Source organism: Oncorhynchus mykiss, chromosome Y (assembly GCF_013265735.2).
Source record: "Oncorhynchus mykiss isolate Arlee chromosome Y, USDA_OmykA_1.1, whole genome shotgun sequence".
Lineage (NCBI taxonomy): Eukaryota > Metazoa > Chordata > Actinopteri > Salmoniformes > Salmonidae > Oncorhynchus > Oncorhynchus mykiss.
Window position 1 is genome coordinate 37,464,328 of NC_048593.1, and position 108,039 is coordinate 37,572,366.

The 108,039-nt window shown below is 43.5% G+C and overlaps 5 protein-coding genes and 1 pseudogene across 7 annotated transcripts; 4 read left to right on the top strand and 2 right to left on the bottom strand.

The window, feature by feature from the left end:
* The first annotated feature begins 8,474 nt into the window (after positions 1 to 8,474).
* On the top strand, positions 8,475 to 15,595 carry LOC110509455. Its single transcript, XM_036967719.1, is given in 5 exon segments — positions 8,475 to 8,776; positions 8,950 to 9,054; positions 11,826 to 14,399; positions 14,402 to 15,255; positions 15,308 to 15,595. Coding segments are annotated over 4 exon segments (3,810 nt in total). The 5' UTR covers positions 8,475 to 8,776; positions 8,950 to 8,960.
* Positions 15,596 to 20,763: 5,168 nt separating this feature from the next.
* On the top strand, positions 20,764 to 24,510 carry LOC118945295 (annotated as a pseudogene).
* A 3,045-nt stretch (positions 24,511 to 27,555) lies between these two features.
* On the bottom strand, positions 27,556 to 34,571 carry nsrp1 (nuclear speckle splicing regulatory protein 1). The gene is made up of 8 exons (XM_036967585.1): positions 34,362 to 34,571; positions 31,287 to 31,389; positions 30,772 to 30,859; positions 30,387 to 30,443; positions 30,147 to 30,275; positions 29,113 to 29,320; positions 28,884 to 28,986; positions 27,556 to 28,789 (listed from the first exon to the last, which is right to left on the bottom strand). The coding sequence occupies exons 1-8, from the start codon at positions 34,429 to 34,431 to the stop codon at positions 27,937 to 27,939; spliced, it is 1,611 nt and encodes a 536-aa protein (XP_036823480.1). The 5' UTR covers positions 34,432 to 34,571; the 3' UTR covers positions 27,556 to 27,936.
* A 5,614-nt stretch (positions 34,572 to 40,185) lies between these two features.
* ssh2b (slingshot protein phosphatase 2b) lies at positions 40,186 to 83,786 on the top strand. Of its 2 annotated transcripts, XM_036967361.1 has the most exons (15): positions 40,186 to 40,447; positions 49,316 to 49,359; positions 71,228 to 71,340; positions 71,728 to 71,792; positions 72,335 to 72,456; positions 72,542 to 72,607; positions 73,853 to 73,918; positions 74,160 to 74,354; positions 75,598 to 75,691; positions 75,795 to 75,923; positions 76,122 to 76,168; positions 76,346 to 76,492; positions 77,398 to 77,598; positions 79,212 to 80,481; positions 81,708 to 83,786. In XM_036967361.1, the coding sequence occupies exons 1-15, from the start codon at positions 40,385 to 40,387 to the stop codon at positions 82,200 to 82,202; spliced, it is 3,117 nt and encodes a 1,038-aa protein (XP_036823256.1). In that variant the 5' UTR covers positions 40,186 to 40,384; the 3' UTR covers positions 82,203 to 83,786. The 2 variants fall into 2 exon arrangements, with proteins under 2 accessions (XP_036823256.1, XP_036823255.1); XM_036967360.1 differs by lacking the exons at positions 40,186 to 40,447; positions 49,316 to 49,359 and adding an exon at positions 62,869 to 63,433.
* LOC118945269 (protein phosphatase Slingshot homolog 2-like) lies at positions 82,206 to 83,792 on the top strand. Its single transcript, XM_036967362.1, has one exon. It carries the CDS (start codon positions 82,207 to 82,209, stop codon positions 83,134 to 83,136), a length of 930 nt encoding a protein of 309 aa, XP_036823257.1. The 5' UTR covers position 82,206; the 3' UTR covers positions 83,137 to 83,792.
* A 4,451-nt stretch (positions 83,793 to 88,243) lies between these two features.
* LOC118945348 (zinc finger protein 3-like) lies at positions 88,244 to 101,488 on the bottom strand. Of its 2 annotated transcripts, XM_036968210.1 has the most exons (5): positions 101,023 to 101,488; positions 94,999 to 95,068; positions 94,802 to 94,905; positions 91,543 to 91,665; positions 88,244 to 89,741 (listed from the first exon to the last, which is right to left on the bottom strand). In XM_036968210.1, the coding sequence occupies exons 1-5, from the start codon at positions 101,213 to 101,215 to the stop codon at positions 89,095 to 89,097; spliced, it is 1,137 nt and encodes a 378-aa protein (XP_036824105.1). In that variant the 5' UTR covers positions 101,216 to 101,488; the 3' UTR covers positions 88,244 to 89,094. The 2 variants fall into 2 exon arrangements, with proteins under 2 accessions (XP_036824105.1, XP_036824106.1); XM_036968211.1 differs by lacking the exon at positions 101,023 to 101,488 and having other exon boundaries at positions 94,999 to 95,227.
* Positions 101,489 to 108,039: the final 6,551 nt, after the last annotated feature.

Genomic DNA, 108,039 nt, shown 5'->3' on the forward strand with positions numbered 1-108,039 from the left:
CCATTATACACAGGCAGTTAGAAAAGCCAAGGCTAGCTTTTTCAAGCAGAAATTTGCTTCTTGCAACACAAACTCAAAAAAGTTCTGGGACACTGTAAAGTCCATGGAGAATAAGAACACCTCCTCCCAGCTGCCCACTGCACTGAAGATGGGAAACACTGTCACCACTGATAAATCCACCATAATTGAAAATTTCAATAAGCATTTTTCTACTGCTGGCCATGCTTTCCACCTGGCTACTCCTACCCCTGTCAACAGCACTGCACCCCCAACAGCAACTCGCCCAAGCCTTCCCCATTTCTCCTTCTCCCAAATCCATTCAGCTGATGTTCTGAAAGAGCTGCAAAATCTGGACCCCTACAAATCAGCCGGGCTAGACAATCTGGACCCTGTCTTTCTAAAATTATCTGCCGAAATTGTTGCCACCCCTATTACTAGCCTGTTCAACCTCATTCGTGTCGTCTGAGATTCCCAAAGATTGGAAAGCAGCTGCGGACACTCTTGACCCAAACTGCTGCAGACCTATATCTATCCTACCATGCCTTTCTAAGGTCTTCGAAAGCCAAGTCAACAAACAGATTACCGACCATTTCGAATCTCACCATACCTTCTCTGCTATGCAATCTAGTTTCAGAGCTGGTTATGGGTGCACCTCAGCCACGCTCAAGGTCCTAAACGATATCTTAACCGCCATCGATAAGAAACATTACTGTGCAGCCGTATTCATTGATCTGGCCATGGCTTTCGACTCTGTCAATCACCACATCCTCATCGGCAGACTCAACAGCCTTGGTTTCTCAAATGATTGCCTCGCCTGGTTCACCAACTACTTCTCTGATAGAGTTCAGTGTGTCAAATCGGAGGGTCTGTTGTCCGGACCTCTGGCAGTCTCTATGGGGGTGCCACAGGGTTCAATTCTTGGACCGACTCTCTTCTCTGTATACATCAATGAGGTCGCTCTTGCTGCTGGTGAGTCTCTGATCCACCTCTACGCAGACGACACCATTCTGTATACTTCCGGCCCTTCTTTGGACACTGTGTTAACAACCCTCCAGGCAAGCTTCAATGCCATACAACTCTCCTTCCGTGGCCTCCAATTGCTCTTAAATACAAGTAAAACTAAATGCATGCTCTTCAACCGATCGCTACCTGCACCTACCCGCCTGTCCAACATCACTACTCTGGACGGCTCTGACTTAGAATACGTGGACAACAACAAATACTTAGGTTTCTGGTTAGACTGTAAACTCTCCTTCCAGACCCATATCAAACATCTCCAATCCAAAGTTAAATCTAGAATTGGCTTCCTATTTCGCAACAAAGCATCCTTCACTCATGCTGCCAAACATACCCTTGTAAAACTGACCATCCTACCAATCCTCGACTTTGGCGATGTCATTTACAAAATAGCCTCCAATACCCTACTCAACAAATTGGATGCAGTCTATCACAGTGCAATCCGTTTTGTCACCAAAGCCCCATATACTACCCACCATTGCGACCTGTACGCTCTCGTTGGCTGGCCCTCGCTTCATACTCGTCGCCAAACCCACTGGCTCCATGTCATCTACAAGACCCTGCAAGGTAAAGTTCCCCCTTATCTCAGCTCGCTGGTCACCATAGCATCTCCCACCTGTAGCACACGCTCCAGCAGGTATATCTCTCTAGTCACCCCCAAAACCAATTCTTTCTTTGGCCGCCTCTCTTTCCAGTTCTCTGCTGCCAATGACTGGAACGAACTACAAAAATCTCTGAAACTGGAAACACTTATCTCCCTCACTAGCTTTAAGCACCAACTGTCAGAGCAGCTCACAGATTACTGCACCTGTACATAGCCCACCTATAATTTAGCCCAAACAACTACCTCTTTCCCAACTGTATTTAATTTATTTATTTATTTTGCTCCTTTGCACCCCATTATTTTATTTCTACTTTGCACATTCTTCCATTGCAAAACTACCATTCCAGTGTTTTACTTGCTATATTGTATTTACCTTGCCACCATGGCCTTTTTTGCCTTTACCTCCCTTCTCACCTCATTTGCTCACATTGTATATAGACTTGTTTATACTGTATTATTGACTGTATGTTTGTTTTACTCCATGTGTAACTCTGTGTCGTTGTATCTGTCGAACTGCTTTGCTTTATCTTGGCCAGGTCGCAATTGTAAATGAGAACTTGTTCTCAACTTGCCTACCTGGTTAAATAAAGGTAAAATAAATAAAATACAAAATTATGACAGACCAGCTAGATATACTGTCTCTATTATATTATGACAGACCAGCTAGATCTACTGTCTCTATTATATTATGACAGACCAGCTAGATCTACTGTCTCTGTTATATTATGACAGACCAGCTAGATCTACTGTCTCTATTGTATTATGACAGAACAGCTAGATCTACAGTCTCTAGGTCTCTATTATATTATGACAGACCAACTAGATCTACTGTCTCTATTATATTATGACAGAACAGCTAGATCTACTGTCTCTTATATTATGACAGACCAGATAGATCTGCTGTCTCTATTATATTATGACAGACCAGCTATATCTGCTGTCTCTATTTTATTATGACAGACCAGCTAGATCTACTGTCTCTATTTTATTGTGACAGACCAGCTAGATTTACTGTATCTATTATATTATGACAAACCAGCTAGATCTACCATCTCTATTATACTATGACAGACCAGCTAGATATACTGTGTCTATTATATTGTGAAAGACCAGCTAGATATACTGCTTCTATTATATTATGACAGACCAGCTAGATCAACTGTCTTTATTATATTATGACAGACCAGCTAGATCTACTGTCTCTATTATATTATGACAGACCAGCTCGATCTACAGTCTCTATTATAATATGACAGACCAGCTATATCTGCTTTCTCTATTTTATGACAGACCAGCTAGATCTACTCTCTAAATTATATTATGACAGACCAGCTAGATCTACTGCCTCTGTTAAATTATGACAGACCAGCTAGATCTACTGCCTCTGTTAAATTATGACAGACCAGCTAGATCTACTGTCTCTGTTATATTATGACAGACCAGCGAGATATACTGTCTCTATTATAATATGAATGGCCAGCTAAATCTACTGTCTCTATTATGTTATGACAGACCAGCTAAATCTAATGTCTCTATTACAATATGACAGACCAGCTAGATCTACTGTCTCTATTGTATTATGACAGACCAGCTAGATCAACTGTCTCTATTATATTATGACAGACCAGCTAGATCTACTGTCTATATTGTATTGTGACAGAAAAGCTAGATCTTCTGGCTCTATTATATTATGACAGACCAGCTAGATCTACTTTCTCTATTATATTATGACTAAACAGCTAGATCTACTGTCTCTAGGTCTCTATTATATTATGACAGACCTGCTAGATCTACTGTCTCTATTATATTATGATAGACCAGCTAGATCTACTGTCTCTATTATTTTAGGACAGACCAGAAGGATCTACTGTCTCTATTATATCATGACAGACCAGCTAGATCTGCTGTCTCTATTAAATTATGACAGACCAGCTAGATCTACTGTCTCTGTTATATTATGACAGACCAGCTAGATCTACTGTCTCTATTATATTATGACAGACCAGCTAGATTTACTGTCTCTATTAAATTATGACAGACCAGCTAGATTTACTGTCTCTATTATATTATGACAGACCAGCTAGATCTACTGTCTCTATTATACCATGACAGACCAGCTAGATATACTATCTCTATTATATTATGACAGACAAGCTAAATCAGCTGTCTCTATTATATTATGACAGACCAACTAGATCTACTGTCTCTATTATATTATGACAGAACAGCTAGATCTACTGTCTCTTATATTATGACATACCAGACAGATCTGCTGTCTCTATGAAATTATGACAGACCAGCTGGATCTACTGTCTCTATTATATTATGACAGACCAGCTATATCTGCTGTCTCTATTTTATTATGACAGACCAGCTAGATCTACTGTCTATTTTATTATGACAGACCAGCTAGATCTGCTGTCTCTATTAAATTATGACATACCAGCTAGATTTACTGTCTCTATTATATTATGACAGACCAGCTAGATCTACTGTCTCTATTATACCATGACAGACCAGCTAGATATACTATCTCTATTATATTATGACAGACAAGCTAAATCTGCTGTCTCTATTATATTATGACAGACCAACTAGATCTACTGTCTCTATTATATTATGACAGAACAGCTAGATCTACTGTCTCTTATATTATGACATACCAGATAGATCTGCTGTCTCTTTGAAATTATGACAGACCAGCTGGATCTACTGTCTCTATTATGTTATGACAGACAAGCTAGATCTACTTTCTCTATTGTATTATGGCAGACCAGCTAGATCTACTGTCTATTTTATTATGACAGACCAGCTAGATTTACTGTATCTATTATGTTATGACAGACAAGCTAGATCTACTTTCTCTATTGTATTATGGCAGACCAGCTAGATCTACTGTCTCTATTGTATTATGACAGACCAGCTAGATCTGCTGTCTCTATTATATTATGACAGACCAGTTAGATCTGCTGTCTCTATTATATTATGACAGACCAGCTAGATTTACTGTATTTATTATGTTGACAGACCAGCTAGATCTACTTTCTCTATAGTATTATGGCAGACCAGCTAGATCTACTGTCTCTATTGTATTATGACAGACCAGCTAGATCTGCTGTCTCTATTATATTATGACAGACCAGCTAGATCTACTGTCTCTATTATATTATGACAGACCAGCTAGATCTACTTTCTCTATTGTATTATGGCAGACCAGCTAGATCTACTGTCTCTATTTTATGACAGACCAGCTAGATCAACTGTCTCTATTATATTATGACTGACCAGCTAGATCTACTGTGTCTATTATAATGTGAAAGACCAGCTAGATATACTGCTTCTATTATATTATGACAGACCAGCTAGATCAACTGTCTTTATTATATTATGACAGAGCAGCTAGATCTACTGTCTCTATTATATTATGACAGACCAGCTCGATCTACCGTCTCTATTATAATATGACAGACCAGCTATATCTGCTGTCTCTATTTTATGACATACCAGCTAGATCTACTGTCTAAATTATATTATGACAGACCAGCTAGATCTACTGCCTCTGTTAAATTATGACAGACCAGCTAGATCTACTGCCTCTGTTAAATTATGACAGACCAGCTAGATCTACTGTCTCTATTATATTATGACAGACCAGCGAGATATACTGTCTCTATTATAATATGAATGGCCAGCTAAATCTACTGTCTCTATTATATCATGACAGACCAGCTAGATCTGCTGTCTCTATTAAATTATGACAGACCAGCTAGATCTACTGTCTCTATTGTATTATGACAGACCAGCTAGATCTACTGTCTCTGTTATATTATGACAGACCAGCTAGATCTACTGTCTCTATTATATTATGACAGACCAGCTAAATCTGCTGTCTCTATTAAATTATGACAGACCAGCTAGATCTACTGTCTCTATTATATTATGACAGACCAGCTAGATCTACTGTCTCTATTGTATTATGACAGACCAGCTATATCTACTTTCTCTATAGTATTATGGCAGACCAGCTAGATCTACTGTCTCTATTGTATTATGACAGACCAGCTAGATCTGCTGGCTCTATAATATAATGACAGACCAGCTAGATCTACTGTCTCTATTATATTATGACAGACCAGCTAGATCTACTTTCTCTATTGTATTATGGCAGACCAGCTAGATCTACTGTCTCTATTTTATGACAGACCAGCTAGATCAACTGTCTCTATTATATTATGACTGACCAGCTAGATCTACTGTGTCTATTATATTGTGAAAGACCAGCTAGATATACTGCTTCTATTATATTATGACAGACCAGCTAGATCAACTGTCTTTATTATATTATGACAGAGCAGCTAGATCTACTGTCTCTATTATATTATGACAGACCAGCTAGATCTACTGTCTCTATTATATTATGACAGACCAGCTAAATCTGCTGTCTCTATTAAATTATGACACACCAGCTAGATTTACTGTCTCTATTATATTATGACAGACCAGCTAGATCTACTGTCTCTATTATACCATGACAGACCAGCTAGATATACTGTCTCTATTATATTATGACAGACCAGCTAGATCTGCTGTCTCTATTAAATTATGACAGACCAGCTAGATCTGCTGTCTCTATTAAATGATGACAGACCAGCTAGATCTACTGTCTCTATTGTATTATGACAGACCAGCTAGATCTACTGTCTCTATTATATTATGACAGACCAGCTAAATCTGCTGTCTCTATTAAATTATGACAGACCAGCTAGATATACTGCTTCTATTATATTATGACAGACCAGCTAGATCAACTGTCTTTATTATATTATGACAGAGCAGCTAGATCTACTGTCTCTATTATATTATGACAGACCAGCTCGATCTACCGTCTCTATTATAATATGACAGACCAGCTATATCTGCTGTCTCTATTTTATGACAGACCAGCTAGATCTACTGTCTCTATTATATTATGACAGACCAGCTAAATCTGCTGTCTCTATTAAATTATGACAGACCAGCTAGATTTACTGTCTCTATTATATTATGACAGACCAGCAAGATCTACTGTCTCTATTATACCATGACAGACCAGCTAGATATACTGTCTCTATTATATTATGACAGACCAGCTAGATCTGCTGTCTCTATTGTATTATGACAGACCAGCTAGATCTGCTGGCTCTATTATATTATGACAGACCAGCTAGATCTACTGTCTCTATTATATTATGACAGACCAGCTAGATCTACTTTCTCTATTGTATTATGGCAGACCAGCTAGATCTACTGTCTCTATTTTATGACAGACCAGCTAGATCAACTGTCTCTATTATATTATGACAGACCAGCTAGATCTACTGTGTCTATTATATTGTGAAAGACCAGCTAGATATACTGCTTCTATTATATTATGACAGACCAGCTAGATCAACTGTCTTTATTATATTATGACAGAGCAGCTAGATCTACTGTCTCTATTATATTATGACAGACCAGCTCGATCTACCGTCTCTATTATAATATGACAGACCAGCTATATCTGCTGTCTCTATTTTATGACAGACCAGCTAGATCTACTGTCTAAATTATATTATGACAGACCAGCTAGATTTACTGTCTCTATTATATTATGACAGACCAGCTAGATCTACTGTCTCTATTATACCATGACAGACCAGCTAGATATACTGTCTCTATTATATTATGACAGACCAGCTAGATCTGCTGTCTCTATTAAATTATGACAGACCAGCTAGATCTACTGTCTCTATTGTATTATGACAGACCAGCTAGATCTACTGTCTCTGTTATATTATGACAGACCAGCTAGATCTACTGTCTCTATTATATTATGACAGACCAGCTAAATCTGCTGTCTCTATTAAATTATGACAGACCAGCTAGATTTACTGTCTCTATTATATTATGACAGACCAGCTAGATCTACTGTCTCTATTATATTATGACAGACCAGCTAAATCTGCTGTCTCTATTAAATTATGACAGACCAGCTAGATTTACTGTCTCTATTATATTATGACAGACCAGCTAGATTTACTGTCTCTATCATATTATGACAGACCAGCTAGATCTACTGTCTCTATTATACCATGACAGACCAGCTAGATTTACTGTCTCTATTATATTATGACAGAACAGCTAGATCTACTGTCTCTATTATATTATGACAGACCAGCTAGATCTACTGCCTCTGTTTAATTATGACAGACCAGCTAGATCTACTGTCTCTATTATATTATGACAGACCAGCGAGATATACTGTCTCTATTATAATATGAATGGCCAGCTAAATCTACTGTCTCTATTATATCATGACAGACCAGCTAGATCTGCTGTCTCTATTAAATTATGACAGACCAGCTAGATCTACTGTCTCTATTGTATTATGACAGACCAGCTAGATCTACTGTCTCTGTTATATTATGACAGACCAGCTAGATCTACTGTCTCTATTATATTATGACAGACCAGCTAAATCTGCTGTCTCTATTAAATTATGACAGACCAGCTAGATTTACTGTCTCTATTATATTATGACAGACCAGCTAGATCTACTGTCTCTATTATACCATGACAGACCAGCTAGATTTACTGTCTCTATTATATTATGACAGAACAGCTAGATCTACTGTCTCTATTATATTATGACAGACCAGCTAAATCTGCTGTCTCTATTAAATTATGACAGACCAGCTAGATTTACTGTCTCTATTATATTATGACAGACCAGCTAGATCTACTGTCTCTATTATACCATGACAGACCAGCTAGATATACTGTCTCTATTATATTATGACAGACCAGCTAGATCTGCTGTCTCTATTAAATTATGACAGACCAGCTAGATCTACTTACACAATTATAATTACACCAGCAGAAAAACAGTGTGCAGTTCTTGAAATGAACTTAACACAAGGTTCCCATGCCATTGTAGACTCTGAGACCACAGAGATCATGCTCACTTGGGATAATGTTTATGACTGAAGAACAGCATTTATACTACATTATCTTTATTTTTCTGATGTTTCCCCATTACAGAGGCGCAGCCTGCCGAATCGAACGCTGTGCATCAAGGCTCTAGGGCTCGCCTCCCATCCCAGGAGAACAATACAAGACTGAGGGGGAGGCAGAAATGTGAGTGATTCAGATGACGTCCTCTTATGTCTGTCTTTTGTACCTTTGTTATTTCAACCTAAAGTTTGACTCCCCTAGATGTAAAGCCCTGCATTCATCTTAATGTTTCTACTATACAATAGTTCTGAAGTATATATATCCGTGCATAAACCCCTGCTCTGATGTGTTTTCAGAACACGGAGTCATGTCTGACTCTGAGACCATTGAGACAGCCGCTCTGGGCCGACCATTCCAGCTGGGGATGCTGTATGACTGTCGCAGGGATGTCCTCATTCCAGGTACAGAAAACTATTACATTCATTGTCATTGTTTCCACAATAGAGTTGGATAGACTTGTCCCAAAGCCTGATCTAACATGGGCAGCGTCATTGAGGGTTTTCACCATTTTGAAGTAGTCAAGTTGGTGTGACTTGCATGGGTTACAGAAGCTACAAGTAAAACAAAGCCCCCTTGTGGAAACTAAGTGAATTGCAACAACACAGCCACTTCCTTAAGTTTTGCATTTACTTCCGGTTTTGTACACCAGCTTTAAACAGCTGAAAAAACAATATATCCTTATTTAGAACATATTTCACAGCGATTTAGATGGTACAATGATTTTCTACACTAAAGATGGCTTGTTTTGTCACAAACTGAAATGTAGAATTTTAGCAACCAGGTAAAGGCAGAGCGATTTCCACATGCTTGCCCCAGTTTTCCGTTGTTGGTTGTGCTTGTGAGGAGATGACCACACCTCTAAATTATGCTGATATATGGGCCTAAATAATTCGTTTGTGAATTTTTTTTGTGAAACACTATAATTTTATTTTATTATTAATGCAGACATTTTATGGACATTTTCTTATATCACATTTCAATTGTTTTATATTTAGCTCCTATAAGGAAGGATAACAGAATTCCATTCAGGTCAGCAGGAGGGGTCAGCCAATGAATTATTCTTCTGACAAACATTCCATAACTGCAGGTGGCTGTAAATCACCAACCTTGGCTTTATACCTGTTCAGACTATACAAACTGTAGCACTTCAGTTTTTTTTTACAAACTGCCAATACACTTATGAAAGTATAAGAAGAAAAAATTGACTACTTTCAAATGGATAGCCCTTAATGGCACTACAGATGCTGTCACAAAAGCATCCATTGCAAAGACGAGCTGTCTTCTACATCTCTATGGTCATCAGAGTTAGAAAAGCTAGAGGACCCGCAACATTTTGAAGTAGTCATATATCGTCATGCTGTTACAGAAGTGATTAATGGCAAAGATAGGTGTAGCTTTTCTAACAACTGTTGTCATGTCACCTAGAATAATTACTTTGATGAGTAAAATTGATCTTCAATTCATTCTTTGAATGAAACCATGTTTACATGTATAAACAATTCTGCATGTACCAGTCCTGGCCAAAAGTTTTGAGAATGGCACAAATATGAATTTTCACAAAGTCTGCTGCTTCAGTGTCTTTAGATATTTTTGTCAGATGTTACTATAGAATACTGAAGTATAATTACAAGCATTTCATAAGTGTCAAAGGCTTTTATTGACAATTACATGAAGTTGATGCAAAGAGTCAATATTTGCAGTGTCAACCCTTAGTTTTCAAGACCTCTGCAATCCACCCTGGCATGCTGTCAATTAACTTCTGGGCCACATTCTGACTGATGGCAGCCCATTCTTGCATAATCAATGCGTGGAGTTTGGCAGAATTTGTGGGTTTTGGTTTGTCCACCCGCCTCTTGAGGATTGACCACAAGTTCTCAATGGGATTAAGGTCTGGGGAGTTTCCTGGCCATGGACCCAAAATATTGATGTTTTGTTCCCCGAGCCACTTAGTTATCACTTTTGCCTTATGGCAAGGTGCTCCATCATGCTGGAAAAGTCATTGTTCGTCACCAAACTGTTCCTGGATGGTTGGGAGAAGTTGCTCTCGGAGGATGTGTTGGTACCATTCTATATTCATGGCTGTGTTCTTAGGCAAAATTGTGAGTGAGCCCACTCCCTTGGCTGAGCCCACTCCCTTGGCTGAGCCCACTCCCCCCCCCCCCCCCCCCACATGAATGGTCTCAGGATGCTTTACTGTTGGCATGACACAAGACTGATGGTATCGCTCACCTTGACTTCTCCGGACAAGCTTTTTTCCGGATGCCCCAAACCATCAGAAAGGCGATTCATCAGAGAAAATGACTTTATCCCAGTCCTCAGCAGTGCAATCCCTGTAGCTTTTGCAGAATATCAGTCTGTCCCTGATGTTTTTCCTGGAGAGAAGTGGCTTCTTTGCTGCCCTTCTTGACACTAGGCCATCCTCCTAAAGTCTTCACCTCACTGTGTGTGCAGATGCACTCACACCTGCCTGCTGCCATTCCTGAGCAAGCTCTGTACTGGTGGTGCCCCGAACCGCAGCTGAATCAACTTCAGGTGACGTCCTGGCGCTTGCTGGACTTTCTTGGGCGCCCTGAAGCCTTCTTCACAACAATGGTACAGATCTCCTTGAAGTTCTTGATGATCTGATAAATGGTTGATTTAGGTACAATCTTACTGGCAGCAATATCCTTGCCTGTGAAGCCCTTTTTGTGCAAAGCAATGATGACGGCACATGTTTCCTTGCAGTTAACCATGATTGACAGAGAAGAACAATGATTCCAAGCGCCACCCTCCTTTTGAAGCTTCCAGTCTGTTATTAGAACTCAATCAGCATGACAGAGTGATCTCCAGCCTTGTGCTCGTCAACACTCACACCTGTGTTAACGAGAGAATCAGTGACATGATGTCATCTGGTCCTTTTGTGGCAGGGCTGAAATGCAGTGGAAATGTTTTTTGGGATTCAGTTCATTTGCATGGCAAAGATGGACTTTTCAATTAAGTGCAATTCATCTGATCACTCTTCATAACATTCTGGAGTATATGCAAATTGCAATCGTACAAACTGAGGTAGCAGACTTTGTGAAAATTAATATTTGTGTCATTCTCAAAACTTTTTGCCACGACTGTACACGTTGGAGATCGTTATTTAAATTGTATTTTATTTTATTTGTCATTCTCTCTTTTTAAACTGCAGGTATCACACTCTGGGATTCTGAAATGCTACAGAAAGACATAAATGTCTCTCCACAACCTAACACTGATTTCAAAATCATTGCTTCCGACTCAAGTGAAGCCAAGTCAGAAGCTTTGAATGTGTCTGCATCTCTGGAGGCCAGTTTCCTTGGTGGCTTAGTCAGTGTGAAGGGTTCTGCTGAATTCCTACATGATAAAAAGACCTCAAAGCATCAGTCTAGGGTTTCTCTGCAGTACCGTACCACCACTCACTTCGAGCAGCTGACCATGGACCACCTGGGGGCAGGAAATGTGAAACACTGTAATGTCTTCCGAGAGGGTTCTGCCACACATGTGGTGACTGCCATTCTCTACGGTGCACAAGCCTTCTTTGTTTTTGACCGTGAGGTTTCCTCAGGAGAAAACCACCAGGATATTCAGGGAAACCTGCAGGCCACAATAAAGAAGATTCCCCTCATAACAATAGAAGGGCAGGCATCACTGAAGATGAGCGAGGAAGAGAAGCAACAGGCCAATACATTCAGCTGCACTTTCCATGGTGATTTTGCACTAGAAAACAACCCTGTCACATTTGAAGATGCCACCAGGCTGTATGCCGGCCTGCCACGTCTGTTAGGGGAAAAGGGAGAACATGCTGTGCCCATGACTGTCTGGCTCTATCCTCTCAAGAACCTGGACTCTGCAGCGGCCCAGCTAGTCAGGCAGATCAGTGTTAGCCTGGTGTGTCGTGCACAGCTAATCTTAGACGGGCTGGACAACACTGATGTACTATTCCGGGACTTGATGATGGAAGGCATGGCTATCAAGTTCCCTGAAATCAAAGCCAAGCTGAGCAAGTTCAGGGACTTGTGCTCAGAGTACAAGCTGGTTTTCCAGAAAGGTCTTTGCAAGGTTCTTCCCAACATAAGAGGAGAAGGAATGGAAGAAGAAGAGCTGATAAAAATGCTCAACAGTAAGGACCGCTCTCCATTCCAGAATGACCTTATGATCACGTACCTGGATGACAAAGAGAGAGAGATGAATGTTGTCAGCTCTTACCTTGACATAATGAAAGAGGTACAAGTTGTGTACTCAAGTAGTGAATTGGATGGAATAGTGCTTGATCAAGCTAAAGATCATGTAGTGTGCTTTGCATTCTCCTCTTTGAAGGACAAAGATGAGTATTTGGTAGACTTGGAGAACTACTTGCTGGAAGAATCAAAGAGTGATTCTTCAGTGATACCATACGACCCCAACGCAGTTGGGAAATCAGCAGCAGAAAAGTGGTTTCGCTCAGGGGAGGTAACCACCCTAATCAGGCAAATCATACAACTGTTCCTAGACTTCAAAGAGTCAAACAAAGACAGAGAAAATATTGCATTCTGCATTGCATCGATTCCAAGCAAATGCATCACTGCATCCTCCATCCATGTCTATGAAAGAGGGACACTGTTGAGTCCCCAGTTTGAACTGCCATCAAAGCCAGGTGTCCCCACCATCAAGAGTCTGGAGCATGACTGTGTCCACGTGCAAATCAACCCTCCCCACCTTGGCGTCAAGTCTGTGGAGTCGTACCAGGTTTTGTACCAGGCTGTGCAGGCTGAATCTGAGTGGACAGAGATCAAAGCTGATACTACCACTAACCAGGTCACCATCAGACGTTTGAACCCCTATAATGACTATCGCTTCAGCTGCAGGGCGCTGTGTAGACCTGGTGTGAGCCTCTCCAGTGACTGGACAGAATACTCCAGGACCCGCCCATGTAGCCCCCCTGGACCACCCACAGAGAAAAACCTGGAATATAAAAGTATCAGAGTGAACTGGGACATTCCTACCATGGTGGGAGACGATGTTGAAGTCATAGGCTATGAGACTGACTACAGAGAGTGTGCGAAGTCTGTTGACAATAAGATGTGGCACACCATCAAAACCACCACCAGAGAGTGCACACTGGAAGGTCTAAAGCCTGAAACTGCATACAGTGTCAGAGTCTCTGCTAACTGTGGCGAAGCAGGGAAGAGTCTACCCAGTCCTGAGGCAGTGCTGACTACCATCAGGGCTTCTGACGCCCAACCGAAGAGGAGCCAATCAACAGGAGCAAGAAGTGAGGAATTTCTAAAGAAATCAGAGAAGGTTAAGAAAGGCAACCCTTCAATCTATAGGCTGAATCTGGAACAGAAGTTGGATGTAATGGAACGTTTTGAACAGTACACATTTGGAGGGAAAGTTGAGAAAGGGAATAACAAGGTAATCCTGCTTCTGGGGTCCACGGGTGCAGGAAAAACCACTCTGGTCAATGTCATGATCAACTACATTCTCGGGGTGAAGTGGGAAGATCACTACCGCTTTAAGCTCATCCATGAGGTGACCAACAGGTCACAGGCTGAGAGCCAGACTTCAATCGTAACATCAAACGAGCTCTACAACCAGCCAGGCTTTCAGATTCCTTATTCTCTGACCATTATTGACACACCAGGGTTCGGAGACACTAGAGGAATGGCACATGATAAACTAATCACACAGCAAGTTAAGGAATTCTTGTGTAATCCTTTAGGGATTGATCACATTGATGCAGTCTGCTTTGTAGTGCAGGCATCCCTCGTCTCAGTGCCAATCAGAAATACATATTTGACTCCATCCTGTCCATTTTTGGAAAGGACATTGCTGATAACATCCTGATGCTTGTGACATTTGCTGATGGGAAGGACGTACCTGTGCTGGAGGCCATCCAAGCTGCGGACCTTCCCTGTAAAAAAAATAAAAAGGGACTCCCAACCCATTTCAAATTCAACAATTCAGTTCTGCTCTCTCAGAAAGTAGAAGAAGACATAAGCTCTGAAGGAGATGGTTCAGAGGATGATAATGAGGAAGGACTAGAGAAGATTGTCTGGAGGTCAACTTTTAAGCAGATGAAAGCTTTCTTCAAAGCCTTGGAAAGCAATGAGAGCAAAGATCTAACAATGACCAAGAAAGTGTTGGAAGAACGTGAGCGTTTGGAGAAGGCCATGACACGATTGACCCCTCAGATCACAGCAGGTTTGTCAAAGCTGAATGAGATCAAAACTTTCGAACAGTGCCTGCAGAACGAGGACGAGAACATGAAACAGAACCAAGACTTTGAGACAGAGCTAGAGGTTCTAGTTGCGAAGAGGACCAAATTAAGTTGTTTTGATACAAACTGCATTGTTTGCAAGTTCACATGCCACACCAGCTGCTTTCTGCCTAACGAGGATGACATCAAAAAATGTGCCGTGATGGATGGTTATGGTAACTGTGTCATGTGTCCAGGAAACTGCTCTTACCTTAACCACGACAAGGAAAAAGCCTTATGGACATATGAAACTAAGACAGAGAAAAAGACCATTAAAGAGTTGAAGGACAACTTCATGAAGGCACAGGGCAAGTTTATGAACAACAAGCAGATGCTGCAGAAGATTGAAGATGAGTACATTGTAATCGAGGACAAGCTGAAATACTTGATCAAGCTCCTCCAATTGTCTTAAGAGGCTGAATGAGATTGCACTGAAGCCAAGCTCTCTCTCCACTGTGGAGTACATCGAGATACTCATTCGCACCGAAGAGGACCAACTCAAGCCAGGCTTCGAAGATCGCATCGTAGGGTTGAAGAAAATGAAATATGAGTCTGAGCTTCTAGAGAAGATGGCAAGAGGAGAGGAACTACTCCCCGATGAGCGACGCAAGGTTAAGGAGAAACAAGACAGACTGCAGAAGATCACAAAAAGACTCAACCAAATGCAGAAAGTAGTCAGAGATTGGCCAGGGAAGAAGTAGGCCAAACTCAATGTCAAAGTCCATGATCTCACCCTGCTTCCGACCAAGTGGCACGCTCGGTGGCTTGCGCTAATAAAGTGAATGCATCATAATGCAGTTAAATTTATGGTATTAAATAAGATATATCTCTAGACCCAGTCAATTGTCAGCTTACTGGGGTTTGATTGCAATGCTTTGTATTAAACCGAGCATCACGTAAACTCTCAGTTGACACATTTTCAACATTAAGTGAGTAAACTTGTGCGAGCCAGAACGGCCCACAGAACAGAAGCCTGCCTCCTGTTTCTGTAGCGTGAGGCAGCTTGATGTACAAACACACCCCCTGGACAGCTAGTCTATCACACGTTCTACATCAGTTCATCTAAATGAAGCAGCTGAACTTGCTACTGATTGTTCATGGAACATAAATGCTTAAAATTACGTCACAATGCTGTAGACACCTTGGGGAATACGGAGAAAAAGTAATCTGGTTGATAGCCCATTCACTGCTCAATAGGGACGCATTGGAACGCAGCGCTTTCAAAACATGAGGCCCTTCCGGATTGGATTTTTCTCAGGCTTTCGCCTGCCATATCAGTTCTGTTATACTCACAGACAATATTTTTAGTTTTGGAAACTTTAGTGTTTTCTATCGTAAGCTGTCAATTATATGCATATTCTAGCATCTTGTCCTAACAAAATATCCTGTTTACTACAGGAACATTATTTTTCAAGAAATGAAAATACTGCCCCCTAGTCACAAAAGGATATTATTAAGCACCGTAGAACTGACTAAACTAGTTAATAAACAGCTCAGGGACCAGCCAGCAACATCACAGGGACCAGCACAGGTCTAGGGACCAGAGGTTAAGAAATACTGGTCTGTGTAAGTGGCACCGTTCTTGACATTTAAGGTATGAAATTCACAAGACATTATTCATTCTCATTATTCTCAGCATGACAGTGTTGCTTTTGGGAATGCGAGGTCCTCAATATTTGCATAGGAGTAGAAAACAAATGTTGGATTATAGCTTGAAATGTACATTTTTATGTTACCATACTAGAACTAATTGATCACTTTACATGTAAACTCAGCAAAAAAAGAAACGTCCTCTCACTGTCAACTGCGTTTATTTCAGCAAAGGTAACATGTGTAACTATTTGTATGAACATAAAATTCAACAACTGAGACAAACAGAACAAGTTCCACAGACATGTGACTAACAGAAATTGAATAATGTGTCCCTGAACAAAGGGGGGTCAAAATCAAAAGTAACAGTATCTGGTGTGGCCACCAGCTGTATTAAGTACTGCAGTGCATCGCCTCCTTGTGGACTGCACCAGATTTGCCAGTTCTTGCTGTGAGATGTTACCCCAAGGCACCTGCAAGTTCCTGGACATTTCTGGGGGGGAATGGCCTTAGCCCTCACCCTCCAATCCAACAGGTCCCAGAGGTGCTCAATGGGATTGAGATCCGGGCTCTTCGCTGGCCATTGCAGAACACTGACATTCCTGTCTTGCAGGAAATCACGCACAGATTGAGCAATATGACTGGTGGCATTGTCATGCTGAAGGGTCATGTCAGAATGAGCCTGCAGGAAGGGTACCACATGAGGGAGGAGGATGTCTTTCCTGTAACGCACAGCATTGAGATTGCCTGCATAGGCTTATATATGAGCCCCAAAAAGTAATAGTTAAAATTAGGCCGTTATACAATACATAACCTACCGCATATTAAACACATATCTTTGGTACATAATTGGTCAAGCCTACACTCCAAAATTAAACAAATTCTAGTAATCTCTTTGAGTGTGGCCTATATTATTATTATTATTATTATTATAATGGATGGACTGGTCACCTTATGGTACGCTCCAAATGTTGTATTCATTTATATTTGTATTGATTATGGATGCTGCCAAAGCAGCAGCTACTCTTCCTGGGGTCCAGCAAAAATAAGGCAGTTTATACAATTTAAAAAACATTACAATACATTCACAGATTTCACAACACACTGTCTGCCCTCAGGCCCATACTCTCTCCACCCCCCCCCCCCCCCCCCCCCCACCACATATCTACAGTACTAAATCCATGTGTGTGTGTGTGTGTGTGTGTATAGTGCATATGTTATTGTGTGTGTATGCATGTGTCTGCGCCACTGTTTGTGTTGCTTCCCAGTCCCCGCTGTTCCATAAGGTGTTTTTTTAAATCTAATTTTACTGCTTGCATCAGTTACTTGATGTGGAATAGAGTTCCATGTAGTCATGGCTCTATGTAGTACTGTGTGCGTCCCATAGTCTGTTGTGGACTTGGGGACTATGAAGAGACCTCTGGTGGTATGTCTTGTGGGGTATGCATGGGTGTCTGAGCTGTGTGCCAGTAGTTTAGACAGACAGCTCGGTGCATTCAACATGTCAATACCTCTCATAAATACAAGTAGTGATGAAGTCAATCTCTCCACTTTCAGCCAGGAGAGATTGACATTAATATTAGTATTATATTCATGAGTCTGAGAGAGAGCATATAGGCAGGTCTAAAAAGGGCTGTTGGTTCATTGATTGTGCAGGGCAGCTTACAGTTAGCCTACAATTACAGTGAACTTGTATTTGATTTTGAATAATCTAATAACGCATTTCTTTATATTTTCATAATTAATAGGCTGACATTACTTTTAGCTACAGAATACTCACCACTGAGTTTCCAGCTCATCCTCGCTCTCCTTCATTCCTTTCTCCAGCGTGCAGAGAGAGGGGCTGTCAACAGTTTAATTATGTTTTGTTGTGAAAAACATGTTATTATCGATGCTCCCAAACATGTCAACAACTATATACTTGTTCTGCTCTGTTGGACTGAAACTACATCAGTCCCATTCAATCACAGAAACATTTCTATCTATAGATAACTGGTATATAAAGATAGTGACTGGGGGTATATTCAATTATGAATGGGTATGTAAAGCAATTGGGTACAGTACACTATGTTAAACGGTCATTACAGCTGCCCCAGGAATAGCCCATATTAACTTTCACGGTATGACAGATAAATAGTGAATACATGAGCGCCAATACACCAGCCATATGTTGACATTTATTAACAACATAAACAGGAAGTACGGTTCTGTCCATCAGAAAAAAAAAAAAATGGAATAGAACAGAAATATTCAACAAAAACATAGTTCGCTGGTGTGGGGCACCTCACTCACACTACATTTTTCATCACTTATTCACCCTCTCACTTAACTCAAGTCCTGCATTCATTCATTTAAATCACTCTCTACCATTCCATCTTTCTCCCCAGACAGTAGAACCATGAGACCCCACTCTAATTTGGTGGGTCCGTCAAGTGCTGTGTATTAGAGAAAGAAGTTCACACACATCTGTTGACGTGTCTCAGTTCATCGGACACCCTCTGTCATCACACAGTCACAGCTGTCATCGTTTGTGTGTGTTCAGTCCTCCTCCTTCTCTATGTACGTCTTGGTGGCTGAGCGTGCCATCTGTCTGGCCAGGTATCTGTCTCTGGCTGAGGTCACGGTCTGCTCACTGCTGCGCTTGACAAACTTACTCACTTTACTCTCCTCTTCTCTCTCCTTTCCCTTCTTCTCTGAATCACTCTCCTTCCCCTTCTCTGACCCACCCTCCTTCCCCTTCTCTGACCCCTCTCCCTCCTTCCCCTTCCTCTCTGACCCCTCTCCCTCCTTCCCCTTCTTCGCTGAACCCTCTCCCTCCTTCTTTTCATCCTTTCCGTCGGTTTTTATAGTCTTCTTTTCTTCATCCCTATTCCTCTCTTTCTCCCTGCCCTTGTCCCTTTCTCTCCCCTTGTCTTTGTCTAGCTCCCTCTGTTTCTCTTTCTCCCCGTTCTCCTTCTCTCTGTCTTTCGGGCTCCTTTCTCTCTTCCCGTGTCTCTCCTCTCTCTCTTTATCCCGCCTCCCCCTGCTCCTGTCCTCCTCTCTGTCTCTATCCCTCTCCTTTCTTCCATCCTTCTCATCTCTCCATCCACCATGCCTGTCCTCCCTGTCTCTCTCTCTGACCCTCTCTCTATCCCTTCCTTGGTCTCGGTCTCTCTCTTTATGTCTCTTCTTTTCTCTCTCTCTATCCTTCTCTCGCTCCTCTTCTCCACTCCCAGAGGAAGGGGACCTCTGTCTGTAGTGGCGTTTGGCACAAGGGGCCGGCTTACTGAACCCTGCCTTCTGATCCTGCCCCTCCTCGCTGTCACTATGGGAACTGGGGACGTGGTCTTGTGAGGGAGGTGAAGACGGTGGGGATGGCGCTTCTGTCTTGACTTCTTTTGTACTCTGATCCCTGCATTGAGAGAGAGAGGAGAGTTCAATCTAATATTCATGTACACATACTGGTAGTGAAGGGAGATATTTTAGCTGTGTTTGTGAACTCTGACCTCGGTACAGAGCGGTCTGGTATGGCCTCCTCTCCTACGGTCTGGTTCAGCAGGTGTCTGTAGAAACCACTCAGGTCTTTCTGCTTCTTCACATCCAGAGCAGCTAGACACAAACACACAGCATGGCTTTGTTTATTCTATAAACTACTGGATTCATAGCAGACAGTTTCTCCCACACACATCTGTTCATAAACACACATGCGCACGCACACACAGCAGTGTCTCTCACCCTCCATCGCTGCCTCTCGCTTTTCTTTTTCCAGCTCCTCCTGTCTCTCCTTGAGTTTCTGTCTGTAGGCTGAGGTGACGTAAGCCTCCTTGTCTGCAAACTGCTCTCCCTCCGCCTCTCTCTCTTCCAAGCGCCACCCTCCTTTTGAAGCTTCCAGTCTGTTATTAGAACTCAATCAGCATGACAGAGTGATCTCCAGCCTTGTGCTCGTCAACACTCACACCTGTGTTAACGAGAGAATCAGTGACATGATGTCATCTGGTCCTTTTGTGGCAGGGCTGAAATGCAGTGGAAATGTTTTTTGGGATTCAGTTCATTTGCATGGCAAAGATGGACTTTTCAATTAAGTGCAATTCATCTGATCACTCTTCATAACATTCTGGAGTATATGCAAATTGCAATCGTACAAACTGAGGTAGCAGACTTTGTGAAAATTAATATTTGTGTCATTCTCAAAACTTTTTGCCACGACTGTACACGTTGGAGATCGTTATTTAAATTGTATTTTATTTTATTTGTCATTCTCTCTTTTTAAACTGCAGGTATCACACTCTGGGATTCTGAAATGCTACAGAAAGACATAAATGTCTCTCCACAACCTAACACTGATTTCAAAATCATTGCTTCCGACTCAAGTGAAGCCAAGTCAGAAGCTTTGAATGTGTCTGCATCTCTGGAGGCCAGTTTCCTTGGTGGCTTAGTCAGTGTGAAGGGTTCTGCTGAATTCCTACATGATAAAAAGACCTCAAAGCATCAGTCTAGGGTTTCTCTGCAGTACCGTACCACCACTCACTTCGAGCAGCTGACCATGGACCACCTGGGGGCAGGAAATGTGAAACACTGTAATGTCTTCCGAGAGGGTTCTGCCACACATGTGGTGACTGCCATTCTCTACGGTGCACAAGCCTTCTTTGTTTTTGACCGTGAGGTTTCCTCAGGAGAAAACCACCAGGATATTCAGGGAAACCTGCAGGCCACAATAAAGAAGATTCCCCTCATAACAATAGAAGGGCAGGCATCACTGAAGATGAGCGAGGAAGAGAAGCAACAGGCCAATACATTCAGCTGCACTTTCCATGGTGATTTTGCACTAGAAAACAACCCTGTCACATTTGAAGATGCCACCAGGCTGTATGCCGGCCTGCCACGTCTGTTAGGGGAAAAGGGAGAACATGCTGTGCCCATGACTGTCTGGCTCTATCCTCTCAAGAACCTGGACTCTGCAGCGGCCCAGCTAGTCAGGCAGATCAGTGTTAGCCTGGTGTGTCGTGCACAGCTAATCTTAGACGGGCTGGACAACACTGATGTACTATTCCGGGACTTGATGATGGAAGGCATGGCTATCAAGTTCCCTGAAATCAAAGCCAAGCTGAGCAAGTTCAGGGACTTGTGCTCAGAGTACAAGCTGGTTTTCCAGAAAGGTCTTTGCAAGGTTCTTCCCAACATAAGAGGAGAAGGAATGGAAGAAGAAGAGCTGATAAAAATGCTCAACAGTAAGGACCGCTCTCCATTCCAGAATGACCTTATGATCACGTACCTGGATGACAAAGAGAGAGAGATGAATGTTGTCAGCTCTTACCTTGACATAATGAAAGAGGTACAAGTTGTGTACTCAAGTAGTGAATTGGATGGAATAGTGCTTGATCAAGCTAAAGATCATGTAGTGTGCTTTGCATTCTCCTCTTTGAAGGACAAAGATGAGTATTTGGTAGACTTGGAGAACTACTTGCTGGAAGAATCAAAGAGTGATTCTTCAGTGATACCATACGACCCCAACGCAGTTGGGAAATCAGCAGCAGAAAAGTGGTTTCGCTCAGGGGAGGTAACCACCCTAATCAGGCAAATCATACAACTGTTCCTAGACTTCAAAGAGTCAAACAAAGACAGAGAAAATATTGCATTCTGCATTGCATCGATTCCAAGCAAATGCATCACTGCATCCTCCATCCATGTCTATGAAAGAGGGACACTGTTGAGTCCCCAGTTTGAACTGCCATCAAAGCCAGGTGTCCCCACCATCAAGAGTCTGGAGCATGACTGTGTCCACGTGCAAATCAACCCTCCCCACCTTGGCGTCAAGTCTGTGGAGTCGTACCAGGTTTTGTACCAGGCTGTGCAGGCTGAATCTGAGTGGACAGAGATCAAAGCTGATACTACCACTAACCAGGTCACCATCAGACGTTTGAACCCCTATAATGACTATCGCTTCAGCTGCAGGGCGCTGTGTAGACCTGGTGTGAGCCTCTCCAGTGACTGGACAGAATACTCCAGGACCCGCCCATGTAGCCCCCCTGGACCACCCACAGAGAAAAACCTGGAATATAAAAGTATCAGAGTGAACTGGGACATTCCTACCATGGTGGGAGACGATGTTGAAGTCATAGGCTATGAGACTGACTACAGAGAGTGTGCGAAGTCTGTTGACAATAAGATGTGGCACACCATCAAAACCACCACCAGAGAGTGCACACTGGAAGGTCTAAAGCCTGAAACTGCATACAGTGTCAGAGTCTCTGCTAACTGTGGCGAAGCAGGGAAGAGTCTACCCAGTCCTGAGGCAGTGCTGACTACCATCAGGGCTTCTGACGCCCAACCGAAGAGGAGCCAATCAACAGGAGCAAGAAGTGAGGAATTTCTAAAGAAATCAGAGAAGGTTAAGAAAGGCAACCCTTCAATCTATAGGCTGAATCTGGAACAGAAGTTGGATGTAATGGAACGTTTTGAACAGTACACATTTGGAGGGAAAGTTGAGAAAGGGAATAACAAGGTAATCCTGCTTCTGGGGTCCACGGGTGCAGGAAAAACCACTCTGGTCAATGTCATGATCAACTACATTCTCGGGGTGAAGTGGGAAGATCACTACCGCTTTAAGCTCATCCATGAGGTGACCAACAGGTCACAGGCTGAGAGCCAGACTTCAATCGTAACATCAAACGAGCTCTACAACCAGCCAGGCTTTCAGATTCCTTATTCTCTGACCATTATTGACACACCAGGGTTCGGAGACACTAGAGGAATGGCACATGATAAACTAATCACACAGCAAGTTAAGGAATTCTTGTGTAATCCTTTAGGGATTGATCACATTGATGCAGTCTGCTTTGTAGTGCAGGCATCCCTCGTCTCAGTGCCAATCAGAAATACATATTTGACTCCATCCTGTCCATTTTTGGAAAGGACATTGCTGATAACATCCTGATGCTTGTGACATTTGCTGATGGGAAGGACGTACCTGTGCTGGAGGCCATCCAAGCTGCGGACCTTCCCTGTAAAAAAAATAAAAAGGGACTCCCAACCCATTTCAAATTCAACAATTCAGTTCTGCTCTCTCAGAAAGTAGAAGAAGACATAAGCTCTGAAGGAGATGGTTCAGAGGATGATAATGAGGAAGGACTAGAGAAGATTGTCTGGAGGTCAACTTTTAAGCAGATGAAAGCTTTCTTCAAAGCCTTGGAAAGCAATGAGAGCAAAGATCTAACAATGACCAAGAAAGTGTTGGAAGAACGTGAGCGTTTGGAGAAGGCCATGACACGATTGACCCCTCAGATCACAGCAGGTTTGTCAAAGCTGAATGAGATCAAAACTTTCGAACAGTGCCTGCAGAACGAGGACGAGAACATGAAACAGAACCAAGACTTTGAGACAGAGCTAGAGGTTCTAGTTGCGAAGAGGACCAAATTAAGTTGTTTTGATACAAACTGCATTGTTTGCAAGTTCACATGCCACACCAGCTGCTTTCTGCCTAACGAGGATGACATCAAAAAATGTGCCGTGATGGATGGTTATGGTAACTGTGTCATGTGTCCAGGAAACTGCTCTTACCTTAACCACGACAAGGAAAAAGCCTTATGGACATATGAAACTAAGACAGAGAAAAAGACCATTAAAGAGTTGAAGGACAACTTCATGAAGGCACAGGGCAAGTTTATGAACAACAAGCAGATGCTGCAGAAGATTGAAGATGAGTACATTGTAATCGAGGACAAGCTGAAATACTTGATCAAGCTCCTCCAATTGTCTTAAGAGGCTGAATGAGATTGCACTGAAGCCAAGCTCTCTCTCCACTGTGGAGTACATCGAGATACTCATTCGCACCGAAGAGGACCAACTCAAGCCAGGCTTCGAAGATCGCATCGTAGGGTTGAAGAAAATGAAATATGAGTCTGAGCTTCTAGAGAAGATGGCAAGAGGAGAGGAACTACTCCCCGATGAGCGACGCAAGGTTAAGGAGAAACAAGACAGACTGCAGAAGATCACAAAAAGACTCAACCAAATGCAGAAAGTAGTCAGAGATTGGCCAGGGAAGAAGTAGGCCAAACTCAATGTCAAAGTCCATGATCTCACCCTGCTTCCGACCAAGTGGCACGCTCGGTGGCTTGCGCTAATAAAGTGAATGCATCATAATGCAGTTAAATTTATGGTATTAAATAAGATATATCTCTAGACCCAGTCAATTGTCAGCTTACTGGGGTTTGATTGCAATGCTTTGTATTAAACCGAGCATCACGTAAACTCTCAGTTGACACATTTTCAACATTAAGTGAGTAAACTTGTGCGAGCCAGAACGGCCCACAGAACAGAAGCCTGCCTCCTGTTTCTGTAGCGTGAGGCAGCTTGATGTACAAACACACCCCCTGGACAGCTAGTCTATCACACGTTCTACATCAGTTCATCTAAATGAAGCAGCTGAACTTGCTACTGATTGTTCATGGAACATAAATGCTTAAAATTACGTCACAATGCTGTAGACACCTTGGGGAATACGGAGAAAAAGTAATCTGGTTGATAGCCCATTCACTGCTCAATAGGGACGCATTGGAACGCAGCGCTTTCAAAACATGAGGCCCTTCCGGATTGGATTTTTCTCAGGCTTTCGCCTGCCATATCAGTTCTGTTATACTCACAGACAATATTTTTAGTTTTGGAAACTTTAGTGTTTTCTATCGTAAGCTGTCAATTATATGCATATTCTAGCATCTTGTCCTAACAAAATATCCTGTTTACTACAGGAACATTATTTTTCAAGAAATGAAAATACTGCCCCCTAGTCACAAAAGGATATTATTAAGCACCGTAGAACTGACTAAACTAGTTAATAAACAGCTCAGGGACCAGCCAGCAACATCACAGGGACCAGCACAGGTCTAGGGACCAGAGGTTAAGAAATACTGGTCTGTGTAAGTGGCACCGTTCTTGACATTTAAGGTATGAAATTCACAAGACATTATTCATTCTCATTATTCTCAGCATGACAGTGTTGCTTTTGGGAATGCGAGGTCCTCAATATTTGCATAGGAGTAGAAAACAAATGTTGGATTATAGCTTGAAATGTACATTTTTATGTTACCATACTAGAACTAATTGATCACTTTACATGTAAACTCAGCAAAAAAAGAAACGTCCTCTCACTGTCAACTGCGTTTATTTCAGCAAAGGTAACATGTGTAACTATTTGTATGAACATAAAATTCAACAACTGAGACAAACAGAACAAGTTCCACAGACATGTGACTAACAGAAATTGAATAATGTGTCCCTGAACAAAGGGGGGTCAAAATCAAAAGTAACAGTATCTGGTGTGGCCACCAGCTGTATTAAGTACTGCAGTGCATCGCCTCCTTGTGGACTGCACCAGATTTGCCAGTTCTTGCTGTGAGATGTTACCCCAAGGCACCTGCAAGTTCCTGGACATTTCTGGGGGGGAATGGCCTTAGCCCTCACCCTCCAATCCAACAGGTCCCAGAGGTGCTCAATGGGATTGAGATCCGGGCTCTTCGCTGGCCATTGCAGAACACTGACATTCCTGTCTTGCAGGAAATCACGCACAGATTGAGCAATATGACTGGTGGCATTGTCATGCTGAAGGGTCATGTCAGAATGAGCCTGCAGGAAGGGTACCACATGAGGGAGGAGGATGTCTTTCCTGTAACGCACAGCATTGAGATTGCCTGCATAGGCTTATATATGAGCCCCAAAAAGTAATAGTTAAAATTAGGCCGTTATACAATACATAACCTACCGCATATTAAACACATATCTTTGGTACATAATTGGTCAAGCCTACACTCCAAAATTAAACAAATTCTAGTAATCTCTTTGAGTGTGGCCTATATTATTATTATTATTATTATTATAATGGATGGACTGGTCACCTTATGGTACGCTCCAAATGTTGTATTCATTTATATTTGTATTGATTATGGATGCTGCCAAAGCAGCAGCTACTCTTCCTGGGGTCCAGCAAAAATAAGGCAGTTTATACAATTTAAAAAACATTACAATACATTCACAGATTTCACAACACACTGTCTGCCCTCAGGCCCATACTCTCTCCACCCCCCCCCCCCCCCCCCCCCACCACATATCTACAGTACTAAATCCATGTGTGTGTGTGTGTGTGTGTGTATAGTGCATATGTTATTGTGTGTGTATGCATGTGTCTGCGCCACTGTTTGTGTTGCTTCCCAGTCCCCGCTGTTCCATAAGGTGTTTTTTTAAATCTAATTTTACTGCTTGCATCAGTTACTTGATGTGGAATAGAGTTCCATGTAGTCATGGCTCTATGTAGTACTGTGTGCGTCCCATAGTCTGTTGTGGACTTGGGGACTATGAAGAGACCTCTGGTGGTATGTCTTGTGGGGTATGCATGGGTGTCTGAGCTGTGTGCCAGTAGTTTAGACAGACAGCTCGGTGCATTCAACATGTCAATACCTCTCATAAATACAAGTAGTGATGAAGTCAATCTCTCCACTTTCAGCCAGGAGAGATTGACATTAATATTAGTATTATATTCATGAGTCTGAGAGAGAGCATATAGGCAGGTCTAAAAAGGGCTGTTGGTTCATTGATTGTGCAGGGCAGCTTACAGTTAGCCTACAATTACAGTGAACTTGTATTTGATTTTGAATAATCTAATAACGCATTTCTTTATATTTTCATAATTAATAGGCTGACATTACTTTTAGCTACAGAATACTCACCACTGAGTTTCCAGCTCATCCTCGCTCTCCTTCATTCCTTTCTCCAGCGTGCAGAGAGAGGGGCTGTCAACAGTTTAATTATGTTTTGTTGTGAAAAACATGTTATTATCGATGCTCCCAAACATGTCAACAACTATATACTTGTTCTGCTCTGTTGGACTGAAACTACATCAGTCCCATTCAATCACAGAAACATTTCTATCTATAGATAACTGGTATATAAAGATAGTGACTGGGGGTATATTCAATTATGAATGGGTATGTAAAGCAATTGGGTACAGTACACTATGTTAAACGGTCATTACAGCTGCCCCAGGAATAGCCCATATTAACTTTCACGGTATGACAGATAAATAGTGAATACATGAGCGCCAATACACCAGCCATATGTTGACATTTATTAACAACATAAACAGGAAGTACGGTTCTGTCCATCAGAAAAAAAAAAAAATGGAATAGAACAGAAATATTCAACAAAAACATAGTTCGCTGGTGTGGGGCACCTCACTCACACTACATTTTTCATCACTTATTCACCCTCTCACTTAACTCAAGTCCTGCATTCATTCATTTAAATCACTCTCTACCATTCCATCTTTCTCCCCAGACAGTAGAACCATGAGACCCCACTCTAATTTGGTGGGTCCGTCAAGTGCTGTGTATTAGAGAAAGAAGTTCACACACATCTGTTGACGTGTCTCAGTTCATCGGACACCCTCTGTCATCACACAGTCACAGCTGTCATCGTTTGTGTGTGTTCAGTCCTCCTCCTTCTCTATGTACGTCTTGGTGGCTGAGCGTGCCATCTGTCTGGCCAGGTATCTGTCTCTGGCTGAGGTCACGGTCTGCTCACTGCTGCGCTTGACAAACTTACTCACTTTACTCTCCTCTTCTCTCTCCTTTCCCTTCTTCTCTGAATCACTCTCCTTCCCCTTCTCTGACCCACCCTCCTTCCCCTTCTCTGACCCCTCTCCCTCCTTCCCCTTCCTCTCTGACCCCTCTCCCTCCTTCCCCTTCTTCGCTGAACCCTCTCCCTCCTTCTTTTCATCCTTTCCGTCGGTTTTTATAGTCTTCTTTTCTTCATCCCTATTCCTCTCTTTCTCCCTGCCCTTGTCCCTTTCTCTCCCCTTGTCTTTGTCTAGCTCCCTCTGTTTCTCTTTCTCCCCGTTCTCCTTCTCTCTGTCTTTCGGGCTCCTTTCTCTCTTCCCGTGTCTCTCCTCTCTCTCTTTATCCCGCCTCCCCCTGCTCCTGTCCTCCTCTCTGTCTCTATCCCTCTCCTTTCTTCCATCCTTCTCATCTCTCCATCCACCATGCCTGTCCTCCCTGTCTCTCTCTCTGACCCTCTCTCTATCCCTTCCTTGGTCTCGGTCTCTCTCTTTATGTCTCTTCTTTTCTCTCTCTCTATCCTTCTCTCGCTCCTCTTCTCCACTCCCAGAGGAAGGGGACCTCTGTCTGTAGTGGCGTTTGGCACAAGGGGCCGGCTTACTGAACCCTGCCTTCTGATCCTGCCCCTCCTCGCTGTCACTATGGGAACTGGGGACGTGGTCTTGTGAGGGAGGTGAAGACGGTGGGGATGGCGCTTCTGTCTTGACTTCTTTTGTACTCTGATCCCTGCATTGAGAGAGAGAGGAGAGTTCAATCTAATATTCATGTACACATACTGGTAGTGAAGGGAGATATTTTAGCTGTGTTTGTGAACTCTGACCTCGGTACAGAGCGGTCTGGTATGGCCTCCTCTCCTACGGTCTGGTTCAGCAGGTGTCTGTAGAAACCACTCAGGTCTTTCTGCTTCTTCACATCCAGAGCAGCTAGACACAAACACACAGCATGGCTTTGTTTATTCTATAAACTACTGGATTCATAGCAGACAGTTTCTCCCACACACATCTGTTCATAAACACACATGCGCACGCACACACAGCAGTGTCTCTCACCCTCCATCGCTGCCTCTCGCTTTTCTTTTTCCAGCTCCTCCTGTCTCTCCTTGAGTTTCTGTCTGTAGGCTGAGGTGACGTAAGCCTCCTTGTCTGCAAACTGCTCTCCCTCCGCCTCTCTCTCCTTCTGAATCTTCCTCTCATCTCTCCGTTCCTGCTCCTTCTTCCTGTCCTCCACCGCTTGTAGCAGCTGGTTGATGTATTTTGGCTATGGAGAGAGAGATAAAGGAGAGAGAGCAGTATGAGCAAAGAGGAGAGGAAGGATGGCTAGAGTGGGTGGACCTAAGTGACAAAGGGCAAAATGGAGAAAAACACAGTGAAATTATGAGTAGAGGAAAATAGGGGGGCGGGGGAGCAAGTGAAAAGGGGGCAGGGGAGCAAGTGAAAAGGGGGCAGGGGAGCAAGTGAAAAGGGGGCGGGGTAGCAAGTGAAAAGGGGGTGGGGGAGCAAGTGAAAAGGGGGTGGGGGAGCAAGTGAAAAGGGGGTGGGGGAGAAGTGAAAAGGGGGCGGGGGAGCAAGTGAAAAGGGGGCAGGGGAGCAAGTGAAAAGGGGGCGGGGGAGCAAGTGAAAAGGGGGCAGGGGAGCAAGTGAAAAGGGGGCGGGGGATAAGTGAAAAGGGGGTGGGGGATAAGTGAAAAGGGGGCAGGGGAGCAAGTGAAAAGGGGGCGGGGGAGCAAGTGAAAAGGGGGCAGGGGAGCAAGTGAAAAGGGGGCGGGGTAGCAAGTGAAAAGGGGGCGGGGGAGCAAGTGAAAAGGGGGCGGGGGAGCAAGTGAAAAGGGGGCGGGGGAGCAAGTGAAAAGGGGGCAGGGGAGCAAGTGAAAAGGGGGCGGGGTAGCAAGTGAAAAGGGGGCAGGGTAGCAAGTGAAAAGGGGGCAGGGGAGCAAGTGAAAAGGGGGCAGGGGAGCAAGTGAAAAGGGGGCGGGGGAGCAAGTGAAAAGGTGAAGGAAAGGGGGGATTGAAATGGAAAGGATAGAAAATTAGAGAAGATTTGAAAAGGTGGGAGGAGGCTGGGGGTTGTTCTGGATCTGCTGCACCTTCCTGTCGGTTCCTCCCAGCATTTTCTTGCTGCTCTCCAGCCTCTGTTTCTGCATGTCATCATAGACACCATCGTAGTCATACACACTGCTGTCCTGCTCTAGAGCCTTCTGCATCTCCAGACGTGTCTGCCACACACACAAGAGAAAGATGGGTCTCGGTCACAAAATACATAAAGAAGCAACTTCTGGAGAATTTGTTGTTACCACCGGAGGTTTCTCATTCATCCATTCACTCACCTGTTTCATCATCCTCTTCTTCAGAGCCTCCTTCTGCAAACTCTCCCCAACCGAGGTCTGGAAGACAGGACCACACATCATCGCTTCAATCGTTTGGCAAAGCTTGCAACTCACTCACACTCATCTCACTGGATGCAACAAAAGGCATGAGCAAAGGAGTGGAGAAACTTCAGACTTCTCTAAATGATCTGTGACCCACACACACAATGTAATCTTCTTAGGCTTCCTTGCAAAAGAGTTTACTACCAATTAGCCTCGGAAAACCCAGGCTTCTCACAAGTACACAAGACTAGATTTGGAAGGATGGCCCTGCGAGACTAACTATCAGCATATCTCAATAGGATTCAATAAGAGATATAGATGGACATTTAGACCTTTTTCCTACCTCTTCATCAGAGTCATCCCCAAACACTGAGGGCCTGGGCAAGGTGACTGTCTTAGACGCTCTCTTCTGGGGTATGATCAGGCCGTACCTGGGAACAGGTGACATGAATGGACAGCAAGCACCAACATTTGAAAGAAATAAAGTGGGGTTAACTAACGTTAGCTAGATACAAGCTCTTCGTTGCGAAAATGAACAGAATTTCCGTGATCTAAAATCTAGGCCAAATCCGGTTTGTGTTCTCTTCTCTAAACTACAAACTTCATTGCTTGCATGAAGGTGGCAATGCGGGACCGACTGGCTGCTACCGTTTGCTAACTTGATAGCTAACGTTAGCGAGTAGATAACAATGTTGTTGGTAGTGGATTGCATGGTCGTGAACACATTGCTGCTTGTAGTGTGTCCAGTCATTGCACACGGCAACCATAAGAAACAGCGAAGAAATAAACATGTTTGTATTATAAATACCTATCTAGTTGCGATAGAATAACATTTTTGTAGTGTCAATTTCTACTTACTGTTTACTAGGTGCCGCCATCTTACTCCTTGAAATATCTCTGAACCGCTGCGGCAGATTCGTTGGCAAGCGAACCCTGCCTTCTGATCCTGCCCCTATTAAGCCTTCAAAAATAATTTGATGGTTACAAAAAAAACATGTACAATATAGCCAGGTTTATATACATACATATAATACGGTTATATTTTCTCAATTCATCTGGAGCCTTGTCGTCGTCGCTGTATATAGCGAAAGTGCCAATACCAATAATCAGATTAAGATCAGACGCTCAACATTGCAGCGAATTGGATAATTGTATTTTATTTATTTAACTAGGCAATTAAGTTAAGAACACATTCCTATTAACAATGACGGTCAAACCCGGACAACGCTGGGACGCCCTATGGGACTCCCAGTCATGGCCGGATGTGGAGAAGAATAGTTCAGATGGACATTTCAGGGTCAACGTTTTAGTAGGCTCAGTTTATTGGTCCGAGTAAAACAATGTTTATTAATACTTTATCAGCAAAGGCCTGTCTGTAAATGTACCTAGTAAACTCCAGCAGGTCTAGAGTGAATCAACAAAGATAGTTGCTTGGACACAGTACACCGCCACTTCGGTCGTCACTAGTTACCACCAGCACAAAGAAATAACCCCCGCCTATTTCTCTTCTTAAAATCTGATTTTTAACCTAAACACACTGATAACCGTATGCCTAACCTTAAAGCATGAAAAAGCTATTTTGACTTTGTGGCTGTGGAAAGTCGTCACTTCCACTGCCAAATCAGAGAAGAAGAGACGAGGCGTCCCGAGGGGCGCAGTGGTCAAAGGCCACTGTGCCTCCAGAGACTCTGGGTTCGAGCCCAGGCTCTGTCGCAGCCGGCCGCGACTGGGAGGTCCATAGGGCGACGCACATGGTTAGGGAGGGTTTGGCCGTCAGGGATATTATTGTCTCGCGCACGAGCGACTCCTGTGGCGGACCGGGCGCAGTGCCGCTAACCAGGTCTCTAGGTGTAGGACACATTGGTGCGGCTGGCTTCCGGGTTGGATGCGCGCTGTGTTGACCTTCGCCTCTCCCGAGTGATGAGACAAGACAGTAACTACTAACAACTGGGGGTAAAAATAATAAATAAATGAGACGAAGCGAGAAAATCTACCGTTTCAATTACCCGGAGCGCCAAGCTTCTACCCCCAAGCCATAAGACTGCTGAACAATTAATCAAATGGCCACAGCCCACCGTGCCGCTTTGAGGACAACGACACCCATTGTTTGGCAGAGAGACAAGTTTCTTGTCAGTATATTTATAATCTTTGGCCAAATTAAGCACACAGATTATCCATTATGTTGATCAGATACGCAAGTGGCCGTTCTAACAAGGAAAATAAATGTCTTTAAAAAAATGGAAGGCAGTCGGGAGGAGGCAAGACTACGTGGGACCGTTCGAGCCAACAAGAGGGGCGATATGTGTGAACAACAGGCACAACTCTAATATATTTTTTCAACAAAAAAAGTCAAGTGTCCTACATATATCTGTTCACTCGTAACAACCTAAGCATTATGACACTTATTTTAGATTAAATAAACCACACGAAGCAAATAAACCATGCATTTTTTTTCGTTAACCAAATGTAACACTCTCGTTGACCTCCATACAAAAACTCCTTGATTGGTGAGCGAAAAAAACGAAATGACGCCACCTGCTGGAAAAGACAGATTTTGGGCCCAGTTATCCCTCTCGCTTTGCCTTTTCCTCTCTGGCACAACCTAGCCCAGAGTTACCCAACTGTCGGCCCGTGGGTGGTTTTATTTCCCCCCCCAAGTTTTCTGAGCTCATTTTTTTAAGACTATGAAAACACCAGGAAATCAGCTTCAAGTGATTTTTATTTTGGAAATCTGTTCCAACTGATTCCCCCACATAATAGAGAGACGTGAATGTATACACATAATAATAATGAATAATAGTTGGATTTATATAGCACTATTCTACAAACTGAGGTACTCAAAGCGCTTTACATAGTAGGGGGAAACTCACATCATCCATCATCAATGTGTAGCATCCACCTCAGTGATGCACAGCGACCATTTTGTGCCAGAACGCTCACCACACATCAGCTATCAAGTGGAGCGGTGAGGAGTGATATATGTCAATTAGGAATGAGGTGGATGATTAGGTGGTCATGATGGAATGTGGCTAGGTTGGGAATTTAGCCAGGACACCAGGGTGAACACCCCTACTCTTACAATAAGTGCCAGGGGAATTTAAATGACCAGAGTCAGGAGTCAGTCCCATTTTAACATCCCACCAGAAAGACTGCACCCTACACAGGGCAGTGTCTCCAAATGTAATCAAGGTTTGAATGTATTATGTTTTAGTCCAATATTACATCTGCTTGGGCTTCTGGAGGTCAATTTGAAGTCTACAAATGTTTTTTCCTATGTTCAGGACCCACGACCATCCGCTCAAGAAATTATTGGCCCGCCGCTGATTTAACCCAAGGGCTGGGAGACGGCGATATCAGTTGTTTCGTTTTACTGTCCAAAAGGGAATGCATGCAGCCTATACACTCGTATCCCCCCGTGGACCGGTTCGTACATAAAACATCCATTCAGGCTGCAAATGCAATCGACTTCGTCCTTAAATTTCTTTATGAAACACAATTTTCCACCACCATGCTAGGTTAGCTAATGCCTGTCCTGGACCTTGCGTATCGCGTTCACCCAATCAAGTTGCAGCAGTCTTTTACTTTGAAACATCAGAGCAGAGGTGAAAAAAAACAGACTGCTGCAACCTGATTGTCTGAACGCGATACGCAACATTCAGGACTAGCATTAGCTAATCTAGCATGTTTGTGGAAAATGAAATGGTGTTTCATAAAGAAAGTAAGCATATTTTCCCATTTTTTTCCGCCTTCTCGCCATTAAATCGAGGAACCGAGTGTAAAAGCCGGCTGCATGCATTCCCTTTGGACGGTAAGAGGAACACGACGCAATATCGCTCTCTGCCAGGCTTTGGGCTACAGCACAACCGTTAATTCCTATTTGCAGATGAGGAAGGCTTGAAAAAAACAAACGTTTTTTTTATTGCATTTAATTACCGTAAAACCATAACAATTTCATGGGTTGTTGACTCTCCACCACCATGCCAGTTCTCCTTAGTAATACCATACCACTTATACCCACGCTTTCACACTTTCTCTGATTGTCATTATCTCTGCAGAGATCAGTGTGCTCAGAGAGCTACCCTGTGATTAAAGGCGAGGCGTTGATTCCATCCTGACTCTTCCATTGTCTCTCCTGAGTGACTGTAAACCTCAACACCATTATCCCTGTCGTAATCCAAATCTCATCTCCCGTTCTCTCGGCTGCCACTGTTGTTTATCTCCTCACAAAGACAGAGAGACTCTGCTACTCAGGCAGAGGGACTACCAGGGATGGATGGATAACTAGAGCACGAGTGTATTCATTAGCACACACCCTAGAAAACAAGCGTTTCTGTAAAAATGTTTTTGTATAAGTTTGTTTCCAGTTGATACACCTCAGAGCTCTCTTTCATTCTTTGTGTGTTATAGCTCTTGCAGGTTGCTAAGTACTAAAATGGGCGGGGCCAGCGCTACTGAAACATGACCTGTGTGTATGTGTTTAACCATTTATTTTCACGTAGTCATGCTCTTTCACACATGCATAATTGTGTGGTGAAGCAATTATAGGCATGATGCAATTAACAACTTAACAACCTAACAAAACAAACGGATTTCTGGCCATTGTGTCGAAAAGCCTCCTTAATGGGAAGTGTTGTCAGGGTGTTTGAATTCAACTGGGTAATTTATATGACTGTCTCCTTCTCTTCACAACTCATAAATGTCTTTCCTCTACTCTTCTCCACTCATAAAGATATCTCCCCTCTTCTCTACTCATAAAGATATCTGTTCACTATTCTTCACCACTCAAAGATATCTCTCCTCTTCTCTTCACCACTCAAAGATATCTCTCCCCTTCACCACCCTGTATACCACTACTGGCTTGCTTCTGAAGCTAAGCAGGGTTTGTCCTGTTCAGTCCCTGGATGGGAGACCAGATGCTGCTGGAAGTAGTGTTGGAGGGCCAGTAAGAGGCACTCTTTCCTCTGGTCTAAAAAAAAATATATGCCCCAGGGCAATGATTGGGGACACTGTCCTGTGTGGGGTGCTGTCTTTCAGATGGGATGTTAAATGGGAGTCATGACTTTTTGAGGTCATTAAAGATCCCATGGCACTTATCGTAAGAGTAGGGGTGTTAACCCTGGTGTCCTGGCTAAATTGCCAATCTGGCCCTCAAACTGTCATGGTCACCTAATAATCCCCAGTTTACAATTGGCTCATTCATCCCTCTACCCTGTAACTATTCCCCAGGTTGTTGCTGTAAATGAAAGTGTGTTTTCAGTCAATTTATCTAAAGATATCTCTCATTTTCTCTTCACCACTCAATAAAGATATCGCTCCTCTTCACCACTCGTAGAGATATCTCTCCTCTTCTCTTCACCACTCAAAGATATCTCTCCCCTTCACCACCCTGTATACCACTACTGGCTTGCTTCTGAAGCTAAGCAGGGTTTGTCCTGTTCAGTCCCTGGATGGGAGACCAGATGCTGCTGGAAGTAGTGTTGGAGGGCCAGTAAGAGGCACTCTTTCCTCTGGTCTAAAAAAAAATATATGCCCCAGGGCAATGATTGGGGACACTGCCCTGTGTGGGGTGCTGTCTTTCAGATGGGATGTTAAATGGGAGTCATGACTTTTTGAGGTCATTAAAGATCCCATGGCACTTATCGTAAGAGTAGGGGGTGTTAACCCTGGTGTCCTGGCTAAATTGCCAATCTGGCCCTCAAACTGTCATGGTCACCTAATAATCCCCAGTTTACAATTGGCTCATTCATCCCTCTACCCTGTAACTATTCCCCAGGTTGTTGCTGTAAATGAAAGTGTGTTCTCAGTCAATTTATCTAAAGATATCTCTCCTTTTCTCTTCACCACTCAATAAAGATATCGCTCCTCTTCACCACTCGTAGAGATATCTCTCCTCTTCTCTTCACCACTCAAAGATCTCTCCTCTTCACCACTCATAAATATCTCTCCTCTTCTCTTCACCCCTCAAAGATCTCTCCTCTTCACCACTCATAAATATCTCTCCTCTTCTTTTCTCCACTCATAAAGATATCTCTCTACTTCTCTTCACCACTCATAAAGATATATCTCTACTTCTCTTCTCCACTCAAATATATATCTACTTCTCTTCACCACTCAAAGATATCTCTCCCCTTCTCTTCACCACTCATAAAGATATCTCTCCCCTTCTCTTCTCCACTCAAAGATATCTCTCCCCTTCTCTTCTCCACTCATAAAGATATCTCTCCCCTTCTCTTCTCCACTCAAAGATATCTCTCTACTTCTCTTCACCACTCAAAGATATCTCTCCCCTTCTCTTCTCCACTCATAAAGATATCTCTCCTCTTCACCACTCATAAAGCTATCTCTCCTCTTCACCACTCATAAAGATATCTCTCCCCTTCTCTTCACCACTCAAAGATATCTCTCTATTTCTCTTCACCACTCAAAGATATCGCTCCCCTTCACCACTCATAAAGATATCTCTCCTCTTCTCTTCACCACTCAAAGATATCTCTCCTCTTCTCGTCACCACTCAAAGATATCTCTTCCCTTCTCTTCACCACTCATAAAGATATCTCTTCCCTTCTCTTCACCACTCATAAATATATCTCTCCTCTTCTCTTCTCCACTCAAAGATATCTCTATACATATCTACCTCCACCAATCCAGTATCCCTGCAAATTGTAAATGTGGTTTTGGAACTGACTTTTTAAATATTTCCTGTATATAGTATGCTTACTTACTTACTTTATTGTGTATTTCATATTACTTATTCTTATCTCGTGTTATTTTCTTCCTAGTAATACATTGTTATTGATTATTGCATTGTTGGGTTTTGAGTTTGCAACAAAGGCATTTCACAGTACTTGTGCATATGACATTAAAACTATCTCTCCTCTTCACCAGCCATGAAGGGTTAGCTTCTCTGTTGGAGAAGACTCGACAAAGCATCAAAACCCTCTCATGGAGATAAAGCACAGTATAGTGGTTTAGGCTAAAAACTATTTACATTGGATGTTTGCTCATGTGTGTCTGTTTGAGTAAACAGGTGTTGTCATTGTGCGTATTGGTTGTCTAAACAAAACTTTGTTTTGCATCAGAACGATCCTTTAAAACAAAACAGATTTGAATATAGCCAGAATTATAGGACAAGGCACACTATATTGTTTATGTAGACCTATATTGCTGTTGTTGAGCACATTGTATTATGGGGGATAGGGGCTACAGGAAGAGGAAGTGGTGGAGGTGGCGATACACTTCCTGCTGACATAACAGCTGTGTGTGTGGATGGTGTGAATACAGGGAGTGTCCCTAGAGGCACCCTTTTCTCTATTTAGTGCATTAGTTTTGAACAGAGAACCTGGTAAAACTAGTGCACTATAGAGAGTACAGTTTGCTATTAGGGACGCAGATAATGTATGTTCAGAGTAGAAGTTGCCATTAGGCACAGATCTAGGATCAGTTTACTCTCCACATCCTAACCCAGGGGTGGTCAAATTTTTTGTCTCGAGGACCACATCGGGATTTCGAAATTCAAAAATTCAAATTTCAGGCCAGAAAAATTACAGTTATTTCAAAATACACTACATGATCAAAAGTATGTGGACACCTGCACGTCAAAAATCTCAATCCAAAATCATGGGCATTGATATAGAGTTGGTCCCCCCCCTTTCCTGCTATAACAGCCTCATCTGGGAAGGCTTAACAGTTGGCACTATGCATTGGGGCAGGTAGTATTCCCTTGGCATCAGCCTATCTCAGATTCGTCCGTCGGAATGCCAGATGGTGAAGCGTGATTCATCACTCCAGAGAACATGTTTCTACTGCTCCAGAGTCAAATGGCCGCAAGCTTTACATTGTGCATGGTGATCTTAGGCTTGTGTGTGGCCGCTCGACCATTGAAAGCCATTTCATGAAGCTCCCGATGAACAGTTCTTGTGCTGACATTGCTTTCAGAGGAAGTTTGGAACTCCCTATTGAGTGTTGCAACCGCAGACAGCTGATGCAATGGCCATTCCCTTCAGCACTCGGCGGTCCTGTTCTGTGAGCTTGTGTGGCCTACCACTTTGCAGCTGAGCCGTTGTTGCTCCTAGACTTTACCCCTTCACAATAATAGAGAAGACATTTTACGAACTGACTTGTCGGAAAGGTGGCATCCTATGACGGTTCCACGTTGAATGTAACTGAGCTCTTCAGTACGGGCCATTCCACTGACAATGTTTGTCTATGGAGATTGCATGGTTGTGTGCTCAATTTTATACACCTGTCCAGCAATGGATGTGGCTGAAATAGCCTAATCCACTCATTTGAAGGGGTGTCCATATACCAAATAAAATGGTAATAATTCCCATGGGCCGGATCTGGATTGAATGGGCCCGTGGGCCGTAGTTTTCCCACCCCTGTCCTGAGCTCATTTATTAAACTGGGAAAACAAAAACTGATTTGGGTTTAGTGGCATCATCTACCTACTTGCGGTTGAAGAGAGCAGCAGCATAGTGCAAGCCCAGACAGGCAGCGAGTCTTGTGCCACAGGAGCTAAGAAACACAGTTTTGACTTTCTCCCTCAGATTCATCGTGCTCACTAGTTCAAAACTGAGCGGATAGTGGACAATGTAGTGTTTCAATCCAGACCTTTGTCCTGAAGACTTACTGCATGTAATAATAATCATTTATTCAACTTGTATAGCGCTTTTCAAAGACTCTCAAAGCACACAAAAAAAAGGCAAGTAAGTTCTCCCATGTCAACCATCTCCTCCACACAATCCACTGGCTTCCAGTCGAAACTCGTATCCATTACAAGACCATGGTACTTGTCTACAGAGCAGCAAGAGGAACTTCCCCACTCTACCTTCAGGCTATGCTCAAACCCTACACCCCAACCTGAGCACACCGTCCTGCTAGCTCTGGTCTCTTGGCCCTGCCACCCCTACGGGAGGACAGCTCCCGCTCAGCCCAGTCCAAGCTCTGTCCTGGCACCCCAGTGGTGGAACTAGCTTTCCCCTGACATTAGGACAGCAGAGATCCTGCCCATCTTCCGAAAACATCTGAAACACTACCTCGTCAAAGTATCATAAACCCCCCCCCCCCCCCCACCCCCCACACTTGCACTTTACTTTTTTCCACCCTTACTAGCTCTGACATTGCTGATAGCTACTTTATTGAGGAAACATGTATATACTCTGACTGTGATCTTACCTAGCCCTGTAAGTCGCTCTGGATAAGAGCATCTTCTAAAGGACTAAAATGACAATGTAAATTCAGCAGATTGACAAGAAAGACAGCCATGTTTATTATTATTCTAAATGAAGAGTGTGGGAAATCACTTCATAGCCTACACTAAGAAGTATACTACAAAGAAGGCTCAATGAGTTAGCCAGCTAACTAAGAAAATATGTGTTTTTGGTTGTTAATCAATTAGACTATGCCCATTTCAAGCTTATCTTTCATCCAACCTGACAGAGCTTGAGAGGATCTACAGAGAAGAATGGGAGAAACTCCCCAAATACAAGTGTGCCAAGCTTGTAGTGTCATACCCAAGAAGACTGTCTGAATACTTATTTACATGTCATATTTCATTCTTTTTTTGTTTAATACATTTGCTAAAATAAAAACTGTTTTTGTTTTGTCATTATGTAGTATTGTGTGTAGATTGATGAGGAATAAAAACAATTTAATATGTTTTAGAATAAAGCCTATAATGTAACAAAATGTGGAAAAAGTGAAGGGGTCTGATTACTTTCCGAATGCACCGTATCTCTGGTGTATTGTCTGCTGCTTTGTCTGTTTCCAGCACGGGTTAATCGGAATTAACAGCTGGCGGTTGCTGCGCATGCGCGGATCCGCCATACAGAGGAAATAGCCGGGGAGTAGGTAGCGGCCTGAGAACGAGTGAGCGAATAGAGCTGGTTTCTCTTCAAACAATTATGACCGTCTTTCCGTTGTCGCTTTCTCTCAGGTATCTGTTTCCCGGTCGCTGAATGGCGCTGGTTACCGTGCAGCGCTCTCCGACCCCCAGCACCAGTTCCAGCCCCTGTGTTTCGGTAAGCCACGGTCGTTTCGACCCCCCAACCATCGAATCTGTCGATCGAAGCTTTGGGTTGATTTCCGCTGTTTTTGCGGACTGTACATAACTGCCTTTGTACTTCTACGCATGCGTAAAATGTCTATTCATTTTGGAATAACAGTAGCAAATGTATCAGTTCAAATGTGATGCAACAGTGATAGATAGCTACAATGCAACACATTTACCAAGCACAGACAATGAAACGTGTGTAAATCGTATCACATCATAGTATGGTTTCAAGAGGAGAAATATAGGCAACATTTGTCCGGTAGGTTTCGTCAGCTGCTACTGACATCGCGACGTAACTTACACGCCGGTAAGACCAGGCTACTAGACACATCAGCGAGTGACCATAGTCTACTGTAAAATGGCAGGTTCGTTCACTAGAGTAACTGGCCTCCCCAAGTCATCAAAAAACACTTTATCAGACCAGGAACATGATTTGGTCACTTTCTTTGTTTCCTGGAATAAACCGTGACTCGTTTCTCGTTGAAGTAACTAACTAAAGCCACATTTCCTGCTCTTCAGTATGTAATAAAGCCTTGTGGTACTCGTGACGCGTATGCATGCGGGTAATTTACAAGTCTCTAGACTGTTGTCGTTGGCATGTAAACTAGTAGTTTATTGCCTTGACCGGTGTAGATGTATTATCTATGTAAAGCAGCTGAACCGGGTTCCGGTATTTACACACCGCCTGTGTGTCCTGTGCCTCATTACAGAAGCCTGTCAGGCAATCAGGAAGCAAGAGTTCATGCTGCACATTGCTAAATAGTGCTCTGGCTTCCTGCATGGTCCAAGGGTCACTTGCATAATAGTGAGTGCTAGTAGTTGTAGGCTGCCTGAAGAACCAGATAAGTATTCACTCAACATACAATGTGTCTGTCTTGGGTACAGTGTAGTATTTATTATCTGTCAATCTTGCCAGAATATTCCGACCCAACTGCTACGCTTGTTTTTACTGAACTGCACTGGGGTCGGAACGCAATCATGTAGACACCTTGGATCCGGCGCGAGATATGGGTCGAACAAACCTCTCAGGTGTGCCATTCCATAATGGCTGCTGTGGCTAATGCTAGCTAGCATGAGGATGAAAATTGCAGTTTTCTGGTAAAACCAGCAGCATTTTGACTCCAGTGCAGCTCAGTGTAAACAAGTGTAAAGTAGTATCTTCTAGCAGCTATCAATCACATTTATTTATAAAGCCCTTTTTACATCAGCCGATGTCACAAAATGCAATACAGAAGCCCAGCCTAAAACCCTAAACAGCAAGCAATGTAGATATAGAAGCACGGTATATGCCACTAATCCAACGATCAATCCCTCTCATTCTTTCTCTTCAGCTCTTGAATGCCACAAGTGGAGCAATAGTAGTGGTTCACTTCTCAGGAGTATGTCCCTCATTGGGTGCTCTCCCTTTAGAAAGTACTCTTACTCTACATTTCTCACAATGTAGATAATAAGAAACTGCAGCAACCCTACATTTAATTTTATATATATATATATATATATATATTTTTATAAACACATCAGCCAATTTTCTGCCTTTTTGCATACACAACAAGTTATGTGGATCTCCCCTACTCTGTGTTTTCATCTAAACCAGAAGTCTGTTGGGCCGTAGTGAAATGCTAGGACTTCATTGCGACGTTATCAGATCACGATATATTGTGAGTAACACCTTGATCTCATGAGGATGCTAGATTAGTCATAACACCAGTCAATGCCACAAACTCACCAGAGTTTGAGTGTTTGTGCTCTGGTGAGTCAGTCAGTGTCAGCCTATCAGGGAAGCAGATCTGTTTTATGGCGTAACAGTTTAGTTGCAGAAGATGCCTCAAACTAAGGTAAACCACTACCATGGTTGTTGTTGTCAGTCTGTCCTTGAACTGTCTGTTTCGACCAGTTGAGCCTGTTTGGAGTCAACGACGGTACTGATTTTGGAGGTCTGGGGGGACAGAAGGAAATACAACCTGTCATTTGCTTTTAGCTTCCCCAAAACAAGGAGTGTGAACTGAGGTTGTGTTGTTGAGGTATGTTGCAGAACGTTCCTCACCAGCATTGTAATCTTGGACATGACCCTGTCATTGAAGTCTCTCTCTACCTTCCCCCGGCTAAACAGGTTCTGTGAGTGAGGCCAGATGATGGCCTTGCCTTGCTTACGCTCCCCCTTCCCTCCACACAGGACCCCAGAAACAATAGCTGCTACTTTTACAAAAGCTAATGGGAATACAAATAAACGCACATCTATCTATCCTTTGTGTAGACCCAGGATGAGTAGCTGCTGCATCAGCGAATGGGGATCCTAATGAACAAACCCACAACGCATGCATGCGCTGTGTCCCATGGCTGGGTGGTGATGTGTGAGGTGTCTTGTGAGATGCCCATTGGGTCTTTTCGCTCTCTAGAACCCTTTGGTGAACCTGGCCAGCTCCAATGCAGTGTTGCTATGACAATGAGGGCCAGACACACACTGCTGCTGTAATACTCCATGGCGTCAAGGGACTCCCACACTCAGTAGATCACCCTTCCTTCTCTGCCTGAGTGGTCAAAGTGGAAAACGTTGAATGGCGGTGGGGATTCACCTCAGTTTTTCCCCCTACCGTCCTATCCTGCAGATGCCTCACAACACACTACTTTTTAATTAATTTACATACTTTTAAAACAATCCAAAACATATACAGACACGCACATATACACAACATCACACCTGCCCAGACCCACCTGTTCTTACCCCTATCGCCTGCACTACTCTCCGGCCAACATGTCCTCAAATCCCACACTCTTAATATTTACATAATGAAGCATAGGATTTTTCCGTTGTCTTAAAGATGGAGGATATTGATTGACAGTTAAGTATAATTTTTTTTTTTTTAAAGATAATTGAGGTGAAATATATCATCCAACCCCATCGGGTATCTCACTGCCCCGTCATATGACATGTCTTGAACTACATGCAAACATTTCCATACACCTTGAGGGTTTTGCATATATGTAAATGTCCCGGCTGGAGGAATCTGTGCTTCTCCTCTCCCTTCCTGTCCAGGCAAACACAAAAACATGGCCCCTTCCTGGTATCTGACCAACACACACACTCCATTTTCGGGTGACCACTGTAGTAACCCTGAACCACACTGTCTCGCCGCTCTTCATGAATTTCCATTTTGAGGCTCTGGTCATAATATCTTCGCTCAGCCATATACATTAATGGTTCTCTTTTCTTTTTTTTTTCCTGCAAAAATAGAACCATAAAATATATACTAGTGGACTATAATGTGTTATAGCTGTGTTAAGATGGAGATCAGTGTTTTTTCCTGAATGCATTTAGCAGAGGTGCATTGCAGCTGATAAATAATGGCCTCCACTGCAATTTTTTAAAATAAAAAATAAATGTATATATTTTTGGGAAATGATTTAAGATGGTAAAATGTTTTCAGTGTAAACTTAAGCGACTAAAACCAGATAAAGTATATGGAAAGATAATGGCGCTATATATTTGTTAAATAAGATCATCTTTGAGAAATAACAATCACCAAAATAAAAACTTGACAGTCAGGGAAAATCCAAACATGTTTGTGTGTGAATCTTTTTCTCTCGAACCGCGCCTTATAAACAGACTGAGGTCATTTTCCTGGAGAGGGTGAGCAAATTGAATACAGGCTGAACAGCTCGTCTCTCTGCTCTAATAGGGGTAGTTAAACTGCATAGCCTGTTGCACGCAGTCATTCTCTCTCTGTGTGTGACAGAGAGAGTTGGTCATTCTCTGGTGTGTGTGTGACGGAGAGAACTGGTCATTCTCTGGTGTGTGTGACAGAGAGAGTTGGTCATTCTCTGGTGTGTGTGACAGAGAGAGTTTGTCATTCTCTAGTGTGAGAGGGGGAGAGAGAGAGAGACGGTCATTCTCGTGTGTGTGCCAGGGTTAAATTGGTTACTCTCTAAATGTAATCCGTTATTTACTAGTTATCTTTCCAAAATTGTAATCAGTAAAGTAATTTCTGGATTTCCCAAACTCAAATTAATATTACCAATTCAACAACATATATTGCAGGATAAATCAATGTTAGATACATAGTTACTGGGTGTTGCATTTGACTTGATGGGTTGGATATCTAGTCTTCTAAACCCATTGCTTTCTCCTACAGATAAAGCCCAATCAAATTATTATCTCCACATTAAAAACCAAAGTATTTTTCATTAAATACCCCTTGCCCTTTATTTTCAAGCCTTGGAAATATAGATTAGCCAAATTATTTTACCTGAGCATAATCTAAAAACGAAGGACTTATTAGCCCACTCAATTGTTGGGATAAATCTTCTTTTTTTTAAAAATACTGTAGAACTATTTGGTGAATTGTGCATTGTGGCTGCATGAACGGGCAAGTGAATTTTGTTTTTCCTGAAGAGAGGTCGGGGTGGCCCCCCCAGATAGCATAAGACGTGTTCATAAGCTATGGCCAAATATTTAGAATGGCAGGAAATTAGCTTTAACAGTAGACTTTGGGCATGAAAAACGTCCCATCTCCTATTCCTTCCTCAATTTTCAAACTTTTCAAACAAAAATGGGGTATGCCTTTGGTGGTTAATCAACGTGTTATTCTAGTCATGCGCGCCATGACCGATGTACAGAATCTAGTGTGTTAGCTAAGCTAGCCACTTGTAGCTAGCCAGTAACTTCTCCAGTATGTGTTGACGTCATTTCACAGGATTTTGGGGGAGGGAGGGTTCTACTAAGCTATATGGGATTGTTTTGAGAGGTTCATACAAATGAAAGTTTTGCTATTTGATGAAACTAAAAATATATAAAATAATTGGATTTTAAACATTTTATTTAGCTGTACTTCTATTAGCCCATAAAAACGCATTGAATAACAGATTCACTACATGGAACAACTGATAGACACCCCCCAAAAATCAAACGGAAGTTTTTTCCGATGTGTCTGTCCTATATCCTGAGATAGAAGAAAGATCAGGAAACATTAGTAATTTTTAAAAAAATGAACCCTGTATTTTTGTCATTAAAAGGTTTCCATATAATTCCATACATTTTTTTTTTGACTGGTACCAGGGTGCTTTCAGACAAGTCTTGTGAGGCCTGTGGGTGTCCTAGAGAAAACAACTGACATATTTGTGTTCCTGAGAATCTCACCTTTACACAGATTAGTGTGTAGCCCAAACTGTTCACCCCCTAAAGAAAGAAGTTGGAAGATCGGCTGTACCGACTTCAGACTAGTCCCAAGACAGCGAACACCATCGTGAGAGTCTAATTTTTCCATACAGGGTTCCTAATAGTTTGTCTACCGAACCGTTCAAACAGTACAGAATACTAATTTTCGGGATGTCTCATGGTCTGACAACCACCGCTCTGTCACCTTTCACCGCAATGCAGTGGATTGAGATGCATCAAATGCAAAAACAAACCCCAGATACATCTAGCTTAAACTGACAGATTTTTATGGGAATTTTAAAAAATACGTCTGATTTAGATTTCTGTTGGGGCATGGACATCGACTCTAGGGGTTTAACTTTTTAAAGTGAGATTTTCACTGGAATGTTACATTAAAACTGCAACATTTTCTCTCCGCCTCATGGCAAAATGTGTAGAGTAGCAGGAAATTAGCACTTATCCTTCCACTTATACTGTGGTTTCAAAATCCTCATCAAAATCCCCCAGAAAATGGGCATGATAAGTCAAGTCAAACTGTAGAATTGCAGGAAATGCATTTTTAAATGTAAAATAAAAATTTAGGGGGAGGACCCCACTGGACCCTGTAAAAGTTCCCATAAAAACATCTAATTGATGGGATACACAAGCTACTCTGTGTCAGGGGAGAATCTCCAGGTGGTATCTGATTTTAAGTACCTTGGCATCATACTTGATTCCAACCTTTCTTTTAAAAAGCATGTGGAAAAAGGTAATTCAAATAACCAAATTCAACCTAGCTAATTTCCGATTTATATGAAATTGTTTGACTACAGAGGTAGCAAAACTGTACTCAAAATCTATGATACTCCCCCACTTAACATACTGCTTGACTAGTTGGGCCCAAGCTTGCTGTACAACATTAAAACCCATTCAGTCTGTCTACAAACAGGCTCTCAAAGTACTTGATAGGAAGCCCAATAGCAATCATCACTGTTACATCCTCAGAAAGCATGAGCTCCTGAGCTGGGAAAATCTTGTGCAATACACCGTCTTGTATTCAAGATCCTAAATGGCCTGGCTCCCCCTCCACTCAGTATTTCTGTTAAACAGAAAACCCAAACATATGGCAGCAGATCCACAAGGTCTGCCATGAGAGGTGACTGTAGGAAAAGCACCTTTAGTAAATCTGTTTTCTCTGCGAGAGCTTACCATGTCTGGAATACACTGCCATCAGACACACATAACTGCACCACATATCACACTTTCACAAAATGCTTGAAGACATGGCTAAAGGCCAATCAGATTTGTGAACATGGTCCCTAGCTGTGTGTTGCCGCTTTCCATGTTATCTGTTGTCTGTAGCTTGTGAGGTGTGGAAACACTTTGTTGCTCTTATGAATTTTGTCTTGCTGCTTTTTGTTCTATGTTGCTATGTCTGTATGCTACGTCTTGCTTGTCCTATGTTGCTCAGTATGTATGCTATGTCTTGCTTGTCCTATGTTGCTATTGTCTATATTGTAGTTGTTTTTAATAACCTGCCCAGGGGCTGCAGTTGAAAATTAGCCAGCTGGCTAAAACCGGCACTTTTACTGAAACGTGGATTAATGTGCACTGTCCCTGTAAAAATAAACTTAAACTTAAACATTCCTTGCCAAATGATGACAGTTTTATCACAAATTCTAAATGGACTGGTTGATTGAAATAGGAAAATGTGTTCCGAAAACGAGCTGCAGTTTTGGAATAATTGCGTCTTGTCTATTTTCCACTTTAGGAACTGCTAGAGCCATTCAGAATTGTTTAGCCGAGGCTATAACCCCCCCCCCCCCTTAACATAGACAGGTTCCACACTGAAAATATGCAAAAACATTTAATTTTGATAAAGGCCGGGCGTATTTTCAACAGAATCTTTTAAGCATATGCCCACAACTGCAGACCATGTGTATCCATGCCAGCCTAGGACTTTCACATCTGGCTTCTTAACCTGCAGGATTGTCTGAGAACAGGCACCCAGACAGCTAATGTAACTGTGGGTTTGCACAACCAAAGATTTCTGTACAAACTGTCCGAATCCGTCTCAGAGAAGCTCATCTGAATGCTCGTCGTCCTCACCAGGGTCTTGACCTGACTGCAGTTCGGCGTCGTAACCAACTTCAGTATGTAAGTGCTTACTGACACGCTGGAGAAGAGTGTTCTTCAAGGATTAATCTGGGTTTCAACTGTTCCGGGCAGATGGCAGACAGTGTGTATGGTGTCCTGTGGTCGAGCAGTTTCTTGATGTCAGCGTTGTGAACAGAGTGCCCCATGGTGGCGGTGGGGTTATGGTATGGGCATGCATAAGCTACGGACAACAAACACAATTGCATTTTATTTATGGCAATTTGAATGCACAGAGACACTGTGACGAGATCCTAAGACCCATTGTCGTGCCATTCATCTGCTGCCATCACCTCATGTTTCAGCATAATGTACAGCCCCATCGCGCAAGGATCTGTGCACAATTCCTGGATGCTGAAAATGTCCCAGTTCTTCCATGGCCTGCATATTCACCAGACATGTCCCCGTTGAGCATGTTTGGGATGCTCTGGATCGAAGTGTACAACGTTCCTGTTTCTGCCAATATCCAGCAACTTCGCACAGCAATTGAAGAGTGGGACAACATTCCAGAGGCCACAATCACAGCATAAGGTGCACCTTTAATGTTCATGCTGTTTAATCATCTTCTTCATATGCCACACCTGGATTACCTTGGAAAATGAGAAATTCTCACTAACAGGCATGTAAACACATTTGTGCCCAAAAAAATTGAGAAACCAAATGAAAAAATACAAGTTAAATGGGTTTCCATCGCATTTTCAACTCTACTGATGGTTTTGTCACATACTGTTGCGTTATAAAGCAAATGCGCCCACTCTGGTCTAGGCTGGTGCGCTCAACAGGTCGCATTTACAGTGCGGGTACGGCTACCTACAATGAGATTATGGATAAGAGCCATTTTTTATTTGTCAAATGGCAGCCACATCGATTATCATGTCACCAGAATACGACCCTCAATATTTATTGGAAAGGAGCATCAAGCTCATCACCGTGCACTTTCATCACCCTGTTCAGTTCATCATTTATTTCAATTGTAGTTTAATAAACTGCATGCTTTCCTGAGTTGTAGTGGGAGGACCACACAACATATCGCGTGACTCCAAGTTTACTTCGAAATGATGAATATTATATCAATATTTGTGCATGAAGGCGTTTCCACAGCAATTTCTCACATAATGAATTGTATCGACAAAAATAAATCCCTCGACGTCAACAAATAAATTGTCTGTTAGCATTTATAAAATTGTACTGGCATATGTTCTTTCCATCAGCCCGTCATGGTGTTTTTCACACATCAGATAATTCATCCACATGAAATGGTTGGATGGAACTCTGGTTATTGAATCAGAAAGGTGTCAGAAAAATGGTGCAAATGTTCTTTCTCAATTGAACTTTAACCCTAGAAATAATCATGTGGTTCTTCAAAAGTATCTGTAAATCTGATTACAATATTTTTGCTGGTAAGGTAGTGGAGTACAGTTAAAACACGTTTTTAAAATCAGTTAAATGGGATCCATTACTCCCCAACCGGTCAATGTGAGAGTTGGTTAGTCTCTGGACTAGCTGACCACACGGATGTTGTGTTAACCATCTGTGTGTTTCTCCCCTCAGGAGTCTGGCAGTGGGGAGGATGACCGGCGCTCTCAGCCTAGGAGGTAAGACAGACGCACACACCCCCTGACATCATCACTCTTGTTTGTGACACTACAAATGTCACTCTGTGCCATTGTGACATCAGAGTGAGACCATGTGCAATTGTGTGACAGTAAGCAGGTTTCCATTGACCCAGGTTTATTCGACAAAAGCAACGTTGCAAATAAAAATCATTGAGACGTGTAATGGAATCGGAATATATATATATATATATATATATATATTATCCGTTTGACGGGTGGATTTTTCTTCGGTCTAACTTTTATTGTGGCAAATTTATTTTATTTCACCTTTTATTTAACCAGGTAGGCAAGTTGAGAACAAGTTCTCATTTACAATTGCGACCTGGCCAAGATAAAGTAAAGCAGTTCGACACATACAACAACACAGAGTTACACATGGAGTAAACAAACATACAGTCAATAATACAGTAGAAAAATAAGTCTATATACAATGTGAGCAAATGAGGTGAGATAAGGGAGGTAAAGGCAAAAAAGGCCGTGGTGAAATAAATACAATATAGCAAGTAAAACACTGGAATGGTACATTTGCAGTGGAAGAATGTGCAAAGTAGAGAGAGAAATAATGGGGTGCAAAGGAGCAAAATAAATACAGTAGGGGTAGTTGTTTGGGCTAAATTATAGATGGGCTATGTACAGGTGCAGTAATCTGTGAGCTGCTCTGACAGCTGGTGCTTAAAGCTAGTGAGGTAGATAAGTGTTTCCAGTTTCAGAGATTTTTGTAGTTCATTCCAGTCATTGGCAGCAGAGAACTGGAAACAGAGGCGGCCAAAGGAAGAATTGGTTTTGGGGGTGACCAGAGATATACCTGCTGGAGCGCGTGCTACAGGTGGGTGCTGCTATGGTGACCAGCGAGCTGAGATAAGGGGGACTTTACCTAGCAGGGTCTTGTAGATGACCTGGAGCCAGTGGGTTTGGCGACGAGTATGAAGCGAGGGGCAGCCAACGAGAGTGTACAGGTTGCAGTGGTGGGTAGTATATGGGGCTTTGGTGACACAACGTATGGTACTGTGATAGACTGCATCCAATTTATCAAGTAGGGTATTGGACAGTTTGGTCAGTTTCACGAGGGTATGTTTGGCAGCATGAGTGAAGGATGCTTTGTTGCGAAATAGGAAGCCAATTCTAGATTTAACTTTGGATTGGAGATGTTTGATGTGAGTCTGGAAGGAGAGTTTACAGTCTAACCAGACACCTAGTTATTTGTAGTTGTCCACATATTCTAAGTCAGAACTGTCCAGAGTAGTGATGCCGGAGGGGCGGGCAGGTGCAGGCAGCGATCGGTTGAAGAGCATGCATTTAGTTTTACTTGTATTTAAGAGCAGTTGGAGGCCACGGTATGGCATTGAAGCTCATCTGGAGGGTTGTTAACAGTGTCCAAAGAAGGTCCAGAAGTATACAGAATGATATCGTCAGTGTAGAGGTGGATCAGAGACTCACCAGCAGCAAGAGTGACATCATTGATGTATACAGAGAAGAGTCGGCCCAAGAATTGAACCCTGTGGCACCCCCATAGAGACTGCCAGAGGCCCGGACAACAGGCCCTCCGATTTGACACACTGAACTCTATCAGAGAAGTAGTTGGTGAACCAGGCGAGGCAATCATTTGATAAACCAAGGCTATCGCGTCTGCCGATGAGGATGTGGTGATTGACAGAGTCGAAAGCCTTTGCCAGGTCAATGAATACGGCTGCACAGTATTGTTTCTTATCGATGGTGGTTAAGATATCGTTTAAGACCTTGAGCGTGGCTGAGGTGCACCCATGACCAGCTCTGAAACCAGATTGCATAGCGGAGAAGGTGCGGTGGGATTCGAAATGGTGGGTAATCTGTTTGTTGACTTCGAAGACCTTAGAAAAGCAAGGTAGGATAGATATAGGTCTGTAGCAGTTTGAAGAGGTGGATGACCGCAGCTGCTTTCCAATCTTTGGGAATCTCAGACGACACGAGAGGTTGAACAGGCTAGTAATAGGGGTTGCAACAATTTCGGCAGATAATTTTAAAAAGAAAGGATCCAGATTGTCTAGCCCGGCTGATTTGTAGGGGTCCAGATTTTGCAGCTCTTTCAGAACATCAGCCGACTGGATTTGGGAGAAGAAGAAATGGGGAAGGCTTGGGCGAGTTGCTGTGGGGGGTGCATTGCTGTTAACCGGGTTAGGGGTAGTGGGTGGAAAGCATGGCCAGCCGTAGAAAAATTAAATTGAAATTCTCAATTATAGTGGATTTATTGGTGGAGTTGCCTATCCTCAGTGCAGTGGGCAGCTGGGAGATGTTCTTATTCTCCATGGACTTTACAGTGTCCCAGAACTTTTTTGAGTTTGTGTTGCAGGAAGCAAATTTCTGCTTGAAAAAGCTAGCCTTGGCTTTTCTAACTGCCTGTGTATATTGGTTTCTAGCTTCCCTGAAAAGTTACATATCACGGGGGCTGTTCGATGCTAATGCAGAACCCCATAGGATGTTTTTGTGTTGGTTAAGGGCAGTCAGGTCTGGAGAGAACCAAGGGCTATATCTGTTCCTGGTTCTAAATTTCCACATTTCTTCATCAAATGGCAATGGAAACTGTGTTTTTTTGAATAAATTATGATTGACAAATAATTTTGAAGGTACATGATGTCACTGCATAACTATAAAATTCACTCCACAATAGATACCGCATTTAAAACAACTTGGACCTCGGAAAAATAGGTCAAATCATGACATCAGTGATCCTCAGGTCAGAAAGTCAGAGTTCTAGAAAGAGGCCAGAGTTTTCGAGTCGATGGCTGTACAAATCTCAACAAACGAAAAAATCTAGTTGGAGCTTGTTCCCCCCCCCCCCCCCCCCCCCGAGTTCCCAGTTTTGAATGCACTGAAGTCTGCTATTTCGGAGTTCCGAGCTTCCAGTGGTTTTGAATGCGGCATAATTGTAAATGCCTAGGTCTTGCGAAATATATATATATTTTTCAACTATAAGCATTTTTCTTTGCAGGACAAGTGTTGTCCTGACTTTCAAGAATGCCTGAATTACTTCGCCTTGCTTTTCTGGTTGGCTGGCAAGTTTCACCTTGCAATTATTTCAGATCTACAGGAGTGCAAGTCTCACCATGGCACGGGCCCTGGGCGATACACTGGCACATGAGGATTATTAGAATATGGCAAATATTAGTCAATTATTACATTCTATCCATGCTGGCTTTCGCGCACTACCTGAGACATGAAACAGATAGGTGGGAGGGAAATGTATTAATGCCCAATTTGCCTAAAGGGGTAATGAAAACACTTCAACATTTTTATTCAACACTAGGTTTTCGCGCAAACTTATTTTTTAGGTGTGTCATTATGTCCAGCTGTTTTCATCGACACAAGATGGTTCAATGGAAACGCACCCTAGCAGGCAATTGTCACATGTATTTTCTATGCAAACTTTCTAAATCGAGAAATCACTGGACAAGTTAATGGAAACAGCTGGTGACCTCAAGCAGCACCTGTGTGAGCGTTCTGTCCTGTGTGATTGTGACATCATAAAGAACTCCTCTGTGATTGACTCCATAAAGAACTCCTGTGCTATTGTAACACCACAATGCGATTCTCCCTTTGTTGCTTAGACCAGTGAGTGTCTGAGCTGTGGAGTCGTTGTAGATCAGGTTTGTCATGTCTCTGTCCACAACAGACTCCAGCTGAACAGCTCTCACGGTAACATTGCCTTCTGCTCGTGTGTTTGTCTGTGTTTACTAAACAAAGTCTGTACTCGGGCTTCATCTCTTCCCAATGCTTTATTTGTCCCATTTTTGTCAGAAAGGCTCAGTCAATGTTGGCACTGCAGTTCTCTGACTGTCAACTAGAGAGCAGTGTAGCTTGTCAGAGCCTGTCAGGATGTGGGCCAAAATAATTAGAACAGAACATGGATCACAGGCCAGTTTGGTGTTTCTGTTATCGCATTGAGAGAGCTGTCAGTGTTTGTGCAGCTGGGAGTGAAATCAATATTCACAAGGAGCAGCAACGTGTGTGTGTGTGTGTGTGCGCACACTTTTGAGTTGTGTGTGCCTTCTCATTAAAAGAGGATACAAATCACTTTTGAAAAATATATATTTTTATGTGATCTATTCAACAAATACACATGGAAGCAGCTCACACAACACGCTGATGAAGGCTGTAAAGCCGAAACGTCTGTGTACGCTATCCCTGATGCAGTGGAAATAATTAAAAACATTGAGTAATGAAGTAAGCATTATGCAACATCCTTTTTGAGTGTGGACCCATCACATTCCCCCTTTTTGTTTGAGCAGCTCACACTATGGAAAGTATTTTATCAACACACGCACTGCTGTTTTCAGCCGCTCCAGATTTAACCTTTTCAGGCGAACTCTTCGAGTGGATACTATTTCCAGATGCTGCCTGGGGTTGTTTGTGCGTCTTGGTGAGCTGCTAAGTGCAAATGGTGTAGCGTTTTTAAGGGGATGAACAGGGGTCGTCCTAATACCCTTTAAACTGTCAGATGGACCTGTGTGTGTCAATATACTGTACCTGGATTAGATAGGACTAGATGTGTGTGTTTCTGAGGGTAATCTACTACACTGTGAGAAACGCATCCTTTGGGGTCATGATCAGGAGTGTGTGCGTGCATGAATACCCCCCCCCCCCCCCTCCCCTGCATGCATCAGATTGATGTCTTGTGTCTCTCGACGTGTACCTCCTTGACCACCAGCAGTACAGTAGTTGCACTATTGTTCCAAACCATACTGCCGAAGGTCAACGGGTGTTTTCTCTCCATTGTTCTATGGAAGGAGCACAGAAGTCCCCAAAACAACATCCAAGGTCGTTTTAAAACCAAATTGAAGCCACGTTGTTTTAGTTTGGGAGTCAGCAACAGAGGTAAACGGTTGTCCCGCCCCAACATCTATAATGGAAAGAGATACACTGCTCTGTGTATTGACTGAGTCAGTAGTGGTTGGACATTGTCAACAGGAGGACGTCACTTTTATATCGTTCACTGTAAAAGTCCCCTGGCACAAGTACAGATTTAACGGCTGGCTGGTTGTCTGTCTTTGCAGAGTCATAAATGATTGATTTATCAAGTCTAATGACACAGCGGTCAGGTGATTGGCCGCCTCAGGCTTCCACAGGTTGTGATTGGCTATGTCAGGGCGAGGTGTGACTTTTCATCAGATACCTTTTATTGTTCTCTATAGATTACGTGCATCCTGCATGCATGAATACAGCAGACGTTGTATTGAACCCAGGTTGCCAATGTGACTTGGACTGTACTAGCCCTCTGAGCTAAAGCCTAGGTGACCCACGCCGCCACCTCTACACATTTACATACGTTTATTTGCTCAGCTAAAATGACATAAACCTCTGCTCTGTATGCAAGGCCCTACAACAGAAATGGGTTACTGAACAAATGAATCAAACCCTGGTATGAGCTGGTTCCAGAGAGGAAAGCGACCAGGAACGGCTTTCACAGTTTTACTCTACCCTCTTGCGTCAGACTTTGGGTTAGTGGACTTCCCTGTTTATCTGACCACAGTGATAGCGTCAGATACCCATTTGTACCCCACAGCCTTCCATCAATCAGGCTTTGGATAACCACTGTTTACTGTTTATCTGGTCACAATGTTAGTTAGTGTTCCTTGTGTTAATCATTACCTCCGAACCTGATTACTCACACAAGCACACGTTTGTTTTAATGTCCTTGTGGGTCTAAACAATTTTTTCCCATTTAAAATATCAGTTTCCCTAAGCCTTAACCCTAATTCTAACCCTAACCCCTAAGCCTTAAATTGCCTTTTCCCTTGTGGGGACCTGTGAAATGTCCCCATTTGTATAGATGTTCCTTGTTTTACTATCATTGTCAGGACGTCTGGTCCCTACAAGGATAGTGAAACAAAAAAAACACACACTTGAGTCTATGTCCCAATACTTAAACTTCTCAGAACATGCAGCCAGGTGACCTGATATGAGGGTCTAGAACATACAGCCAGGTGATATGAGGAGGGACTAGAACATACAGCCAGGTGATATGAGGAGGGACTAGAACATACAGTCAGGTGACCTGATATGAGGAGGGACTAGAACATACAGCCAGGTGATATGAGGGACTAGAACATAACAGCCAGGTGATATGAGGAGGGACTAGAACATACAGCCAGGTGATATGAGGAGGGACTAGAACATAACAGCCAGGTGATATGAGGAGGGACTAGAACATAACAGCCAGGTGATATGAGGAGGGACTAGAACATAACAGCCAGGTGATATGAGGAGGGACTAGAACATAACAGCCAGGTGATATGAGGAGGGACTAGAACATAACAGCCAGGTGATATGAGGAGGGACTAGAACATAACAGCCAGGTGATATGAGGAGGGACTAGAACATAACAGCCAGGTGATATGAGGAGGGACTAGAACATAACAGCCAGGTGATATGAGGAGGGACTAGAACATAACAGCCAGGTGATATGAGGAGGGACTAGAACATAACAGCCAGGTGATATGAGGAGGGACTAGAACATAACAGCCAGGTGATATGAGGAGGGACTAGAACATAACAGTCAGGTGATATGAGGAGGGACTAGAACATAACAGCCAGGTGATATGAGGAGGGACTAGAACATACAGCCAGGTGATATGAGGAGGGACTAGAACATAACAGCCAGGTGATATGAGGAGGGACTAGAACATAACAGCCAGGTGACCTGATATGAGGAGGGACTAGAACATAACAGCCAGATGACCTGATATGAGGAGGGACTAGAACATAACAGCCAGGTGACCTGATATGAGGAGGGACTAGAACATAACAGCCAGGTGATATGAGGAGGGACTAGAACATACCAGCCAGGTGATATGAGGAGGGACTAGAACATACCAGCCAGGTGACCTGATATGAGGAGGGACTAGAACATACCAGCCAGGTGACCTGATATGAGGAGGGACTAGAACATAACAGCCAGGTGACCCGATATGAGGAGGGACTAGAACATAACAGCCAGGTGATATGATATGAGGAGGGACGAGAACATGCAGCCAGGTGACCTGATAGGAGGGACTAGAACATACAGCCAGGTGACCTGATAGGAGGGACTAGAACATGAGATGAGATGATATGAGAAGAGAATAGAGCTAAAGAAAGGAAACAATTGTATGAGTGGAACCGATTTGTACCAGTCAGGCCCTCCATTCTCTGTAAGCAGTTTTGTGAGAGGTTTTATTTCAATAGTTTAGTCCTGGAAAAACAAGGAGAGATGAGGTTAGAAATAGCTGCTGGGACTGTTAAACACCTCCCTGTTGTATTCAGGTAATGTTTACCTTCATTTTACCAGGAAATGTAAAGCATTATACCAGTTTCTTAAAGTGGAACTGACAGCATTTTAGCAACATGAAATCTTAAAACCTGTTCATAGACATCTCAGGAAGATTTAAAATTAAAATAAAAATTTTCTGACAAGCGAGCACTTATGGTCGTTTTCACGTTTCATTAATTCTTAGAATGTTTATTTTATTTTATATTTTTTTAACTTTATTTAACCAGGCAAGTCGGTTAAGAACAAATTCTTATTTTCAATAACGGCCTAGGAACAGTGGGAACTGCCTGTTCAGGGGCAGAACGACAGATTTGTACCTTGTCGGCTCGGGGGTTTGAACTTGCAACCTTCCGGTTTCTAGTCCAACACTCTAACCACTAGGCTACCCTGCCGCCCCATGTCTGGGAATTACGTATACTAAGTCATTTGTGAAACTGCTATAGCAATATAGATTGCTATAGCGGCTGTGTCTTTGGACAATTGAATAGACACGGCAGTAAATAAAACCCAATAAAAAACATCTGTCTCGTCCAGGACTGGAGTCTCCGCAGACCGGTGCACCATAGACAATCAGAGCTACAGTAGGCCTTTAAGCAAACAAGCCATTTGCTACACAGGCCTGCCATCATTCACTTTGAACTGGACTGTGTGTTTACAGACAGTTGCAACAGCTTGACTTTAGATCATTAGAATGCATTCACCAAAAGACACAAAGTACACCTGAATGGATTTCTAAAAATATGTCAATACCACGCTAGTCCCCTTACATTTGGGAACTTTACAGTCCTATTGATCAAACAACCATGAAAGGTAGGCTCTCTCTCCATTATGCACAGTACCAGTCAAAAGTTTGGACACACCTACTCATTCCAGGGATTTTCCTTATTTTTACATTTTATAGAATAATAGTGAAGACATCAAAACCATAAAATAACACATATGGAATCATGTAGTAACCAAAAAAGTGTTAAAACAAATCAAAATATTTTATATTTGAGATTCTTCAAATAGCCACCTTTTGCCTTGACAGCTTTGCACATGCTTGGCATTCTCTAAACCAGCTTCATGAGGTAGTCAGCTGGAATGCATTTCAATTAACAGGTGTGCCCTGTAAAAAGTTCATTTGTGGAATTTCTTTAATGCGTTTGAGCCAATCAGTTGTGTTCTGTTGTTCAGTTGTGAGATGGTTTGGGTTGAGTTGGACCGCGGAGTGAAGGAAAAGCAGCCAACAAGTGCTCAGCATATGTGGGAACTCCTTCAAGACTGTTGGAAAAGCATTCCAAGTAAAGCTGTCATCAAGTGGCTACTTAGAAGAATCTCAAATATAAAATCTATTTTGACACAACACTTTTTTTTTGGTTACTACATGATTCCATATGTGTTATTTCATAGTTTCAATGTCTTTAATATTATTCTACAATGTAAATAATAGTAAAAATAAAGAAACCCTTGAATGAGTAGGTGTGTCAATACTTTTTACTGATACTGTACATCAACTAATTCTAGCCAGAGCAAGATGAGCTGAAATATATATATATTTTAATTTTACCTTTATTTAACTAGGCAAGTCAGTTAAGAACAAATTCTTATTTTCAATGACGGCCTAGGAACAGTGGGTTAACTGCCTGTTCAGGGGCAGAACGGCAGATTTATACCTCAGGGGTTTGAACTTGCAACATTCCGGTTACTAGTCCAACGCTCTTACCACTAGGCTACCCTGCCGCCCCAAATATGCCAACTGTATAACAGTCGTTCAAGTTCTTGTTAGCTAACCAAATGACACCTGCATCTCTAGCTGTGTATAGCTACTGAAAACAATGAGAGGAAAAAGTCAGTCACTCAACCACTCCTCCAATGACATGACATCCTCTTAGCAGCTAGCTAGCTATCTAGTCTACGGTAAGCCCTGTCTTTTTAACTTGTTACATCCACAGATACGCTAGCATATTAGCCACATTATGACTGACCTGTGATCATTGCCTTTGCTAGTTTGATTGTATTGACGTTCCCAGCCTTAGTTACGTTTGTCCGTTTTTGTCCGACATATTGAGTCATTGAATCAGTGCATCTGTGATTTCCAACCTGATAGCAATATTGTTTGGACTACCAAGAAATGTATTGGTGAATTATATTGAACTGAATCATCTATTCGGTCAACAATGTCATCGTGTACGTCATGGAATATAACCTATTTTTAAATACTCTTATAACGTTGTTTTTGTAGCATAAACTGGGAATTTCATATTTTTGACTATTATGATTGTTTGTTTCATATCTGCAAAGTAGTTAAAACCGCTGTCTGTTCCACTTTAATGTCAAATAGCAGCGACCAGGTGTAACCTTGCGGGTCAGTGAACAGCAGCAGTACAGTGATGTCGGGGGAGCAAAACATACACACTCACTCTAGTCCAAAGGGTATTCAACTCTTCTCCTACGAAGTCCGGCTGGTTTTCTGTCCTACTTGATAATTAATTGCACCAACCTGGTGTCTCAGGTCTAAATCGGTCCCTGATTAGAACAATGAAAAAATGTGGTGGAACAGGCTTGGGCGTCCGAAGTTGTTTGAGGGATCTAGTCCATGTAGTGTGGCCCACTGCATACAGGAAGATGACTGCCCAGACCCCGGTAGGCTAACATTAGGAACACCTTCCTAATATTGAGTTGCACCCTCCTTTGCCCTCAGAACAGCCTCAATTCGTCGGGGGGGGGGGTGGACTCTACAAGGTGTGGAAAGCGTTCCACAGGGATGTTGACTCCAATGCTTCCCACAGTTGTGTCAAATTGGCTGGATGTCCTTTGGTAATGGAAAAAGCAGGTGTTCTTAATGTTTTGCGTTCTCAGTGTATATTTATTGGCATTTGGCACCAATCCAGTCAGGTATTGAAGGTTATCTAAATAATGTACTAGCAGGAAGTCAGGGAGGCAGGAAGTTAATCAGATTATTAACGCACTAATCAATTAGTAAACCCCATCCCATCTCAGAAAGGATTACAGTATGTGTGTGTGTGTATTTTCGTGAGCCTGGTGTGAGTGTTTTTACATGTGGCTGTAGGGTCACCATGGTGACATGTGTGTGTGTGTGAACACAGACCCAGTGACATGGCTGGTCCAGCAGAGTGTCTGGTGTTTTTGTCCGGCATCCTCTGTCTCATTGAAAAGTTTGAATTTCAGTGGTCCAACCAGAGAGGTAGATGAGCTAGGCTAGGGTTTCCCAACCTTGGTCCTCAGGACCCCAAGGGGTGCACGTTTTGGTTGTTGCCCTGGTGCTACACAGCTGATTTCAAATCAACTAATCATCAAGGTTTGATTTGAATCAGTTGTGTAATGCTGGGGCAAAAACCCCTTGGGGTCCCGAGGACCGAGTTTGGGAAATTCTGAGCTAGGAAGAGGAACATTCCCATGTGTGTGTACACACACTGCACCTTTTCCTGCTTTCCCACTCACAGTTCTGCAAACATGAGCTCAGCTCCCTGGTGAACAAGGTTTCCGCAAGCACAGCGATATCCTCCGTGTGTGTGTTTTTGTGTGTGTGCTTGTTAGAGATGGAACGATTTGAAAGAGAGAAGACGTGTAGTGATATGAGGGAGAAAAGAATGTGGTAAGTGGGGGAGAAATAAAGAGCGATGGAGCAGGAAGGTGATTGGGTCATGAGTGTTCCTCATCCAATCAGTTAGCAGTAGAGGATGAAGGGTTTCTCTGTCGTCAGCTGTAGTATCCAGGCTTTAACAGCTCTGAATATTATACTATTAGCTTATTGGACCCACTCATCAGTATACAGTGGGGCAAAAAAAAATATTTAGTCAGCCACCAATTGTGCAAGTTCTCCCACTTTAAAAGATGAGAGGCCTGTAATTTTCATCATAGGTACACTTCAACTATGACAGACAAAATGAGAAAAAAAATCCAGAAAATCACATTGTAGGATTTTTTTAAATGAATTTATTTGCAAATTATGGTGGAAAATAAGTATTTGGTCACCTACAAACAAGCAACATTTCTGGCTCTCACAGACCTGTAACTTCTTCTTTAAGAGGCTCCTCTGTCCTCCACTCGTTACCTGTATTAATGGCACCTGTTTGAACTTGTTATCAGTATAAAAGACACCTGTCCACAACCTCAAACAATCACACTCAACTCTACTATGGCCAAGACCAAAGAGCTGTCAAAGGACACCAGAAACAACATTGTAGACCTGCACCAGGCTGGGAAGACTGAATCTGCAATAGGTAAGCAGCTTGGTTTGAAGAAATCAACTGTGGGAGCAATTATTAGGAAATGGAAGACATACAAGACCACTGATAATCTCCCTCGATCTGGGGCTCCACGCAAGATCTCACCCCTGTGGGGTCAAAATGATCACAAGAATGGTGAGCAAAAATCCCAGAACCACACGGGGGAACCTAGTGAATGACCTGCAGAAAGTTGGGACCAAAGTAACAAAGCCTACCATCAGTAACACACTGCGCCGCCAGGGACTCAAATCCTGCAGTGCCAGACGTCCCCCTGCTTAAGCCAGTACATGTCCAGGCCCGTCTGAAGTTTGCTAGAGAGCATTTGGATGATCCAGAAGAAGATTGGGAGAATGTCATATGGTCAGATGAAACCAAAATATAACTTTTTGGTAAAAACTCCAAACACAATGAGTTGAGGACAAAGAATGCTGAGTTGCATCCAAAGAACACCATACCTACTGTGAAGCATGGGGGTGGAAACATCATGCTTTGGGGCTGTTTTTCTGCAAAGGGACCAGGACGACTGATCCGTGTAAAGGAAAGAATGAATTGGGCCATGTATCGTGAGATTTTGAGTGAAAACCTCCTTCCATCAGCAAGGGCATTGAAGATGAAACATGGCTGGGTCTTTCAGCATGACAATGATCCCAAACACACCGTCCGGGCAACGAAGGAGTGGCTTCGTAAGAAGCATTTCAAGGTCCTGGAGTAGCCTAGCCAGTCTCCAGATCTCAACCCCATAGAAAATCTTTGAAGGGAGTTGAACGTCTGTGTTGCCCCAAAACATCACTGCTCTAGAGGAGATCTGCATGTAGGAAGGGGCCAAAATACCAGCAACAGTGTGTGAAAACCTTGTGAAGACTTACAGAAAACGTTTGACCTCTGTCATTTCCAACAAAGGGTATATAACAAAGTATTGAGAAACTTTTTTTATTGACCAAATACTTATTTTCCACCATAATTTCCAAATAAATTCATAAAAAATCCTACAATGTGATTTTCTGGATTTTTTTTCTCTATTTTGTCTGTCATAGTTGAAGTGTACCTATGATGAAAATTACAGGCCTCTCATCTTTTTAAGTGGGAGAACTTACACAATTGGTAGCTGACTAAATACTTTTTTGCCCCACTGTATATAACCTTATCTATTCTATATACATCTGCTATATGTTAGGATTAAATGTGTCTGTGATTTGAAATTAAATTGATAGATTGAATCCTTCCATGATCACATGCAATCTCGTGTGTGTGGCCGGCCCATCAGGTTAATCAAGGGCACTACAGCAGCATTGCTGCACACTGCTGAGCCATAATCAATCTAACCACTACACCTCATGGTCTTTCCTCTATACCACATAGTTGAGGGTCAGGACAACACAAACAAACATTAAGCCAGACACACCCTGAGACTATACAAGCAATTACAAAACATAATACACAGACTAGCACACAATGTGGTAAGATTAGGATGCTACTTGTTGTCATTTGACAGCTGAGAATATGAACATGTTTGTTGGTTTAAGCCTGTATTTTCCACAACATGAAATGTAGGCGTAGGCCACCTAATACATTGAAATCAACATGCTTGCTTCACAACCAGATAAACAACCCTGGTTAGGACCTGGCTCATGTTCTCCTCGTGTTATCTGATTGCTGTTGGATTTCCCAATCTTTGTTCCGTGTTTTGTTTTCGTCACGTTCTTACTGGAAGGAAGCTGAAAACAGCCGTGTCGTGTGTCGCTGCCGCAAGGCAGAAGGCGACCTTTTGGCGCAGATCTAGGATCAGCTTTCCTCCACATCCTGTAACCATAACGATCATTGGGGAGAACCACCAACGCCGATCTAAGATCAGTGTTTATGGCTTCAGGACTTCACCTTCTATCCCTGCGGAGCCTGGATTGAAGCACATGTGCGCAGTCTCCTCCCTTTCTCCCGGGAAGAAGTATTTACCGCAGCCCAACTGCGGGTTGGGAACATTCAGGATGTCATCATCTGAACAGAATACAGCTCACAGGGATCTTGATCCAGTCAAGTGTTTATTTGGCACCGATAATGAAGTGTATCTGGAGAGCGAATTGTGAAACGTTGCACATCTGTTTTTATATTGATTTTATTTGTTTACATTTTATTATGTTAGTGTTATTACATATGTCGACTTTGGACTAAACACAGCGGACTCGCGTTGTTTGGTGTGCTAGTGATTTGGTGCTCGTGCTTGAACCGTGTATCTGGATGAAATAAGAGTTTGAGGTTCTAAAACTAGACATCAGTGGCGTGTTTTTCGGTGTGTCCCCGATCGTGGTCAGTGCTGTACAGCGGTTCATGGTCACCCGTGCGTAACCAATCACATGGCCGTTCTGGAGTGAAGCAAGCCTCGTCACAGAACTACAGGTCGACCCACTCCCGTCCTCCACATCACAGCGATGCCTCCCGGTGTTGTAGCCCCGTCTCCACGGAGCTCTCCGGTCCGGTGCTTCTACGCCTTGACACCGTACTTCATAGAGGACTCTGTCATCTCCCAGAGCAGGATTGATCAGCTGTAAGTTTGCAGTTAACGGCTCCAGTTGAGCCCTGCTCCCATCTCTACCTTCATATACCCCAGTCAGTTTGCAGCGAAGCAGACAACTCAAATGCGGCATTTACATTTAGCTACATATTTTTTATTTCGCCGTTATTTAATCAGGAAGGGCTCATTGAGATTTTGAAATGTACTTTTCAAGAGCGTCCTGGCCAAGATAGGCAGCACCATGTCATTACACATTTAGACAGACATGAAAACTACAGGTGATCTAGTAAAGAAAATATCATAAAAATATCATAAAACATCAAATTAAAAACATTAACAGGTCAGGGAATCAGCCTCAATCTTTCATCAATGATTTAAAAACACCAATCGGGACACGTTCTTCCAGTTTAAAAGTATTTTTTTAAGGTGTTCCAAGACGATGGCGCAGAGTACATAAAAGCCCTTTTACCAAATTCAGTTCGGACATTTGGAACAGTTAGCATGATAAAGTCCTGCAAATGAAGAGTACCCACCACATTTCTGAACAATAAAAATGTCAAAATAAAATGGTAGGAAACCCCCAAAAATGGCTTTGTAAATAAAAGTATACGAGTGACTGAGCATAAGATTGAGTAGAGAAGGCCAGCCGATCCTTGTATATAAAGTGCAGTGGTGCGTAAGGGTTTTGCAGTTTAAAATGAATCTCAATGCTCCATGGTAAAGGGTGTCAATTGATCTCAAACACTGAGCGGAAGCATTCATATATAAAATATCACCATAGTCTAGTATAGGCATAAATGTAAGTTGTTGAATATGCAATTTAAGAGGCCGTCATCAATTAAAATTCCAAGATATTTATGAGGTTACAGTCTCTCATTGTCCTGACAGGTGGTGAAAGGTTCAGAGGTTTATTTCTTGCTTTAGAAAACACCATTAGTTTTGTCAGTATTGAGGATGAGCTTCAATTGACACAAGGTATGTTGTGCTGTTGTTTTTGTCAAGGGCTTCAGTGATATCATTTAAAAACCTTCATGGCTGTTGTAATTGTGCTATGCTTCTTCCTGAAGCCCGATTGGTACATTGATCAAATAGAGTTAGTATATAAAAACTCTTTTAGCTGTTCACTCACAAAGGTTTCAAGTATTTTCACCAGGAGTGACAGCTTTGAGATTGGCCTATAATTATTTAAGAGTTGGATCTCCCCCCTTTAAAAGTGGTAGGACAAATGCTGATTTTCCAGATTTTGTGAATTTCATTACATTCCAGGGTTAGATTGAACAGATATGTAAGTGGTTCAGCTATGAAATCAGCTGCCAGTTTTACAAAGCAGGGATCCAGAAGATCAGGACCTGCAGGCTTTCTCTGATCTAAGGATTTCAGGGCTTTATGTACCTCCTGCACTTAGAATGGCAAAAAGCTGAAAGTTTGACCAGCTCTCACTGGTTCATCCACACAGGGTTGTACAGAGACAGAGGACACTGAATCAAGCAGCCTACCATATGATACAAAGTGCTCATTGAAACAATTCAGCATTTCAGTTTTGTCATATTCAGTACATGTGATGGTAATTTCATTAACATTACTGTTACCAGACAGACTTAATAGTCTTCCAGAACGTTCTAGGATCATTCAGGTTCAGTGGTAACGCACACAATGTTCAGACGTGGCCTTCCTGAGATGAAAATGACACGTTTTGTAACTGGCTAAAAATAAGCCAATCAGCATCAGAACGTGATTTCCTTGCTTTAGCCCAGGCTAGATTACGTTCGTGAGTAATACAAGACAGCCCAGAAGAAAACCATAGATTATCCCTCCCTTTTAACCCTGAAACTGTGGAATGCTTAATCTGGCTCCAGTCAAAATAAAACAAATCATGAAGAAAGCCTGCTCATTAAAATACAGCCTGGATTCAAACCGGGGTGTCTGTAGTGATGCCTCTAGCACTGAGATGCTGCACAGCACTGTGCCACTCAGGAGCCCAGATAATGTGATTTAACCACAGATTCTAAGATGTCGTTGCGTCCAGTTGCAGGTGGTGCGTTTTTAATAATGGAACATATTATAAATTCAAATTATATATATTTTTTGCTCCATGAAGTAATCCAACCATGTCTACGCTTCCATTTTAATATTTCAAATCTCCGCTCATTGAGACCGGTGGGTCCAATGTGCCGCATGTCATGATAACACTCGCCTGTATTCGATCAATGAGTGAGAAGATTCGAAATGGAGAAGATCGCTGCATACCAATAGTTGGATTACTCACTGTCTCTCTCTCTGTTTCTCTCGCTCTGTCTGTTTCTCTCTCGCTCTGTCTGTTTCTCTCTCGCTCTGTCTGTTTCTCTCTCGCTCTGTCTGTTTCTCTCTCGCTCTGTCTGTTTCTCTCTCGCTCTGTCTGTTTCTCTCTCGCTCTGTCTGTTTCTCTCTCGCTCTGTCTGTTTCTCTCTCGCTCTGTCTGTTTCTCTCTCGCTCTCTTTCTGTTTCTCTCTCGCTCTCTTTCTGTTTCTCTCTCGCTCTCTTTCTGTTTCTCTCTCGCTCTCTTTCTGTTTCTCTCTCGCTCTGTCTGTTTCTCTCTCGCTCTCTCTCTGTTTCTCTCAATTCAATTTCAATTCAAGGGGCATTATTGGCATGGGAAACATATGTTTACATTGCCATAGCAAGTGAAGTAGATAATAAACAATACAAATTAACAGTAAACATTACTCACAGAAGTTCTAAAAGAATAAAGACTTTACAAATGTCATTATGTGCAAATAGTTAAAGTCCAAATGTACGTTTGGGAAACAGGTTTACATTGACAAAGCAAATGGAATAGACAATGAACAAAAGGGAAATAAACAGGGGAAACATTAGTAAACAGCTCTCTGTCCCGCTCTCTCTCTCTCTCTGTCTGTCTCGCTCGCTCTGTTTTTCTTGCTCTGTCCCTCTCTCTGTTTCTCTCTCTCTCTGTCCCGCTCTCTCTCTCTCTGTCTCGCTCGCTCTGTTTTTCTCGCTCTGTCCCTCTCTGTTTCTCTCTCTCGCTCGGTCTCCAAACATACAGTACCAGTCAGAAGTTTGGACACCTCCTCATTCAAGGGTTTTTATTTTATTTTCACTATAGAATAATAGTGAAGACATCAAAACTATAAAATAAAACATATATGGAATAATGTTGTAAGCAAAAAAGGTACTTAATTGTTTCCCAGAAATGATTTGATAATGCGATTTAAATGGATCCATTTGATCTTTTAAGTTGCAGTGCATTTATGTAAAAATGAACTGGGGAATAGTATTCGGTTGAAAAATGGATAATTGGTGGAGTACTGTGGGATACCTATATCCCAGTGAGCCTCCCAGGCCCATGTTGCCCAGGGTTAAGAACATACATTCTAGATGAGTAATATCACTTTCTTGTTTTGTTTTACACACTTTAAACTTATTCCGCAGATCCGTTGGCCCAAAGTCGCTTAAACATTCAAACGACTTTTAATATAAACTTAGAGAACCCCTGCAGTAATAAAATGTAAAACACTTTCATATGTTTCCGTAAGTGCAGCTACATGGCCTTCTGGGTTAGTTAGACCGATGGGTAAGCATCATTACTTTATCTAATATGGGTTTGTGCCTAATGTTGTATAAAGGCCAAAGCCATAAGCTAGTGACTCTGCAGTAGAGAGAGAGTGGCTGAAGCACTGTAGAGGAGGGTCAGGTTTAAAGATGGCCGTGCAGAGGTCTCACACACATTGTTTTCTTGACCTGTGTTTTTAAGCTCCTCTCTCTCCCCCTCGTTCGTTAGTTAGTTTATGAGCATGTCCAGTACAGTTAAGCCACCACAAAATTGGAACCAGCTGTGTGTTTGAAAGCACATTTCCGTGTGTGTCTTTTGCGTATTCTCTCTCCCTGTGTGTGTCCTCTCTCCCTGTGTGTGTCCATGTTATGGAGGAGGGTGTGTTGTCACGATAAAATAAAACAGTGTTGCTCAGGTTAAAAACCCATAGATTCAGAGTATGGAAAAAGTGTGTTTTCTCCACAAACTGTGTTTTGTGCCTTCACGACTGTATTCTACTGCAGACTAGTACTCTACCTTCAGTACTGTATTCTACTGCCTTCAGTACTGTATTCTACTGCAGACCAGTACTCTACCTTCAGTACTGTATTCTACTGCAGACCAGTACTCTACCTTCAGTACTGTATTCTACTGCCTTCAGTACTGTATTCTACTGCCTTCAGTACTGTATTCTACTGCAGACCAGTACTCTACCTTCAGTACTGTATTCTACTGCCGACCAGTACTCTACCTTCAGTACTGTATTCTACTGCCGACCACTACTCTACCTTCAGTACTGTATTCTACTGCAGACCAGTACTCTACCTTCAGTACTGTATTCTACTGCCGACCAGTACTCTACCTTCAGTACTGTATTCTACTGCCGACCAGTACTCTACCTTCAGTACTGTATTCTACTGCCGACCACTACTCTACCTTCAGTACTGTATTCTACTGCAGACCAGTACTCTACCTTCAGTACTGTATTCTACTGCAGACCAGTACTCTACCTTCAGTACTGTATTCTACTGCAGACCAGTACTCTACCTTCAGTACTGTATTCTACTGCAGACCAGTACTCTACCTTCAGTACTGTATTCTACTGCAGACCAGTACTCTACCTTCAGTACTGTATTCTACTGCCGACCAGTACTCTACCTTCAGTACTGTATTCTACTGCCGACCAGTACTCTACCTTCAGTACTGTATTCTACTGCCTTCAGTACTGTATTCTACTGCCTTCAGTACTGTATTCTACTGCAGACCAGTACTCTACCTTCAGTACTGTATTCTACTGCCGACCAGTACTCTACCTTCAGTACTGTATTCTACTGCCGACCAGTACTCTACCTTCAGTACTGTATTCTACTGCCGACCAGTACTCTACCTTCAGTACTGTATTCTACTGCCGACCAGTACTCTACCTTCAGTACTGTATTCTACTGCCGACCAGTACTCTACCTTCAGTACTGTATTCTACTGCAGACCAGTACTCTACCTTCAGTACTGTATTCTACTGCAGACCAGTACTCTACCTTCAGTACTGTATTCTACTGCAGACCAGTACTCTACCTTCAGTACTGTATTCTACTGCAGACCAGTACTCTACCTTCAGTACTGTGTTCTACTGCAGACCAGTACTCTACCCTCAGCACAGTGTTCTACTGCAGACCAGTACTCTACCTTCAGTACTGTATTCTACTGCAGACCAGTACTCTACCTTCAGTACTGTATTCTACTGCCGACCAGTACTCTACCTTCAGTACTGTATTCTACTGCCGACCAGTACTCTACCTTCAGTACTGTATTCTACTGCAGACCAGTACTCTACCTTCAGTACTGTATTCTACTGCAGACCAGTACTCTACCTTCAGTACTGTGTTCTACTGCAGACCAGTACTCTACCCTCAGCACAGTGTTCTACTGCAGACCAGTACTCTACCTTCAGTACTGTATTCTACTGCAGACCAGTACTCTACCTTCAGTACTGTATTCTACTGCCGACCAGTACTCTATCTTCAGTACTGAGGTCAGTTTCAGCCTGCAGGATGAAACATGGAAGCCCACCGCAAGTAGGCAGTTGGGAGTACAGTAGATTATTGTACAGTAGGAGGCTTGTCCCAAATGGCACCCTATTCCCTATATGATGCACTACGTTTGTCCAAAGCCCTATGGGCCCTGGTCAAAAGTAGTGCACTATACAGGAAACAGGTTACCATTGGGACACAGTCAGTGAGGTAGGCATAGTCCTCTGTACTGTTAAGTCGTCTTTCTGATTACTGTAGGTATTCAGTGATGGCCTGACTTACCACATCGCTCCGGCCAAATACCACACCCACTAGCGTTTCTTCCCTGGAGCGATCTGTAGAGCAGCGGAATTCATTTCGGGATGAGTCGTTGTGCAAATTCAGTGATACAGATGAGATACATTTACAACCATGTTAAAGTTGCACTATGCAGAAATCGCTCTACCATTTCCTGGTTGCAAAAAATGCTAATGGTTCGCCTAGTTTCAGCTTGTGTCAAAACAAGCAAGTTTAGTGTAGATAATCATTGTACCATCTCTAAACCACTGTAAAATATATGTTCCATAACAAAAAATATAGTATTTTCAGCTGTTTGAAGCTGGTGTGCAAAAACTAAACTTAAGGAACAGGAAGCATATAAATGGTGCGCATAGAACAGATCTACCACTTAGACTTGTTTTCAATGAGAATGACAGATCTATAACTCATATTTCTGTGAGAATTTGGTCTGGTCACCACCCCAAAAAAGTTTCATATTGCAGCTTTAAATTGAGATGTCAGCCAGGCTCATTTGTCAGGTTCAAGTGCTCAGGGTGTTTGTGTGGAATTGTAATTTTAGACGGGATGGGTGGGTCAGGAGCTCCACCTGGCTTTGCTGTTTTGGTAGTAGTTTAGTTTGACACCAAGGAGGTCCATTGCATGAGTGCACACACACACACTAGTTTGTTTTACTCTCATTGTAGGGACAAAACAATTTGATCCCCATTCAAAATCCTATTTTCCTTAACTTAACTCCTAACCCTAGTTGTAAACCTAAAAGTATTTTTCCTTGTGGGGACTGGCAAAGTCCACACTTGTCTGAATTTTCCTTGTTCCTTCCTGGTTCACAAACGCCTGTAGCGTTTAAGAGAACATCGCCCCTTAGCCTGTGGCGTTTAAGAGAACATCGCCCCTTAGCCTGTGGCGTTACAGAGAACATCGCCCCTTAGCCGGTAGCGTTACGGAGAACATCGCCCCTTAGCCTGTGGCGTTACAGAGAACATCGCCCCTTAGCCTGTGGCGTTACAGAGAACATTGCCCCTTAGCCTGTGGCGTTTAAGAGAACATCGCCCCTTAGCCTGTAGCATTTAAGAGAACATCGCCCCTTAGCCTGTGGCGTTACAGAGAACATTGCCCCTTAGCCAGTTGTGTTTATGAGAACATCGCCCCTTGGCCGGTAGCGTTACAGAGAACATCGCCCCTTGGCCGGTAGTGTTACAGAGAACATCGCCCCTTAGCCGGTAGCGTTACAGAGAACATCGCCCCTTAGCCGGTAGCGTTTAAGAGAACATCGCCCCTTAGCCTGTGGCGTTTAAGAGAACATCGCCCCTTAGCCTGTGGCGTTTAAGAGAACATTGCCCCTTAGCCTGTAGCGTTTATGAGAACATCGCCCCTTAGCCAGTTGCGTTTAAGAGAACATCGCCCCTTAGCCTGTAGCGTTTAAGAGAACATCGCCCCTTACCCTGTAGCGTTAAAGAGAACATCGCCCCTTAGCCTGTAGCGTTTAAGAGAACATCGCTCCTTAGCCGGTAGCGTTTAAGAGAACATCGCCCCTTAGCCTGTAGCGTTACAGAGAACATCGCCCCTTAGCCTGTAGCGTTTAAGAGAACATCGCCCCTTAGCCTGTAGCGTTTAAGAGAACATAGCTCCTTAGCCTGTAGCGTTTAAGAGAACATCGCCCCTTAGCCTGTAGCGTTTAAGAGAACATCGCCCCTTAGCCTGTAGCGTTTAAGAGAACATCCATCTAATAGGTCACACGGTCATCAGACAACAACCCATATGTAGTGGTGTGCTGGAACCTGGAAGCGGGTCAGGGGCACGGGACGGTCTGCTTTTGTTCCACTCTGTCTCTAAGCGACCTCCTCTTTCCCCTGTTATTCCTCAGCTACACTGTCTCAGGGGCAGCAGACTGGGCGGTTCTACCATAATCAATAGGATTGTATTGGTTGTTGTGAAAGCATTTTAACACTCTTCCTCCTCTCCATCTCTCCCTCTTGTCCCTCACTCTCTCTCCAGTATCAGTGAGAGCTTCCTGACAGTGAAAGGTGCCGCCCTCTTCCTGCCCCGGGGAAATGGCTCCTCCCCTACCTCTGCTTCCCGCTTCGCTCAGCTCCGCAGCAAACATGCAGGTACAGTACGGAGTAGACACATTATGGGAAACTGAGCACGGTAGTTTCATGTCCAGATCAATCATTGAAATGTATTTTATAAAGCCCTTTTCTGACGTCAGCAGTTGTCACCAAGTGTTTACCAGTTATCTGGCCTAGACCGCAAAGAGCAAGCAAAGAACCGTGGCCATGAGAAATTCCCTAATTGGTGTTTCATTTAGAGGAGAGAGTAATGAAAAGATGCCCGTGATAAAGCATTAATGTGACAGAGATTAGCATTTACTAATGAGCAGATATGCAAAGTCTGTACATGCAATAAGGATGCTATAAAGTGGAATGGTACAGTGTGGTGGTTGTTATCATGGGAACACAGAGTGCAGTGTTAAGTGTGTGTGTGTGTCTCTCCAGGTGACCTCCAGCAGCACCTGCAGACCATGTTCACTCTCCTCCGACCAGAGGACAACATCAAACTGGTGAGTAAACACACACACACACACACCTGCATGATCAAAACACAAACATAGTTCTCATCAACGCAATAGTCAAGATCTGGTTTTCACGCTTCCTTTCCTTCGCTCTCTCTTTACTTCCTCCTCTCTCTCTCTACTTCCCTCCTCCTCTCTCTGTACTTCCTCCTCTCTCTCTCTCTACTTCCCTCCTCCTCTCTCTGTACTTCCTCCTCTCTCTCTCTCTACTTCCCTCCTCCTCCTCTCTCTGTACTTCCCTCCTCCTCTCTCTCTACTTCCCTCCTCCTCTCTCTGTACTTCCTCCTCTCTCTCTCTGTACTTCCCTCCTCCTCTCTCTCTACTTCCCTCCTCCTCTCTCTCTACTTCCCTCCTCTCTCTGTACTTCCTCCTCTCTCTGTACTTCCTCCTCTCTCTCTCTGTACTTCCCTCCTCCTCTCTCTCTACTTCCCTCCTCCTCTCTCTGTACTTCTTCCTCTCTCTCTCTACTTCCTCCTCTCTCTCTCTACTTCCCTCCTCCTCTCTCTGTACTTCCTCCTCTCTCTCTCTAGGCTGTCCGGTTGGAGAGTACCGTGTACCAGGGGACTCGTTACATGGTGGTGGTCTCCACTAACGGCCGTCAGGACACCGAGGAGAGCTTGGTGCTGGGTATGGACTTCAGTCCTGCAGACAGGTGTGTGTGTGGACTCGGAGATCGTGTTGGACTATCACAGAGCAATGTGGTGTAGTAACACCGGCTTATTGTGTTGGTCTTCCAGCTCGTGCTCGGTGGGGCTGGTTCTCCCTCTATGGAGCGACTCACTGATACACCTGGATGGAGACGGGTAACAATGTCTCTCACACACACACCATACTGACAGGGACACACACCATACTGACAGGGGACACACACCATACTGACAGGGGGACGCACACCATACTGACAGGGGGACGCACACCATACTGACAGGGGGACGCGCACCATACTGACAGGGGGACACGCACCATACTGACAGGGGGACACGCACCATACTGACAGGGGGACACGCACCATACTGACAGGGGGACACGCACACCATACTGACAGGGGGACACGCACACCATACTGACAGGGGGACACGCACACCATACTGACAGGGGGACACGCACACCATACTGACAGGGGGACACGCACACCATACTGACAGGGGGACACGCACACCATACTGACAGGGGGACACGCACACCATACTGACAGGGGGACACGCACACCATACTGACAGGGGGACACGCACACCATACTGACAGGGGGACACGCACACCATACTGACAGGGGGACACGCACACCATACTGACAGGGGGACACGCACACCATACTGACAGGGGGACACGCACACCATACTGACAGGGGGACACGCACACCATACTGACAGGGGGACACGCACACCATACTGACAGGGGGACACGCACACCATACTGACAGGGGGACACGCACACCATACTGACAGGGGGACACGCACACCATACTGACAGGGGGACACGCACACCATACTGACAGGGGGACACGCACACCATACTGACAGGGGGACACGCACACCATACTGACAGGGGGACACGCACACCGTACTGACAGGGGGACACGCACACCGTACTGACAGGGGGACACGCACACCGTACTGACAGGGGGACACGCACACCGTACTGACAGGGGGACACGCACACCGTACTGACAGGGGGACACGCACACCGTACTGACAGGGGGACACGCACACCGTACTGACAGGGGGACACGCACACCGTACTGACAGGGGGACACGCACACCGTACTGACAGGGGGACACGCACACCGTACTGACAGGGGGACACGCACACCGTACTGACAGGGGGACACGCACACCATACTGACAGGGGGACACGCACACCATACTGACAGGGGGACACGCACACCATACTGACAGGGGGACACGCACACCATACTGACAGGGGGACACGCACACCATACTGACAGGGGGACACTCATCTCCACAGATGTATGTTTCACAGGACTGTCAGGAAAAGGGGACCTTGTAAATTCTTATGAGTGCTTATTTCTCTCTCGCTCTCTCTGTCAGGGGTTTCAGTGTGTCCACTGATAACAGGATCCATGTATTCAAGCCGGTGTCGGTGCAGGCCATGTGGTGAGTACACTTTTCATAATGTTATGTTTTTGGTTTGTTTCCACCGTGCTAGCTAATGTCTGATACACCTCTTTGTTATTTTACCTTGCATATCATTTACCTTTTGATCTTCTCAATTTCTCATCAATGTCACATTCTCCCCCCCCCCCCACCCATCCATGGTCTCTCCATCCTTCTCTGCTCATCTCTCTCCATCCCTCCATCTTCTCCCTCTCATCCCTCCATTTCTCTCCTCTCCCAGGTCTGCTCTGCAGTCGCTCCACAAGGCGTGTGAGGTGGCTCGTTGCCATAACTACTTCCCCGGGAGCCTGTTCCTGACCTGGGTCAGCTACTACCAGAGCCGGGTCTCCTCTGACCAATCACGCATCAACGAGTGGAACGCCATGCAGGACGTCCAATCACATCGTGCCGACTCTCCCGTGATGTTCTCTGACGTGTGAGTGTCATAAACGCGCTGCGTGACGCGTGGGACTCTGTTTATTTACCGTGTGCGTAATCACTACATTGGAAATGTTTATCACTTGGAGGTCCCATGATCAACACCATCGCCGATGCCCAGTGAAACAAAACGGATGTAGTCACAACTACATGTTGTTCAGATGTTGACTGAGCTACAACCAGCTTCAACAAGTCTTCCTGAAATGTCTCTGGTCCTGAGGACAAACTATTTCTGTCATCGGGTTCTTGTTTAACGGCCTAATTAGGTGAACGTGGATTAAGAGGGAGGGTTTTAACATCCGTGCTGTTTCTATGGACCTGAACGTGACCTTCTAGAAATAGTTGTTGTTGAAACCTCACACAGAGCTGGTGTACACTGTACACACACACACACACACTACTACATATTCACAGGTGTGTACCACACAATATTATATAGCTCTGTGGTTTATGGCCTGATAAAGGGCAGAAAGGGGAGGGGCGAAGAAAGGGGAGGGGCGAAGAAAGGGGAGGGGCGAAGAAAGGGGAGGGGTGAAGGGGAGGGGGGGGCAGAAGAAGGGGAGGGGCGAAGAAGGGGCAGAAGGGGAGGGGCAAAGAAGGGGCAGAAGGGGAGGGGCGAAGAAGGGGCAGAAGGGGAGGGGCAAAGAAGGGGCAGAAGGGGAGGGGCAAAGAAGGGGCAGAAGGGGAGGGGCAAAGAAGGGGCAGAAGGGGAGGGGCAAAGAAGGGGCAGAAGGGGAGGGGCAAAGAAGGGGCAGAAGGGGAGGGGCAAAGAAGGGGCAGAAGGGGAGGGGCAAAGAAGGGGCGGGAGGGGCAAAGAAGGGGCGGGAGGGGCAAAGAAGGGGCGGGAGGGGCAAAGAAGGGGCAGAAGGGGAGGGGCAAAGAAGGGGCAGAAGGGGAGGGGCAAAGAAGGGGCAGAAGGGGAGGGGCAAAGAAGGGGCAGAAGGGGAGGGGCAAAGAAGGGGCAGAAGGGGAGGGGCGAAGAAGGGGCAGAGGCGAAGAAGGGGCAGAAGGGGAGGGGCGAAGAAGGGGAGGGGCGAAGAAGGGGCAGAAGGGGAGGGGCGAAGAAGGGGAGGGGCGAAGAAGGGGCAGAAGGGGAGGGGCGAAGAAGGGGCAGAAGGGGAGGGGCGAAGAAGGGGCAGAAGGGGAGGGGCGAAGAACAGGTAGAAAGAAAGCTGGAAGGGTCATCGTTTGAAGTCCAGGAAGGAGGGAGGGTGATCTCACACTTCCCGCTGTGTTCCCAGGCCGACGGAGAGAGAGAGGACAGAGCGGCTCATCAAGACTCGTCTGAGAGAGATCATGATGCATAAAGACCTTGAGAATGTCACCTGCAAAGAGGTGTGTGTGTGTGTTCATAACAAGCTGTCATAGTTTTTACATTTCTTGTTAGTAGCGTGGTGGAAATGCACGTTGTGTGTATAACCTGCGTGTTCTGTCCTAGATCCGCACAGAGCTGGAGGTGCACATGGTGTGTAACCTGTGTGAGTTTAAGGAGTACATAGACAAGGAGATGATCCTGATCCTGGGTCAGATGGACAGTCCCACTGAGATATTTGACCATGTTTACCTGGTAGGTCGGTCGATCGATCTCTCTGGCGTTCTCGTCTCTGATTCTATCCCAGTCTCTAGTAATACTTATTGTTTAACTGGCTATTATTGTCGTCCATTAAACTGGCTTCCCCCTGACCTGAAAGTGTAAAGGGACATTGGGGGGAAAAAAGCTGGACTGGAGTGGAACTGATCTTAGTGTTTTTTTGTTTCCCTCCAGGGCTCTGAGTGGAACGCATCCAATCTGGAAGAGCTGCAGAACAGTGGGTAAGGCTTGTTCTAGAGAACTACTACTCCCATACTGCACTGCTCATAAAATTCAAAATCTCAATTCTATTGATATTTCCATTGCCTCTCTATCATGACAACCTGGTCACCTCTCTCCTGCCCTTGTTCCTCTTTCTCCCTTCACTCCTTCCCTTTTCTCTCCCTCATCCTCCTCAGTGTGCAGTATATTCTGAACGTGACGAGGGAGATTGACAACTTCTTCCCAGGTGTGTTTGAGTATCATAACATCCGTGTGTATGATGAGGAGGCTACAGACCTGCTGGCCTATTGGAACGACACCTACAAGTTCATCTCCAGAGCCAGGTGAGTCACTACTGGACCGGCCTCTGTGGACTCGTTCTCTTTCAACGCTCTCTTTTTCTCAACTCTCTTTTTCTCAACTCTCTTTCTCTCAACTCTCTTTCTCTCAACTCTCTTTCTCTCAACTCTCTTTCTCTCAACTCTCTTTCTCTCAACTCTCTTTCTCTCAACTCTCTTTCTCTCAACTCTCTTTCTCTCAACTCTCTTTCTCTCAACTCTTTCTCTCAACTCTCTTTCTCTCAACTCTCTTTCTCTCAACTCTCTTTCTCTCAACTCTCTTTCTCTCAACTCTCTTTCTCTCAACTCTCTTTCTCTCAACTCTCTTTTTCTCAACTCTCTTTCTCTCAACTCTCTTTCTCTCAACTCTCTTTCTCTCAACTCTCTTTCTCTCAACTCTCTTTCTCTCAACTCTCTTTCTCTCAACTCTCTTTCTCTCAACTCTCTTTCTCTCAACTCTCTTTCTCTCAACTCTCTTTCTCTCAACTCTCTTTTTCTCAACTCTCTTTTTCTCAACTCTCTTTTTCTCAACTCTCTTTTTCTCAACTCTCTTTCTCTCAACTCTCTTTCTCTCAACTCTCTTTCTCTCAACTCTCTTTCTCTCAACTCTCTTTCTCTCAACTCTCTTTCTCTCAACTCTCTTTCTCTCAACTCTCTTTCTCTCAACTCTCTTTTTCTCAACTCTCTTTTTCTCAACTCTCTTTTTCTCAACTCTCTTTCTCTCAACTCTCTCGCCACGTTAACTTTCACTCACATCTTTCTCATATTTCTAGAGATGGGTCTCTGTGTTTCTCTCTACCATCTTTTGTCTATCTCTCTAACGTCTCTGATCTCTGTGCTCCCATGTCATTACCTTAACCAGTTCTAGAGTGTGTCTGTGTTAAATAATGTCTCGGTCTGTGTCCCTGTAGGAAAGCAGGAGCTAAGTGTTTGGTTCACTGTAAGATGGGTGTGAGTCGCTCTGCGTCCACGGTGATAGCCTACGCTATGAAGGAGTACGGCTGGGACCTGGAGAGAGCATTCAACTACGTTAAGGAGCGACGTGCTGTCACCAAACCTAACCCCTCCTTCATGAGACAGCTAGAGGAGTACCAGGGCATACTGCTGGCCAGGTACACACTGCACTAGCTAACACACGTACCCATTCTCTCTCACACTCTCTCTCACACGTACCCATTCTCTCTCACACGTACCCATTCTCTCTCACACGTACCCATTCTCTCTCTCACACGTACCCATTCTCTCTCTCACTCAGGTTGCATTGTTTGCCACTTACAGCACATTAATACACCTAGTGAAGACGTTCTAAGCAGATGATAGTTGTGAGAAACACACTTTTGTTTCCATGAGACTGACCAGGTGAATCTAGGTAACTCTATGTTCCCTTACTGCTGTTAAATCCACTTCGGTCAGTGTAGATGGAGAGGAGACTGACCAGGTGAATCCATGTTCCCTTACTGCTGTTAAATCCACTTCGGTCAGTGTAGATGGAGAGGAGACTGACCAGGTGAATCCATGTTCCCTTACTGCTGTTAAATCCACTTCGGTCAGTGTAGATGGAGAGGAGACTGACCAGGTGAATCCATGTTCCCTTACTGCTGTTAAATCCACTTCGGTCAGTGTAGATGGAGAGGAGACTGACCAGGTGAATCCATGTTCCCTTACTGCTGTTAAATCCACTTCGGTCAGTGTAGATGGAGAGGAGACTGACCAGGTGAATCCATGTTCCCTTACTGCTGTTAAATCCACTTCAGTCAGTGTAGATGAAGGAGAGGAGACTGACCAGGTGAATCCAGGTGAATCGATGTTCCCTTCCTGCTGTTAAATCCACTTCGGTCAGTGTAGATGAAGGAGAGGAGACTGACCAGGTGAATCCATGTTCCCTTCCTGCTGTTAAATCCACTTCAGTCAGTGTAGATGAAGGAGAGGAGACGGGTTATAGGTGCCAGGCGCACTGGTTTGTGTCAAGAACTGCAACTCTGCTGGGTTTTTCACTCAACAGTTTCTCGTGTGTACAAGAATTGTCCACCACCCAAAGGTCATCCAGCCACCTTGGAAAGCTTTCAACACCTTGTAGAGTCCATGCCCCAAAGAATTAAGACTGTTTTGAGGCTGTTTTAACTTAATGTTAAGAATATGTTCCTAATGTTTTGTACACGTGTGTGAATTACCCATGAGTCAGGGGAACTACCAATGAGTCAGCGGGGCCCATGAGTCAGTTTTCAGTCAGCCAATGAGCAGCCAGTCTGGTATGGAGCTGGATGGAGGAGCCTACCAGAAACTAGTATTTAATGTTGATCTCTCGATTCCCTCTTTCTTCCTCTTCGGTCATTCTTTCCTTTCTCCCCCCACTACCCTTTCTCCCCCTCTCTCTACTACTCTTCCACCCCCCCCCCTCTCTCTCTCTCCCCACTACCCTTTCTCCCCCTCTCTCTCTCCCCACTACCCTTTCTCCCCCTCTCTCTACTACTCTTCCACCCCCCCCTTTCTCTCTTACCCTCTCTCTCCCCACTACCCTTTCTCCCCCTCTCTCTACTACTCTTCCACCCCCCCTTTCTCTCTTACCCTCTCTCTCCCCACTACCCTTTCTCCCCCTCTCTCTACTACTCTTCCACCCCCCCTTTCTCTCTTACCCTCTCTCTCCCCCACTACCCTTTCTCCCCTCTCTCTACCACTCTTCCACCCCCCTCTCTATCTCTCTACACACACACTACCCCACCCCCAGTAAGCAGAGACACAACAAGCTGTGGCGTTCCCACTCGGACAGTGACCTATCGGAGCACCACGAGCCACTATGTAAGACCGTCCAACACCCCCACACCCTGGGCCGCTCCGACCCTCGTAACCAGGGTAACAGCCCCGCCGCCCCCTCCCTGCAGGAGCTGCTGCAGCCGCTGGGATCCCCCTCCAACACGGGCCAGGTGGTGCGGTCCATCTCTGAGTGTGGGACCCCTTCTAGTGCAGGGAAGGTGGTACAGTCCAGTAGCCAGCCCAATGCTACTGCTACCCAGGAGAATAATCTGGACACTAACCAGGAGACTAGGACTGATGCTCTGTTGACCTCCACAACTGGGGACCAGTCATTGGGTACTGGGGACCAGTCATTGGGTACTGGGGACCAGTCATTGGGTACTGGGGACCAGTCATTGGGTACTGGGGACCAGTCATTGGGTACTGGGGACCAGTCATTGGGTACTGGGGACCAGAATCGTTCAACAGCAGCAGCTACTACTGCCTCCACTGGTTCCCAGGCCCATGGGGAGTCTGTGTGTTCCCAGTCACCCCCTCTCTCCAACGGCCTGTGTGATTATGAAGAGGACCACTCAACCCCTCTCCCTCAGCCGCGGGCGGCCACCGTGGTGCCTGACATTTCCACTGTCACCGTGGCGGAGACCGTGCCGGTCAGGCGCCCTCATCCGCCCCCTATCCAACACCACCTTGTCTCCCCCGCCGCCCTTCCAACCTCCTCCGATGAAGACGAGACTCCGAAAGCCAAGGAGCCGTCCACCACCTTGCCTAAGGAAAAATACTGCCAGCTGCAGGTGACACCATCCGTGCCTGAGTCATCGTCGATGACCCCGGAAACAAGCACACAAACTGCAGGACCACAAGAGCCGTCCACACCAGTGCCTGACAAGAAACTAGACTGTGACGAGCGGTTACCTGGGGCATCATTGGATAGTTCAGCATCCCAACAACCCTCCAGTATTGAGGTACTCATCATTAGCCAGCCCAGTGCCCCCCCTCAGGACCCTGCTCTCGAGGCGGAGGGGTCCTCGGCTCTTGGGACAGACCACATCAACTTCTTCAGCGCCAGAGAGAAGTTTCAGGGCCTGACTCAGGATGGGAGGACCCGTTGCCTTTCTGATCAGGCACTGCAGCAGACACCTCAGCCCATACCCAGGGATCCAGGACAGGAGCAGCAGCAGCAGGAGGACCCCTCTGTTGTGGCGACTGGGGAGGGAGAGGAGGAGGAGGTCGAGGAGAGGAAGAGGGTGAGACAATTTTAATGATTTTGGTCAAATCCTGTGATGGGTCTTTGCACTGTAATAAAGGCAATTTGTGATTTAATTAGGGTTTGACTATCTGTAGTTGCAATACAACTGTTCCACACAGAAGCATGTTCATATAGAAATACACTCACCGGACAGGTTATTATCCTGTTCACAAAAATGCATCGTTCCTACAGACAGTGAGGAGCTGTGGCTTGCTATTTAAAGCAGGCAGACAGGCATCGAGGCATTAAGTTACTGTTTGATTGAACGTTAGAATGGGCAAAACAGGTGTCCTAAGCAACTTTGAGCGTGGTATAATTGTCGGTGCCAGTATCTCAGAAACGGCCGCCCTCCTGGGCTTTTCACGCACGACAGTGTCTTGGGTTTACCGAGAACGGTACGATAAACAAAAGATATCAAGTCCGCGGCAGAGTGGGGCTAACAGGCGGGCCCCAAACAGACAGACAACAGTGCAGTACAACAGTGGTGTGCAGAATGGCATCACGGAATGCACAAGTCGTTGCTCTTTGTCACGGATGTGTTCCACTCCTAACAGCTAAAAACTGGATGTCTGTCAGCCTAGCGGGTTAAGAGCGTTGGGCCAGTAACCGAAAGGTTGCTGGTACAAATCTCGAGCTGACTAGGTGAAAAATCTGTCTGTAAGTCACTCTGGATAACAGCATCTGCTAAATCGGGGATTCCCAAACGTTTTCACTCGTGGCCCCCCTTCCAGCATTGGGGAACATCCCGCACCTCCTGCTAGCACCCACCTCTATTTCTATGGGCACAAGCACCGTTCATGACACCACAAACTGTTCACACTGCTCTTGTTGGAAAGAATTTAGCTTTAAAGCTTATTTCCTGCAATTCTACACATTTTGTCATGTCTAATGTGTATTCATGTGATATTTGAGTGACAAAAAAATTACAATCTATGGGCAAAAAAATAAATAAATGCTAACTAAGATGAGCCAGTCTGATCTGCAGCGACTGCATGATGCCATCAGCATGGAACAACATGCCCGTGGAACGTTTCTGACTGGTAGAATCCATGCCCTGAAGATATGAGTACCTAATAGATTCAGTTGTGAGTTTGTGTTCTCCAACATCGCCACCCAGTGGTGTTAGTGGGGATCTTAAGAAAATGAATTTAGGCTACCAACTTGCAAAATGACTACTTCTATATTGTTATTTATTGTACTGATTGCTGTTCTTCTTTCTCTCAGGAGAGCATTGTCTCTGTTCACCTCATAGTCACAGAACTGGAGTCCATGACGCACACTGTGGCCCCTCCCAGCCAACCAGAGCCTACTGCTTCCCAGGACCACGAAGTGGGTCAGTCAAACCAGGAAGTAGAGGGCAAAGATGCAGAGTCACAACAGGAAGTGGACGTTGTCAAAGAGGAAGTGAAGGACGAAGCAGAAGAGATGGAAGCAGTCTCCCACTCTCCTCCCGCCCCTCACTCTGCTGATTGGGCGATGGGCTCTGTGCGCCGCGTCACCCAACAGCTGGAGCAGCGAATGAGGCAGGACTCCCCTTCCCCACCTCCCCTCCCCCCCCACCCACCCCCATCGTCGCTCCCCCCTCTTCCCTCACTCAAGAGAACACTCCCCTCCTGCCTCTCACCCCTTCCCAGAGACAAACTCCAACCCCCAGAATGCACCACTCTGCCCGCAGGGGTCAGAGGTCAGCACTGTGCAGGAAAAGGGTCGGGGCTGTAGTCCTATGGAGGAAGATGGAGGACAGGAGGCTTGGAGAGAAGGTTTACATGAAGACAGTGTCCAAATGCACAAACACAACCTTGATGGCAGCCTTGCATCTACCCTCCACCCTACCCCCATGACCCCTCAACACTCTTCCCCCATCACCCCTCTCCATCCTACCCTAAACTCTGCCCTCGCCCCCCTCTCTTCAGTGGATTTCCTGTGTCTGGAGGGGGTGACAGAGTTTGAGTCGGGCACAGACTGGGACAGTCTCCCGGGTCGAGGACCCCCCGGTGACGACGACATGAGGGAGACATGGGAAACTCTGCGGGAGCTGGGGGCGTTTCTTCGCCAGGTGAGCGGTGGCGGAGCCAAGGTACCCAGGTGTGTGGGCCAGGTGTGGGGGGAAGGTACACAGGCGAGGCAGAAGAGGGTCAGGGGTGGCGACAGGCAGAGAGCCAGGGAGGTGGAGGCACGGATTCGCCAGGCTGGGCTGACACCGCCCTCCCTGATGAAGCGCTCTGCCTCATTGGCTAAGCTGGGCTGCTTAGACCTGTCGGCCAATGACCTGAGCAATTGGGATATTAGCCCCACCTCTCCGGCGACACCCGCTGTGGAACTTCTCCTTCCTTCCACAGAAGCTGACGAGTCCTCCAGGAAACTGAGGGTGCTGTTCCACAATGCCCTGTGTCCTTCTGTCTCGACCAGCAGGCAAGAGTCCCTCACCAACAGAGCGGAGAGGCCTTGTGAGAGCGGGGACACACCCTCAGAACACTTGCATTCTCCTACGTCCAATCAAGGCTGGCAGAAGGAGAAACATCCTGACTCTGGCCATGCCCTCTCGCTAACGTCTGACCTGATCTCCGTGGCAACACGACAGCAGTATGGAAGGACACACCCCCTACGTAGGCTGAAGAAACGGACTGTCAGCACCCTCTACCACACTATGTGACCCTCACTGTGTGTGTGTGTGTGTGTGTGTGTGTGAGAGAGCGTGAGAGACACAGAGTGATGAGAGCTGGTCAAACGCCAGCCACTTCCCTTAGCCCCTACCACCTTCCCTGGCAGATGATAGTCAGATGTGTGGACAATATGCCAGCCGCCTCTAGGATCATTGGAAGGCTCGATGGATTATAGCTTAACACAAAGCTGATCTCTTCAGGGCATCGTGTATGTAGTGACTCCTAGGATGTGTAATGTTTCTTGTTGCATACTGTATGTAGTGTGTATTTGAGTCATCATTTTAGGATGTGTCCTTTTTGTTTTCTATTGGTTGGAGTCTGAACTGTTTGTGCGGCAGAATATCTCCATAAGTTTTAAATTGTTTGTCACTTTTGTGTACATAATAGGAAGTGTGTGGGGGACTGAAAAGTGCAGTTTCTCCCTTCCCTTTCTATCAGAAATAACAATGATATGGGGAGGTTTCTCAAATATGCACTTTACTGTTTTTTGATTTATGTATGGTTCCTACCCCTGGAGCTTAATGTGAGTTGAATAGTTGGGAGTATTTTACAGTGCAGAAATGTCATTTCATTTTAAATCTGTAAATATTCTAATTTTTTTATGTGCTTAAACTGTGACCAATAAATAATGACAACTTAACTCCGATTGTTTCTCAATAGGACAACAAAGTAGTTCTTTACGTATGAAATATAGACATGACGAGAGAACTGTGTGCCATGTTGAATTCAATGGAAATGGTTCTGTACAGAACGACCGGTTGAGAACCGTTGTGATTATGGTGAGGGCAGATCCCATACGGTGTGCTGCATTAGTTTTGACATTTCAGATGTTCACACCCATATTAATCAGGCCACACCTCACCATCCAAACCACGTGTCATTCAGTATAAACCACACGGCATGGCAAATGTTGAAGCGAACTGAACGCACCCCAGTTCTTCCTCTGTCCTTTACTTCTCAAAGCTCATTGGAGGAGGAAGTCCGAGGGAGGGGACCTTGGATCCTCTCCTCCAATGAGCTTTGAGAGGAATTGAGAACTTATCTACTGTAGTGATATCTTCAGACACAACCTTTTTATTTTCAAAAGACATTCAAGAGAGAGAAATGGAAATGGCATCTTTTTGTAGCCACTAACTCTGCCGTGGTTCGTTGGAGAAAAGGCGAAAATAAGGTCTGTGATAAACACAGGCTTAGGAGACCTAATCGGTTCTGTTTGATAATCCTCAGCTAATGTCACTTCTTGAAGAATTAGTAAATAAAAAAGGCTTCATTAAGGTCATGTTCAGTGCTATTATCTCAGGACAAAATATTTAACATCTCTTCAAACTCAGACCAAATGTTCTTCATTTATCCTATAGGGATGGCTGAACAAAGATTTTATTGAGTTACAGTTCATATTAGTCAATTGAAATATTAATTCATCCCTAATCTATAGATTTCACATGCCTGGGCAGGGGCGCAGTCCTAGGCCCACCCACTCAGAATGAGTTTTTCCCCACAAAAGGGCTTTATTATAGAGGGAAATACTCCCCTTCAGATGATCCCGCCGGATGTGGAGGTCCTGTGGTGTGGTGGTCTGCGAGTATGAGGCCGGTTGGACGTACTGCCAACTTCTCTAAAATGATGTTGGAGATGCCTTATGTTAGAAAAATGAACATAAAATTATCTGGCAACAGCTCTGGTGGACATTCCTGCAGTCAATTGCACACACCCTCAAAACCTGAGACGTCTGTGGTGTTGTGTGATAAAACGACACGTTTTAGAGTAGCCTTTTATTGTCCCCAGCACAAGGTGCACCTGTGTAATGATCGTGCTGTTTAATCAGCTTCTTGATATGCCACACCTGTCAGGTGGATGGATTATCTTGGGAAAGGAGGTAAATGTGTGTGCGCCACATTTTAAAGAAATAAGCTTTTTGTGGTATGGAACATTTCTGGGATATTTTCAGCTCATGAAACCAACACTTTACATGTGTTTATATTTTTGTTCAGTATAATTTCCAGGTTTTAGGACAACAAACTGGTGAGCTCTTTGCAAGCCCAATCAATGATGACACTTTTAATCGTTACCATGTTTTCCACAGTGAGTCACTAGCTAAGTTTCCATCCAATTTGAGCAGTGGTGTTTCCACCAAACAGTCAGTTGCTGATGACGTGCTGTTTTGCACCGAATAAAAAACTCTACCGATTTATCACAAAAACTGTTCCGTTAAAAAAACAAATGTGCTTACTTTGGTTGAGGCAGTGGTGTAAAGTACTACTTAGGTCATTTTTTTTGTAGGAACCTGTACTTTATATTTATTTTAGAAAACTATTACTTCACTGAATAACTTTTTACTCCATACATTTTTCAATGCTTAGCAGGACAGGAAATTGGTCAAATTCACACACTTATCAAGAGAACAACCCTGGTCTTCCTTCCTGCCTCACATCTGGCGGACTCACAAGAGAACAACCCTGGTCTTCCCTCCTGCCTCACATCTGGCGGACTCACAAGAGAACAACCCTGGTCTTCCTTCCTGCCTCACATCTGGCGGACTCACAAGAGAACAACCCTGGTCTTCCCTCCTGCCTCAGATCTGGCGGACTCACAAGAGAACAACCCTGGTCTTCCCTCCTGCCTCAGATCTGGCGGACTCACAAGAGAACAACCCTGGTCTTCCCTCCTGCCTCAGATCTGGCGGACTCACAAGAGAACAACCCTGGTCTTCCCTCCTGCCTCAGATCTGGCGGACTCACAAGAGAACAACCCTGGTCTTCCCTCCTGCCTCAGATCTGGCGGACTCACAAGAGAACAACCCTGGTCTTCCCTCCTGCCTCAGATCTGGCGGACTCACAAGAGAACAACCCTGGTCTTCCCTCCTGCCTCAGATCTGGCGGACTCACAAGAGAACAACCCTGGTCTTCCCTCCTGCCTCAGATCTGGCGGACTCACAAGAGAACAACCCTGGTCTTCCCTCCTGCCTCAGATCTGGCGGACTCACAAGAGAACAACCCTGGTCTTCCCTCCTGCCTCAGATCTGGCGGACTCACAAGAGAACAACCCTGGTCTTCCCTCCTGCCTCAGATCTGGCGGACTCACAAGAGAACAACCCTGGTCTTCCCTCCTGCCTCAGATCTGGCGGACTCACAAACAAAGCGCGTGTTCAATGGTATCTGGATATTGGAGTGTGCCCCTGGCTAGCCAAGAAAAGTGCCGTCTGGTTTGCCTAATATACTTTAAAGGAATTTGATATGATTTATACTTTTAATTTGGCTACTTAAAGTATATTTAAAACAATACTTTTAATTTTATTGGAAAGGAGCATCAAGATGACCATGCACTGAAGATCATCATAATTGATTTAATCTTTAACAATAAACTCATGGTTTCCAGAGTAATAGTGGGACTCCAACGTTTCCTCTATATATTATACCAATATTTCCACCACCATTTCTTGCCCAAATAATTTGACACAAAAAATAAAATTGTACCAAAACTACTCGTTTCCATCACAGCTGTCGTGATAAAAAATGTTTATACGGTATGACTTTACTCACGTAAAAACTGTGGATGGAAATGTGGTTAATGTTCATTTTAACAGCATTGATGAAGACCACAATGAAGAACACTGTGCCAGCTTAAAGATCCACTGCAACCATTATCTAAATATCAAATCATTTGTGATTATTTTCAATTAAAATTATAAAAAAATACAGTGAGTTCCAAATGTATTGTGACAATGAATTAATTTTGTCTCTGTACTCCAGCACTTTGGATTTGGAATTATAGAATGACTACGAGGTTAATATGAGGGTATTTTCATCTGGGTGAACATTTGAAAGTTAAAAGAACTTTTTGCACATGGTCACCTAAAATGGAGGGGACTAAAAGTATTGGGACAAACTCACTTATACAGTGCCTTCGGGAACTATTCAGACCACTTGACTTTTTCTAAATTTTGTTACATTACAAATGTATTATTTTTTTTTTAAATGAATCAAATCTACACACAATACCCCATACTGACAATGCAAAAACAGGTTTAGAATTTTTGCTAATATATATAAATAAAAAACAAAACATTTACAAAAAGTATTCAGACACTTTACTCAGTACTTTGTTAGTACTTGATTATAGCATTGAGTCTTCTTGGGTATAACGCTACAAGCCTGGCACACCAGTATTTGGGGAGTTTCTCCCATTCTTCTCTGCACATCGTCAAGCTCTGTTCAGTTGAATGGGGAGCGTTGCTGCACAGCTGTTTTCAGGTCTCTCCAAAGAAAGATTAGACGGGGTTCAAGTCTGGGCTCTGGTTGGGCCACTCACGGACATTCAGAGACGTGTCCCGAAGCTACTTCTACGTTGTCTTGGTTGTGTGCTTAGGGTCGTTGTCCTGTTGGAAGGTGAACCTTCACCCCAGTCTGAGGTCCTGAGCAGGTCTCTGTAATTTGCCTCGATCTTGACTAGTCTCCCAGTCCCTGCTGCTGAAAAACATCCCCATAGCATGATGCTGCCACCACCATGCTTCACCGTAAGGATGGTGCCAGGTTTCCTCCAGATGTGACACTTGGCATTCAGGCCAAAAAGTTCAATCTTGGTTACATCAGACCAGAGAATCTTGTTTCTCATGTCTTTAGGTGCCTCTTCATAAAGGCCTGATTGGTAGAGTGCTGCAGAGATGGGAGACCCTTCCAGAATAACAACCATCTTCACAGAGGAACTCTAGAGCTCTCGTCAGAGGGTTCTTGGTCACCTCCCTGACCAAGGCCCTTCTCCCCCGATTGCTCAGTTTGGCCGGGCAGCTCTAGGAAGAGTCTTGATGGTTCCAAACTTCTTCCATTTAAGAATGGAGGCCACTGTGTTCTAGGGGACCTTCAATGCTACAGCGACCTTCTGGTACCCTTCCCCAGATCTGTGTCTCAACACGATCCTGTCTCAGAGGTCTACAGACAATTCCTTAGACCTCATGGCTTGGTTTTTGCTCTGTCATGCACTGTCAACTGTGGGACCTTATATAGACAGGTGTGTGCCTTTCCAAATCATGTCCAATCAATTGAGTTTACCACAGGTGGACTCCAATCAAGTTGTAGAAACATCAAGGATGGTCAATGGAAACAGGATGCATCTGAGCTCAATTTAGAGTCTCATAGCAAAGGGTCTGAATACTTATGTAAATAAGGTATTTCTGTTTTTTTTTTTTATAAATTCAAAACCTGTTTTCGCTTTGTCATTACGGGGTAATGTGTGTCGATTGCTGAGGATTTTGTATTTATTTAATCCATTTTCAGAATAAGGCTGTAAGGTAACAACGCGTGGGAAAAAGTCAAGGGGTCTGAATGCGTTTTAAAAGCCCAGTGTGTGTGTGTGTATTAAAGTGGCCAGACTTAGTATCTGGTCCCATATCCCTAGCACATAATGACTACATCAAGCCTGTGACTCTACAAACGTATTGGATGCATTGGTTATTTATTTTGGTTGTTTCAGATTTTTTTCCCCCAATAGAAATGAATGGTTAAATAACGTATTGTCATTTTGGAGTCACTTTTATTGTAAATAAGAATATAATATGTTTCTAAACACAATCTACATTAATGTGGATGCTACCATGATTACAGATAGTTCTGAATTAAAAATCGGGAATAATTATGAGTGAGAAAGTTAGACGCACAAACAATATCATACCCCCATGACATAGCCTCTTACCATTACAACAACAGAGGTTAGCATGATATTTATGCCTAACTCATCATTCACAATTATCATGGTCGCATCCATATTAATGTAGAAGTGCTTAGAAATATATTCTATTTACAATAAAAGTGACAACATTATTTACTTTTAATTTCTATTGGGCACAACATCTGAAACAACCAATCTGCATCCAACACACTGTTCTCTGATGTTGTGAGAAATGTTGATGTCGATTGAAGCTCTTCCCACAGTCCGCGCAATGGTAAGGCTTTTCCCTAGTGTGTTTTACGCTGGTGGTTCTTTAGAGTAGAAGATGCGGTAAAACTCTTCCCACAGTCAGAGCAGCTATAGGATTTCTCCCCTGTATGTGTTCTCTGATGTTGTACCATACTCCCCTTTTGCCTGAAACTTTTCCCACAGTCAGAGCAGCTATACGGTTTCTCCCCTGTATGTATTCTCTGGTGGTATAACAAACTCCCCTTTTGACTGAAACATTTCCCACAGTCAGAGCAGCTATACGGTTTCTCCCCTGTATGTATTCTCTGGTGGTATACCAAACTCCCCTTATGACTGAAGTTCTTTCCACAGTCAGAACAGCTATGAGATTTCTCCCTTGTGTGTGTTCTCTGATGCTGTTTTAAGTTTGAATGTTGACTGAAACTCTTCCCACAGTCATAGCAATGGTAAGAATTCTCTCCAGTGGACGTGAGCGGATTCCTTGTTGACAAAGAGGTCTTGCCACATTCAGTGCCATAAGTTTCCTCCTCTTCTTCTCCTTTGATTTTAACAGTTAGACGCTGGAGCTGACTTTCATCCTCCATCTTTGGATCTGGCTTGCTTAGGTCGCTATGGTTACAGTCAGGACCCCCTTTCCCAGGCTGAGGACACTCCCACGTTTCCTCTTTCAGAACTCCAGAATAGTCTAGACAGAATATAAACAATAAGCATCACTGAAGAAGTCAGATTGATTTCCTGTTTACTCTCGTTCTGACACCTTATTTGTTAGTGCTGAGCGATTAGCCAACATTTTTAATTTTTAATTATTAAAAATAATTATCCGACATCGGATCAATTAGTTTAATTCCATTTAGTTCTCTAGAGAGAAATCATACGAAGCTGTAGAGTTGTAGTTTTCAATAGGCAAATATTCAACCTAGTTCAGCTCAGAAAAGTGGTAATTAACTACTATGAAAAGAAGCAAGGTGCTCGACTCCACTTTTAAATAAACTTAGATCAGGTGCTGAATTCTCGTATATAATACAAAAGATCAAAAATAGGACAGAAAAACATTTTTATTGCACAAATGTTAAGGTTATTCAGAGGGCTGTCCTATTTTTGTTCTTTGAATTTACTACAATGACCAGAATCCATTGCGGCAGTTCTTCCCAGCTCCACACCCAGACCGCATGAGAGAGGAATGTACATGACACAGAGACGAGAGAGATTGATAGCTCGTGAGGTAGCTCTACCCGATTGATAGTTGTAGCAGACTTGAAAGTACGCCTTATCTACTTATTCTAGAACTACTAAAAGTGATTTAGTCAGCTCTGCAGCATGGGCAGCTACTAGCTAGCCAACAAATAGTATAACTCAATGGAGAGAGACAGAGGACAAGGTTAGACAGAGAGAGAGACAGAGGACAACGTTAGACGGAGAGAGAGACAGAGGACAACGTTAGACGGAGAGAGACAGGACAACGTTAGACGGAGAGAGAGACAGAGGACAAGGTTAGACGGAGAGAGAGACAGAGGACAAGGTTAGACGGAGAGAGAGACAGAGGACAACGTTAGACAGAGAGACAGAGGACAACGTTAGACGGAGAGAGAGACAGAGGACAACGTTAGACGGAGAGAGAGACAGAGGAGAACGTTAGACGGAGAAAGAGACAGAGGAGAACGTTAGACGGAGAGAGAGACAGAGGACAACGTTAGACGGAGAGAGAGACAGAGGACAACGTTAGACGGAGAGAGAGACAGAGGACAACGTTAGACGGAGAGAGAGACAGAGGACAACGTTAGACGGAGAGACAGAGGACAACGTTAGACAGAGAGAGACAGAGGACAACGTTAGACAGAGAGAGAGACAGAGGAGAACGTTAGACGGAGAGAGAGACAGAGGACAAGGTTAGACAGAGAGAGAGACAGAGGACAAGGTTAGACGGAGAGAGAGACAGAGGACAAGGTTAGACGGAGAGAGAGACAGAGGACAAGGTTAGACGGAGAGAGAGACAGAGGACAAGGTTAGACGGAGAGAGAGACAGAGGACAAGGTTAGACAGAGAGAGAGACAGAGGACAAGGTTAGACAGAGAGAGACAGAGGACAACGTTAGACAGAGAGAGAGACAGAGGACAACGTTAGATGGTTGGCTGCTCCTGTCTGAGCAGAGATGACTTAATGAAATAATAATCAAAGAAAAGTAATATACACAACTGAAATATTTTACTGATGTAAAGTAATGTGCTAAGCAGTAATGGGAAGTCACTACCATCATGGGGCTCTTATTAATAGTTGTGTTCTATGTTGTTAGAGACTATGGAATTTCAATTAAAAAGGCTCTAAAATCATTTCAAGGTTATATTTCATTATGTTTAAAAAAACAAACAAATTAAATAGAAAACTGTGATAATATTTTTTTTTGAACCGAAACCTCAAAAAGAAACTCATCGCTCGGTACTATTATTGATCCCAACAGGCCCAATACTGAATCTGATACGAATACTCACTTAGATACATAAAATTATCCACGTCTTCTTCTTTGATATTCAGGTCCAGAGTCTGACTTTCATCCTCCAGCTTCGGATCTAGCGTGCTTTGGTCACTATGGTAACAATCAGGACCATGCAGCACTGTTGAAAAAAAAGAAGAAGAATAAGGTTAACTTAACAAGTGTTGTGTTTGAGGGGAAACTACCAAAGCAGGGCTCAAACTTGGGATGGGCGTGTGAAATAATTTCACTAGTCGGATATTCTTTATTTTATTCCTCTGCACAACGGGAGAGACTGTGCTGCAGGAGGAGGAAGCTGATCCGGTGTGAGATAACAGGGGAGGGGACAGGAGGGAGAGAGAGATGCAGTAGCCAAGCCAGATCATCAATGACGAGCTGGACTATCTAACTTACAGCAGACACAATGTTGTTTGTCAACAAGCACAACTGATGGAACGAATTGCAACAAAAAAAAAAACATTTAAAATAAATATTAAAAAAAATAAAAAATAAAATCGCTGAAGTTGGAGACTTCTCCCTCACCAACTTTAAACATCTGCTATCTGAGCAGCTAACCGATCACTGCAGCTGTCCATCGGTAAATAGCCCACCCAATTTACCTACCTCATCCCCATACTGTTTTTATTTGTTTACTTTTCTGCTCTTTTGCACACCAATATCTCTACCTGTACATGACAATCTGATCATTTATCACTCCAGTGTTAATCTGCTAAATTGTAATTATCCGCTTACCTCATGTCTTTTGCACACAATGTATATAGACTTTTTTTTCTTAATGTGTTATTGACTTGTTTATTGTTTACTCCATGTGTAACTCTGTTGTTGTCTGTTCACACTGCTATGCTTTATCATCTTGGCCAGGTCGCAGTTGTAAATGAGGACTTGTTCTCAACTAGCCTACCAGGTTAAATAAAGGTGAAATAAAAAAATAAAAATGTTGGGATAATGTAACCACAGCAGTCTGCAAGATCCTCATTCCAAGGACTCGCTAGAAAGAGGATCACCAGCTCATCTGGCCCCGACTGAGATTGTGCTGAACAAGAGATGGCATCACCAAATTCCAGAATTTTTGGTATGCAGCAAGTCATCATGTTGGGTATTTTATCATTTCAATTTGAGGTATTACTTCATTACATACTCAATTCCCGCTAACTCACATTGAGGCAAACAGTTCATATATGTATGTATGTATGTATGTATGTATGTATGTATGTATGTATGTATGTATGTATGTATGTATGTATGTATGTATGTATGTATGTATGTATGTATGTATGTATGTATGTATGTATGTATGTATGTATGTATGTATGTATGTATGTATGTATGTATGTATGTATGTATGTATGTATATATATATGTATGTATGTATGTATGTATGTATGTATGTATGTATATATATATATATATATATATATGATAAACTCTGCAAAAAAAGAAACGTCCCTTTTTCAGCACTCTTTCAAAGATAATTCGTAAAAATCCAAATAACTTCAGATCTTCATTGTAAAGGGTTTAAACACTGTTTCCCATGCTTGTTCAATGAATCATAAATAATTAATGAACATGCACCTGTGGAACGGTCATTAAGACACTAAAAGCTTACAGACAGTAGGCAATTAAGGTCACAGTTATGAAAACTTAGGACACTGAAGAGGAAATTCTACTGACTGAAAAAAAACAAAAGAAAGATGCCCAGGGTCCCTGCTCATCTGCGTGAACGTGACTTAGGCATGCTGCAAGGAGGCATGAGGACTGCAGATGTGGCCAGGGCAATAATTGCAAAGTCCGTTACTGTGAGACACCTAAGACAGCGCTACAGGAAGACAGGATGGACAGCTGATCGTCCTCCCAGTGGCAGACCACGTGTAACAACACCTGCACAGGATCAGTACATCTGAACATCACACCTGCGGGACAGTTATAGGATGGCAGCAACAACTGCCTGAGTTACAGCAGGAATGCACAATCCCTCCATCTGTGCTCAAACTGTCCACAATAGGCTGAGAGAGGCTGGACTGAGGGCTTGTAGGCCTGTTGTAAGGCAGGTCCTCACCAGACATCACCGGCAACAACTTCACCTATGGGCACAAACCCATCGTCGCTGGACCAGACAAGTCTGGCAAAAAGTGCTCTTCACTGATGAGTCGAGGTTTTGTCTCACCAGGGGTGATGGTCAGATTCGCGTTTATCGTCGAAGGAATGAACATTACACCGAGGCCTGTACTCTGGAACGGGATCAATTTGGTGGTGGGGGGTCTGTCATGGTCTGGGGCAGCGTGCCACAGAACCATTTGACTGAGCTTGTCGTCATTGCAGGCAATCTCAACGCTGTGCATTACAGGGAAGACATCCTCCTCCCTCATGTGGTACACGTCCTACAGGCTCATTTTGACATGACCCTCCATCATGACAATGCCACCAGCCATACTGCTCGTTCTGTGCGCGATTTCCTGCAAGACAGGAATGTCAGTGTTCTGCCATGGCCAGCATAGAGCTCGGATCTCAATCCCATTGAGCACCTCTGGGACCTGTTGGATTGGAGGGTGAGGGCTAGGGCCATTCCCTACAGAAATGTCTGGGAACTTGCAGGTGCCTTGGTGGAAGAGTGGGGTAACATCTCACAGCAAGAACTGGCAAATCTGGTGCAGTCCATGAGTAGAAGATGCACTGCAGTACTTAATGCAGCTGGTGGCCACACCAGAGACTGACTTACTTTTGATTTTGACCCCTCCCCTCTCCCTATTCCATTCCGGTTAGTCACATGTCTGTGGAACTTGTTCAGTTTGTCTCAGTTGTTGAATCTTATGTTCATACAAATATTTACACATGTTAAGTTTGCTGAAAATAAACACCGTTGACAGTGAGAGGACAGTTCTTTTTTTGCTAAGTTTATACAGTTGAAGTCAGAAGTTTACATACACCTTCGCCAAATACATTTAGACTCAGTTTTTCACAATTCCTGACATTTAATCCGGCTAAAAATGCCCCGCCTTAGGTCAGTTAGAATCACCACTATTTTAAGAATGTGAAAATGTAAGAGTGTGAAATGTAATAATAGTAGAGAGAATTAATTTAATTCAGCATTTATTTATTTCATCACATTCCCAGTGGGTCGGAAGTTTACATATACTAATTTAGTGTTTGGTAGCATTGACTTTAAATTGTTTAACTTGAAACATAACTGACATTTTGGTTAATCGCTCAGCACTAACGCCTTAAAATGTCAAAGCCTAAGTGTTAACATTACTGTGTACCTTCAGAACAGTCAGGAAGGACATCGACCTCTGTGTCTGGACTTGCCATGGCAACAGCACTGCCGTCAGACTGTGCTTTATTGCATCTCGTCTTTCTTGAGTTTCTAGGGGACAACAGTAGAGCTCAAGTGAGAATTAGCAACTGAATGAAAACGCATTTAAAATGAAAACACAAAATGTAATGAATACAAACATACCTTGTCTGTTTGCCTTGGGGAAATATTGATGGAACAAAATCGGGGCTGTCGTAGTCCATAGAAGGTTCTCCTGGTTGGAAAGAAAATATTTTTGGTGATTAGTGAATGGACTGGCTAGCAAACTTATCTGACTTACTAGAAGGTTATTTTATCTTGGCTTGCTAAATTATGTCAAAATCATCCCTAAGTATCTAGAATTGATTGTGTAGGTCAATGTAGTTCATTATAGAAGATTTGGACATGAAGCAAAAAAAAATAAAAATAAAATAAATTTAAAAAAAAGGATAATATCGGTGCCATTGACCTGCTAAGAAGTTCACATTTGGAAACAGTGACATGGTAAACGAAACCAAAACATTTAATTGCTTGTCCTTTGCAGGGTATGTGTTAAGGGAATTTTTATCTATAAATGACTAAGTATGTATACATTTCAATCAGGATGTACTAATCAGAATACTATTATGTTACTGTATATCTACTAATCAAAATACTAAATGTTACTGTATATGTATGAATTTTCTTATCTGATCCCAGTACTGAAGTGAATGTGGTCAAGAGTTTAGTAACAATGACGGTCTGTTCCTTGGTACAAATGAATCAGACTGGCTAGAATGCTTATCTACACAAGAAAACCTTGACTCGTAAATTAAATTAGTAGGGAGACGGATGTGGGAAGGCTGGAGAGACAGCCTTTGTACTGGAACGGATATGGCACGGATTGGGGCTGGAACTAAAGGACGTAATTATCCGTTTATAACCTGTGGTAACCTGTATTGTGGCAGTACTCTCTTGAATAAAGGCTGTTACTTGACTTTTAAGACCGGGGCTCTGTCCATTCCTATAAAATAAGGGTCTTACAAATTCTTATGAATTGACAGTGTTTAATTGTAATTGGGAATTAAAACAGAGGAATTAAATTCCTTCAACAGTATGGAAACCAATATGTCATTTTTGTGAATTATTCCTTCAAAGCTAGAATCCTTAGTTGAATGATATATACCCACTGATTCTTTTTTTACATTTTATTTTACTCCCTTTTTCCTCCCCAATTTCTCAGTATCCAATTGGTAGTAGTTACAGTCTTGTCTCATCGATGCAACTCCCGTACGGACTCGGGAGAGGTGAAGGTCGAGAGCCATGCATCCTCCGAAACACAACCTAACCAAGCCGCACTGCTTCTTGACACAATGCACATCCAACCCGGAAGCCAGCAGCACCAATGTGACAGAGGAAACACTGTACACTTGGCGACCTGGTCAGCGTGCACTGCACCCGGCCCGCCACAGGAGTTGCTAGCGTGCGACGAGACAAGGATATCCTTGCCGGCCAAACCCTTCCTAACCCGGACGACGCTGGGCCAATTGTGCGTCACCCCATGGACCTCCCGGTCCCGGCCGGCTGCGACAGAGCCTGGGCTCAAACCCAGAATCTCTGGTGGCACAGCTAGCATTGCAATGCAGTGCCTTCGACCACTGTGCCACCCGGGAGGCCACCCACTGATTCTTGAAGAATATAGCAGTAACTTATAAATGCCTCATGAGCTTAGTTCAACTGTCATACCACATCAGAACCCACAATATACTCTTGTTTTACTCCAACGTTTGTAAACATCGTAAATGTAAAACACTTTATAGCCTCAGTTTGGGGAAATCACCTTCCCAGTCAGTCTATTGTGTGTATTGGACATTCAATACATTCATATTGCAATGTACAGCCTTACCCCCATTTCATGGACCCAAGATCCAAAGGTATCAGCCTATCCCTCTGGTGGTGTGGGGTGGATGGGGTTTATCCTGCCTGGTTGGCCCTGTCCACCTGGTCGTGCAGCTGAATCAGTTTCTGCCTAGGACTATGGAAGCCTGACCTGTTCAATTGATTTATTTTATTTAACCTATATTTAAGTAAGTGTGTCCATGATTGAGTCTGAATGAAAAGATGGGAGAAAGAACTACAGTTCATTCGGAAAGTATTCTATTTGTGTCTCCCCTTAGGCCTGTTTATATGGACAACGTTGATGTTATAGATCTGTCATTGTCAGCAGAGTAGGCTACCCTGTCATTTGTCATATTAAGAAAAGATTCAGCTGATGTCTCCAGTCATACAAAGCGTAGTAGAATTGTATGAAATGTGTTTTCCCGTGCAAAGAAAGAAGAAACATGTCTGATATGGCCTATAGCCCAGGCCTCTACTCTATACACCACTCAGCCACGCATTGAACAGTCTTTTTTGAGAACAGTGATTCAGTTGTATTATAAACCTAAATCATGACTAGCCAATCTACTCATCACATTCTGAATAGTGGACTGTCTTACATAAGTCTCTGCAAAAGTGATGATGCATGGAATGCTTTATGGGTTGGTTAAATTTCTCAAGTGTCCGGTATATATATATATATATATGAGAACTTGTTCTCAACTTGCCTACCTGGTTAAATAAAGGTGTTCTCAACTAGCCTACCTGGTTAAATAAAGGTGTTCTCAACTAGCCTACCTGGTTAAATACAGGTGTTCTCAACTAGCCTACCTGGTTAAATACAGGTGTTCTCAACTAGCCTACCTGGTTAAATAAAGGTGTTCTCAACTAGCCTACCTGGTTAAATAAAGGTGTTCTCAACTAGCCTACCTGGTTAAATAAAGGTGTTCTCAACTAGCCTACCTGGTTAAATAAAGGTGTTCTCAACTAGCCTACCTGGTTAAATAAAGGTGTTCTCAACTTGCCTACCTGGTTAAATAAAGGTGTTCTCAACTAGCCTACCTGGTTAAATAAAGGTGTTCTCAACTAGCCTACCTGGTTAAATAAAGGTGTTCTCAACTAGCCTACCTGGTTAAATAAAGGTGTTCTCAACTAGCCTACCTGGTTAAATAAAGGTGTTCTCAACTTGCCTACCTGGTTAAATAAAGGTGTTCTCAACTAGCCTACCTGGTTAAATAAAGGTGTTCTCAACTAGCCTACCTGGTTAAATACAGGTGTTCTCAACTAGCCTACCTGGTTAAATAAAGGTGTTCTCAACTAGCCTACCTGGTTAAATAAAGGTGTTCTCAACTAGCCTACCTGGTTAAATAAAGGTGTTCTCAACTAGCCTACCTGGTTAAATAAAGGTGTTCTCAACTAGCCTACCTGGTTAAATAAAGGTGTTCTCAACTTGCCTACCTGGTTAAATAAAGGTGTTCTCAACTAGCCTACCTGGTTAAATAAAGGTGTTCTCAACTTGCCTACCTGGTTAAATAAAGGTGTTCTCTACTAGCCTACCTGGTTAAATAAAGGTGTTCTCAACTAGCCTACCTGGTTAAATAAAGGTGTTCTCAACTGGCCTACCTGGTTAAATAAAGGTGTTCTCAACTGGCCTACCTGGTTAAATAAAGGTGTTCTCAACTAGCCTACCTGGTTAAATAAAGGTGTTCTCAACTAGTCTACCTGGTTAAATAAAGGTGTTCTCAACTAGTCTACCTGGTTAAATAAAGGTGTTCTCAACTGGCCTACCTGGTTAAATAAAGGTGTTCTCAACTAGCCTACCTGGTTAAATAAAGGTGTTCTCTACTAGCCTACCTGGTTAAATAAAGGTGTTCTCAACTAGCCTACCTGGTTAAATAAAGGTGTTCTCAACTTGCCTACCTGGTTAAATAAAGGTGTTCTCTACTAGCCTACCTGGTTAAATAAAGGTGTTCTCACCTGGCCTACCTGGTTAAATAAAGGTGTTCTCTACTAGCCTACCTGGTTAAATAAAGGTGTTCTCAACTAGCCTACCTGGTTAAATAAAGGTGTTCTCAACTAGTCTACCTGGTTAAATAAAGGTGTTCTCAACTAGCCTACCTGGTTAAATAAAGGTGTTCTCAACTAGCCTACCTGGTTAAATAAAGGTGTTCTCAACTAGACTACCTGGTTAAATACAGGTGTTCTCAACTAGCCTACCTGGTTAAATAAAGGTGTTCTCAACTAGCCTACCTGGTTAAATAAAGGTGTTCTCAACTAGCCTACCTGGTTAAATAAAGGTGTTCTCAACTAGTCTACCTGGTTAAATAAAGGTGTTCTCAACTAGCCTACCTGGTTAAATAAAGGTGTTCTCAACTAGCCTACCTGGTTAAATAAAGGTGTTCTCAACTAGACTACCTGGTTAAATACAGGTGTTCTCAACTAGCCTACCTGGTTAAATAAAGGTGTTCTCAACTAGCCTACCTGGTTAAATAAAGGTGTTCTCAACTAGCCTACCTGGTTAAATAAAGGTGTTCTCAACTAGCCTACCTGGTTAAATAAAGGTGTTCTCAACTAGCCTACCTGGTTAAATAAAGGTGTTCTCAACTAGCCTACCTGGTTAAATAAAGGTGTTCTCAACTAGCCTACCTGGTTAAATAAAGGTGTTCTCAACTAGCCTACCTGGTTAAATAAAGGTGTTCTCAACTAGCCTACCTGGTTAAATAAAGGTGTTCTCAACTAGCCTACCTGGTTAAATAAAGGTGTTCTCAACTAGCCTACCTGGTTAAATAAAGGTGTTCTCAACTAGCCTACCTGGTTAAATAAAGGTGTTCTCAACTGGCCTACCTGGTTAAATAAAGGTGTTCTCAACTAGCCTACCTGGTTAAATAAAGGTGTTCTCAACTAGCCTACCTGGTTAAATAAAGGTGTTCTCAACTGGCCTACCTGGTTAAATAAAGGTGAAATAAAAAATAAAAACAAATCGCAATATGTTCCATTCACACAATAGACCCGAATAGTAAGTTGATTTCCCACAGTTAAAATGGCACTCTATTCTCCTTTTTCACCTCATTTGACACCTGATTATTAACAAAAGGCATCTCTCATTAAGTGGTCCAGGTAAGTCATGACATGGCACGAGGGGGGGGACACTTTCCTCTTTTGTTCTCTATTGACATCACAACTTCCCATCAAACCAGCTCCTTGAATGCCCAACTAGACAGTGTCAGAGGAAAGCCCCCCCAAAATTGTCAAAGACTTCAGTCATCCAAGTCATAGACTGTTCTCTCTGCTACCGAACGGCAAGTGGTACCGGAGCACCAAGTCTCAGTCCAAAAGGCTCCTTAACAGCTTCTACCCCCAAACCATAAGACTGCTGAACAATTCATCAAAAGGCCACCCGGACTATTTACATTGACACCCCCTCACTTTACCACTACCTACATGTACAAACTACCTGGACTAACCTGTACCCCCGCACATTGACTCGGTACCGGTACCCCCTGTATATAGCCTCGTTATTGTATTGTGTTATATTTAGGAAATCATTTTAAAAGTATGTTTTTTTTTAACTGTATTGTTGGTTAATGGCTTGTAAAGGTCTGTTGTATTCCGTGCATGTGACAAATACATTTTTATTAGATCCTGCAGTACTTGTGGCAATCCAGGAACGGGTTGCCAACCTCTGCCCTACTTATTGAAGTTTGCAGTTGTGTCTATAAATACTATTTTGCTCAAAGCATTAATGTACCCTTCAGTGTGTGTACTTTACTGTATTTAGAATTGGGATATTGCTTTTCAACAGGAAAAGGTGGAGATACTGAAGTCCCACGATAAGAAGCTACTACGCTAATATTTGTGTATACTCTTCAAGAATTGTAATCTGTGGGTGTCACTGTGTAGGCTGATACCTATGGGTCTTGGGTCCATGAAATGGGGTAAGGTTGTAACTTTTGCCCACAATGCAATTATGAAGTCTAATACGTTTCTAATACGTTGTCAAATTAACGAATTATTGTCTGTTGATTAAAAAAAAAAGTTAACATTCCAACCATGTGGGTCTATCTAGTCCAATTGTGTGATGATTCCTACATTTTTATCAGTTTGCATAAATGTCAACAGGGTAACTTTATTTTAAAGGCGAACAGCCGATCCCACTATTGTTGCTCACGACACACGTGCATTTCAGTGGTTCAGTACATTTCTCCAGCCCTATACCCTAACTTTTTTAGCTAAACAAAGGCGGGTATTGCGCTGTTATTTTTATTAATTCCGTCATTTTATCTTTAACTAGCAAACGTATTAGCATTTGCTAACTAGCCAAAGCATACTTACCAGAGATGAAATGAGCTCCACACAAGCTATAATCACCCCTCAGACCATCAGGGCCCCAATCCACCCGTTTTATGGCTTGCAGCCACAACCGTCTTCTATTATTTTGGAAGGGATGAGATCCTCTTGGTATAGTGAAGAATCTCCATCCTTGACCAGCTCGATTAGCACAATTCACCGCACAGCAGTTTCTCATTGTTGTTGCTAACTACAGTAGCTAAGAAATACCAAAATATATGTTATGTTATGTTACTTTGTTCGGTCGAGCTAGAGGCTTCGTGATGGGACTCGTGATACCGGAGCGCCGATACTCCGAGGAAGTTTTCAAAGCACTAGTTGCTGATTCGACCACTGGTATAAATTCAAGAATTGGACACTGCGTCCAAGATGTCCGACCGTTGTTTTCAAGGTAATCAGATGAAGAGGCGAAGCGGGAGGATTTATTCCGCCCAAAATGTGTCCACGTGAGTTAAACCCTTTTTTTGTATGGAGGTGAATGAGAGAGTGTCGAATTACGTGAGGCTTATTTGATTGACTAGAAGTGTCGTAATATTTAGGCTTTTTTTTTTTACATACACTCAGTGGCCAGGCCAATTTATTTAGTACATCAACCTGTTCACGAAAATTGATCACTCCAACAGACGGCGAGTCTTCTTCTTCTATGGTATATTGGCGTTTGCACCATTTAGTGTACACCCTCCCTCTTATGTGTGGGATGGAAACAGGAAAAACGGAACAAACTAACAAAAACTAAAACGACCTACAAAAAATAAGTAAACTAAGTCAAACAAATGCTCTGTTAAAAACAAAACAGATCTGATCCCTACACAGTACCAAAAACCTTTCTGCCTCAGCCACAATAATATCCAGTTTCTTTGACTTTGAGACTTGAGTTTAGAACTGTGGCAATGAACACCACAAAATCCTCCTTTTTAACACACAAGGTATCTTTTGACTGGCAGCTAACATTTACCACAGGCAAGACATCCATCCAATACCATGTCTTTACTAGCGTCACTTGTTTTCTCAACACTTTTAATCACCTCCACATAGGAAATTCGATTGACCACTTAAGTTTTTCCACCTCAATCTCCTTCACCCTTACAGGGCTCTTGGGATCATAATCCCCACCACAATCAGCATCCACTTCCGCCATCTCTCAGAGACTGTCATGCTTCTACACACCTTTCTTCAGTATAATCCATCCGTCTGCACACACTTGCAACAATCAATCAATCAATCAATCAAATGTATTTATAAAGCTCTTTTTTTTTACATCAGCAGATGTCACATAGTGCTATACAGAAACCCAACCTAAAACCCCAAACAGCAAGCAATGCAGATGTAAAATCCTGGCCAAATTCTTAATTTATTTTACACTGTAGTGGTTTGGGGTCAAAAGCTCTTTCGGCGTATCTTAAATAACCAAGCTCCACATGCGTTGGTACTGTAGGTGCTCTTCATTTTTTTTTAAACAGGACCCACAGACTTTTTTTTATCCATTGACCTAGCAGGTCAGATGCTGGGCACCAACCACACCAGGAAGTCTCTTTCGGTGTTCAACCTGAACCTCTGTCTGAGATGTCTCCTTTGATGGGTGCACTGCACTGAAGTTCAAAGCGTAATAATTCTGTTGTCTGGATTCTTTTGAGGCCAACTGCAATCTTCCTCTGTTATTCATAAAAACAACGAATAAAATAAGACCACACCTGGTCACTCAGACTCCTTGTTTTTCCCAGCACATATATTCACAATTTGACACCTCAAACGGGTCTCCTACATATGCATCCTTATTCAACAAACGCATCCCAACATGAAACGATGAATTATCGTTCATACACGTATCCTCCACTCTAATCTTAGACAATTTCCTTTTTGTTAGATTTTTTGACACTAATGTTGTCCATTCAGAACATTCGTCTTCACCAACTTTGCTCGACACGCTGCCTCCACTTCCTCCATCTCTCAGAGAGTGAGACATGTGGCCATGGCTTGCTATATAAAGTAGGCATCGAAGCATTCAGTTACTGTTCGATTGAACGTTAGAATGGGCAAAACAAGTGACATAAGACACTTTGAGCGTGGTATGATCGTCGATGCCAGGCGCGACGGATCCATTATGTCTAGGGTTTACAGAGAATGGCGCGACAAACAAAACACAGGAGAATGTCAAGAATCGTGTAAGCTAACAGGCGGGCCACAAACAGTCAAATAATGGCGCGGTACAACAGTGGTGTGCAGAATGGCATCTCAGAATGCACAACTCATCACACCTTGTCACGGATGGGCTATTGCAGCAGACACCGAAAATAAGGTTTGAGGTTAACAGGCTTAGGATGTTTAATGAGATAATATCAGTCAGTTAACAGGACTTTGATGAATCACAAAGCATTTGCAAATAAATTCATGTGATTTCCTGGAGAAAAAAAATCTAATTTTGTCTGTCATAGTTGAAGTGTACCTATGATGAAAAGTACAGGCCTCTCTCATATTTTTAAGTGGGAGAACTTGCACAATTGGTGGCTGACTAAATACTTTTTTGCCCCACTGTAAATTAGCTTTTCTCACTTTATTTCTTTGTATGCTGTGTCAAAATGTATTTCTGGAGACAAGTTTCACATCCCACTGGATACTGGTTGAATCCACATTGTTTCCACGTCATTTCAATGAATTGAAGTTGAACCAACGTGGAATGGATGATAAGTGTGACAATAAGGATTGTGATGATGATGAAATGTGTTTCGATGTTGTTTTCCTTCTAAATAGGTTGATGATTGGCATATATTCCAACATTTGTGTAATTTAAGGTTCAATAAATGTAAGATGACATCATACATTATATGTATATTTTTGATGACGTTAAATGAACCTGAATCTGAACTGAACAGAACTTGCCAACCTGCCAAGAAACCACAACCACATGGGGGTTATACAGTTTGGCAACAGCAATCATTCAGACAGTAGAAAGCACCTGCTTTCTGGAATCCCTCACACACGTCTGCTGTGACCGCTTTATATAATCAGGCATACCGATAAAGTGTCCATCCCATGAGAATTCAATGATTTCTCTACCATAATCTCTACCACATCTCTACCATAACGGACCTCCAACGTGTTTTTAGAGAATTTGGCAGTACGTCCAACCGGCCTCACAGACGCAGACCACGTGTAACCATGGCAGCACAGGACCTCCTCATCTGGCTTCTTCACCTGCAGGATTGTCTGAGACCAGCCACCCGGACAGCTGATGAATACGAAGAGTATTTCTGTTTGTAATAAAGCCCTTTTGTGGGTGTAAAACACATTCTGATTGGCTGGGCCTGGAACCCCAGCGAGTGGGCCTTGCTCCCAAATATTTGCTCCTATGCCCTCCCAGGCCCATCCATGGCTGCACCCCTGCCCAGCCATGTGAAATCCAAAGATTACACCTAATTCATTTATTTACATTGACTGATTTCCTTATATGAACTGTAAGTCAGTAAAATTGTTGAAATTGTTGCGTTTATATTTTTGTTCACTATATAAACAAACTATTATGTTGAAATTAACTGGCCTCTCCTTCACACAGACAGGACTAGCCATAGTGGCTAGGAGAGGCCAGTTAACAAGACTTATAACATAATAGTTTGTTTATATAGTGAACAAAAATATAAATGCAACAATTTCAACAATTGTCAACAATTTTACTAAACAAGCTGCATGTCTCATGTCTTACCTGTTCTTTCATGCGCAATGATGAACCTGGCTTCTCCTCTTTTATATTGAACATTGGTGCAGCTTTGAATTATTTATGTGTGGTATGATTGATAGTTGCATTTTGCAGATCTGGACAAACTACCCACTATTTGCACTGACTGGTGGATAGAGGGCAGGATAGACTGTTAGACTGGTAGAATATACTGACCTGCGGTATGGTAAAAGTTAGCACACAGAAAAGAGTAGTGCATAAAGGAAGTACCAAAACACCTTGATATAGGGGAGGAGCATGCAAGCAGATGAGGAAATGTGGCTCGAATGAAATAAATTATAAAGTAAAACCTGCAAAATGGTGAATGTAAATCTGGGAAAAAATGCCCTTTCTTCCCCTGTGTCCAATAAAAAAAACACACAACCCTCCCCAAACCACAAAAATAAGTTTGACAACCCTCCCCAAACCACAAAAATAAGTTTGACAACCCTCCCCAAACCACCAAAATAAGTTTGACAACCCTCCCCAAACCACAAAAATAAGTTTGACAACCCTCCCCAAACCACCAAAATAAGTTTGACAACCCTCCCCAAACCACAAAAATAAGTTTGACAACCCTCCCCAAACCACCAAAATAAGTTTGACAATCCTCCCCTATTTTGGACCACCACTGTCCCTACATTCTAAAAAGTACTGAATTCCAAAAATAATTTACAAAAAAAAGAAACCATACAATCTTATATTGTACAACCTGTACACGTATTATCCCATTTGAGTCGGTAATCATTCATATGTAGTCCACACAATCTGATCAAACCATGAAAATTGTTGGAAGTCCATGTTTTTCCTTTGTTCTGTATGTGGTCGTACAAGACCAGTGTACCATGGATAACATGTTATTTATGTAGAATGTTAAGTAATGTACAGTGTTTATTTTGTATCCTATCCAATTTATTTGTGCTACAAGACATTGTGAGCCTGATGCAGACCACTAACCCAGAAGTATTCAAGGCCCAGATCAATGCACTGAGAGATACTGCAGTCTATCAGGACTTCAGGTACAGTGACAGTGGGTGATAAACGTGTAGTGCAGGACAGACACGTAACAACTCATACAAGACATCTCTCTTTCATCTGCACACTCTTGGAAGAAAAGGTGATATCTAGAATATCTCGTTTATAACCTGACTACCGCCCCATAGCACTCACGTTTGTAGCCATGAAGTGCTTTGAAAGGCTGGATATGACTCACATCAGCATCCATCATCCCGGAAAACCAAGACCCACTCCAATTCATATACCGCCCCAACAGATCCACAGATGACACTCAATCGCACTCCACACTGCCCTTTCACATCTGGTCAAAAGGAACACCTACAGTTGAAGTCGGAAGTTTACATACATCTCAGCCAAATACATCTAAACTCAGTTTTTCACAATTCTGACATTTAATCCAAGTAAAGATTAGTTAGGATCATCACTTTATTTTAAGAATGTGAAATGTCAGAATAATAGAAGAGAGAATTATTTATTTCAGCTTTTATTTCTTTCATCACATTCCCCAGTGGGTCAGAAGTTTACATACACTCAATTAGTATTTGGTAGCATTGCCTTTCAATTGTTTAACTTGGGTCAAATGTTTTGGGTAGCCTTCCACAAGCTTCCCACAATAAGTGGGGTGAGTTTTGGCCCATTCCTCCGGACAGAGCTAGTGTAACTGGCTAATTTATTAAAAATAAAAAACTGAAATATCTCATTTACATAAGTAGTCAGACCCTTTACTCAGTACTTTGTTGAAGCGCCTTTGGCTATGACGCTACAAGCTTGGTACACCTGTATTTTGGGAGTTTCGCCCATTCTTCTCTGCAGATCCTCTGAAACTCTGTCAGGTTGGAACAGGTGTGTTGCTGCACAGCTATTTTCCGGTCTCTGCAGAGATGTTTGAAGTCCGGGCATTGGCTGGGCCACTCGAAGACATTCAGAGACTTGCCCCGAAGCCACTCCTTGTCTTGGTTGTGTGCTTAGGGTTCTTGTCCTATTGGAAGGTGAACCTTCGCCCCAATCGGAGGTCCTGAGCATTCTGGAGCAGGTTTTCATCAAGGATCTCTCTGTACTTTGCTCCGTTCATCTTTCCCTCAATCCAGACTTCTCTCCCAGTCCCAGTCCTGAAAAACATCCCACCATGCTTCACCGTGGGGATGGTGCCAGGTTTCCTCCAGACGTGACACCTGGCATTCAGGCCAAAGAGTTCAATCTTGCTTTCATCACACCAGATAATCTTGTTTCTCATGGTCTGAAAGTCCTTTAGGTGGCTTTTGGCAAACTCCAAGCGTGCTGTCATGTGCCTTTTACTGAGGAGTGGCTTCCGTCTGGTCACTCGACCATAAAGCACACACCTGTCTATATAAGGTCCCACAGTTGACAGTGCATGACAGAGCAAAAACCAGGCCATGATGTCAAAGGAATTGTCCATAGAGCTCCGAGACAGGATTGTGTCGAGGCACAGATCTGGGGAAGGGTAGCAAATAATTCAGCAGCATTGAAGTTCCCAAAGAAGACAGTGGTCTCCACCATTCTTACATGGAAGAAGTTTGGAAACATCAAGATTCTTCCTAGAGCTGTCCACCCGGCCAAACTGAACAATCGGGGGAGAAGGGCTCATTCTGAGTGGCGCAGTGGTCTAAGCATCTCAGTGTTAGAGGCGTCACTACAGACACCCTGGTTCGAATCCAGGCTGTATCACAACTGAACGTGAATGGGAGTTCCATAGGGCGGCGCACAATTGGCCCAGCGTCGTCCAGGTTTGGCCGGTGTAGGCCGTCATTGTAAATAAGAATTTGTTATTCACTGACTTGCCTAGATAAATAAAGGTTACATTTTTTTTTAAATGGCCTTGACCAAGAACCAGATGGTCACTCTGACAGAACTCCAGAGTTTTTCTGTGGTGATTGGAGACCCTTCCAGAAGAACAATCCCCTCTGCAGCACTCTTCCAATAAGGGCTTTATGGTCGAGTGACCTGTTGTGTGACCTGTTGGGTGTCCTGTTGTGTGACCTGTTGTGTGACCTGTTGTGTGACCTGTTGTGTGTCCTGTTGTGTGTCCTGTTGTGTGACCTGTTGTGTGACCTGTTGTGTGTCCTGTTGTGTGACCTGTTGTGTGACCTGTTGTGTGACCTGTTGTGTGACCTGTTGTCATGTTGTCTTGCATCTTCATTTTATTTTTTTAATTCCTCCAAAGGCCAATACTGTAAACTGAAGAAGTGAACAAATTGTGTGTTACGGTCTTCATTGGCCCATAGACTTCACCAGGCCTCCTAGACTTCACTAGGCCT

What these genes read in the sequence shown, in the direction of transcription:
- LOC118945269 (XM_036967362.1), top strand. Translation starts at nt 82,207, where the DNA reads ATGGAGGAAGATGGAGGACAGGAGGCTTGGAGAGAAGGTTTACATGAA.
- nsrp1 (XM_036967585.1), bottom strand. Translation starts at nt 34,431, where the DNA reads ATGGTATTACTAAGGAGAACTGGCATGGTGGTGGAGAGTCAACAACCC. An exon ending in GAAATTGTTATGGTTTTACG is followed by an intron (nt 31,390 to 34,361) that starts GTAATTAAATGC and finishes TTATTTTTGAAG; the next exon opens with GCTTAATAGGGGCAGGATCA. An exon ending in ATGGCGGCACCTAGTAAACA is followed by an intron (nt 30,860 to 31,286) that starts GTAAGTAGAAAT and finishes ACCTGTTCCCAG; the next exon opens with GTACGGCCTGATCATACCCC.
- ssh2b (XM_036967360.1), top strand. Translation starts at nt 63,318, where the DNA reads ATGCCTCCCGGTGTTGTAGCCCCGTCTCCACGGAGCTCTCCGGTCCGG. An exon ending in GCTCCGCAGCAAACATGCAG is followed by an intron (nt 71,341 to 71,727) that starts GTACAGTACGGA and finishes GTGTCTCTCCAG; the next exon opens with GTGACCTCCAGCAGCACCTG. An exon ending in CAGAGGACAACATCAAACTG is followed by an intron (nt 71,793 to 72,334) that starts GTGAGTAAACAC and finishes CTCTCTCTCTAG; the next exon opens with GCTGTCCGGTTGGAGAGTAC.
- LOC118945348 (XM_036968210.1), bottom strand. Translation starts at nt 101,215, where the DNA reads ATGAGAAACTGCTGTGCGGTGAATTGTGCTAATCGAGCTGGTCAAGGA. An exon ending in CCTTCCTGACTGTTCTGAAG is followed by an intron (nt 91,666 to 94,801) that starts GTACACAGTAAT and finishes TTTTTTCAACAG; the next exon opens with TGCTGCATGGTCCTGATTGT. An exon ending in GGATAATTTTATGTATCTAA is followed by an intron (nt 89,742 to 91,542) that starts GTGAGTATTCGT and finishes TATTCTGTCTAG; the next exon opens with ACTATTCTGGAGTTCTGAAA.